Here is a 144,179-nt window from a genome sequence, read left to right as displayed (position 1 = left end):
TTCTGATAAGGTGGTCCCTGATGTTTCTACCCCGTCTATATGCAATCTTTGGGCTTTCTGGGATTACTTCTTTCAGATCTTTATCGTGACATAGTATATCCCAGTACCTTTCCAGTACTGTTCTTATTTCCTGGTGTGCTGTATCATAAGTGCCCAATACTCTCATAGTAAGGGTTTCTCTTTTCTCTTTGGGAATCAGGAGTTGTTCTCTGTTCTGTTCACAGGCGTATTTATATGAGTTGTCCAAGAGTGTTGGTGGATATTTTCTCTGCTTGAATCGGTCATGTAGTTTCTTGCTTTCAATTTGAAAATTAGCCATTTCTGAACAGTTCCTTCTTACACGGAGATATTGCCCCTTAGGGATTCCTCTTTTTAGGGAATATGGATGGAAACTATCGCATCTCAAGAGATTGTTGGCAGCCGTAGGTTTATGGTAGAGGTTGGAGGATATGGAACCATCTTGTTTCAGCTCAATTGTAACGTCTAGGAATTCGATGAGGGAATCGTTTATTGTTGATGTGAATCGTAAATTGAGCTCATTATGGTTCAGAGAATCAGCAAATTGATTAAATTGTATCTCATTGCCAGACCAGAGAATAAGGATGTCATCAATATATTGTGCCCAGAAAAGTACATATTGTGACAGATTGTGATATTCCTCTGAAAAAACGATCTTTTCCTCCCACCAGCCCAGGTACAGATTAGCATATGATGGGGCACAAGGAGTCCCCATCGAAGTGCCCCTGAGCTGGTGGAAGTACTTCGAATCGAAAATAAAAAAATTATGAGCAAGGATAAATTCAAGCAATGAGAGATCGAACTCGGTATGTTCGGACATATATAGACCCCACTGTGAAAGAAAATGTTGGGCTTCCCTAATGCCACCCTGGTGTGGGATAGAACTATATAGGGCTTCCACATCCAGGGTGGCAATGAGAGTACCAGGATCCATTTATTATAATGGAGGTAAATGCTGGATGTAATTGTACTGCAGGTGAGTGGTGACATTAATTGTATCATGAGTGGTGCCATTAATTATACTGGAGGTAAGTGGCCATCTTTGGTCACTGACAGACCCCTTAAGTAGAGTGAGGTAAATAAAGGATTTAGGGCTGTATGTAAGGTGTTTTTTTAGGTTACCTTAGATTGCCCGGCATTCGCAGACGTTCCAAGATATTTGTGCATCTACTTGAATCTTCCCCTCTATCTGTTTGCACAGCAAATATCTACAGTAATAAAAATATTATTATAAGCAGTAAGGACACCGCATCCAGAAGAGAACCTCAGAATCAAGACCTTTTACTTCTGTAACCCTTTCATGACCAGGGGTGTTTTTTTCCCGTTAGTCTGCACCTCGCCTTTATTCGGCCTTAAGACATGGGAATTTTATTTTCGTCATTCCAGCTGGAAATGTATGAATAAACTGACAACAGGCTCAAACCCTCCTTATATAATGACTCTGTGCTCTCAAGCCCCTTGTACTAAGGTGACAGTCAGTAATGCCTCCTGTATTGTCACCAGCTGGCATTGGTCTCATAGGTTTCACCCAGGGATGCCCCCATATTGGGACATCAGTTGCTAACACATTCCTAGCGATGTACAGACTTTTGAGGGGCTACTCGTGACTTACTATAATCAGGGGCTTACATAGACCCCAGGGGACTGTAGTAGAGTGAGAGGTGAAGTGTGGGACGGAAGGTACATATCACGGAGACTACTAGCATCTGTGATGTAAACCCGGTCCGTCCCTCACTCCAGTACTCAGTTCCACCTGGCCCAGACAGGTGAGGTGCATAAATGGGTGCAGGTTGCAGTGTGAAGGGGAGTTCAGAACTACCTGGTGTGAGAGACACAAGCTGCAAGTGAGCGGAACTGCAGACTTCACCAAACTCTGCAACAAAGGTTTGCTGGGCCTTTGCCACTCTTATTTAAAAAGGACTTTTGGTGTTTTTGCTTTGATGGACTGTTGACGTGGAAAAGGATGTTTTCAGTGCATTTATGTTACATTCAGCCAGTGAATAAAAAGAGACATGGACAGTATTCCGGTTGTGGCCTGAAGTGTGTTCCCCTGCGTTGCTACAATTGGTGGAGGATGCGCCGGCAGTAAAAGACCCATGGGTACATGTCCTGGGTGAAATCAGTGGTGAGCATGCAGGCGGCCAATACAACCATGGAGGAGTCGATAAAGCAGCTGGTGCAAATGAACATGCAGCAACAACAAACGTTTGCTCAGCAGCAACAAATGATGGCCCAGCAACAGAAGGCTCAAGTAGAAGTAATGCAAGTGCAACAGAAAGCAGTCGCCCAGTAGCAACTAGCACAACAGGAGACAAACCAACTGCTGGTAAGGCAATTGGCCATACTAACTGAGGTGGTGCAGGCCAAAGAGAGTGTAGATCCCTCCAGGCAACATGCCCAGATGGACACTTTAAAAACAGTAAGAGGGACATTACAAAAGATGATGCCACAAGATGACGTGGAGGCCTTCCTCGCCATTTTTGAACGGGTGGCAGAGAGGGCGGAATTGCCTCAAGGGCGGTGGACGGGGATGTTGGCCCCGTACTTAATTGGAGAACCCCAGAAGGCATATTATTATTTGGCGCAGCAGGATGCCCGAGAGTACACCAAGTTAAAAGCCGAAATCCTTGCTCACCTGGGAGTCAGCACGGCAGTCAGAGCACAGCGGGTGCATAATTGAAAGTATTCTCCAGAGAAGCCGCCCCAGTCTCAAATGTTTGACCTGCTACATCTGGCTCAAAAATGGCTACAGCCGGAATCCTTATCACCTACTCAAATTGTCGAAAAAGTGGTGATGGACTGATTTGTGCAGTCCCTGTCTAGGCTCATGCAGCGTTGGGTTGTCCAAGGAGATCCCAAGAATGCAGATGAGTTGGTGGGCCTTGTAGAGAGATATCTCACAGCGGAGGAGGCGCTTCCCACTGCCAGAGCTGCATCTCGTGGTGTCAACTCTGGGTTGAATGCCCGGAGGAAGGAATCCCGTGTCAGCATGGAGGAGAAGCCACAGCGTTCGTAGGGAGCGGTGTCCATCAGGAGGAGCCAAGTCACCCCGCTGTGGTGCTGGGAGTGCCCGGAGCCAGGGCATATTGCAGCCCACTGTCCAGCGAAAACAGAGCCCATGGACTGTACACATGGTCGGCGATGTTCGTGATTTGCACATCCAGTATGCAGTGTGACACCGACCAAAGACCCACAGCCCCAGAGGTGCCAGATAACGGTCAACGGGGTCAAGGTGTCGGCTTTGCTCGGCTCTGGGAGCTTGGTCACGCTAATCAGGGCCTCCCTTCCCCATGTGTTGCTACAGGGGGAAAAACTGGGGGTCATTTGCATGCAAGGGGACACAAGAGGGTACCCAGTTTCCCAGGTATCCATAGACACTGACTCTGGAGTGTGTGCACACAAGGTTGGGGTGGTGAAAAATTTGATCCATCCTCTTGTCCTTGGGCGAGTCTTCCCCCTGTTCTGTTATGGACCAATTTGTTACCGCCGGGTAACCAGGGCAGTGAAGTGACTAATGATGAGTTGCCTTTTGCAGCGGTAACCGAGGAAGAGGAGCTGTCAGAACCACAGATGATTGATCTTGAGGTGGCACCGGGTAATTTTGGATCTGCCCAGATTAATGACCAGACTTTGAAATATGTTTTTGAGAATGTGTCTGTTATAAATAGTGCACCGCAGAGTACAGAGGCGGCAGAGAGCTTCCCTCACTTCGCCATTAAAAATGAGTTGTTGTACTGAGTGACCAAAATTAGAGATGAGGTAGTGGAGCAGCTTCTAGTACCTGGTTCTTTTAGACACAGTCTTACACTTGGCACACACGCACTTATTAGGGGGCCACTTGGGGTCGAAAAAACGCAGGAGCGCATCTTGCAGAGTTTCTACTGGCCAGGCTGCTACAAGGTAATAGCAGAGTTTTGCCAATCCTGTCCCACCTGCCAGGTGACAGCTCCTGCTCCACATTTTAAGAGCCCATTGGTCCCGTTACTAATAATTGAAGTGCCATTCGAACTGGTTGCCTTGGACCTTGTAGGGCCTTTGGTAAAGTCGGCTATGGGTCACCAGTATATTTTGGTAGTAGTTGACTACGCAACCAGGTACCCAGAAGCAGTTTCCCTGAGGAATACTTCCTCCAAAAGTATTGGAAAACAATTGTTTCATATATTTTCTAGAGTGGGCATACCAAAAGAAATATTAGTGGACCAGGGGACTCCATTTATGTCCAAGGTGATGCAGGAACTCTGCAAACTGCTAAAAATTAAGCAGTTACGTACCTCTGTCTATCATCCCCTGACTGACGGGTTGGTAGAGAAGTTTAATAAAATCTTAAAAAGTATGTTTAATAAGGTAGTAGAGAAGGATGGACGAGACTGGGACTGTCTGCTTCCCTACCTGCTCTTCTCAATCCGAGAGGTCCCACAAGCATCCACGGGCTTCTCACTGTTTGAGTTGTTATATGCGCGACAACCCCGTGGATTGCTTGAAATTGCTAAAGAAACATGGGAGGCCGAGGTTACTCCGCATAGAAGTGTGGTGGAACATGTGGCCCAGATGCAAGACAGAATGGCTAAAGTCAGTAACTCCTCAGGGCTCAGGAGAGCCAATCCGGGTGTATAATAGAATGACAAAGGTCAGGCAATTCAGTCCAGGGGACCGGGTACTGGTGCTTGTCCCCACGATAGAGAGCAAGTTCCTGGTCAAGTGGCAAGGGCCCTATGAGGTCGGAGAAAAAGTAGGTGAGGTCAACTATAAAGTTCATCAGCCGGGGAAAAGAAAACCTCTACAAATATATCATGTTAACCTGTTGAAAGCCTGGAAGGAGACTGACTCTCTGGACAGACCATGTTTGGGTATGGAGTCATCCAGTGACATCCATGATGTGACAATAGCTGAGGCATTGTCAAAGTCCCAGGTACAACAATGTAAAGAGTTTCTGCAGCGCAATAAGGACCTATTTACTGACCTGCCTGGTCGCACCAGGGTCATTGAACCTAAGATTCTCACAGACCTCCAAGTAAAAGTCTGCAAAAAACTGTACTGAATTCCGGAGGCTCGTAGGGAAATAGTGTCCACTGAAATAAAAAGAATGCTAGAACTGGGGGTAATCGAGGAGTCTAAGAGTGGATGGTCAAGCCCAATAGTGCTGGTGCCTAAACCCTCAGGGGAATGGTGATTCTGTAATGATTACCAGAAGCTCAATGAGATATCAAAGTCGGATGCCTAGCCCATGCCCAGGGTGGATGAACTAATTGAGAGGTTAGGCCCAGCCAGGTACATTACCACCCTAGATTTAAAACAAAAGGGTCTTGGCAAATTCCCCTCACAAAGGAAGCTAAAAAGAAGACAGTTTTTTTCAACTCCAGGCGGCTGTTTCCAATATGGGAGAATGCCTTTTGAGTTGAAACGTGCCCCTGCCACATTTCAGAGGGCGATGGATAGATTGTTAGGTCCTCACAAACGATACGCCGCCGCTTACCTGGATGACCTCGTAATATTTAGCCGGGATTGGGAGAGCCACCTCAGTAAAGTTCAGGCGGTACTGGACTCTCTCAGAAGAGCGGGGTTCTCGATAAACCCCAAAAAGTGTGCCTTAGGCATGGAGGAAGTTAAATACCTCAACTTCATAGTCAGAAGGGGTTTGGTAAAACCTCAATGCAATAAAGTAGAGGCCATACCGAATTGGCCCCAACCCCTGACAAAAAAAACAAGTGAGAGCCTTCCTGGGGATGGTGGGCTATTACAGGTGTTTCATCCCTGATTTTTTGCCTCTATGGCAGCCCCGTTAACAGAACTCACGAAAGGGAGAAATTCGGTAATGGCACAATGGTTGCCAGGAGCAGAAAAGGCATTTGCAGAGTTGAAACGTGCATTGTGTCAGCAGCCCGTGTTGGTGGCTCCTAACTTCAAGAAAACGTTTATAGTCCATACAGATGTCTTATGTGGGTCTGGGAGCCGTTATTTCACAGGAGGTTAACGGGGAAGAACATCCTGTCATGTTTTTAAGTCGGAAGCCTACCTCCTGCGAGAAAAAAAATGTAATAGTGGAGAAGGAGGCCTTGACAATAAAATGGGCACTAGATGCGCTGAGATATTACCTACTGGGTAGAAAATTTAAATTGGTCTCAGATCATGCCCCCCTAAAGTGGATGAGCAAGAGGAAAGGGAACAACGTCAGAGTAGCAAGATGGTTCCTGGCCTTACAGGAGTTTGACTTTGAAGTTGAACACAGGCCAGGAAAAGCCAATGGTAATGCGGATGCCCTGTCCAAGGGCTCATTGTATGGTGGTTAGTGCCCAGGGGGCAGAGGGAGGGTGGGTATGTAGTAGAGTGAGAGGTATATGGTGGGACAGAAGGTACATATCACGGAGACTACTAGCATCTGTGATGTAAACCCAGTCCGTCCCTCACTCCAGTACTCCGTTCCACCTGGCCCAGACAGGTGAGGTGCATAAATGGGTGCAGGCTGCAGTGTGAGTGGGGAGTTCAGAGCTGCCTGGTGTGAGAGACACAAGCTGCAAGTGAGTGGAACTGCAGACTTCACCACACTCTGCAACAAAGGTTTGCTGGGCCATTGCCACTCTTATTTAAAAAGGACTTTTGGTGTCTTTGCTGGACTGTTGACGTGGAAAAGGAAGTTTTCTTCCTGTTTTTCTGTTATCTGGAGATTACCGGTGCATTTATCTTATATTTCAGCCAATGAATAAAAAGAGACACGGACAGTGTCACGTATCAGGGCGAGGAAGGAAAGGCTCTTAGGTTGTGGAGTGACTGGTTCCCAACTTTCCAGACTCCTGAAAAGCGACCATGAGCAACAGCCACAACTCCACAGCAACCCACCTGGCCCTTCACTTATTAACAATTTGTCCCTCACTGGACAAGAGGAGACAGGGGAAGGGACGAAACCTAATCGATCCCGCCTCTGGTCCTCAAACATTCTGCAGTATTGCAAGCTGACAGTTATTAGAATACAGGCTGATTTGTATCTAGAATTCGCCGACTTCTGCACGCATGCAAAGCGGAAACTCAAATCACCCACCTGATCCGTTCTAACGCACTCCAGAGCTCTACAATATGCATACACAAACGCTGCCACCACCAATTTCGTTACGGTAAATTGGAACCCGATCTATGACTTATGAATACAATCTTCGGAGAATATGGTTTCGTGTTAACACGGATGAGGCTCAATAATTAATTTAACGTTTAATTCTCAAAGAAAAGAGCAGTGCTTATTTATAGAAAAATACAAAAATGATGTTACAAGATAAATGGCAAGAGACTTACATATGATATCACAGACAGTAAAATAAAAAGGGTTAAAAGAAGAGTGTTACCATTCTTTGGCGTGGAGTCACACCAGAACTGCGGACGAGACCTCATGTATAGTGACCTCCAAGGGGCTGACCCTGAGCACACGTCCGTGTGCGATTTTTAAACTCTCACTGGGGTAACTCCCATTTAGTTCCTTCCAGCCTCCGTGGGGTATGGCTTATCTTGGGACACATAATTCCCTGAAATACATATTTCCTTCATAACTCCGTGTGGGTGTGACTCACCATGAAAATATGACCACGATATTTCCTGTTGTGACTTTACGTGTGTTTTGAGCCCACGCATGAGTAGTTTTGGACGCATCTGATCCGAGATATGCAATTCTCGGTTCCTGAGCGTCGTGCAAATGTGGGAGTCCCTGCATGTTATTGGCGGGGATGCAACGTTCCATAAAATATGATAGGCAGCAGAATCCAATTTTTCAGGTGCAATAAGAAGTTTTTATGTTTTCATGGAGACATCACATCATCAAATGAAAAGGCGACATTTCGACCGTTACATAGAAGGTCTTTGTCAAGGGACAGACACAGGAAGATTTGGGCTTGGGGAAATGAAATGAAGTTGGTGATCGTTTAGTACAGTTCTGCCATGAAAACCGTCTCAGGATAATAAACACATGGTTTATGCAACCCAAACGCAGAATGTACACGTGGACATCTCCCAACGGCCTCCATAGAAAGCAGATTGATACATCCTGTGTAATTATCATTGGCAAAGTTCAATTGTTGCAATAAAAACCTGGCGCCGACAGCAGCTCTGATCATGAACCCACAATCCAGATAATGGGAACTTGACAAGCAGAAAGAATGCTTCAATCTATATTAGATCTAATATGCCACAAAAACAAGCAGGTTTACAAAGAATGCGTTTTGGGTTCACAAGCGAACCCTTCTTCACCTCAGTGTTAAAATCATGTGCAACCTGCTTAAATAGATATCTACCATCACCAAGTAAAAAACAACCTGTGTGTTAACCCTTGGAACGCTGAGTAGAACATTGAAATGGAATGTGCTCTGCTATTAGCACCAACCAGTGTATATGTATAGCTGTATGTATCAGGTAATTCATTATTGTTAGTTGATGCACATAATAAACTTATGATGTGATAAACAAAATGTGTCGTGTTAAATTACATTAATGGTGAAATAAATACACAATGTGCATAACTGTATTAATACCAATAAAATCTATCAAAAAGCACACTTATGAGGGCGTGGCCTAACCTACAATCTAAGCAGACGTGCTGCTCCGGGGCTCCTCAGCCAAGGAAGAAAAAGAAGCTTCCCCTAGCTTCTCTGAACCTCTAGACACCTCTCCCTGCACCCCACCATCACCCCCGCAGGACCGGGAACAAACAGTGAGTTCCACGAGTGCCTGGGCGACATACGGCAACTGAGGCCTAGCGCCCGAAGAAAGCCGGGGACTAAATTTCTGACCCGGCCGGAAACGCGCGAAACAGCGGAGCGCCGCGCAGACACAATACAGCCCTCTTACCTGGTTGGGCGACATACGGCAACTGAGGCCTAGCGCCCGAAGAAATCCGGGGACTAAATTTCTGACCCGGCCGGAAGCGCGCGAAACAGCGGAGCGCCGCGCAGACACAATACAGCCCTCTTACCTGGCTGGAGACCCACCGCTCGGCCCCGCTGACCACCAGACGTGCCAAGGAAACAGAGGTACAGGTGAGGTGCTCACTACTGAGAGCTGCGGTCCCCTGTGAAGCGCTGATCCCGTCGGAGCTTCACTTCCGGTCCGCGAGCGCTCGGGAACCAGCAGAGGCACAGTAGCATCATACCACATGCTGTGAGTACACAGCATCTCTCAGGAGACCCCAGTCGCCGCTCCAAATACCTCTGAGTGCCGACAGGAGACCTCAATAAACAGCAGCCGCCATATTAACCGCTCTCTGCAGCGGGAAAGCTTACCCAGCAGGGCCCCTTATTAACCCCCTGCAGTCTGGTGGACTCTGACTAGGTGCCTGCAATAAACCTTCCCAAACATCCACAGCTGCCCCTCTTCCCCTCATAAACTGCAGCCTGAAACCTGCACACTGGACTTGCACACCCTCCCCTTACAGCTGCATAAAGATATAGCCCAGAACAATAAAGAAAACTGCCATTAGGCTGAGGAGCCTGAAACACTATTGCCTTACTACCATTAAGAGGCCACGAAAGAAACATTGCGGCACGTAAGCCGATGAGGACAAGCGTGTCTCACTCACCTACCTATAAAGCTCAGATCCCTCCCCTCACGGGTTGGGAGTTATAGCTTTAAAAACACAAGACTTGGGGCGGAGCCTGACCGCGGAGGGTGATGGCAGCTTAGGCTGAAAGCGCCGATACAGAGGCACCGATACAGACACCCTGCAGAAGCTGCACTAACCCAAAATGGGTAAAATAAGCAAAGAAAAGAGTGGAGAACAGCTGGGGACCCCTCGCCAAGCTCGGGGCCAGACGGGTATGCAGAAATACCTGAAAGAACTGAGCGCGCGCCCCCCCCCCCCCGTCCCGCAGGCAAGATGACGCCGGCCACCGCTGCTATGTCTGAGGCTGAGAGAGGGGGTGAGTCCTCCTCGGAGGAAGAAGATGGGGCCCAGATTTCCAGGGGATTTATGAAAGAACTGATGGCCAAAGCTATGAAACCAGTGAGAGCCGACTTAGCAGAGATCAAGGAGGAGTTAAGACATCTGGGGAGACGAGTGGAGGATCTAAAGTGCACAACTGCAGCCATAACATCACATTCCCTGGAGATGGAGCAAATGCTGAAAGACCAACACTCATATTTAAATAAAACGCTCCTTATCCAAGAAGACCTGGAGAACCGCACCCGCCGCAGCAATGTGCGCATAAAAGGTATTCCAGAGTCGTGTGCGGCAGAAGCTATACCGAAAGTGCTGCTGGAAATCTTCTCTTCTCTAGTGGGTAGAGATAGAGCGGCTACTATGGCAATTGAGAGAGCACACAGGGTGCTGAGACCACAACCTGCAGCATCTGACCCACCGAGAGATATCATATGTAAATTTTTGGCCTTGCCGGATGCCGCCGCCATCTTAGAAGCAGCTAGGAATAGCAGAGATCTGAAATACGCTGATGCGGACATACAGATCTATTAGGACTTGTCCCACACAGCATTTGCTAAGAGACGGCTACTACGACCCCTACTGGATGTCTTGAAGTCCAAGAATATCAGGTATGCATGACTGTTCCCTTTCGGGCTGGGAATAACGTACAAGGGCAAGAGACACAACATCCGCGCACCTGAGGACCTTCAGATGTGCTGGCAACACTTGGACATAGAACCCATTGACCTCCCTAACTGGTTGCCACTCCCGGAATTCCCCAGAATGCCCAGATTAGCAACACCCGACACGTGGAGCCTAGTGGGACAAGCAAAATCCCCAAAGAACAAACAAAAGAAAAGAACCAAAGAAGATGGGGAAAATGGCGATACCTGACTGAACAACTAGGACCACAAGGTGGACTTTGAACAGCAGTTTAAAAGGAAGAGTGAGGGGAGAAGAACCCTCACCCAGCATTATGCAGATCCCCCCCCCCCCCTCCCACACACACACACACACACTTTTGGTTTGAGCAGTTCAGCATTCAGGGCAACACAAAGTTTGACAGAATTTTAGGCCCGTTGCAGGTCTAACTATTTCACTAGCACCTGAAGAAGGAACTCAAAATTTTGCCCATTAAGGAACAGGGTGCCTGGGCGCCTCAACCCAATCAGGCAAAGAGAAGTTTAAAGAGGACTTTACAATAAAAGCACCACCCCAAGTTTTTTACGGACGTAGCCAAGAGCTTACAGCATACGTCCGTGCCCTCGCTAGAGGGTGTTTGTTGCTATACTACAGACTGTTTAAGTATATTTATTATATTTACTTTCTACATCTCCCTATTTCCTTCTTTCCTTTCCAAGTCCCTCACCTACCTACCTACTCTTCCTCCCAATCTCCTTCCCAGAGCATCTTATTCCATCACTCCCCATTGGAACGAAAACGCTAAACCCCTACTTAAATTGAGCCGAGATAACAAAGAGATAGAACGATCTAGTAGGAGAGTATATAAACAATATCACTAACGTATTTTATTGCTATAACCTCTGTATCTCTTGAAACAGGAATCGAGACTTCCTCCAGCTGTCCCGTCCAACTCTGACCGCAATGTCCACGGAAGCACCTCGGATCATGTCCTTCAATGTCCGGGGCCTCAACACGCCACAGAAGAGATTCAACATAGCACAACTTGTGAAAAGGTACAACACCAAAATCCTCCTTCTACAGGAGACACATTTTAAGGGAGGAAAATGCATTGCCATGCCGGGTAAGGCATTTTCCCAGGCCTTCCACAGCTCACATCCCCACTCCGCTTCCAAGGGTGTCTCCACACTATTCCACAGATCCATTAACTTTGTCCCTACAGCGGAATATTCTGACGAAATGGGGAGGGTCCTCCTACTAAAAGCCACAATTAATAACGTAAAAATAACTATTGCCAACATGTATGCCCCAAATGTCAACCAAACCGAGTGGTTAATCAAACAGATTAAAGTACTGAAGGAGTTTGCAGTGGGGTACATAATAGCCGGGGGAGACTGGAACGTAACACTGAACCCTATCCTAGACTCATCAAGAGCAAAATCCCAGGTCTCGCAGGGGTGTCTAAACAAATTGAACAAAGCATTACAAGAATTGGGCATCGTGGACGCGTTGCGAATGCTAAACCCCTCCTCAAAAGACTTTACATTCTATTCACAAGTTTATCTATCCTATCAGAGGCTAGACTATGTTTTTATCTCCTCGAGCCTCCTGACAAAAGTAGTAAAAACAAACATCGACACAATATCAATCTCAGACCACGCCCCCACACACGTAGACGTTAAAATAGGTTCGGAAGGGCCCGGGGAATGGAGATGGCGATTAAACGAGTCTTTGCTGGACTCGGAGTCGGAGAGAGCCAAATTAACCGAATTAATAGAAGAATACTTTCACGTGAACACTACTGAGGATATGGAGTATCCCGTGGTGTGGGAGGCTCATAAAGCCGTCATGAGGGGGGCCCTCATATCGCTGGGATCCAGAATGAAAAAACTTCAGCAGATGGATATTGGTGGCCTGCTATCGCAGATAGCAAAATTGGAGCAAACCTCAAAATTGTCACAAACCATAAAGGTACAGGAGGAACTGACTTCCAAGAGATGAGACCTTAAACGTCTACTGGAGGTAAGGTTCAACAAGAGACACCTCTTCCTGAAGCAGACAGTGTATTTGCATGGAAATAAGGGGAGCAGGTTCATTGCACCCATGCTCAAAAAATCAAGGTCACGGAATTTCATTAGCTCGGTTAAAAACCAAACGGGAACCACGGTTACCTCATCCCAGGAAATAGCCAAAACATTCCAGCACTTTTATTCGCAACTATACAACCTAAGAGAGGGGGGAGAAGTGACCGAGCAATTGGCCCTCAAAAAGAAAATTGATCTATTCTTGAGCACAGTCAAATTACCAAAATTAGGGGATGAGGCCTCACAGATCCTGCTGTCCCAAGCGACAGATCAGGAAGTTGAAGACTTAATCACTTCTAGTCCGTCAGGTAAATCTCCAGGACCAGATGGTCTATCATCGGCTTACTAAAAAACCTTCAAAGCATCGCTAGCCCCAAGACTAAAAGAACTATTTAACTCCCTATTACAAGGAAGTAGATTACCCATACAAGCACAGGAAGCCCACATAATACTCATTCATAAGGATAACAAAGATCCAGAATCATGCGCTAATTACAGGCCCATTTCATTAATTAATTTGGATGTAAAACTGTGGGCTAAATTCTTATCTAGGAGAATGGAGGACCTTATCCCTTCCCTGATAAACAGGGAACAGACAGGATTCATTACAGGCAGGGAAGGAAAAGAAAATTGTTATAGACTGCTACACGCGGTCAGATACGCACAATCAAAAAAGATCCCAATGTTACTGATAGGAACAGACGCTGAAAAAGCGTTCAACCGGGTCAACTGGTTGTATATGAAGAGAGCTTTAGAGAAATTTAATTTCCCCCCAGCATTCATATCAGCAATATTTTCACTATATAGTAACCCGCATGCAAGATTGAGTATTAACAATACCCTCTCCCCCACCTTTGACATACGGAATGGCACCCGCCAGGGGTGTCCACTTTCCCCGACACTTTTCGTGCTAGCACTGGAACCCCTTTTACAAACAGTGAGATCTCATCCAGGAATAAAAGGGATTTCCATTGGACCGCATTCGCTCCAGCTGGCTGCGTTTGCAGATGATATTATGTTTCTGCTCACGGAATCGGAAAAAGGGATCCCGAACCTAATATCACTCCTAGAGAACTTTGGTGAGATCTCGGATTTTAAGGTCAACTACTCCAAGTCCAATATACTAAACGTTTGGGTCTCAAAGGCCAGTAGTGAAATATTAAAAGCCAACTCACCATTTGTGTGGTCCGAAACTTCCATAGATTACTTAGGTATAAAGATCACGCTGATCAAGAGGAGATGGGAGGGGGGGATTGATATGCCATGCGTTCACGATGTATACAGAGCCACACAGCTGAGCTATTGGCTGGAGCTGGTGAGCCCCGTAAGAGACTCAATGCTGCAACAACTAGCAGGGAGCACATACGGAGAGACCCTGATAGAAGACCTCTGGCTCCCAAGAAGGAACCAATATAACTCCAAGGGTTTTCACCCTCTGTTGAAGGGCCCCTGCGAGGCCTGGGATAAACTGAAAAACACCACTAGCCCCAGACCCATCCCCAGTGGCCCCAGTAGGAACCCTATGCAAACTAATGAACATCCCCACAGACCCTGTGACTAGAGGGATCTGGAAACGCTTGCCGGAGTTAAGAGTGGCAGACATTCAGGTGCTAGCACACAAAGAAGCGGGTGAAATCTTACAAATACTATGCCTGGATGTTCAACTCCCATTTCTACAGAAAGCACACGTGCTAAAGATTCTAGAGAGTTTTCTTAAGTCATACAAATCCACTAGACCAACAACTACATTCGAAAAAGCAATAGAAGAGGGATTCCCGCGCCATAAAATAATCTCACGAATCCACAGGAAATTTATCTCATCATCAATAACCTCTAGACCAGGTTTTATTAACTCATGGGAGAAGGAATTGAACATATCCCTATCAGAAGCAGAGGTAAAACTCACCCTTAAGCTATCCTTCGGCCTCTCTCCGTGTGTCCTTCTTCAAGAGGGGCATTACAAACTACTATCGAGGTGGTACAAAACCCTTCAGTGGCTACACACATATAAATTAGCGCCCCACGACAGGTGCTGGAGGTGTGACACCATGACGGGATCCTACCGACATGTCTGGTGGGACTGTACAAAACTACTTAATTTCTGGAGAGAGGTGGAGAATATACTGAGAACTATAAAACCGGGTTTTGCCCTAACAGCAGAAAAAATATTCTTGTGGAAACCTTCTGCGGATTTCCATCCGCTCAAAGACAGATTAATTGCAATCCTCATTGATGCAGCGAAAGCACTGATTCCCTTAATGTGGCTGCAAAAATCTCCTCCCTCAATCTCACAGTGGAAAGAGAAAGTTGATTTAATATGCAACCTAGAGGAACTCTCCAGTTGGAAAAGCGGGAGGCGGGATGGTTTTGTGGAGATGTGGACACCCTTGAAGCGGATACCCTAAAAAGAAGCATTCAAACAAAGCATAATTAACATACAAATAGTGAGCCCCTCGGGTCATAAAGAGAGAAGGTAAGGGGCAGAGATCCCACCCCCTCACCTGTGGAAGCCGAATGTGGAGATGCCCCGGACAGAGGATAGACGGACAAAGTGGACAATAACCCTACTAAGCAAGTCGGGTGGGAGAGCCCCAGGAACTCTTTGAAACAAAGAGAATTGAGACAGAAGGTATGAGCATTTACCCTCCCCCCCCCACACCCTCGCCCTGAGAGTTTCCCTCACCCTCTCCCCCCCTGTTTTTTATTTACAACTGTTTAGAACACTATTGTATTGCAGATATAGATGTGTTAATAGAGGTACAGACATGCTGACTTATAGTCGCACCATAGTGGATGGCAAAGGCGATAATTTCATGTATCCCATCCCAGTGAAGTTTGTCTTGTAAATGCGCTAATATGTCTAGACCCTCTGGGTTTAATGTTGGAGAAAAATATAAAACTCAATAAAGATTGATTTATTTAAAAAAAAAAAAAAGCACACTTTTGCAAAATCAATATCTAACGGGGCAAAATGGATGATAAATAATAATGAAATAAAAAACTGTAAATTAATATACATACATTAAATCCGTTCTGGTTTCCTACCCAGAGGTATTCTGGGGTTTAGTTCCATAATCCAATAAGCTTCCTGTTTATAAAGCTTTTTGTCTTCTATTATCGGTCACAACTTTTAATTCGTTCCACCTAAAGCTAATGATGTTATTCTTATTCCACAAAGTGTTTTACTGCTCCTGAATGTCCTGATAAAGAATTTTTTATACCTCTGGCATGTTCTGTAATCCTCGTTCTTACTTTTCATGAGGTCCATCCCATGTCCTGAATATTGCAGCTAGTGCATTCAATTATATAGATCACATTAACTGAGCTGCAGTTTATGAAACGGTCACTGTTATACTGTTTTTAATTTTTATTGTTGGAAAAAAGTGTCTTTATGGTTAAAACCACTGGGTTTTTGGATTTTTCTGAATAAACATGCTGGGGGACAGTATGAATGGCCCCCTGCACAATTCCCACCTGTGCCCGCTGCCATAGGATTGCATTAGAAAATGCAATAATATGCACACAGCCGCAATTTGTCCGTGTGAAAACGTGTGCGGAGCACCACTTCTAGGAGCTTATCAAATGTAGCAATTGAGATGTGGGTGAAGTAAAAAAAATGTTTCTGGATGCCTGTGCAAATCCAAAAACAAGGAATGGAAGTGCGCTTTTTCAGACCACATAGCCACCAGAGAATGCACCCACATGCTGCGCCTCCTTCCTGGCTCCTCTTGCAACATGCTACGCTGCTCGCCAGACGTCCTGGAAATAAGGCAGCTCAGGACAGAATTTAGCTGGGAAGTCATGTCAGAAGATACAAAACATGAGCCAACAAAGCAAAAATACTCAAGCATCTCTGTTCTCTTCCGAAAGAGTGAGCTGTATGCCAACGATGTGAGAGCGGGCCGGACCGACACATCAGCAAATCTGCATCTCTTGCACAGTAAAAAGAACAAAATCGTGCATGAAAGAAGCACGCTGCAGCGCCGCGTGTCGGAAGCGTCAGAAGAATCGCTATTACGATATCGCTGTGAGTATCTTAGCCCAGTATCAAGCTTGCCTGTGTGAAGGTAGACTCTAACTCTTCAAATTAGGGGGCTAAATTTACACAAAAAAAAATCGGCACTAAATGGTTTGAATTTTGCTGCAGATTTTGTGCTGCAGACTTAGGGCGCCCACCCACTGGCGATTTTTTTTTCTTTGCGTTTTTTCTCAAGAGCAATTAGAATTGAATGTACTCCTGTCCACTGGCGTTTTTTTTTGCGGTGCGTTGCGATTTTTAACATAGGAACTGTCAGTTGCATATGTGTCCTTATTTTTCTCCTAATGCACCCATGAATGTCAATGGAAATTAATGGAAAAGGCGCGAAAAAGCCGCGAAAACGCCGCAAAAACGCCGTGAAAAACGCACGGAAAACGCGCCGAGAACGCTGCGTTTTTCACGCACGAAAATCGCAAACGCCAGTGGGTGGGCGCCCTTAGGCCTTGTTAACACGAGCATTGTATTGAACATGCATGCATGCGTGTGTGTGTACACAAATCCGCAAGTCCACGCACGTGCAAAAACACGCGTGAACGAAGCTGCGTGCCTATTGCTGTCTGTGGGGCCACTGCTGCTGCAGGCAGCCCCATTGAAAGCAATAGTATGTCAGCACCCCCCCCCCCCCCCCCCAATAATTTTCAGGGGAAGACTTTAAATATAATCCCCTCCCTGAAAATCATTCCTAGCTGTATATATATATATTTATTATACATACACACACACACCTCTGCAGGGGCTCAGGTGCATCTAGCTGCTTGAGCTCTGCCTGTGATTGGTCACAGCACTCAGCAATCACAGGCAGCGCTCGGCCATTTATTGCATTCTTGAAATTTTCTTTCAAAATCTGTTTATTCGTTTTCAAATACTTTGCCAATTTTGCATTGTGGGATATAACCAAGGCAATTACATACTTTGACCAACATGGTGACAGCAGGATGCGCTAAGGGTCACTGGGAGGATCCCAACGAAAAATATTAATGAGGGGAGGTGGGATTCGTAATCCTTATGGGAACTGCCAACCTCGGGATGTGGTCTGCACAGCCCTAGTTCTCCGCCTCCCAGTGCTCAAAAGGGTAAATCCCCTTTCTGGTAATTCGGTTGGTTGTGTCTGGGATTCCCGGTGTCCCTCACACTCCCGCCTCCCCTGGTGAGACTATTTAAACATTTCCATATTGTAAAATAAGTAGCAATGCAGGTATTATGTAAACCTATCCAGTACAAATATATACTAAAATTATAGTCCTGGGGAAAGTGCCAGGAGGAACGGGGGAAACAAAGACAGACAAGGATGTGGAATGGGGAAGAGCAGGAAGGAAGTAAAGGTGTGAAGTGGGGGATAGAGGGAGGAAGGGAGGATAGGGGGGAGGACAGAGTGGGTATGGTCTTCTATCATCTCTTTATAACATTTTGCATATATAAGCACGACAGGTGATCCGGCCCATGAGCAGATAGTTCCCAAGCTTGGGGCTCGTTTCCACCTCGGGTCTCCCAGTATGTTAGTGTTTATAATGAGCCGTTAATTAGCCATGCACGGAAGGATGGAGATTCCTTAAGGTCAATCCAGGCGCTCCAGGTGTCGCCTGCGGTCGCATGAGTGTCGCCGGGCTCGGAGTCTGAGCTTCTGAGTTCCTCTATATGTTTAGTTTGTTCCATTGCCTCTATCCAGGTCGACCTGCAGGGCTCGCCCCTCTGTCTCCAGTGCTGTGAGAGGATGAGGCGCATAGCTATAATAAAATGTCTTAGGAGACCTTTTTTGATTCTGGATATAGTGCCTGGCAACATGGAGAGAAGGGCTATTTCGGGAGTCAAGACAAGGTTAGACCTACATATTTATTGTGCAACCTGGCGATGTCCCCCAGAGCGAGGCAATCAGTGGACAGGACCACCAGATGTGTAACATGGAACCCACCTCCAGACCGCATCTCCAACATTCCTCCGGAACGTCAGGAAAGATTCTATGGAGTCTCTCCGGAGTCCTGTACCATTGGGAGGTGATCTTGTAGTTAAGTTCCTGGGCCTTGGATGATATGGACATCTTGTGAGAAAGCTTGTATGCCCTGCTCCAGAGCTCCTCGGAGAACTGCTTCCCAATTGTCTCCTCCCATCTCGTCTCCCACTGCGGGCGTGACTCCTTCTGTCTACCGTCTAGCAACAATCCATACAGCAGAGATATCACGTGGGTCGGGGGAGGGGGGCCAAACAGATCTCCTCAAACGGAGTCTGGTCGGAGTTTAGCTATCTGGGGTCCCCAAGTGAGCTCAGATAATTCCTGATTTGCAAATATTGCATCCAAGCTCCCGGTTTAACTCTATGGCTTCCTATTATTTCATTTAGCGAGGGCATGCCTCCTGCTCCCCATACGTCTCGAGTAAGAGGTCTAGAATTGTCCGGGAGGATGGACAGTGTCTTTGCCGCTTGTGTGGCTACGAGTTGAGGATTTCCCTTTAGGGGTGTCAGGGGACCGGGTACGGTCGCTATCTTACTGTTTCTAGTCACCCGTCTCCAGGCTCCAATTAGATATCGCGCTTGGGATGACGCTCCCTGGTCCCTCCAATCTACCTTCCCTGGGATCCAGAAGGCACCCCCAAGTTTGTTATTTTGTTCTAGTTCCAATGTCACCCATTTTTTTCTTCTGAATGGTGGAGTATGTCTATTATGCATTTTCCTATCGCTGCCTTGTGGTATAGTTCGAGGTCTGGGAGGCCTGCCCCCCCCCCCTCCCCCCCGGTTGGCCTAGAGCGGGTTAAGGTCTTACAGCTAATTCTGGGTTTTTGGTTCTTCCATATAAACTTTACTAACGCCTTTTTTAGTGTATTAAAAAAGTTCCTGGGGATATCATATGGCGCGGTATGAAAGACATATAAGATTCTGGGCAGCAAGTTCATTTTAAGGGAGCTAATCCTTCCGAACCACGATAAGTACAATTTAGACCAACTTTCAAGATCCGTCTCGAATAATGATAATAGTGGTCTATAATTTAGGTAAAAGATTTCTTGTGGGTCAGCCGGGATTAATATGCCCAGGTATTTTATTGCATCGTTCCTCCACGTGTATGGGAGAGACCCGCTCAACTGGTTGGCCTCTGAGGTTTACAATGAAACGTTTAGAATTTCTGACTTTTGGGGATTGATTTTAAAATTACTAAGGTTCCTGTATCTAGTGAGTTCCCTTTTAATCTCGGGGATCGAGGTACTAGGGCTCGAGACGTACAATAATAAGTTGTCCACAAAAATTGATAGCTTTTGCTCTCTGCCCCCCCCCCCCCTTGCTATTCCTCGGATATCTGGATTTCTCCTCAGGGCCTCGGCCAAGGGCTCCATCGCGAGTATATATAGGAGGGGGGAGAGGGGGCAGCCCTGCCTTGTTCCGTTCCGTATCTCGAGGGGTGCTGACAGAAGACCGTTGACCCTGATCCGCGCTGAGGGAGAGCTGTAGAGGGACATTATCCAGCGGAGGGCCCTTGGGCCCAGACCCACCCCCTCCAGTACCGACTCCAGGAAGGTCCATTGCACCCTATCAAAGGCCTTCTCCGTGTCCAACGCTAGAAGGCACATTGGGGTTTCTGAGTTCCGTGCTTTATTGATTAGGGAGATAGTTTTGATAGTATTATCGCTGGCTTCCCTGCCAGGGACAAACCCCACTTGGTCTACATGTATGAGTGACGGGATGAGGGGATTTAATCTATTTGCCAAAATTTTTGAGAATATTTTTAAATCGCTGTTTATGAGGGAGATGGGTCTGTAGCTTTTGCATGACCGAGGGTCCTTCCCCGGCTTCAAAATTACCGCAATATTAGCCTGCAGTGCCTGGGGTGGGAATGGGCACCCCTGAGATACTGCATGTAATGCGGCCAACATACTTTCTGCTAGCTGGTCCCCAAAAGGTTTTATAAAATCTTGGCGTGAAGCCGTCAGGCCCGGGACTCTTCCCTAACTTCAGGTCCCGTATAACCTGGGATAGTTCCTCCGTAGAGAGGTCCGCCTCGAGGAATTCCGCCTCTGCTTGTGGGATAGTTCTGTGTATGTTTTGTAATAGATATTGAACTGTTTGTTCCCTATGGTTGGGCTCCTCTATTCCCTTTGATCCTGAGATATTGTAAAGGTCGGAGTAATAAGCCCTGAAAACTTCTAATATCTCGCTCGGAGCGTGGACCCCCCCCCCCCCCCCCCGGAGGAGTCCCAGATGGACATGACATTCGTCTGGGGAACTCGGGGGCGTAAGGCCCTTGCGAGCCACCTCCCGCACTTGTTACCGTATTCGTAACAGTTCTCCCTGCATCTGTCCCTGATGTTAAGAGTGTTCTGGTCTAGTATGGCTAAGATTTTATGTCTGATGTCTATAATTTCTGCTAACAGCGTCTCCGACTTCTGAGTTTTATTGGCCATCTCGCGGGTTTCTAGTTCCAAGAATAGCTGCTTAAGTTTGTGAGATCTTTCTTTTTTAAGCCTCGCCCCATGGGCCATGAACACCCCTCTCAGGGTATATTTCAAGGCCTCCCACTTAATTGGTGCCGGGGTCGAGTCATTTGCGTGGGCCTCTAAGAAAACCTCTATTGTCTTTTTTATGTCAGCCAGACATGTGAGATTCTTAAGGAGATTGTCATTTAGTTTCCAGTTAAAACCTCTATAGTCTTGTCTAGTGGGTTTGAGTTCCCCTAGTATTGGGGCATGATCTGACCATATGAAATGTCCTATAGAGCATTTAGGGAACCCGTCTAGAAGCATATGCGATACGAAGATGTAATCAATTCTGCTGTATGTATTGTATACCCTCGAGTGACAGCTATAATCCTGTCGGCTGGATGGAGAGATCTCCAGAGGTCGACCAGGTGTAGACTCACCAGCATCTTCTTAAGTCTGCGGATAGCCGAGTGGGAGACCGAGGAGCGTCCCGAGGAGGTGTCCAGGTGTGGATCCAAGGGTATGTTAAAGTCGCCACCGGCAACGATCATCGAATTCTCCGCGAAGTCCGACAGTCTCCGAAGAGCTCTGGAGCCGAAGGACACCTGCCCCTGGTTAGGGAAATAGAAGTTAGCGAGAGTGTACACGTCATTTAGCAGTTTTAATTTCAGGAATATGTATCTCCCTTCTTCGTCTTTTTTCTATTTCTAAGGTTTGGGGTTTTAATGATCTATGGAATGCTATGGAGACCCCTCCTACTTTGCGGTCTGGGTGAGGGGCATGGTACCAGTGTGAGTAATATCGGTTGTGGCAGCTGGGGGTATTTGCGGTGGTGAAGTGGGTTTCCTGAAATAAAATTATCATTACTTTCTTCTTGTGGAGGCTATATAGGATTTGTTTCCTCTTATTTGGGCTGTTTAGGCCTCTAGCATTGTAGGAACTTACTGTTAGAGACGCCATCTTGCGGGCTCAGAGGGAACATCGCCAGGGCCCACAGGTCGTAGACCTCTGGGTTTGGTGGAGGAAGACCATGGGTGGGTAGAAGGTAGAGGGCAGAGAGGAAGGGAAAGAGGGGAGACATGAGGGGAGGGAAAGAAAACAATTAGGCAAAACAAATGTAAATGCAACATGTTGAGGCGAGGTCTTAGGCCAAGAAGGCCCCGCCTCCTGTGTGAATTCACGTAGCAAGTAAGGCTACGGATATAACTAAATTTTTAGTGCAGCAACTTGTGCTGCTGGCCTAGGTTGGGGGAGCCTGTATCAAGACTTGGCTTACAGCACCCCCCAAACCCCGACTTTTAAATCAGAACCCATCTTGGGGTTTTGCTTCGGTGAGTCATCCACGGACAATGACAGAGATAATTCCGTCGAAAGCGGTCAAGGAGGTGGTGTAAGAGGAGGGGCCCTCAGGGTACAATGGCGTCCCCTCTTCTAGTCAGTGTTTCCCGGAAGGGCCGACCAGGTGCCAGGTTTCTTTTGGGGCAACGGATCCGGCGCTCCGACTTTTGGCCAGTCGGGCAGAGCAATCATAGGTAGTTCAAATTTGGCCAGGAACCTCGGAAGATCCCCTAGGCCCCTGAAGATAGCCGAGTTTCCGTCTCTTCCTGCTTACAACTGGAAGGGATATCCCCAGCGGTATCGGATATTTTTCTCTTTAAGGGCGACCAACACTGGCCGAAGGGCTCTCATTAGTTGGAGTGTCCTTCTAGATAAGTCCTGAAGTACCAGGAGAGGGCTATCCTTGTAAGTAATCGGGCCCGTCTCCCTGATTTTTCGTAGGAGTTCTTCCTTCTCTTTGTAGAAATGGATCCTACATATGACATCAGGAGGTCTAGCTGGGTCTGCATTTTTGGGACCTAGGGTTCTGTGGATCCTGTCTAGCTCGATCGGATTGTCTTCTTGTCTGTTAAGTTTATCACTGAAGCTTCTAATTGCCACTGTTCTAGGCGACACTGTTCCACTTCCTCGCTTAGGCTGCGAATGCGAATGTTGTTCCTTCTATTACGATTTTCTATATTGTCCAGATGAGTAAGTATGTTGGCAATCTGCGAGGAGTGATCTAGCAGGATGCTATGATGTTCTGTGAGCTGTGACTGGAGTTCAGTCTGGGCTTCTTCTGTGTCAGCGACTCTGTGGCCGATATGTTTTATTTCGGTCTGTAGTGCTTCTATGGCTTGCATTTGTGAACTCGTCGCTTTTGTGAGTAAGGCGTCTATTTCACTTCTAGTAGGAATGCTTTTAAGATGGGCTTTACAATCCCAATGATCGTTGTCTTCCTCATCGTCCTCATCTGTGTCCGCGGAGGGGGTGGGGCATGTATACGTTTGTGGGGTTTGCCTCTCAGCTGATTTTGTTACGGTGTGGCTCATGGAGTTTCTAGGGCTCCCACACTGGGTAACTCTGTGGCCCTCGCTGGGTGGGGGTTCTTGTGGGGGCTCCCCTCTGCGGCCCGCTTGTGATGGGGATCGGGGGTGAGCCTCATCCACTGAGTCCAGTGTGTCGTGGAGTGCGTGTTCTTTCCCCTCCCCCGTCTTTGAGACCGTGCACATGCCTCCCCTCTCTGTGTCTGTGCTGGCTGGTTGCTGTAGGGCCCCTTGTAGCCTGGTAGCCATCCCTGCCCCTTTATCAGCCGTGCTGCGGGTCGTCTTCTGACCTATTGGGTCAGGGGAGGTACCTTCAATGCTCCTAGAGGGGAGCTTATTCTTGGGTATGGCACCGGCGGCGGTGAGCGGGGCCTGTCTGGGCAGGCTTCTTACCGGTTTAGACTGCCTTTGTGGCTGCGGGGCAGTGTACCTCCGTTCCCTGATGTCTGCCTGCTGCTGTGGGTGGCCTGGGGTGAGCTGGTATGCCGGGTAGTCGCCTCAGTAGCTCCGGCGCCGAGCGGGGCTGAAGCTCCTCCCCCTTTCCGGAGCGGCGGCACCATCTTGGATGCCTCCTGTGTCGCCGGCCGCCGCGGCGGAATGTGATTCAGGTAGGCGCCCAGAGGCCCCGATTCTTCTCCTTGCGGTGCCCCCCCCCCCCGTCTCCTGACCTATTTAGACGTCCCATGGTAGGTTTATAGCGCCGTGGATGTCGGTAGTTGCGCTGGATAGCCGGGGTTCAGCGGGAGCCTTCAGTCTTTGCTGCCTATCTCCTCATGCCTTAAGCCACGCCCCCGAATTCTTGACATTTTATTGAACTTCTTTGACGCCATTTTTTTCATCCCTCAAGGGGAAGTGAAGATGTAATTGGTCACTAGGAAAGTACACTGCTGGCTGCCAAGGGGCAACAGAAGGATCCCATTCCCCTTGCCATCTGCTTACATCTGCAGTTGCTATTGATTGTGGCATGTAAGAGATTAAACAGGCAAGAACGAATCAACGTTCTTAAGATGAACATTCTTCCCAGAATATTATATGTTTTTCAGACTGTCCCATGTGACCTCTCCGGAAGCTTCTTCACTCAGTTGCGGAGGGGTATGGTTAGATTTGTTTGGAAAGATCTCTCTCCAAGAATAAGCTACAAAATCCTAACTAGAACAAAAGGTTCAGGTGGAGCGGGCCTGCCGGATCTTGAACTCTACCATAAAGCAACAATAGGTAGATGCGTTCTGGATATCTTACACTGCGCGGATGAGAAAGCGTGGGTGCCTCTGGAAAAAGGTCAGAACCAGTTCAACTTGGGGGGTGCCTTCTGGGTCCCAGGCATTGTGGACTGGAGAGGGGCAAGGGGCTTCGCCCCTAGCTCTGAGCCTGCTGAGGGCATGGACCCGCTTGAGAGGGATGAGGAGGATATTCACTTGTCCAGGCCGCCTGACCCCTTTAACAGGTAACCCTCAGATCCAAGCTACAATATCTACGGAGACACTGCTGTTCATGCCTCATTTCCCCAGGCCTTAAGCACACAACATCCTTGATTCACAGGGGATGTGCACTTTAAGAGATATTGCAGTAGGTCAGGAAACAAAACCTGGAGCGTGGATGCAATACCTTCAGGTGAGGGACTATCTTAGATCGCTGAAGGTCCGTGACCTACTAAGAAAGGAACTAACACCCTTTGAAAGACTATGCGTAGCCCCCCCCCCCACCCCCCCACCCCTCATGTGGTCTCTCTGCTGTACAGGTTGTTGATCGACTCCGAGAAGGGGGAGACGCGGCCAAGATGGCAGACGGGATGGGAGGAGACGCTCGGAAGAGGTTTCCCCGAAGAGCTTTGGACTAAGTCCTATACCCTCATACACAAATTGTCCATCTTGAGCAAGGCACAGGAACTAAACTATAAAATAATGAAGCAATGGTACAGGACTCCGGACAAGATTCATAGAATTTTCCCAACAACAACAATTTTCCCTGGTAAGTGCTGGATGTGTGGTTCAGGGATGGGAACTATGTATCATATCTGGTGGAGCTGTTCACTAATAGCTCCACTCTGGAGTAACGTTGCCAGGTTGTATGAGGCGATGTATAGGTCACCCCTGGTCCTCACCCCCGAAGTGGCTCTTCTGTCTATGTTTCCAGGTCCTATCTCCCATGTTAAAAAAGGGCTTTTAAGACCTTTTATAATGGCCATGCGCCACACTGGAAACGGAGGGGAGAGCTAACAAGGTCCATGTGGACGGAGGCACTAGAACACATCAGGTACATGGAGGAGCTCAGGAGCACCGACTCTGAGGGAGACCAGGAAGCAGAAAACGCCTCTGACACCTGGACTGTGTGGTTAGACCATAAAAGCTCCGTGGCCTTTGTTAGGTGGCTTGCCGATGGCTTAACATAAGAATCTGCACTGTGCACTTCCCTGGACCTAGGCCGGGGAGAAGATGGCTAGAAGGCTGGAAAAGTGTTTAAACTAGGGACTGGGGGGAAGGGCAGAAAGATAAATAGTGGGGTAGTCAGTGTAGCTAGCGATCTGGGGCCAAGTAATGGGAATGGGAGTTGAGCTGGAGGAGGGATTAGTACAGTTAGACCTGACAGATGAGCCAACAGTACCATTAGTAACAAAACGAATTTAAAGAACAAAAAAAAAAACGTATAAATTGTATGACCAGGGATGCAAGAAGTCTGATCGGTAAAGTGGGTGAGCTTGAAGCGAGAATGGCTGATGAAAACTATGATATAGTCGGAATTATGGAAACATGTCTTGATGAAAAGTGCGATTGGGCAGTGAATTTACAGGGTTACAATCTCTTCAGAAGAGACCGTGGGAACTAGAAAGGGGGAGGGGTATGTCTGTACATTAAATCGTACTTAATGCCGAAGCTACGGGAGGATATAGGTGCAGGAGATGAACATGTGGAATCTCTGTGGGTGGAAATACAGGGGGAAAAAAATAACAAAATCCTGATAGGGGTTTTCTGTAGACCACCAAAAGCAACAGAAGAAACTGAAACCTTACTATTAAGGCAGATAGAAGAAGTGTCAAACCGCAATGAAGTAATTATCATGGGGGACTTTAATTATCCAGATATAATATGGGTAAATGAAACCTGCAAATCCCATAGGGGTGATATGTTCTTAGGATCAATTAAAGATAATTACCTTATCCAACTTGTGCGGGAACCAACAAGAGGGAGGGTCATTCTGGACTTAGTACTAACTAACGAACCGGACCGAATAAAGGTGCAGGTTGAGGGGCACTTGGGGAACAGTGACCACAATATAATCAACTTCCAACTGTCATTTAATAATAAACCTTATCAGGGAGCGACAAACAAACTAAACTTTAGTAAAGCAAAATTTGAACAGCTTAGAACTACTATCGGTAACATTAAATGGGACAACATCCTCAAAAATGCCAGTACGGAGGACAAATGGGAGAAGTTTAAAAGGATCCTAATCACCTCAAGTGAGCAGTTAATTCCCTTTAAAAATAAAAGAAATTAGAGTGAAAGGAAACCAATGTGGCTCGACAAGACTGTAAGGGAGGCAATAAAGACTGGGGTTTTACCATTGGATTGGCACATTGCCAACGGTGTTCCAATTTACAAAAAGGGGACCAAAAGTGAGCCTGGTAACTACAGGCCGCTAAGTCTCACTTCAGTAATGGGAAAAATGTTCGAGGGGTTTCTGAGAGACACAATCGTAGAATACCTCAAGGAGAACAACGGAATAACTCCTCACCAGCATGGGTTCATGAAGGGTTGATCATGTCAGACCAATCTGATCTGCTTCTACGATGAAGTAAGCTCTAGGCTGGACCTGGGAGAGTCTATTGATCTTGTATATCTGGACTTCTCTAAAGCATTTGACACTGTGCCGCATAATAGGCCAATATATAAAATGAGGCAGCTCGGATTGGGTGAAAACGTGTGTAATTGGGTTAAGAATTGGCTCAGTGATAGAAAGCAGAGCATGGTAATAAATGGTTCATACTGAGTGGGCCACCGTCGCTAGCAGGGTGCCACAGGGTTCAGTACTAGGCCCCATTCTGTTCAATATATTTATTAATGACCTGATAGAGGGGTTGCACAGTAAAATATCAATATTTGCAGATGACACAAAATTATACAATATAATTAATACAACAGAGGACAATGTAAGGCTACAAACTGACCTAGATAAGCTGGGGGCTTGGGCAGAAAAATGGCAAATGAAGTTCAGTATGGATAAATGTAAGGTTATGCACATGGGCAGGAGAAACGGATGTCACCAATATACACTAAATGGGGTACTGCTAGGGAAAAGTGACATGGAAAAAGACCTGGGGGTACTAGGGAACTGTAGACTAAACTGGAGTAACCAATGCCAGTCAGCTGCTGCAAAAGCTAATAAAGTCTTGGGGTGCATTAAAAGAGGTATAGGGGCAAAGGACGAGAACATTATTCTTCCACTATATAAGGCACTTGTCAGGCCTCACATGGAATACTGTGCGCAGTTCTGGTCACCGGTGCTCAGGAAAGATGTTACAGTGGTGGAGGGGGTTCAAAGAAGGGCAACTAAACTAATACATGGAATGACGGGACTGGAATACCCAGAGAGGCTATCAAAATTGGGATTATTTACTCTAGAAAAAAGACGGCTAAGGGGTGATCAAATAACTATGTATAAATACATTAGGGGACAATACAAGGATCTCTCCCATGATCTGTTTATACCCAGGACTGTGACTGTAACGAGAGGGCATCCGCTGCGTTTAGAGGAAAGCAGGTTTCATCACCAACACAGAAAATGGTTCTTTACTGTAAGAGCAGTTAGACTGTGGAACTCTCTGCCTGAGGATGTGGTGATGGCAAAATCCATAGAGGAGTTTAAAAGGGGACTTGATGTCTTTCTAGAGTGGAAGAATATTACAGGATATAAATCTTAGGTTAATTGTTAATCTGGGTACACAGCAGGTAGGAAATATTAGGGGTTGATCCAGGGATTAGTGTGATTGCCATTAGGAAGTCGGGAAGGAATTTTTCCCCCAAAAGGGCTGATTGGCTTCTGCTCCGTCTTTTTTTTTGCCTTCCTCTGGATTAACAACACAGGAGGATAGACAGGCTGGACTAGATGGACTTTGTCTTCATTCGGCCTTACAAAGTATGTTACTATGTATGTTACTACCACAAATTTCAAGCCTCAATATATTGTGCGGGGGACCGAGGCGAGCGCTAATACCTACCCTATTCCTCCCCCCCTCCCTCTCTCCTCTTTTTCTTTCTCTGTTCTAAAGTGGTTTTTGTAGATCGATATAGGAGCCCAGGACATGGACCCCTACATATAGATATGCTTCTGACCCATAGGTTACCCCTTCGACCCCTCTGGTACGGGGTTTACCTCTGAGACTCCCGGAGGGGTCGCACAGTCGAACATAGAGGTTGTCATCACACGACCTCACGGAGCGATGGGGGCCCACAGGCCGCATGGCTCACGCTTATGATTAATATAGTATGCCTCGCTACCTAAAATTGAATTATACTACCAAGTATCCAAGATCTTAACATGTCTTTGGGTCTCTAGGACAAGTAGTGCCAATGTCATTAACCTAATGTTCATTTAAACCCACCTATAAATTGTTATTATATGACTGCGGCTTGCCATAAGTTATTTAGTGAGACAGGTCATTTATTTGCAACTCTGATAAGCGAGTTTTATTCATTTTTCCTTCGATTATTTGTACGGATTGTGCTTTGTTTAAGAAAACCTCAATAAATACATTTCTCGTCCGTATCATTGGGGGCCACAGCCTAGACCATGGGATATAGCCACTGCCCTAGGAGGCGACACTAAGCAAAAAAGTGTTAGCTCCTCCCTCCTGGCTATATCCCCCCTGCAGGCACTCAGCTAATTAGTCTTTAGCTTAGTGTCTGCTAGGAGGCAGATGTGGCTATTCGCGGGAATCCGGGGAGTCGGGGCTTTTCCCTGGCTCTACTGGCCTCCCGGGGAAGACGCAGGCAGGGGGTTTCTCCACCACTTCTGTGGCATCTCACCCAGAGAAGAAAAAGGGGTCTGACTCTGCAATGCGCATTGGCATCGGTTATCCGCCAGCCATAGGGCTCCCCCTCCCTGGAGTAGCGCACTGTCTGACCAGTGACGCATAGGGGGCAGCACTGCTGGAGACAGGTCGATGTGCGGACAGGCTGTGGCTTCCATGACAACGCAAGGTACCTCAGGGAGGACGTGATGGAGCAGAACGGACATCAGGATGGCAGCGGCGGCAACAGCTCTCCCGGCAGCAGGGGTAGGAGCACAACATGCTAGCAGGACGCCGGGGCGCTGGCTGGGCAGGTCACTTCCGGTTGCACCGCTCCGGGGGGCGGGGCGCCGACGCTGGGCCGGAAAACGTCACTTCCGGGTCGCGGGCGGACATCTGGGGCAAGCCACGCCCCCTCCGACCGCAGCAGACTTAAAAGAAGCAGCCAGGCAGAGTAATGGCTGCTCTCAGCAGCAAGACACTCCGTTTGTCTGGCACTACTGAGCCCAGCACTGTGCGCAGCTCTCAGCTCACAGCAGACAGCACACAGCAGCATCCAGCCCTTATACGGCCCTGCAGACTTTTGGCTACAGAGTGAGCACCCGGACAGCAGCAGCACCTTCTGTAACGGGCACCAGCAGCTGTAGCAGCACCGCAGAAGTTTCTGCCACACACCTGCCGGGTCACCAGCGCTACTATCTCCGTGTGGTGGACCCACGTCGACTCCTGACGGCTTCCAAGCTTCAGGACCAGAGGCTCCAGCTGGATCAGGGGAACTGCTAAAACAGCTGCTAGACCGGGTAAGCCCTGCCAAGGCAGCACTTTGCGGTGTCTCCCCTTCCCCTCCCCTGTCCCCCCTGCAGGTACTCCTGTGGCAGTATGTAGCATCCCCACCTGCACGGGGGTTTCCTTTTGCCATGTCTGACCCTAAATCAGGGGGTTCCAGCCCGGCCAAGGGGAGGGTGAAGCATTATGCTTGCACAGTTTGCAGCATTAAGTTTGCCTGCGGTCAAGTCGACCCCCGCTGCGCTAAGTGTACCACGGCACGCGTGGTTCCAGGGATCCCGGTGCCCCCTGCCGCCCCTGTGGAGCCAGGGTCCGAACCCCAATGGGCGAGGTCCTTGGCCGCTGCCGTCTCCGCCCTGGCCACATCTTCTGAGGCGATTTTACGCCGGTTAGAATCCAGCTCGGATGTTTCCTCTTCGGAATATGCGCGCGGGAGGACACACAAAAGAAGGAGGTCCCGCAGCAGCGAGGACACCTCCCGTAAATCTCGCCATACCAGGAGGTCATCTAGACCCTCCAAGTCCAGGCGGTCCAGAGACTCTCATGATTCCCATGGGTCCAGGGAGTCCGTCCATACTTACCACAGGTCAAGGCATCCTTCGCGGTCCCGGTACTCTGCAAGACCGGCCTGGGCTTGCCATGACTTCCCCTGAGCATTGTGCTCGTTGGCTTCTCAGGATACGGCCCAAACAGCGGGCGAGAGCAGTGGGTCAGAAGATGACGAATGCTCCGCGGTCTCGTCTGCTTCTGATCTGGACGATGAACAGGTTTTGCGGCTGGCGAGCCTAATGGACAGCCTAGTAATAGCTGTAAGATAAACCCTCCAAGTAACGGAGGAACCAGTAGAGACGACTCCTTTCACGGTGTCGTTTAGACGGCAGAAGAGATCGCGACAGGTCTTTCCAGACCATCAGGATTTCGCGGACGTCCCTAATAAAGAATGGCAGAACCCTGCCAAAAAATTTAGGCAACCTGGGAAAACTTGGGAAGTTACATACCCATTCCCAGGAAGTCTGAAAAAGGGTTGGGCGGTACCCCCAATAGTCGATCCACCAGTGTCACGGCTATCTAGAGGCACGGCGTTGCCAACAGCCGAGGTGGCAACTCTGGCTAATCCTCATGACAGAAAACTAGATACATTGACGAAATCAGTGTTTCAGGCTACGGGCACCAACCTGCAGCCGATCTTCGCGGCCGCATGGGTCAGTAAAGTGTCCATAGCCTGGGCCAAACAGCTGCGGAAAGACATTCTGGCAGGCGCTCCACCTAGTGAACTGCTGGAAGCAACAGACAATATCATACAAGCGAACAAGTTCGTATGCGCAGCAGAGCTAGATGCAGCTAAGTTCGTGGCTCGAGCGTCCGCCGCAAGGCGAACCCTCTGGCTAAAGAACTGGTCAGCCGATTCAGCGTCCAAGATGGTCCTAACAAAGTTGCCATTTGAGGGAAATAGGCTCTTTGGGCCTAAATTAGATGACTTGATAAAGGACGCCACAGGCGGGAAAAGCACGTCATTGCCACAAATTCCAACAAGAAAGGAAAAGAAGAGGAAACCGTTTTTTAGGTCCTTTTCGGCGTTTCTCGTCCCGTGCTGGGTCAGGGCAGTGGTCCCAATCTAGGAAGACCCCGACAGACGCAAGGAAGGGTCCAACCTTCAAGACGAGACAAGCATGGCGATCCTGACCTGGAACATCTAAGGCGGCGGGATCAAAGAACGCGGCATGAGGCGCCGCCCCCACCCAGTGTCACCAGGTTGGGGGGCAGGCTCTCCCTATTTCGGGAGACATGGTGGAGTCGCGTGAGCGACAAGTGGGTGCAGGAGATCGTGGCATCCGGGTACGTGATCGAATTCGTGACTCTGCCACAGAATTCGTTCTGCAAGTCCAGAGTGCCTGCCACCCCAGAAGGAGTAGCCAACCTACAATTGGCAGTGGAAAATCTTCTGGCACACAGAGTTGTAAAACCAGTGCCAGGGGCGCAAGAGAAGCAAGGGTTCTACTCAAATCTTTTTCTAGTGCCCAAAAAAGACGGCAGGGTCAGGCCGGTACTGGATTTAAGGAGACTGAACCAATGCATCAAAACAAAGCATTTCCGGATGGAGTCGATGAAATCCGTAATAGCCTCCATGCAGCCGGGGGAATTCTTGTCCTCAATAGACATCAAGGACGCCTACCTCCACATTCCGATTCGGGAAGCACACCAAAAATTCCTTCGTTTCGAGACGCAGGAAAGGCATTTTCAATTCACAGCCCCGCGTGAAGACTCTCCTCAAGAGTCTTTACGAAAGTACTAGCAGCAGTGATGGCACTACTCCATGCAAAGGGCATAGCGGCCATACCATACCTGGACGATGTGCTAGTAAAAGCACCGTCATGGGACGGCAACATCAGGAGTTTACGTGTCACGATGGAAACTTTAGAAGTATTTGGCTGGATAGTAAACCACGAAAAATTGTGCCTAATACCAGCACAATGGTTGGAGTTTTTAGGCATGATATTTGACACCAGCCAGCACCGAGTTCTACTACCTCAAACAAAAGTAGACAAGCTTCTACACGGTATTCGATCTCTAATGCAGAAGAGAACGCTAACCATCAGACACTGTGAGTATTCTGGGCCAGATAGTAGCAGCCTTCGAGGCGGTCCCCTTTGCCTAGTTCCGGTCAAGGATGCTACAACATCTGATATTGTCCCGCTGGAACAGGTCCACACTGACCCTGGAACAACGAATCTGGATAACCCCTCAAGTCCAGGATGCGTTGAAGTGGTGGTTGAAACCTGGGAGGCTTCAGGCGGGACGGCCTTTGGGCCCAAAATGATGGGTCGTATTGACGACGGACGCCAGCCACTGAGGCTGGGGCGGAACACTGGGGGGCCAGTCTGTTCAGGGAGTTTGGTCTCAGAGAGAAACAAGGTTGCACATCAACATCCTAGAATTACGGGCCATTTACCTGACTCTCCGGCACTTCGGGTCCAGTCTCAAAAAGAAGGATGTGCGCATCCAGACGGACAACACCACAGCTGTGGCCTATGTCAACCATCAAGGGGACACACGGAGCGCATCAGTAATGAACGAAGTAGCTTGCATACTGACGTGGGCGGAGAATCATCTGAACTCAATATCAGCAGTCTACATTCCCGGAGTAGACAACTGGGTGGCAGATTACCTATGTCGGGAAACGGTAGATCCCGGCGAATGGGGGCTGCACCCAGAAGTATTCCGGACGATATGTCTGACATGGGGTACACCGGACGTGGACCTCATGGCATCCAGACTGAATTACAAAACTCTTCCATTTGTGGCCCGAGCACGGGATCCGCAAGCAGTGGCAACAGACGCACTGACCATCCCGTGGGGGGGATACAAACTCCTGTACGTATTTCCAGCAATCCCCCTCATACCAAGAATCCTAGGGAAAATCAAACAGGAAGGGCGACCAGCGATATTAATAGCGCCAGATTGGCCAAGAAGAAGCTGGTACGCGACCATCATAGAAATGTTGACCGACACACCATGGCACCTACCAGATCGAAGAGACCTGCTATCCCAAGGGCCTTTGCTACACCCAGATTCCAGGTCTCTACATGTGACGGCCTGGCCGTTGATACTGAGGTGTTAAGAAGAAAAGGTTACTCGGAGAAGGTGATTCAGACAATGATACGGGCCAGTAAACCAGCCTCGTCGGCTATTTATTACAGAGTCTGGAAGCGTTTCTTCACCTGGTGTGAGGAGCGGCGATTGCAGCCGATGCAATTTTCGGTGGCCAGAATACTGGCATTCCTACAATCGGGTCTCGAAATAGGATTAAGGGTAGGCTCGCTAAGGGGGCAGATGTCAACACTGACGGTGCTGTTTCAGAGGCCAATCGCAAACAGAATGGCTGTGCGTACATTCCTACAGGGAATCGCCCATACGACACCCCTGTTGAAACCCCCAGTTCAAGCATGGGATCTGAATCTCGTGTTGGAGGCTATGACAGACCAACCGTTCGAGCCGCTGAAAGAGATTCCTATATGACTACTGACCTGGAAGGTAGTATTCCTCGTCGCTATTACCTCTATTCGTAGGGTCTCGGAGCTGGCGGCCTTGTCTATACAGACCCCCTATATGACTTTCCACCAAGATAAAGTGGTACTGAGACCATCACCAGAATTTTTACCTAAGGTAGTCTCGGAATGAGAAATTGTCTTGCCTTCCTTCTGTCCAACGCCAGTACACACGAGGGAAAAAACGCTGCACCACCTGGACTTGGTGAGGGCGTTGAAGATTTATGTAAAGAGAACCAAAGAATTCCGTAAAACTGACAACCTCTTCGTGATTCCGGAGGGGGCCCGGAGGGGCTCGGCAGCCTCAAAGGTCACCCTATCTAAGTGGATAAGGTCCTTGATAACAGAGGCGTAGCGCACCTCAGGATGCACGCCACCATTTCGGGTTACGGCCCATTCCACACAGGCGGTATGGTCCTCCTGGGCGGTCCGGCACGGGGCCTCGGCGCTTCAGGTGTTTAAGGCAGCCACCTGGACTTCCTTACATACGTTTTCAAAGTTTTGTAAGGTCCACATATCTGCATCATCGGACGCTGCGCTCGGCCGGAAGATCTTGCAGGCGGCGGTCCTTTGACCACACGGTCAAACTTTAAAAGCCCACCCAATATATAGATATTTTCGGGACTGCTTGTAGATGTCCCATGGTCTAGGCTGTGGCCCCCAATGATACGGACGAGAAACAGATATTTTTGGTATAACTTACCGTGAAATCTCTTTCTCGTCACTTTCATTGGGGGCCACAGCACCCACCCCTTGTTTATTTAAGCGGTTGCTGGAACTTTCTGTTCTTTGGTCATTGTTTGGCAGAGAATTATGCCAAAGTATGTATTTTGGTATGTATAAAACATAATATGTATAATCGTACTCCCACTGGCTTCCTACTGCTTGCAGATAGACTAATTAGCTGAGTGCCTGCAGGGGGGATATAGCCAGGAGGGAGGAGCTAACACTTTTTTGCTTAGTGTCGCCTCCCAGGGCAGTGGCTATATCCCATGGTCTAGGCTGTGGCCCCCAATGAACGTGACGAGAAAGAGATTTTACGGTAAGTTATACCAAAAATATCTGTTTTTAAAAAATTGCGGAAAATCGCAGCATGCTGCAATTTGCCGTTTGCAAGCGGAGAATCGCTGTGATTCTCCACTCGTGGACAGAGGGGAAGCGCTCTCCATAGCAACGCTATGGAGAGCTTTCACTGCGTTCCCCGCGGCCGGATTATCGCCATAGGGAACGCAATGAAAACTTGCCCGTGTACAGACAGCCTAATTTGTTCAAAGATGTTTCACGGTATAGAAGTCAGGCTCTTCCTGTTGGTAAGAATTAGGTCCAAGATAACAGATCCCCTCGTCTTCTTTTCCACCTTTTGGAAGATAAAGTTGTCAGTAAGACCGACAATGGAGCCGGTCATGTGTTCTTTCTCCGCACCTGCAGTGCGGCCGTCTTATCCTGCAGTAACACTGGCGCATCGGCGCCCGGATGCGCCCATGTGACTGAGCCCTAAGAGCGGATAAGAATTTGTTGGACCTATTACTTTTGCCTGAGAGAGATTTCCAACAAATGTCTGGATGGGTAAAATCTCCCATGATCACTATGTCATGCTTTTATGAGATCTTGGCCATCTGATATAGAAAGAGTTCATCCATATCTTCCGCTTGTCCAGGCAGTCTATAGTAAATGCCTACAATAGTGTCCTTCCTGTTGTTCTCTCCTTGTATGCTTACCCAAACAGTTTCTACAGAACTCCCATGCTGTGAAGCTTGAATCTCTGGAGATGGATGTTTTCCTAACATACAACACAACTCCTCTTTATTAGGTCTGTTTCTTATAAAAAGGTTATATCTTTCAAGTCTTGTATTTCAATCTTGTGTATCATCCCAAGTTTCTGTGATGCCTATGACATCATATTTCCTATGTTAGGAGCTCATACTGTACAGTTTATCTGAGATATATACTGTATATGTATTTATGAGGCTGTACAGGGGACTGTGTGCTGATATAGAGGACACAACTGTCAAAGCTTAACTTATTGTTTCGAGAGAGAAGTGACACCACTATTGCCGCAGGGTGAGCAGATCCAGGAATTAATAGACCAAATGGGTTTCGACTGTCAGGGTTGTGGATTGTGTAAAGGGCACCGTGTGACCCAGCAGTGAGACCGGTAGAGAGGGAAGTGGCGCGGTGCCATGTTCCTGGATGGCTGTAAATACTGTCACATAAATAGTGATTTTATGGAAACTAATGAAAGAAAACCAGTAATTTGTCATTATCGGTTTCTGCCACAGGTTTCTGCAGCTCTCCAATCTGGCCCCATAAGTCCAGTGATAGATTCCTTTTACATGTATTGTGTGTGGTGCCATTTATTATAATGGAGGTAAATGCTGGATGTAATTGTACTGCAGGAGAGTGGTGACATTAATTGTATCATGAGTGGTGCCATTAATTATACTGGAGGTAAGTGGCCATCTTTGGTCACTGACAGACCCCTTAAGTGCAGTGAGGTAAATAAAGGATTTAGGGCTGTATGTAAGGTGTTTTTTTAGGTTACCTTAGATTGCCCGGCATTCGCAGACGTTCCAAGATATTTGTGCATCTACTTGAATCTTCCCCTCTATCTGTTTGCACAGCAAATATCTACAGTAATAAAGATATTATTATAAGCAGTAATGACGCCGCATCCAGAAGAGAACCTCAGAATCAAGACCTTTTACTTCTGTAACCCTTTCATGACCAGGGGTGTTTTTTTCCTGTTAGTCTGCACCTCGCCTTTGTTCGGCCTTAAAGGGGTTGTCCCGCGCCGAAACGTTTTTTGTTTTTTTTTCAATAGCCCCCCCGTTCGGCGCGAGACAAACCCGATGCAGGGGTTTAAAAAAAAAAAAACGGATAGTACTTACCCGAATCCCCGCGCTCCGGTGACTTCTTACTTACCTTGCGAAGATGGCCGCCGGGATCTTCACCCACGGTGGACCGCAGGTCTTCTCCCATGGTGCACCAGGGGCTCTGTGCGTTCCATTGCCGATTCCAGCCTCCTGATTGGCTGGAATCGGCACACGTGACGGGGCGGAGCTACGAGGAGCAGCTCTCCGGCACGAGCGACCCCATTCAGAAGGGAGAAGACCGGACTGCGCAAGCGCGTCTAATCGGGCGATTAGACGCTGAAATTAGACGGCTCCATTGAGGCGAGGACGCTAGCAACGGAACAGGTAAGTGAATAACTTCTGTATGGCTCATAATTAATGCACGATGTACATTACAAAGTGCATTAATATGGCCATACAGAAGTGCTGAACCCCACTTGCTTTCGCGGGACAACCCCTTTAAGACATGTGATTTTATTTTTGTCATTCCAGCTGGAAATGTATAAATAAACTGACAACGGGCTCTTACCCTCCTTATATAATGACTCTGTGCTCTCAGGCCCCTTGTACTAAGGTGACAGTCAGTAATGCCTCCTGTATTGTCACCAGCTGGCATTGGTCTCATAGTCAGGTTTCACCCACAGATGCCCCCCCCCCCCCATATTGGGACATCAGCTGCTAACACATTCCTAGCGATGTACAGACTTTTGAGGGGCTACTCGTGACTTACTATAATCAGGGGCTTACATAGACCCCAGAGGACTGTAGTAGAGTGAGAGGTGAAGTGTGGGACGGAAGGTACATATCACGGATACTACTAGCATCTGTGATGTAGACCCAGTCCGTTGTAGACCCAGTTCCACCTGGCCCAGACAGGTGAGGTGCATAAATGGGTGCAGGTTGCAGTGTGAAGGGAAGTTCAGAGCTGCCTGGTGTGAGAGACACAAGCTGCAAGTGAGCGGAACTGCAGACTTCACTACACTCTACAACAAAGGTTTGCTGGGCTTTTGCCACTCTTATTTAAAAAGGACTTTTGGTGTTTTTGCTTTGATGGACTGTTGGCGTGGAAAAGGATGTTTTCAGTGCATTTATGTTACATTCAGCCAGTGAATAAAAAGAGACATGGACAATATTCCGGTTGTGGCCTGAAGTGTGTTCCCCTGCATTGCTACAATTGGTGGAGGATGCGCCGGCAGTAAAAGACGCACGGGTACATGTCCTGGGTGAAATCAGCGGTGAGCATGCAGGCGGCCAATACAACCATGGAGGAGTCGATAAAGCAGCTGTTGCAAATGAACATGCAGCAACAACAAACGTTTGCTCAGCAGCAACAAATGATGGCCCAGCAATAGAAGGCTCAAGCAGAGGTAATGCAAGTGCAACAGAAAGCAGTCGCCCAGCAGCAACTAGCATAACAGGAGACAAACCAACTCCTGGTAAGGCAATTGGCCATACTAACTGAGGTGGTGCAGGCCAAAGAGACTGTAGATCTCTCCAGGCAACATGCCCAGATGGACACTTTAAAAACAGTAAGAGGGACATTACAAAAGATGATGCCACAAGATGACGTGGAGGCCTTCCTCGCCATTTTTGAACGGGTGGCAGAGAGGGCGGAATTGCCTCAAGGGCGGTGGATGGAGATGTTGGCCCCGTACTTAATTAGAGAACCCCAGAAGGTGTATTATTATTTGGCGCAGCAGGATGCCCGAGAGTACACCAAGTTAAAAGCCGAAATCCTTGCTCGCCTGGGAGTCAGCACGGCAGTCAGAGCACAGCGGGTGCATAATTGAAAGTATTCTCCAGAGAAGCCGCCCCGGTCTCAAATGTTTGACCTGCTACATCTGGCTCAAAAATGGCTAGAGCCGGAAAACTTATCACCTACTCAGATTGTTGAAAAAGTGGTGATGGACTGATTTGTGCAGTCCCTGTCTAGGCCCATGCAGCATTGGGTTGTCCAAGGAGATCCCAAGTATGCAGATGAGTTGGTGGGCCTTGTAGAGAGATATCTCACAGCGGAGGAGGCGCTTCCCACTGCAAGAGCAGCATCTCGTGGTGTCAACTCTGGGTTGAATGCCCAGAGGAAGGAATCCCGGGTCAGCATGGAGGAGAAGCCACAGAGTTCGTAGGGAGCGGTGCCCATCAGGAGGAGCCAAGTCACCCCGCTGTGGTGCTGGGAGTGCCCGGAGCCAGGGCATATTGCAGCCCACTGTCCAGCGAAAACAGAGCCCATGGACTGTACACATGGTCGGTGATGTTCATGATTTGCACATCCAGTATGCAGTGTGACACCGACCAAAGACTCACAGCCCCAGAGGTGCCAGGTAACGGTCAACAGGGTCAAGGTGTCGGCTTTGCTCGGCTCCGGGAGCTTGATCACACTAATCAGGGCCTCCATCCCCCATGTGTTGCTACAGGGGGAAAAACTGGGGGTCATTTGCATACAAGGGGACACAAGAGGGTACCCAGTTTCCCAGGTATCCATAGACACTGACTCTGGAGTGTGTGCACACAAGGTTGGGGTGGTGGAAAATTTGATCCACCCTGTTGTCCTTGGGAGAGTCTTCCCCCTGTTCTGGAACTTATGGACCAATTTGTTACCGCCGGGTAACCAGGGCAGTGAAGTCACTAATGATGAGTTGCCTTTTGCAGGGGTAACCGAGGAAGAGGAGCTGTCAGAACCACAGATGATTGATCTTGAGGTGGCACCGGGTAATTTTGGATCTGCCCAGATTAATGACCAGACTTTGAAATATGTTTTTGAGAATGTGTCTGTTATAAATAGTGCACCGCAGAGTACAGAGGCGGCAGAGAGCTTCCCTCACTTCGCCATTAAAAATGAGTTGTTGTACTGAGTGACCAAAATTAGAGATGAGGTAGTGGAGCAGCTTCTAGTACCTGGTTCCTTTAGACAGTCTTACACTTGGCACACACGCACATATTAGGGGGCCACTTGGGGTCGAAAAAACGCAGGAGCGCATCTTGCAGAGATTCTACTGGCCAGGCTGCTACAAGGTAATAGCAGAGTTTTGCCAATCCTGTCCCACCTGCCAGGTGACAGCTCCTGCTCCACATTTTAAGAGCCCATTGGTCCCGTTACTAATAATTGAAGTGCCATTCGAACTGGTTGCCTTGGACCTTGTAGGGCCTTTGGTAAAGTCGGCTATGGGTCACCAGTATATTTTGGTAGTAGTTGACTACGCAACCAGGTACCCAGAAGCAGTTTCCCTGAGGAATACTTCCTCCAAAAGTATTGGAAAAGAATTGTTTCATATATTTTCTAGAGTGGGCATACCAAAAGAAATATTAGTGGACCAGGGGACTCCATTTATGTCCAAGGTGATGCAGGAACTCTGCAAACTGCTAAAAATTAAGCAGTTACGTACCTCTGTCTATCATCCCCAGACCGACGGGTTGGTAGAGAGGTTTAATAAAATCTTAAAAAGTATGTTTAAAAAGGTAGTAGAGAAGGATGGATGAGACTGGGACTGTCTGCTTCCCTACCTGCTCTTCTCCATCCGAGAGGTCCCACAAGCATCCACGGGCTTCTCACTGTTTGAGTTGTTTTATGCGCAACAACCCCGTGGATTGCTTGAAATTGCCAAAGAAACATGGGAGGCCGAGGTTACTCCGCATAGAAGTGTGGTGGAACATGTGGCCCAGATGCAAGACAGAATGGCTAAAGTCAGTAACTCCTCAGGGCTCAGGAGAGCCAATCCGGGTGTATAATAGAATGACAAAGGTCAGGCAATTCAGTCCGGGGGACCGGGTACTGGTGCTTGTCCCCACGGTAGAGAGCAAGTTCCTGGTCAAGTGGCAAGGGCCCTATGAGGTCGGAGAAAAAGTAGGTGAGGTCAACTATAAAGTTCATCAGCCGGGGAAAAGAAAACCTCTACAAATATATCATGTTAACCTGTTGAAAGCCTGGAAGGAGACTGACTCTCTGGACAGACCATGTTTGGTTATGGAGTCATCGAGTGACATCCATGATGTGACAATAGCTGAGGCATTGTCAAAGTCCCAGGTACAACAATGTAAAGAGTTTCTGCAGCGCAATAAGGACCTATTTACTGACCTGCCTGGTCGCACCAGGGTCATTGAACCTAAGATTCTCACAGACCTCCAAGTAAGTCTGCCAAAAACTGTACTGAATTCCGGAGGCTCGTAGGGAAATAGTGTCCGCTGAAATAAAAAGAATGCTAGAACTGGGGGTAATCGAGCAGTCTAAGAGTGGATGGTCAAGCCCAATAGCGCTGGTGCCTAAACCCTCAGGGGAATGGCGATTCTGTAATGATTACCAGAAGCTCAATGAGATATCAAAGTCGGATGCCTAGCCCATGATGAACTAATTGAGAGGTTAGGCCCAGCCAGGTACATTACCACCCAAGATTTGACGAAAGGGTCTTGGCAAATTCCCCTCACAAAGGAAGCTAAAGAGAAGACAGTTTTTTTTCAACTCCAAGCGGCTGTTTCCAATATAGGAGAATGCCTTTTGGGTTGAAACATGCCCCTGCCACGTTTCAGAGGGCGATGGATAGATTGTTAGGTCCTCACAAACAATATGCAGCCGCTTACCTGGATGACCTCGTAATATTTAGCCGGGATTGGGAGAGCCACCTCAGTAAAGTTCAGGCGGTACTGGACTCTCTCAGAAGAGCGGGGTTCTCGATAAACCCCAAAAAGTGTGCCTTAGGCATGGAGGAAGTTAAATTCCTCAACTTCATAGTCAGAAGGGGTTTGGTAAAACCTCAATGCAATAAAGTAGAGGCCATACAGAATTGGCCCCAACCCTTGACAAAAAAAACAAGTGAGAGCCTTCCTGGGGATGGTGGGCTATTACAGGTGTTTCATCCCTGATTTTTTTTTGCCTCTATGGCAGCCCTGTTAACAGAACTCACGAAAGGGAGAAATTCGGTAATGGCACAATGGTTGCCAGGAGCAGAAAAGGCATTTGTAGAGTTGAAACGTGCATTGTGTCAGCAGCCCGTGTTGGTGGCTCCTAACTTCAAGAAAACGTTTATAGTCCATACAGATGTGTCTTATGTGGGTCTGGGAGCCGTTATTTCACAGGAGGTTAATGGGGGAAAAGCATCCTTTCATGTTTTTAAGTCGGAAGCCTACCCCCTGTGAGAAAAAAAATGTAATAGTGGAGAAAGAGGCTTTGACAATCAAATGGGCACTAGATGCGCTGAGATATTACCTACTGGGTAGAAAATTTAAATTGGTCTCAGATCATGCCCCCCTAATTTTTTCAGATCAGCGTGGGCGACACTTTCAGGTATACCCCTAAATTTGACGTTATTATGTCTGCTTCTATCTTCTAAATCGGTCAATTTGTTCCACTTCGTCCTCCAGTGTATAATGCGCATCGATTAGTTTGATGTGGGAGGTTGCAACTTCTCCCATTTTGTTTTCAATATGGTCAGTACGCATTTCTAGATCTTGCATAGAAAGGTTGAGCGCATTTGAAAGAGATTTTATGTCCTTTTGTATGGAGCCACGGAGGGCTAAAATCATATTTTTTATAAAATCTTCTGAAGCAGGGAGGTTTGATGAAGGAAGGTCCTTGATAAGGTCCTCTTCCAAATGGGATAGCTGCTGGTATGAATTTAGGGAAGATGAGAGACGTGGTCTCTGTTTTTCAGGGCTTGCAGAAGGGGTGGAGGGGGCAGAGGTGGAGTGACTGCGTTCAGGTGCCATTTTAGATGCAGCCCTGCGGGGTATGTCTGACTTAACAAAGTCTTCCCTCACCCGACACTGCAGGAGAACACCTGACATCTCATCCCCATGTCCCTTCGGATCACCGACAGAAGCAGCTCTGCTGTGGTGAGTAGCTGTAGAAGCCTGTAAGCTGTCAGCGCTCACTTCGGAGCATGTGGAGTGAGGGGAGCCATTTTCTCTTGTTGGCCCCTTCTGCCCCGCGCCGCAGGAGAGAAGTCGGAGACCTTTGAGAGCGGAGCCTTTGACGTTTTTCTCTTAGGCATGGTTAGCTGGGATGCTTAACGGTTCTCCAAGAGGTTTCTATGAAGTTTGTGAGGCTGGAAATGCTTTTTTAGTTGCTTGTAAGGCTAGTGGAGCACGGAGCTCAAGACTGCACGTCTGCCTCCGCCCCCGCATTCAGGCCACGCCCCCTAGCTTTGGATGCTCTTGATATAGTAGCCATCTATATTAGGAAGTTCTCTGTTGTGGATTAGGACAAAGTTCTCTCCCTCTACAGGCTGGGATGTTTCTAGAAAGGAGGCTGCAGCACAGAGCTCTCCTCTACACCACCATCTTCCTCAGGCTCTCAAGCCACTCCCCAAAACCTTTTACTTTCTTAAACCCTTTCATGGGTATATTTATGCTAAAATAAAGTACGGGAACGGGTTCCTCTATTTGTTTTGGATGTTTTGATATATATGTATGGCCTTGGTGTACAGGGCGCATACGGTGACGGTTTTGGTTGGCGTCGGCTTTGGGTCGTTTTCATTCTTATGTATATATTGTTTTATTCTGTAATTTTTTAATTACTTATATATGTATTATGTTTTTTACTATCTATGTCCCCCCTGACATCGTAAAAAGACCTCTGGGGGACATTCACATGTTTGTTTTTTTTATTTGACACTTTTCCACTGTAGTTGGGGCATCCATAGGAGCCCCAGTTACAGAGAAAAACATCCCCTGACATTCGTCACTGGCAGACCTAGTCAGGGTCTTCTAGGACCCTGTAGCTCTACTGTAACGGAGAATCCCGGCGATCACATGATTTATTGCAGAGGCAGGAGTCTTAAAAACACTCCATAATTTCACTATTGGCTGGGCTTTAGCCTGGGACCAGGCACCGTATATTTACCATGCTTGATCCTTAATGGGTTAAACCTGAACTCTCCACCGCCTTATTAAAGACTGATATAAATTGAAACTTTGATAAAAATTGCTCATCCTTGCGCTGGGGGGGCCCAAGCTGGCAGCTCTGTCCTAGGTTCCCCCACTCTGGTGGTTGGTCGCAGCTGCCGTGTGGTGCTCGGGCCAGTGCGCGCCGCTGCGGGGAGGCAGATTTATGATTACCTCCACTCGTCATGTGACTTCGCTCTGCTCTTCTGGGCGGGGAGTTCTGCACTTATACCTTGCTGGCCCAGACTCTGGTTGCCAGTGTTTGGTTTGACTTCTCTGCCTACAACCGCAATTATTGACCTGACTTTTTCTGTGTTTGACTTCGGCCTTTCATTTGACTCCACCTCTGTTTTGCCCTGCTGTACTCCACAGGTGTCTTTCGGCTTGACCCTGCTTGTTTCACGACTACTCTCTGGTCTGTTCATTTGTTGCTTCCAGTCAGCTACGCGGTGCTCACTGGTCAGTCTCCCTGTTCCTCCTTCTTTGGGGTTTCTGGGGTCTCCTTCTTCCTCCGCCTCTGGGGCCAATGTCCTGAACCGCTCCTACTGATATCGAGAGAGAGCATTCGCAATTAAGTTTTTGACCCATGGAACGTGCACTGCCACTACCCACATATTCAAGGACAGTGCCTCCAAAACCAAATGGCGCAGCACATTTATGCCAGGGGGAGCTGGGGCCATCAGGGAATTAATGACCTGTACAGCCCCCATATTGTTGCAGTGGGACCTCACCTTTTTGTTTTGAAAATGAGTGCCCCAAAGTGCAATAGCCACAACTATTGGGAAAAGCTCCAATAGTACTAGATTGCGTACTAAACCCGAAGTTATGCACTCCTCTGGCAACTCTCCCCATGCACCATTGCCCCTGGCAATAGGCGCGAAGACCCGCGCTTCCTGCCATATACCTCAACAATTCCCAATTCACATTCTCGCTCAAGTCATCCATTATCATTGATCTCCTATTGCCCTCTCTAAAAAGGATGACCTGCAAAATAACCCCCGTTATTACCCCAGTAACTGGATGCTGTCTTGAGCCCCAGCAATAGGCGAAAAGCTGATTCAATATCAGATTTTGCCAATAATGCCCCACTTCCGTATTTTCTGACCCCTCATAACGCAGTGTCAAACGAGGTATACACCACCAAACATAGCACAGGATCTATATCATCGTTTACTGAAGCCCCCTTTTGGGTAGGATAAATGATGGATTAACTGAAACTTGTTTAGTTTCTTCTTTGAAAGTACCCCCAGAGGTGACACCACAAATTCCTGTGAAGGAGGGTCCTTGAAAGGTCCTGCCTTGCGGCCTAAACTAACCACCTTGGCCAACTTTTCGGTTACAATCTCCGGACACCTCAGTGCCGACAGCAAGTTCTTTGTAGAAAATGGTAATTTATGCAACGGGGCGAAATGGCAAAACCGCCCCTAAAACCCCTCAGCAATAACTCGGCCTTCTCCCTGTCATGGTATCTATTTAGGAAGTACACCAACTCAACTAGCATCACCGGGGTCATCTTTTTTTTTCAAAACCCCTGTAAGCTTTCCCCTTTCCTTTCCTGAAGCACTTAGCTGCTCTGTGTGACCCTGCATTACAGAGGGAGCAGCCGTGTTTGAACCTACAACCCGCCCCGAATTTACATTGGCCTTCATGGAATTGCTAACAAAACAAAATCTATTACCTCCTGCCCGGTCTCCTTGACTTCCAGCTTGCGAATTAGAAGCGGCTCCTGCCTGAAAGGGCTGTCCAGAATGCATTAAGGCCATTACCCTCAGCCACAAACCGATGTTTTTTTCATGCCATCTGATTGATGGCCGGACTGCTTTCCACTGCCTGAACTGCTCATCATAGCGCAGCCAAGTCTGCCCCCTGTATACTCGATATGCTTCTCCTATTGAGTACAAATAACAAAAAGGCCGGAGCAATTTTCCCATGCTTTTTTTTTTTTTTTTCTTTTTCCCCAATTACCCTTGCCAAAATGGCAAACGCTTGTAGCCAATTGGTGAATGTCTGAGGAATCATATGCCACCTATGTCTTTTCTCCTCCTTGCACTCTGTCCTCTTCACTTTATCTAAATTAATTTTTCCAATAGAAGGAGGGAGAATATTTCCAAATATTCATCCTTCCAGATCTTTTCCCTAACGTCTTTCTTCAAGTGAGCCCATAATGGCCCCTCAAAGCAAACATAGACCTCCCCTTTCACCCTATCATCCCGGCGAACCCCATCCCCATCCTTTTCTGTTTGTACTGCCACTGTAACCCCCACTAGCGATTCCTGACCATTCACCCCCCCCCCCCCCCCAGCCGAGCTTCCAGCCAGAGTACCATTCCTGCTGGATGAAGTTCGCATCGGCAAGTTTCATGCTGCTGTCAGCAACGGGACTGGCCACACCTCAGACCCCCCCCCCCCCCCCCCGCCTTTCTACCCCAGGCCCACTGACTGAGCTGCCATTCGGAAGGCTTTCCCTACTGGATGATGTGCTGAACGGCATGTGACACAGCGAAACAGACTGTGGACCAGGCCCTAATTCCTGTCCCTGCAAAAACTCCACCATGCACCCTACTAATGCCCTAACCTCACTGCTAGCACCGCACACAGCTGCAAAGGCATCACTAAACCACCCATCCACTGAAAAACTACTCCCTGCAGGCACTACCCAGCTAACTATGTTAGACAAAACCGACATGAATGTTAACTCACCAGGCTGCATAGGACCCGTCTTCCTGCCGATCTCCCTTCAAGTCCATGATGTTTCTGCTTTGCGCCACCATCTCTTCTCCGGACTGCTTCCTCCCACCTGTGCACACAGCCACCGATGCATGCTCCGGGGCTGAGATCCTCCTGTTCTGTGCTGAACCGGCCGAACGCCATCCCACACTAACTTCTCCATGCCACCTGCCTCCACCAACCAGTGGAGCCTGTCTCTCTCCTCTTTCTGCTGGGCTGTGTCTGTGGTGGGACTACTCCCCGATCGGTCCTGGAACAGGAGAGCAGCCCCCCTCTCTCAGCTCTCATGGATACCAGACCAGCACTAGTCCCCGCCTCCCTCTTCACATGGGACCCATTAGTGGATGCCGCCCCATGCCACTGAGCGGGATTCCCCCCCAGCCTTGCTATCTCTGCTTGGTGCTGATGCAGGGAAGAGCCTGCCTGAAGGGACCTGGGATGCGCTCCCTCTCTGGCGTTGGCGCATTGGCATGTGCTCGGGGCTAACGCTTGTGGGTGCATGCACCCTCCGTAGCCTCCACTCCCTCTTCAGACCTGCCACTGGCTCTGTCTCTGCTGCTCCAAGGGCCGCTCCGGAGATCTGTTCCAGCCAGGTCAGGCCCTGTTCTTCTGCTGCCACCAGGATGCGTACCAGCAATGCTTCCATCTTCTCCTCAATAAGTCCTTCATCTTCGGGCTCTTCCTTCTTCTCCTCTTCAGGCTCTTCTTACTTCTCGATATGTATTGGAAATATTTTTGCTCGTCCACTGCCTAGGTGTCTTCTCCTTTGGAAAAATTATGCATTGGCTTGGGATCTCTTTCAGACTGCTTCAACCGCTCCATCCCATTGCGGTACACAGGTAAGTAGATGCAGAAAAATGCTGTCTTCACAGAAATAGTGTCCACAAGTCTTTATTGAATAAAGTGCTACATAAAAACAGTCAGACGTCTACACAGGACGCGTTTCCACTCTGTGAGGAGTCTTGATCAAGACTTGATCAAGACTCCTCACAAAGTGGAAACGCGTTCTGTGTAGACGTCTGACTATTGAATAAAGTGCTACATAAAAACAAAGACTTGTGGACACTATCTCTGTGAAGACAGCATTTTTCTGCATCTACTCTTCTTACTTCTCCTCTTCCTCCTTCTGATTGCCAGCCAGCTTCTTTACCTCAGTCAGTTACTTACTTTCCTCTTCTCCGTCCTGCTCCAGGTTCTTCTTCTTCCTTCTCCCTTACTGCTGGAACTGGCTCCTCCCCTGCCTTTCGTGCACTCTTCAATTGTATCCTCCTCTCCCCCTGCTTCGAGCATGCAGCCTGTTCCTTAACTACTTTCCTCCCCGTTAACCCAATCATGACTTTTTCATACAGCTACATCGATGGAATTACAATTTTTTAAGAGGGGAGGAAAAAACTAAAATGTCAGGAAAAAAAGGGCTGCATCCTTAAGGGGTTAATACATAATGTTTTAAAATGTAATATATTGCGTATACTTATAGATAGCAGAATTTTACATGAATATTTAGGATTATATTAATAGTTATTACAAATGGGAACCAAAAATCCATAGAGTTCCTGTAATGATAGATATATCGGGAGTATGGGTCTATTCAAAAACATAATCATTTTCTTTAATTTTCTAATCTTGTAATATATTGTGTTTACATACATATGAATAAGTGAAGATTCACTCATTTGCTTTTACAAATATTCTTCATAACATGGATCAGACATTTAACTATATCTGTAAGTTCTGAAAAGAGAGTATTTAGTATTTTTCCAATCTGTCATAAATGTACACATTTACTCTATCAGATAAGATGCCTGCTCTGAAATACATGTAGAATGCAGACAGCGTTGGACATTCTGATCTTGGTGACTGGCGTCAGCTGAGACGCGCAGTGGAACGCATCGCCATCTTGCTGTGTCCTCATGTGATGTGCGCCTCGATGTATCACATCACCACGTGACGTGTCACATGACCGAGTTAGTTGGAACGCACAATGGAACACATCGTCCCGCTGTGGATGATGCCAAATGATTGCGCCGACGTCAGTGATTATGTCATAGAAAAAATTAGATTTCTCCAGCATGATTTGTTTGTTTCAAACCCATGCCGGCTCTGGTTAATTATTCCATTCTCATCCAAGTACGTGCATACATGCTGTTTAATAATTTGTTCGAAGATCTTTCCTGGTATAGAAGTCAGGCTCACTGGTCTGTATTTTCCTTGTTAAGGGGAGGTGGGACCTCAGAATGGCATGATGACTGCCTCTTAAGGTCCCAGCCACCCTAACTTTCTCAACCATTCCCTCCCTGTTGGTAATAATTAGGTCCAAGATAACAGATAGCTTTTTCTCTTCTGCATTTTGGAAGATAAGGTTTTCTGCAAGAGCGGATAAGAATTTGTTGGACCCATTACTTTTGCCTGAGAGAGATTCCCAAGAAATGTCTGGATCTATGACATCATATTTATTTTCTTGTGTTAGTGTAGTGGCCCGAAATACATATATCTGGCCCCTCCATAACTGTCTTTGTCTCACATGTCATGTCTTCACCGTGGATGGACTGTGAAGATTGTCCTGATACCAGTTATGTGTATTGCACAGCTTCAGCATGTGAGAGGTTAATGTCTGTGAATGTCTGGGATATGTCTGGAAAGTGTAACAATTTGTGTTGTCATGTAAGTATACAAGATATATGTGACTGCAAGGTGCAAGTCAGAGAGTTCCATTCCAGTCAGTCGGAGAGTTAATGCCAGCCACATAGGGGTATCTTCAACCCTCATGTGAATAGAAGCAGAGGAGCGATACCCTGGAGGTTCATGCCCAGGACCCCTACCCTAAGAGAGTGTGAGAGAAAGAAAGAAAGAAAAAAAGAGAAAGGAATTCACTGTGCAGAGTTTAGAAACCGTCAGAAAGTGAGTGTCTGTGGAGTGTTCGAGTTCTCCTCTGGAGTGTGTGTCATACAGATAACTCAACTGTAGGGCTGGTGTCATCCTGTGTTTTCCTCCCTGACCTCCATCATTGTCTTTCTTGCACTGGTGTGTTAAATTATTCAGAGAATTGTGATTTTTATCTCACGATATTTCTCTACAAGTACATGTTCATGCCGATAGGTACCGGAATGGTGGCATCACCCGTGACAACATTTGCACCTGTTCCCCAGTCTATTGGGCATCCCTATGGCTGGGGTGATCGGAAGAGGCCCAGAGCTGCCCTTGCCAAGGCTACATGTGTTTATCTGGGAAGGAACGCAGTAAATGCCACCATGACAAACGAGCATCTTACTCTCCCTGCTCCTCAACGTATGCCCTGTGCTTCGGGGTCACCCTATGGGGCGCTGCAGGACCCTATTTTTTGGTATCACTGGGAACAGGATTAAATCCTCTGCGCCACAAAGAAAGAAGGAATGTGTAAATAATTTACAAGTGTGTGCTCTGCATGATCTGAGAGGAACTATTTAATGTGGTGCTCAATCATCAGAGCTCCTCTCTGGCTCACTCTCTCACACCAAAATACTCCAACAAGTTTTTGGTATGAAAAGAACTGCACCCTGGCTGTGCGTGAAGTAAGAGAGAGGACTACCCCTATCAAAAGAACTTTACCTATAATTCAGGACAAACCACAGAGGAAGGAGTTATCTGCTGCTGCAGACTCCATGAGACATAACATTGGCGGACCTCATGGAGTAGAGATTAGAGATGAGCGAGCGTACTCGTCCGAGCTTGATACTCATTCGAGTATTAGGGTACTCGAGATGCTCGTTACTCGAGACGAGCACCACGAGGTGTTCGAGTCACTTCCATTTTCTTCCCAGAAAATTTTGTGCCGTTTTCTGGCTAAAAGTAACACAGGGAAGGCATTACAACTTCCTCCTGTGAAGTTCCAGCCCTATCCCACCCCCCTGCAGTGAGTGGCTGGGGAGATCAGGTGCCACCCGAGTATATAAACTGGGCCCGCCCGTGGCTTGCCACAGATGCACGCTGAGAGACATTAGGGAAAGTGCTGTCTTGCTGTAGCTGCTATAGGGAGAGTGTTAGGCTGTTATATTTGTCTTCAAGAACCCCAACGGTCCTTCTTAGGGCCACATCTGACCGTGTGCAGTACTGTTGAGGCTGCTTTTAGCAATTTTGCTATTTTTCTTTTTTTGTATATCGGGTGTGCAGACCATAGCGTCCTCAGTCTGCAGTCATTTTACTGAGTAAAGGGGCAGTACTGGTGAGGCAGGGACAGTGGTACAGGGAAAGAGGTATACTGGCTATATAGGCAGTGGGCTTTTTCAAAAAAATTGGAAAAAAATCTTTGGGCTGCCTGTGACTGTGTTCAGTTTACTGCGTGTCTACTGGGGGTAGTAGTCGCTCACTTATTACCCAGCTAGGTGTTACTGCAGCCTTGCGCATAATTTTTTCTGGCTGCACTGTGCTTTCAATAACCACAGTCATCCTCCAACAGGGAAATCCAAATATAGGGTATATAGGCAGTGGGCTTTTTCCCAAAAATTGGGAAAAATACTATATTTGGGCTGCCTGTGACCGTCTTCAGTTTACTGCGTGTCTGCTGGGGGTAGTAGTCACTCATTATTACCCAGCTAAGCGTTACAGCAGGCTTGCACATAATTGTTTCCTGGCTCTGCTGTGTCCGTTACATGATCGCCGTCATCCCACCAGAGGGAAAGAGTATACATATATACGCTGCATACGGTGTCTGTCTGGTTTTTCACCTCACCATTTTAAAAAATTGAAGCAAAATACTTAAGGCCTACCACTGGCCTTTGGCCACTTGACTGGTTCTGTGCTGTGAATTCCAGTAGCTCAGTCATGCACACCTAGGTCTCACTACAGGCTTGCGCATAATTGTTTCCTGGTCTGCTGTGCGTTCCGTAAGGGAAGTCAGCCTGCAACCACAGGCCAATAAGCGGCACATTTAATTACAGCATTCTGTTTTCTGCTCTACTCGTAATACACCATGCTGAGGGGTAGGGGTAGGCATAGAGGACGTGGATGGCGGCGAGGACACGGAGGCCCAAGTCAGGGTGTGGGCACAGGCCGAGCTCCTGGCCCAGGTGTATTGCAGACGACTGCTGCGGGATTAGGAGAGAGGCAAGTTTTTGGGGTCCCCAGATTCATCTCACAATTAATGGGTCCACGCGGTAGACCTTTATTAGAAACTGAGCAGTGTGAGCAGGTCCTGTCGTGGATGGCAGAAAGTGCATCCAGCAATCTATCGACAACCCAGTCTTCTACGCCGTCCACAGCTGCAACTTTGAATCCTCTGGCTGCTGCTCCTCCTTCCTCCCAGGCTCCTTACTCCATGAAAATGACACATTCTGAGGAGCAGGCAGACTCCCAGGAACTGTTCTCGGGCCCCTGCCGAGATTGGGCAGCAATGGTTCCTCTCCCATCGTGACCGATGCCCAACCTTTGAAAAGTTCCGGGGGTCCGGGGGATGAGGCTGGGGACTTCCGGCAACTGTCTCAAGAGCTTTCAGTGGGCGAGGAGGATCATGTGGATGAGACACAGTTGTCTATCAGTGAGGTAGTAGTAAGGGCAGTAAGTCCGAGGGAGGAGCGCACTGAGGATTCTGAGGAAGAGCAGCAGGACAATGAGGTGACTGACCCCACCTGGTGTGCTAAGCCAACTGAGGACAGGTCTTCAGAGGGGGAGTCAAGTGCAGCAGCAGGGCAGGTTGGAAGAGGCAGTGCGGTGGCTAGGAGTAGAGACAGGGCCAGACTGAATAATCCACCAACTGTTTCCCAAAGCGCCCCCTCGCGCCATGCCACCCTGCAGAGGCCGAGGTGCTCAAAGGTGTGGCAGTTTTTCACAGAGTGCAGATGAACGACAAACTGTGGTGTGCAAGGTTTGTCGCACCAAGATCAACCGGGGAGCCACCACCACCAGCATGCGCAGGCATATGATGGCCAAGCACCCCACAAGGTGGGACGAAGGCCGTTCACCGCCTCTGGTTTGCACCACTGCCTCCCCCCCTGTGCCCCAACCTGCCACTGAGATCCAACCCCCCTCTCGGGACACAGGCACGACGGGTTCCCGGCCTGCACCCACACCTTCACCTCCGCTGTCCTCGGCCCCATCCAGCAATGTCTCTCAGCGCAGCGTCCAGCGGTCACTAGCGCAACTGTTTGAGCGCAAGCTCAAGTACGCCGCCAGGCACCTGCACGCTCAAGCGTTAAACGTGCACATAGCCAAATTGATCAGCCTGGAGATGATGCCGTATAGGCTTGTGGAAACAGAGGGTTTCAAAAACATGATGGCGGCGGTGGCCCCGCGCTACTCAGTTCCCAGTCGCCACTACTTTTCCCGATGTGCCGTCCCAGCCCTGCACGACCACGTCTCCCACAACATTGTACGCGCCCTCACCAACGCGGTTACTGGCAAGGTCCACTTAACAACGGACACGTGGACAAGCACAGGCGGGCAGGGCCACTATATCTCCCTGACGGCACATTGGATGAATTTAGTGGAGGCTGGGACCGAGTCAGAGCCTGGGACCGCTCACATCCTCCCCGCCCCCAGAATTGTGGGCCCCAGCTCGGTACTGGTAGCTGCGGTGGTGTATGCTTCCTCCACTAAACCACCCTCCTCCTCCACCTCCTCCGCCTCCTCCCCCTACGCAACCTCTGTCTCGCAATCAAGATGTGTCAGGAGCAGCACGTCGCCAGCAGTCGGTGTCGTGCGGCGTGGCAGCACAGCGGTGGGCAAGCGTCAGCAGGCCGTGCTGAAACTACTCAGCTTAGGAGAGAAGAGGCCCACGAACTGCTGCATGGTCTGACAGAGCAGACCGACTGCTGGCTTTCGCCGCTGAGCCTCCAACCGGGCATGCTCGTGTGTGACAATGTCCGTAACCTGGTGGCGGCTTTGCAGCTCGGCAGCCTCACGCACGTGCCATGCCTGGCCAACGTCTTTAATTTGGTGGTTAAGCGGTTTGTGAAAAGCTACCCATGCTTGTCAGACCTGCTCGGAAAGGTGCGCCGGGTCAGCGCACATTTCCGCATGTCCAACACGGACGCTGCCACCCTGCGGACCCTGCAACATCAGTTTAATCTGCCAGTGCACTGACTGCTGTGCGACGTGCCCACACGTTGGAACTCTACGCTCCACATGTTGGCCAGGCTCTATGAGCAGCGTAGAGCTATTGTGGAATACCAACTCCAACATGGGCGGCGTAGTGGGAGTCAGCCTCCTCAATTATTTACAGAAGAGTGGGCCTGGTTGGCAGACATCTGCCAGGTCCTTGGAAACTTTGAGGAGTCTACCCAGATGGTGAGCGGCGATGCTGCAATCATTAGCGTCACCATTCCTTTGCTATGCCTCTTGAGAAGTTCCCTGCAAAGCATAAAGGCAGACGCTTTGCGCTCGGAAACGGAGGCGGGGGAAGACAGTATGTCAGTGGATAGTCAGAGCACCCTCCTGGCTATATCTCAGCACGTTTTGGAGGAGAAAGAGGGGGAGGAGCAAGAGGAGGAGTGGGAAGAGACAGCCGGGCCCACTGCTGAGGGTACCCATGCTGCTTGCCTGTCATCCTTTCAGCGTGTATGGTCTGAGGAGGAGGAGGATCCTGAAAGTGATCTTCGTAGTGAGGACAGCCATGTGTTGCGTACAAGTACCCTGGCACACATGGCTGACTTCATGTTAGGATGCCTTTCTCATGACCCTCGCGTTATACGCATTCTGGCCACTACGGATTACTGGGTGTACACACTGCTCGACCCACGGTATAAGGAGAACCTTTCCACTCTCATACCCGAAGAGGAAAGGGGTCCGAAAGTGATGCTATACCACAGGACCCTGGTGGACAAACTGATGGTAAAATTCCCAGCCGACAGCGCTAGTGGCAGAAGGCGCAGTTCCGAGGGCCAGGTAGCAGGGGAGGCGCGGAGATCAGGCAGCATGTACAGCGCAGGCAGGGGAACACTCTCCAAGGCCTTTGCCAGCTTTATGGCTCCCCAGCAAAATTGTGTCACCGCTCCCCAGTCAAGGCTGAGTCGGCGGGAGCACTGTAAAAGGATGGTGAGGGAGTACATAGCCGATCGCATGACCATCCTCCGTGACGCCTCTGCTCCGTACAACTACTGGGTGTTGAAGCTGGACACGTGGCCTGAACTCGCGCTGTATGCCCTGCAGGTGCTTGTTTGACCGGCGGCTAGCGTCTTGTCAGAGAGGGTGTTTAGTGCGGCTGGGGGAATCATCACGGATAAGCGTACCCGCCTGTCAACTGACAGTGCCGACAGGCTTATACTCATAAAGATGAGCAAAGCCTGGATTTCCCCAGACTTCTCTTCTCCACTAGCGGACAGCAGCAGTACCTAAACAATACATAGGCTGCACCCGCGGATGGAAGCATCGTTCTCTATCACCATAAAAAACGGGGACCTTTTAGCTTCATCAATCTGTGTATTATATTCATCCTCCTCCTCCTGCTCCTCCTACTGAAACCTCACGTAATCACGCAGAACGGACAATTTTTCTTAGGCCCACAAGGCTCAGTCATTTTACTTTTGTAAGCAATGTTTATACGTTTCAATTCTAATTAAAGCGTTGAAACTTTCACCTGAACCAATTTTTATTTTAACTGGGCTGCCTCCAGGCCTAGTTACAAATTAAGCCACAGTAACCAAAGCGATTTAATGGGTTTCACCTGCCCTCTTGGTTGGGCATGGGCAATTTTTCTGAGGTACATTAGTACTGTTGGTACACCAATTTTTTTGGGCCCTCGCCTACAGTGTAATCCTAGTAATTTTTATGGGCTTTGCCTGCACTCATGGTACAGCAAGGTGTGTGGGGTTGGCCTACACTTTTGCTACATAAATGTAACTGGGGCCTTGTCTATACTGCAGCTACTGAAATGTGAAAGAGACTGTTATCTCCCTAGACTGCTGCAACAGGAATGTTGCTGTGGCCTGTCTTGACTGCTACTACTACTGAAATGGAACTAATACTGTGCTCCCCCTATACTGCTGCTAGTGATATGTTACTGGGGCCTGTCCAGACTGCTACTACTACTGAAATGGAACTAATACTGTGCTCCCCCTATACTGCTGCTAGTGATATGTTACTGGGGCCTGTCTAGACTGCTACTATTACTGAAATGGAACTAATACTGTGCTCCCCCTATACTGCTGCTAGTGATATGTTACTGGGGCCTGTCTTGACTGCTACTTCTACTGACATAGAACTAATACTGTGCTCCCCCTATACTGCTGCTAGTGATATGTTACTAGGGCCTGTCTATACTGCTACTACTACTGAAATTGAACTAATACTGAGCTCCCCCTATACTGCTGCTTTGAAATTGTTACTGGGGCCTGTCTTGACTGCTACTATTACTGAAATGGGCAGTTGGGCAGCATGTTACCCAGGAGAAATGGCAGCGGAGTGTCATGCAGGCAGTGATTGTGCTTTGTTGGAGATAGTGTGGTGCTTAGCTAAGATATGCCTTGCTAATGAGGGTTTTTCAGAAGTAAAAATTGCTGCTATTGTGGCTTAATAGTGGGACCTGGGAACTTGAGATGCAGCCCAACATGTAGCCCCTCGCCTGCCCTATCTGTTTCTGTGTCGTTCCCATCACTTTCTTGAATTTCCCAGATTTTCACAAATGAAAACCTTAGCGAGCATCGGCGATATACAAAAATGCTCGAGTCGCCCATTGACTTCAATGGGGTTCGTTACTTGAAACGCGGGAAATTCGACTCGAGTAACGAGCACCCGAGCATTTTGGTGCTCGCTCATCTCTAGTAGAGATGTATCCTCCAGCATTACCCCTAGTCGTTTAATTGCTGGTGTGGTGTACAGCTACCCACCATCAAGGCCGCAGTTCTATTGGGGTGATCCAGAGGACCTTCAGAAACAAGACCCAGCAAATGCCCCCATGGCGCCACCTTCGATGGAACAAAAGGCCACAATCAAAAAGCAGAGGCTCCACATGGGACCCCTCCAGCTGGCTAGGCCTCGGAGAACTTTTAAATGAGGCGAGTGTGTCCGCGATTCTGCCTGCAGTCCTGTCCACGAACATTCTACGGGCAAGACTGGTGCCACGGGTGCTACCCTATGGTGGAGAGGAGCCATCTCTCCCCTGGATTATAATTAATCAGGCCAACAGGGTGGCCCACGCTGTTATACCCCCAGAGTTGCATCCCTTCATACGGGATTTTGAAGACCCCAGGGTAAAGTCTTTTTCCAGGCCCGTAAACATTTCTCCCGTTTGAGGGAACTGCACCCTCCAAGGTTGACTGCCATGTCAGATACTGACAGACTTTTTTCACTACGCAACTGCATATGAGCCCCCATTGCTTCCAGGTTCTTCTGTACTTCTTTCCGTACCCCCTGCAGTGTATCTGTGGTGGCAACAGTTGCAGGACAGACCGACGCAGTAGAAATAGCTGTTAGGAAGTGAGGATGCTGACCATATATGAAAAAGAATGGAGGCACCCCAGTGAAAGAACAAGTACGGTTGTTCAGTGCAAACTCTGCCAACGACAGGAATTTTGCCCACTGATGAGCCTTTTTGCTAGCAAACAACCGTAAATATTGCACTAAATCCTGTTTTTTCCACTCAATCTGACCATTAGTTTGCGGGTGGAATGCTGATGAGAAGGAAAGCGAAATTCCCAGGTTTCTACAGAAGGCTCGTCAAAATTGCGCAACAAACTGAACCCCACGATCAGATACAATGTTCTTGGGAACCCAATGTAGACGAATGATTTCTTTTACAAAAATTCTATCACAGAAGGTAGCTTCTTTAACACCACAAAATGGGCCATCTTTGAGAAACGGTCTACAACAACTAGGATAGTGTTGAACTTCTGAGACTCAGGTAAATCAGTGATAAAATCCACCGGTAAATGAGACCACGGATGAAAAGGCACCGGTAATGGTCTCAGATGCCCCTCCGGACGCCGACGGCTACTTTTACCACGTACACAGACAGATCATCCCTTAACAAAGTCGTGGATCTCCCGAGACATGCCTGGCCACCAGTAGTTTCTAGTACAAAGATCCAGAGTCCCCTGAGCCCCCGGATGGCCTGCGAGACCAGATGAGTGAGACTCTTCAATGACTCTGAGACGCAAGGTCTCTGGCACACACCATCGGCCCTCTGGCACCCCCGAGGGAGCGTTCTGCTGACAATTTTGTAGATGAGGAACAAGATCAGATTCTGCAGCTGCCACCACCACCCCAGGTGCCAAGATATTCTCGGGAGCCACTATCTCACTTTCCGGCGAACTGAAACTCCGTGAGAGGGCAACTGCCTTCACGTTCTTCTCCCCTGGAATATATGTAACGACGAGGTTAAACCTGGTAAAAAACAACGCCCACCTGGCCTTACGAGCTGTGAGTCTCGTAGCATTGGTGAGATATACCAAGTTTCTATGATCAGTACACATGGTAATGGGATTCCTTACCCCCTCAAGATGGTGACGCCACTCTTCTAGAGACCACTTAATCGCGAATAACACACGATAACCCATGTCATAGTTACGCTCCACCAAACTGAACGTCCGAGAGAAGAATGCTCATGGACTATACCCAAGTCTCCCGCTGACTTCCTGAGACAGTACAGCCCCCGCCCCCACCTCAGACGCATCGACCTCAATGAAGAATGGTCACCGCGTGTCAGGCTCTACTAGCATCAGGGCAGCAGTAAACACACTTTTGAGATGACTAAACGCCTCTAGGGCCTCAGGAACCCTTCTTGGTTAGATCGGTCAGGGGTTGGGCAATAACAGAATAATTCTTAATGAATCTACGGTAGAAATTTGCGAAACCTAAAAACCGCTGGAGAGCTTTCAGGTTATCTGGTCTGATCCATTGGGAGATTGCTGCCACTTTACCAGACTCCATTTGAATCTCCGTGTGTGAAATCATATAACCAAGAAAAGACACTTGTTTACTACCAAAAATGCATTTCTCCAATTTGACAAAAAGTTGGTACTCACGCAAACGGGTCAGAACCAGCCTCAGGTGCTGCACATGTGAGTCCCAGTCTGGGGAGTACACCAGAATGTAACTGAGACATATGACCAAAAATACCCACAGAAAGTCTTCAAGGACCGCGTTCCTATATCCCTGGAACTCAGTGGGGACATTACAAAGTACGAAGTGCATGACTAAACATTCAAAATGTCCCAACGAGTTGTTGAAGGTGGTTTTCCACTCATCTCCCTCTCAAATGTGAATTAGATTGTAAGCACCCCTTAATTCCAATTTGGAAAACCAGTGGGCTCCTACAACCTAATTCAATAAGTCAGGAATCAGGGGCAAGGAGCACTGGTTCTTCACTGTAATTTTATTTAAAGCCCGATAATCCACACAAGGCCTCAATGTCCTATCCTTCTTCTCCACAAAGAAGAGACCTGCCCCGGCAGGGGACTTGGACGGCCTGACATGTCGTTTGGCCAGAGACTCTGAGATATAGGACTTAAGGGCTTCGTGCTCACGCCCAGACAAATTGAAAATGGCTCTCTTAGGGATGGGACTGTTGGGGATCAAATCAATACCACAGGTCCACTCCCTATGGGGAGGTAAAGTCTAAGACAGTGTTTGGGAAAATACATAATGAAAATCAGACAAATACTCAGGAATAAGTATGGTATCTGCTGAACACCCAGAAATAGTAGCTAAGTGACTATGACAGGACAACCCCTAATGTGTCAATTCCCGAGTGGACCAATCAAATCAGGGATTGTGCAGTGCCAACCAGGGAATACCAAGCTCTACATGAACCAACATCCTTCCCATTACCAAGAACAACAGATTCTCAGAATAGAGAACACCCACAGTGATCTGTAACATAGGAGTCCTCCATTGTACAACCCCTGCAGATAGAGGGGTAGAATCAATACTAGTGAAGCGTATGGGAATTTTTAACGCAGAAAATTCAGTCATCAGAGTTCTGACAAAACTTAAACTAATCAAATTGTCGGCTGCACCCGAATTAATAAAGGCTGGACCGGACCGAGTGAAATTCCGGAAGCCAATCTGACAAGGCACCAACAATTTAGGGAGTACCTGTGATCCTAGGCGATCCTCCCAAAGATCGCCTGATGTTGTAGATGCTTCTGAGGACAGGTCACTACCCGATGTCCGGCTTTCCCACAATAGAGGTAGAGGCAATGAGTCATCCGGAACCGTCGCTGTTCCTCAGGACTTAGCTGATCCACATCTATAGGCTCGGCACCATAAGTTGACATGGGAGAAGGAGGAGCGAGCCTGCCGGATTCCCTAGCCTTATGGGCCTGACATTCCTCTTTTCTAGATCTCAGCCTCCTGTCAGCGTTGATCGCCAGTTTCATTGTATCATTGAATGTCACGGGAGCGGGATGAGAAATGAGTAGATCCTTGACAGCGTTAGAAAGATCCAACAAGAACACATCTTTAAGGGCGCTTTCATTCCAAGACGTTTCACCTGCATACAGTCTAAATTTAGAGCAATAGTCCTCTACCCACTGCTGCCCCTGACAGAGAGACATGAGATGAGATACCGCCAACCCCGCACAGTCTGGATCATCAAAAATACCTCCAAGTTCCTGAAAAAAACAAGTCAGCTAACTGCAGGCAAGTTGATCTTTCCGGCAAGGAGTAGGCCCATGTCTGGGTGGGACCCTGAAGTAAGTACATAATCAATCCAATTTTCTGGGATTCTGAGCCGGAGGAGCGGGGCTGCATCCTAAAATACAATCTACATGCCTACTGAAAAACAAAAAAACTGCTCATCTGCCTGAAAATACCTCAGGAGGAGGACACTTGGGCTCGGGAATAGAAGGGGCAGTAGAAACATGCACTAACTCCTGCTGCTCCTGGGCCATCATACGACCGGACAGGTCTTGGATCATGACCACTAAATCCTGCAACTGACTTGCGAGGGTACTCATGGCCTCCATTGGAGAGCAATTTTAAGGGCCAGCTATTATGTTATGGTATACTATCCTTGATATGCCAGCCCCGGGTGCCCTAGATCTCACCCGCAACCCCTTTCCCTACCTGCTTACCTCCACTCCTGGCTACCTCCAGGCGGGCAACTGGGCGGCAGTCCCTACTTTCACTAGGGACTGAAAAGGGACACTGGCGTACCTGGATGGAAAGGGTAGAATACCGACAGAAAAGGCAGATGTAAACAACTAACACAAACAATACTAAGCAGAGCTGAGGCAGATGGAAAAACCTGGCGGACAATAGCAAAGTATAGCAAAGAAGATGTCAGAGGCTGTAGATCAAGAGAGGCAGACTAGCTAGCACTCTGAGGGAAACCAATAACTGCCAGTGATTGCAAATCTCTGCCCGACCTTTAAACAAAAGCCTCCACCCGGGGGCAGAGAGAGGGAGACTGCCAACTCCCAACAGAAAATAATAAAAGGGAGCTCGTGCACGGCAGCTGCACTTACAGGTGCACGCGCGCACGGTGCCGTGCACCACACCGGCCGGGCACCTGCGCCCCCGGCAGCTGGACAACAACCTGAGGGGATGCGCCCCGACCACGGGACCCCACATACCGCCGCCCCGGGAGGACCAGCAACCGCCCAATGGTAACATTTAAAGTAATGTGCAGGAGGATGTTTAATACAGCACTTATTGTTTATTGCACCTGCTAAAGTCTAATTCAAAGTAATATATTCTCCTATTAATTTAATGTACTAATGTAGAAATGTTTAGCTTAGATATGCCACTGTGTGCATGAGACTGTATGTATGGTATGTATGATTTATGTGTATGACTGGAGCTTTCTTAGGTCCCCTATGTCATGTCATACTGCTGGCTGTCCCGCAGACAAAAGTAGAAAAAGCAGCAGCACCTCCCTGTGTAACACCGCTGGTGCAAGGTATTCGTTCAGATGCAAAGCGCAGAAAGGAACCAGACTCCAGGTATCAAATAGATCACAAGTGGGCAGCATCAATATATAAAAGAAGTTCCTTTAACCCCTTGAGTGGCACGCCCGGAAATTTTCCGGGACGAGCTCCACTGCTCATAGCGACATAGCCCGGAAGATTTCCGGGCTATGTATCACTATGGGAGCTGCAGAGCACAATGCCACAAGCTGTGGCAGTGTGCTCTGCCTGCACAGACCCACACAGAGCAGTGCAAGGGCTTTGAAAAACCAGCAGAAGATATTGCCGATATGCCGGCAATCTCCTGTTTTGTTTACAAGTTGCCATAGAGACCATCGGCTTGTCAGAAGCAAGCCGATTGTCTCTGTGGCAGGGAGAGCTTGGTGCTTGGCTGTCAGAGGACAGCTAGGTACTAGCTCTTACAGCAGAGATCAGAGAAAACCTCCGATCTCTGCTGTGTTAACCCTTTACATGCTGCAGTCTAAGGGCTGTCACTGCAGCATGTAAAGGGCTGTCACCATCGGACCCTCGGAATGTGATCAGGGGTCCTGATGGGTCCCTGTGGAAGTCCCCTAAAGGGACAAAAAAAAAAAGTAAAAAAATTATTTAAAAAAAATTATAAAGACACTTGTCTCCCTTTACTTGGTAAAAAAATCAAAAATACAATCACACATGTGGTATCCATGCGTCGTAATGACCCAGAGAAGGAAGTTAATTAATTATTTAACCCCTTAATGACATGGCCCCTTTTTTTTCTTTTTTCCCCATTTCTTTTTTTCCTCCCCCTGTTTAAAAAAATCACAACTTGTCCCGCAAAAAACAAGCCCTTATATGGCCATGTCAATGGAAAAATGAAAAAAGTTATGGCTCTTGAGACGCAACTGCAAAATTAGTTGAAATTTAATGATTAGACCATTTTAAAAAACCTGCCCTAGTGGGTACAACAGGGTGGAAGGAAACCCGCCACTCAAGGGGTTAATCGTCCATGATAGGAGGGGATGTACAAGCCATGTATCAACCCCACACGGGTCTTTGTGAAGCTCATCACTACTAACCCCCACCCATCCTTAAATAGGGCACACAACCAATCACATAAAAGCACAGACATCTAAAACAGGTGTAGAGAAACACTCACCCATCGGTCTGCTGTAGAGGCAGACTGTTCTGGTCTCTACAGCAGACCGATGGGTGAGTGTTTCTCTACACCTGTTTATATTGATGCTGCCCAGCTGTGATCTAGTTGATAACAGTGCTGGCTGTCCATCTGGTCTGTTCCAGCTAGCAGGGCCTTCCTTTCACCTAGTTCTACTTTTTCATGGAGAATGATGGTCATTCCACTGGTCTCTTGTTTCTCTTTACTGCCAGTCGCCCCCCTCATATTTTTGTAGTTTGTTTTATTCTTCAAAAGAGAAAGTGATGTTCATTCCACTTGTCTCAATTCTTTTTTCTTTAGAGGAAAGAGTAATGAATAACCCCCATAGCTATACTAGTATTCCTGAATTCTGTTCAGCCTAGTAGAAATTCCTTAATGTACTTGCAAGTCATATTCCTGACATACTGTCATAATAGAAAAGCCATACACAGAAATTACACTTCTAGTAGTCTCTGTACACCTGGAGTGGGTTGAACCTTCACATAAGTAACTGGGGGTAGGACATGTGTTTATCGGTTTAGCCTTGCACACTCCATGACTGTGCAGAGGTAAATAGGAAGTCAAACACTGAAGATGACCGGACTCTGGATTCACACACTCTGTTTAGGAGGCGCAGGGGCGGCTTATTCTTAAGTATGTGGGGAAACTGTAGTGGCCCAGTACATCATCTTGTCATCTCCATAAATGTCATACATGTCATGTCTTATGTTGATGCACTGTGCAAGCCTGTCTTGTCATTCAGTTATGTGTACTGCACAGCTGCAGCAAATGTAGAGTTAAAGTCTGCAAAGTGTGATTGTAACAAATTCTATCCTGTCAAGTGGCATGAGTGAAGATATAAATGAGTGCCTGAGAGCAGGAAAGGGTCTTGTCCATGTCTCCTGGGTTTCTGCTAAAGAATGCCAGCTACACGGGTGTACCTTTAACCCTCGTGTAGTGAAGAATAGAGGTAGAGAGGTTTCCCGGAGTGCTTGTGTTGGTAATGATGATGGAGTGAGGCCTCCCCCCCCAAGAGAGAGCAAGTGAGCAACAAGTGAGTGCATTCTTCCAAGGCCTAGTGCAGAGGTGGTTGGGTAGGTAGGAGAACATTTATAATTATTTCAGACCCGTGCGTCCTGAAGTCTGGGATTGCCAGGTGGAGGTATTCTACCTTCATTGCTCATCCTCAAGCGTCCTGAAGTCTGGGTCTTGCTATGTGGAGGTGCGCGTCCTTTTTAGGTCAATGTGTGATTGTTCTCAGTGAGAGAAACCCAGTAATCTTGTAAATATGATACATTTCAATGGCTTACAAAAATGCATGATGTTACAGCAAGTTTTCGGGGATATCTCGCCCCCTTCGTCAGGCTATTGAATGAAACTAGTTTGGGTGACACATAACTATAACATACAGATGCAGAGGGGAGGAGAACAAATAGCTATTGATCTAAATAAATGTTCACACATAGAAATTTAAGACTGTTTTGCAATCAAAACTTAAAACATTAGACAAACAAAGCTGAGAAGTAAATCGTAAATCAGACCACTGAGCTCAGGACAGTTTTATGATGTGTCTTATCTCTCCTTCAACCTGCACACTGAAGGAAATGCAGCATCACCTATTGGATGGCAACATTATTACAAGTCAAGTTCTGAATTTTTTGAATTTTTAAAGGGAAAAGAAAAAAAAGTAAACAATTATTAGGTCACGCACACACGGCCTAAAGTCTGGGTCTCCCACTTTGAGATACTCTGGCTTATGTAATTCCTGCACTTTCCAACCTTGACATTTGTGCCTTGTCTATTGCTAAAGTTACCATTAAGTAAAGTTATTCCAGGACTTCATCGTTCCTGGTGACCTGAGGTACTATATCACTGTCTGTGGCTCCATTATTTCCCCGCCGATGTTCATGCCAGTAGGTACCAGAACTGTGGCGTCATCCGTGACAGCCCTTGCACCTTTTCCACAATCTATTGGGCAGCCCTATGTCGGGGGTGCCCGAAAGAGGCCCAACGCTGCACTGGCCAAGGCTACATGTGTCCCACTGGGAGGGAGAGTGGTAAGTGCCGCTGTAACAAGCCAGCATCTAATCCTCCCTTCTAAACATTTGCCCCATGTCCAGGGTCACCCTATGGGACGCTGTACAGAGGATACAACTGACAAAACTTAACTTATCCCCTATTTTTCGGAGAGAATGGTGTCATCCCCATTGCCGCAGAGTGAGCAGATCCAGGAATTAAGAGACGAGATGCGTTTCCGCTGTCTGGGTTGTGGAATGTGTAAGGGGCACCGTATAACCCAGCAATCAGTCTGATGGGGTGGGAAGTGGCGAGGTGCCATGTTCCTGAAGAGCTGCTGATACTGGCACAGAAAACACTGATTTTATGGGGAAGTAATGAAAGAAAACCAGTAATTTGTCATTATCAGAGTTTCTGCCACCAGTTTTTGCAGCTCTCCAATCCGGCACCATAAGTCTGGTGACAGATTCCTTTTACATATATTGTGTGTGATGTCATTTATTATACTAGAGGTAAGTTGTCACATTAATGCTACTGTGAGTGATGCCATTTATACTGGAGGTAAGTGGTGACATAAATTGTACCATATGTGGCACCATTTATTATACAGAAGATAGGTGGTATTAAATGTACTGTAAATGATACCATTTATTGTACTGCAGGTAAGTGGTGACATTAATTGTACCGTGAGTGGCTAAATTTATTATACTTGAGGTAAGTGGAGACATTAATGGTACTGTGAGTGGTGCCATTTATACTGGAGGTAAGCGGTGACATGAATTGTACTGTGAGTGGCTCTATTTATTATACTGGAGGTAAATGGTGACATTAAATATACTGTATGTGGCGCCTTTTATTGTACTGCAGGTAAGTGGTGACTTTAATTGTATCACGAGTGGTGCTATTTATTATACTGGAGGTAAGTGGCCATCTGTGATGACTGACAGACCCCTTGTGTGCAGGGAGGTAAAGGAATGATTTAGGTCTGTATGTAACGTGATTTCTTTTTTTTTTCAGGTTACCTTAGATTGCCCGGCATTCGCTGATGTTCCAGGATATTTGCACATTTACTTGAATCTTCTCCTCTATCTGTTTGCACAGTAAATATCTACAGTAGTAAAAATATTATTAGAAACCTTAAGGGCGCCTCATCCAGAATGTAACGTTAGAATCAAGACCTTTTACTTCTGTAACCTTTCATGACCGAGGTATTTTTTTTTTCTGTTAGTGTGCTCCTCGCCTTTGTTCGGCCTTAAGGCCTCATGTCCATGAGGAATATACAGCCCGAGCAGATATTTAATGCCGATTTCTGAAGCAGATTCACTGTGGATAATCTTTAAATTTTATGTTGCGAATTTTGCAGTGAAAAAAAACTGTAGTGAGTAGTCACCCTAAAAATGACAGGTCATTACTAGGGATGAGCGAGCGTACTCGCTAAGGCACTACTCGCTCGAGTAATGTGCCTTAGCCGAGTATCTCCCCGCTCGTCCCGAAAGATTCGGGGGCCGCCACAGCTGACAGGTGAGTTGCGGCGGGGAGCGGGGCAGAGCGGGCGTGAGAGAGGGAGAGAGAGATCTTGCCTCCGTTCCTCCCTGCTCTCCCCCGCAGCTCCCCGCCCACGCGGCGGCCCTCGAATCTTTCGGGACGAGCGGGGAGATACTCGGCTAAGGCACATTACTCGATCGAGTAGTGCCTTAGCGAGTACGCTCGCTCATGCCTAGTCATTACCAGTTTGTTTGGTAAAGTTCGTGTATATATGTAACTAGCTGATATACCTGGCTTCGCCTGAGTTAATTTGGTACTGGTTTTTATCTGGTGTTCACATGGAAAATCTTATGAAGTCGTTGTTACTTTAGAGATACCGAGGAAAATTTGGATATTAATTCTTTGCACTTAGAATTAAATAATAGAGTTGGGTCCCATTAGCTTTTCCTATTTATGACATAATCTATGCTCGTGCCAAATTTCATGTTTCTATTACATCGGGAAGTTGGAGAATTAGTGGCCAGTCAGTCAGTCAGTGAGGGCGTTCTTCTTTACACACACACACATATATATATATATAAAAACATATGCCAACATTGTCTATCACTACCGCGCCATCCTGAACCTGTGTCACACATGACACTTGCTTCACTCTCCTTTCCCATCTTTTCCACTCCTGCCTTTGGCTTATTCTTTACCACACTTGGGGCTCATGTCCACGACCGTGTTCTCACCACATATTAGGCATGTGATGCAGGCATGAAACTTGGTGAATGGAGGAAATGAATATGAATGGACTTAGATTGATCCATGCACCCCGGCGGTGGACACTGCGTATCGATACGCAAGAGAAATAAATGGCAGTGTGAGCCCTATACACTTGTATAGGCTGTGTATGATATGTTCTCCATACTCAATAAATGGACAGTCTTCTCATACATATCCAGGTCTGAAACAGCAAGGTATTAAATAAAATTTAAAAATCACAATGCGCATGTCCGTGTGATACCTGTGCATGTGATATGTGGGCATGTGTAATGCCATATGCAGCCGTACGGGGTCGCTGCCAGTTCTCTGCTGGCAAAGCATATATTTGTCAAGTGGGCAAAATGCTGTGCGGAGACCCGCAGTACATTACACATACGCCCGTGGGCATGAGCCCTTACTTTGCTGCTTGCTCAGACCTGCCGCCTGATTTTACTGTTATGCAAGATTTCCACCTGCTGTGTCCTCGGCTCTGTCATATGACTATCCATGACAGGAGGTGAAAGTTTAACTTTTCTTTACTTATGCCAATGGATAGCGACTATCACGTGACCATGAAATGTGTACTGCGGCCCCAGGTCAAATCTTCAGGCTCTCGACTACGTTTGGTAGCCAGAAACAGGGTAATCCGTGGCTTTTGTGTATGCGGCTGCCATTTTGGTGACATGCGCAGAAGCTGGGGTAAGGTCTGCGAATAAATCCAGGGGCCTTAGGTACGTAATTTCATCTCCCCTCACGGATTTTTATACTTTTTTTTTTTTACTTTATATGATCATTGTTATCCATTGTGACCAGGAACCGCCTGCAGCATATGCTAGCCGGGAGTAGAGAGATATTTAAAAATTTCCTGGGGCGCGAGCCCTTCTGTGCAGAAGGCGACGTAAGGGCCTGGAAGGACCATATCGCCGCGGGACATCACTGAGGGTAGAGGTGAGTATTTTTACCTCCCCTCATGGATCTAATCCATGAGGGAAGATGTATTTTTAAACTTTATTTTACTTTTTACAACTTTTCCGGCAGCGCCGGCTCCATTGAAATGGAGAACATCTCGTTATTTTGGCACAGGGGTGGCAGGAGATTCTTTAATGCAGTGAATGCTCGAGCTTCATTGGTGGCATTAAAGGATGAAAACCAGAGAACATCGGGCGCTGCCCCCTCAATTTTATCCTAGGCTAAATTGGTTTTGTGGCCCAGCAGACCCACATCCAGTGTCTGAGCTGAGTTAATCTGGAATTCACATCAGCATTTGGTGGCTCCTCTGGTAACACCTTAATATATGTAAATGGGAACAGGGATGAGAATGAAGGAATTATATTTTCGTTTGAGTGCCGCCCAATAGCTAATGATCGGCACCTAATTGAGAGGATTATTCAGAGAGATTATCTAGGAAGACATGGATTATTTTGAACTGCCGACTGCCATTTGGTTAAAGCAACCCTCCAGTTTCGGGACAAAATTTTGTCCAGGGCCCAAAGGGCGGAGGGGTATCTTACCCGTACTTTATCTTCTCTCCCTGAGAAACTGACCAGATTATTTAGGCTTGTAAGTAATAGGTATATGGGATTCTTATGTAAGTTTACAGTTCCTGCTATACTGACAGCACATGTGATCTCCAAAAAGATCTCCCTTGACACCTTCCAATCCACTGTCTGACCTCTGAAGACATTATGATTTAAGGCTATACAGCTCCGATGTTGGAAGACGTCCATCAGGGTTCTCTTACTGTATATTGCCCGCCTCTCTGCTGTTAGAGTCTATCCAATGTGTTACCTCATGCAGTACTGGCTTTAGCCAGCATATAGCGCCATTGTATAACAGCAGAAAAAAGAGTAAGCCCTCTAGAAAACCCAGGATACAAATTGGATCGGAAAGGGTTAAAAATAAGCCTTTCCCTGATTATTTGGGTTTTTTGAAAGGCTTGAAATATAAGCCCTACCCTGGAAATAAAAGCCCTAGCTGCATTACATAGAAAAAGGGAATACTTACCTAGCTGGCACAGTCCAGGTCCGCCTGCTGCTGTCCGGAGCTCCGCCGTGTGTCCTGCAGTCCTTGTTCACCCACTGATCACTTCCTGGTTACAGGATTCATAAATCTCACCTCCAAGAAGTGATGGCTCTGAATGGCTGAGCAGCACTCAAGAACCAACTAATGCAGCGCTATCGAGTGCTGCTTTGATTGGCTAAGCATCGGTCGAAGAACTAATTACGACTATCGTGCTGTGGAGGCGGGATTTTTAAATTGGCCAATCAATGCCGCTGCTCAGCACATCAGAGCTCCGGAGAGCAGCGGGAGGGACCTGGACCAAGCATGCTAGGTAAGTATGATAAGACATCCCTGAAAATAAGGCCTAGTGGTTCTTTTGGGGCAAAAATAACATAAGACAGGATTTTATTTTCAGGGAAACACTGTATAAGTACACGTGGCCATGAAGCTTCACGTGTTTGTTTGCCCAGTACGTACATAGCCAAGAAATCTATAGACTTTAGTAAATGGATGAGGAGGCTGGATGCAGCTTGTGACAGTAAGCTCCGGGGCGTTTACCTTCTTCCTCATCATATATCTTTGTGACGTGTGACTGAGGGAACTATATATGTCCCATCTACACCCAGCATTCTTCAGTCTCCCTGTCTGCTTGCTGGCTCGCTGGGTAAACACTCCAATCTTCTGCTGCAGCTTCCATCACTACAGATATGGCACAGCATAGCATTATGTCCATCTTGCTGTTTGTGTGCCTATCGCTCTGCTTTGAGGTCGCACAGTCTCAGTTAGAGGTAAGGTGTATTCTTTATATCAGATTATGTATTTCCTATGTTGTATATTTGCATTTATGTAGATATTTCAGGCTTCTATATGCAGCTTCTCTCTGTTAACAATAGGGGATATTTCTTGCAAAAACTAAAAAAGCTATTTTTCACTGCTCTAATTTACCAGCTATAAACCTTCCTGAGCAGATTACCATTTCCGCATGGAGCAGATCCCTCCACTTGTAGCTGCAGGACATTACATTTGCTAATATGGTTTCAGGCAATGCAATGCGGTCTCTGGTGGAAACGTCCACTTACTGCAAGCCGCCTGCTGGTAACACTATATTATATGCCATATCATGTCATCCTATTCATGTGTGTAATAGTGTCCCAGTGGGAGAATTGCTGCGTGACAAGCAAATTGTTCCTCTGATTTGGCTTACCAGATGGAGGAACAATAAGTTATGGAGAGATTACAGCATCACAATTACCCACAATGGATGTTTTGGGGCCCAAAAATTTCTTCTGAAAAAAATTATACTGGCTTGTTGAGAGTTAAACCACATCCATGGGGGGCATGATGATCTATTCACCCCCATATAGTGTAGAATATCCCTCTATCTGTCAGATTATGCAGAAATATCTTCCTTTATTGCATGCTGACGGGGATTTTGCCAGAATTCTTGATTTCGGCTGTAAATTTGTAGCTATAAAAGTTCACAGCGTGCGACATTTATTATCAATCAGTATGATTATTGACCATCAGTTTGAACCATCCTCCAGGCTTCAGTATTCAGGGTGGGTTCACATAAGCGTGTTTTTGTGCGTTCATACGCATGCACAAAAACACGCTTGTATTTACAACAATGCATTCCCTATGGTGTGTTCACACGTTCGTACTTTGCAGGTGTGTGCCTGCAAAGATAGGACATGCGTGCACCATTGGAAATGCACGCATTGTTTTCAATGGAGGCACTGCTGCTGCCTGCGGCTCCATTAAAAACAATGGTCTGCTGGCTCCCTGCATTCTTTTTCAGGGAAGGGCTTTACATATAAGCTCTTCCCTGAAAAAGAAACATTTTTGTGTAAAAAAAAACAAACAACAAAAACAAAACTTACCTCTCTGCTGCTGCCGTGACCCCTGTGGGCATGAAGAACACATCTGTGGCAGATGTAGCAGAGGAATTCTTCAATTCTCAACAGCACATGACAGCTGTGGTAGAGAATCCTGCTGCCGGCATCACCGTCAATGGCTTTTCAGGGAAGGGATTCATAAGCCCTTCCTTGAAAAGCGATTTAAAAAAGTGTATTAAAAAAAAAAAATCAATACTCGCCTCTCTTCAGCTGCCGGGGCTCAGCCGCTGTCCCCGGCTCTGTAGTTCTAAGCTATCAGCAGCTGGGAATTTAAAATCCCCACCTGCTGGTAGATCTGATTGTGATTGGCTGAGCAGTTCAGCCAGTCACAATCAGAGCTACCAGCAGGCAGAGATTTTAAATCCCCGTCTGCTGATAGCTCAAAACAGCAGTGCAGAGTCGGGGACAGCGACAGAAGCCGCGGCTGAGCCCCGACAGTGGAGTATTTTTTTATTTTTTTTTTAACAGTATTCGTAAGCCCTTCCCTAAAAATCCATTGAAGGCTATCGGGGCTCAGCGGCAACTTCTGCCGCTGTCCTTGACTCTATAGTTCTCAGCTGTCACTGCTGTTTTGAGCTATCAGCAGCCGAGGATTTAAAATCCCTGCCTGCTGGTAGCTCTAATTGTGATTGGCTGAGCGCTTCAGCCAATCACAATCACAATTAGAGCTACCAGCAGGCGGGGATTTTAAATCCCCGGCTGCTGAAAGTTCAGAACTACAGAGTCGGGGACAGCTGTACAAGCCGCGGCTAAGCCCCGGCAGGTAAGTATTATTAATTTTTTCCCCCACTATTTTAACACTCTTTTCAGGAAGAGCTTATGAAGTCCTTCCCTGAAAAGCCATTGACAACTGCCGTGGCTCAGCGGCAACTTCTGCCGCTGTCCCCAGCTCTGTAGCGCTGCTGAGCTATCAGCAGCCGGGGATTTAAAATCCCCGCCTGCTGGTACCTCTGATTGTGGTTTGGCTAGCTTATGAAACCCTTCCCTGAAAAGCCATTGATGGGGCTGCGGGCAGCAGGATTCTCTACTGCAGCTGTCATCTGTGACAGCTGCGGTTGAGAATTGAAGAATTCCTCTGCTGCATCTGATGTGGTAGATGTAGCAGCAGGGAATTCTTTTAACTAGTGGGGGTGAAGGAAACATCTGCCTCATGCGGCTGATGTGTTCTTCATCCCCGCAGGGGACACGGCAGCGGCAGAGAGGTACGTTTTTTTATTTATTTTTGCATTAAAATGTTTCTTTTTCCGGGAATGGCTTATATGTAAAGCCCTTCTCTGAAAAAGAATGCAGGGGTGCCGGCAGAGCATTGCTTTCAATAGAACCGCTGGCAGCAGCCGCGGCCCTATTAACGACAACAAGCACGCAGCTGTGTTCACGCGCGTTTTTGCTTGTACCTAGGTGCACACATACGTACGCACCTAAGTATGCACAAAACACGCTTGTGTGAACCCACCCTCGGGCTGTGTGAAATGTGGCCAGAACAGATGGATTTGTTGCTCCGTTGTTCACACTACAAAACACTTTGTGTCACGATGAAACCTTTCAGCATAAGTCAATATATAAACTGTAATCCGACTTCTGTGGTTTATCTCATCACGTCTGTCCTGCCAAGTGCAACATGTGCAAAACTAAAAACTAGGATAAGGAGACACAGATCTGATAGTGAACACGCTGGAAGGAAGAATGTATCGGCCGTTTCATCACATTTCTTTTTGGTTCATAAAGGAGATTTTTCCTCTCTACAAGTCTGTGGTATTGAAAGAGTTAACCGCCCATTATGGGGTGGAGATCATCTCCGCAAGCTTATTGTTAGATAGGCATTTGGATGCATATTTGAACCGCCGACTGGACTTTTCATTGTTACTTTGTTTCCTTATAATTGTATTTTGCCTCTGGAGTCATGTGTTCTTGTTCCGAGCACCCCATTGGCTGTCTATTGTGACATAAGCATTACTTACATGTGCCTTGATGTCCAATTAAAGGCAACATGTCGTTATACCGTCACTGTATGCGATTCCCAGTCACATGATCGGCATTATTCATCATTAGTGATGAGTGAGTATACTCGCTAAGGCACATTACTCGAGCGAGTAGTGCCTTAGCAGAGTATCTCCCCGTTCGTTCCTAAAGATTCGGGGGCCAGCGGGGAGCGGCGAGGGAGAGCGGGGAGGAACGGAGGGGAGATCTCTCTCTCCCTCTCCCCCCTGCCGCTCCCCCCTGCTCCCCGCCGCAACTCACCTGTCATACGCGGCGGCCCCCAAATCTTTACTCGAGCGAGCAGTGCCTTGGCCAAGTATCTCCCCGCTTGTCTCTAATGTGCCTTAGCGAGTATACTCGCTCGTCTCTATTCATCATGTAAAAGTAAAGAAGAAAGTGTAACTGCAAAAAAAAAAAAAGTTTAAGTTTCCTCTTCTGTTATGGATCATATCCATAAGGGGAGATGAAATTCCCCACTTAAGACCCTCAGATTTATCCACGGACCTTAACTTGGCATGTGCAAAAGCCGTGAATTGCCGGAGTAATTTAAAATCTCCCTGCTCCTGGTTACCAAACGTATCCAAAAGCCTGAAGATTTCATGCGGGGCCGCATTAGGCAGTAGGAAGCCCTTGGTCACATGATTGCCGCTATCCAATTGATAACAGCGGTCACGTAAAATTAAAAGAAGCTAAAGTTTCATCTCCCGACACAGATACAAACCGTGAGGAGAGGTGAAATTACTTACCTCAGGCCTCTGGTGATGTCCCCTGATGGGATCCTTATTAGAGATGAGCAAGCATACAAGATAAGGCTAACTACTCGAGCGAGTATTGCCTTATTCGAGTATCTGCCCGCTCGTCTCTAAAGATTCGTCTGCCGGCGGGGTGCGGGGAGCGGCGACGGAGAGCAGAGAAGAACAGAGGGGAGATCTCTCTCTCTCCCTCTCTTCCCCCTTGTTCCCCCCCTGGTCACCGCCGCAACTCACCTCTCACTTGCGCCGGCAGGCGAATCTTTAGAGATGAGCGGGCAGATACTCGAATAAGGCATTACTCGCTCGAGTAGTTAGCCTTAGCGAGTATGCTTGCTCATCTCTAATCCTTATCAGCAAACCTCTCCCCAGCTTGGATGCGACCCATTCACCCATCTGCAAAATGGCGGATGCAAGCGCAGAAGCTGGCGAGGACTCGTGAAATTTAAAATGTCCTGGCTACTGGGCCCTGGGGCAGTGACCAAGGACTGCTGTGAGTGGTCTCTGATCACGTGATCGCCATTATCCAATAGATATTGGCAATCACATGAAAGTTAAAAAAACTGTTGCTTTCACTAACTAATCCCCCATTCATAGTATGAGGAGGAAAATAAACCATCCTGCTAGCCATGCCCATAGACATGACCCGGGTATAACAGACTGGTTCCTTTACTTGCTGTAGCTTGAATTCATAAAAATACACCTTTCCCTGGATAAGCAGACAATTTTATTACAAGACAAAAACATTTATTCACTCATTACTAATAATCATAACCCTGAATTAATCTTCCCCTCCAATATGAGGGGAGGTCCTTGGAGTCCAGACATCTGTCACCTTCTCATTCCAACACCAAAAAGATACACAGATTGGAAATATATAAAAAATCCTTATTTACCAGTCATTTAATAATATTTCCTTGGAGGCTACAGACCCAATATTAACCAGAGATAAACCAAGGGGGATGGTGGCTATCCAGCCCCTGCCCCCCCCCCCCCAACCAATAATTTGTGACTAAATCCAAGGACCCGCTACTGCAAACACGATCTGACCACCTCAGATCTGCGCTGCCCACCTCATTTAGGTGAACACCATCAATCTCCCAAAAATTGCCTTGGCCTTTTTCTAAATCCACATACCCCCATTTCTTGCCACAAAACTGGAAACTTCCCTATTCAGTTTAATTCACACTTTATTAAATAAATAAATAACCACCGACCCTGGAAATGTAGGATATCATACCGGATATCTCAAGATACCTAGCGAAAAGGCCTCTTACCTAAATCGTTCCTGCCTGCATGCAGCACCAGATTATTTGGTGCCCTGTCCAAATCCACAAAATGATGAAACTCGTGCAAAACCCTCCATCACAACACTCCTCGTATTCCTATGCATCACAACACCGCCGATCTTTCTTCAAAACCCAACTGTCTCCTTTTTGATCATACTTTTGCTCTCTCCCCACCCCAATACACATATGAATGCCCCAGAATCTCTACTAGGGCCTGTCGCTGATCTGAAAGGGAAAACAAAGGCAACCATAGCAACATAAAAAATTCCTCCGCCCCTAAATGAACCTTACTCATTAAATTCCCAGACCACTTCATGACCACCGTGGTCTAAATATAAGATTTAAACCTTCCCGACTGCCATCTCTCACTCCTCTTAATTACATCAACACTCAGATCCCCTCTTGCAGCCTCTATCGCCACCCCAATCCAAAAAGAATGGGGCCCAAAACTAGTACTGTCCCAGCTGAGGTGCGATGGGGCCTTTTGAAAAACCACCACAAACTGAAACCTGGATAGGAAAGACCTATGTCATAAAAAACTGCCCCATCCTCACCCTGGCCAACTCGTCATAGTGCTTTCAACATGCAACAAGGCTCATCTATACCCTATGAACCTATCAAATCAATACCCTTCTTCCTTTTTCTTTTAGGTCTGTCTTAGACCTTCATATAAAAGACTCAAGCTGTTCTTCCCCAACTCTCACATCCTCTGTTAGTAGTCTCCTCCCTTTTTTCTTGCTAGGCAAAACCAATTCGCCCAACCTTAATGCTCAAAAAAATGCTAGCATAAAAGCCAAATAGAACAAGGCTCCCTCGAAACGCCCCGCACAGATTATTTCCAATGCAACCACCACCTCTTTCAAAAACTGAAAACGACACAGGCCTACGTTTATCTGGGCTTAATTTTTTTCTTTTGAAAGCCTTCTAAGGCCTATCACATCCCAAAACATCGTAAGTTTAAAACCAAGAGACAGGCCGGCCAAAAATTGATTTACCATTGCCACAGATACACCCAACATATGCACAATCCCAAACCACTGCAAAACAGCTCCTTCTTTATCCTTATTGGTCCTTATGTCGCTTAACATCTCGACCCGCTGTTTCTACTCCCGCCACGCAACTTTGTATGCTCTCCTTGTACTCTGTTCAAAAATTATCCACTTATTAGGTGCTCCGCTACTTGCCAACCAGTTTCCAAAGCCAAGCCGGACACATTCTGCTCAGGACCACCTTTCGGAATTGCTCACACTGAAAACGAGAGAGAGTATTCACTATTAAATTTTGTACGCCTGGTATATGCACAACCACTACCCACATGTTTAATAACAGTGCCTGTAATACCGCATGTCACAATAAATTCACCATTGGGAAGAAGATGCCGCCAAATTGGTAATGGCCTGAACCACGTCCTAATTAGTGCAGTGAAAACAGACCTTGTTATCTTTCAAAAACTCACCCCATAAGGACACAGCGAAAACAATTGGAAACAGCTCCAAATACACCAAATCCTTAACTTATTCTAAGTAGAGATGAGCGAACGTATTCGTCCGAGCTTGATATTCGTGCGAATATTAGGGTGTTCGGGATGTTCGTTATTAGTAACGAACACCATGCGGTGTTCCGGTTACTTTCACTTCCTTCCCTGAGACGTTAGCGCGCTTTTCTGGCCAATTGAAAGACAGGGAAGGCATTACAACTTCCCCCTGTGACGTTCAAGCCCTATACCACCCCCCTGCTGTGAGTGGCTGGGGTGATCAGGTGTCCGCCGAATATAAAAGTCGGCCCCTCCCGCGGCTCGCCTCAGATGCCTTGTGAGTTAGATGAGGGACAGTGCTGCTGGTACCGGAGCTGCTGTAGGGAGAGAAATAGCAGTTAGTGTAGGCTTCAAGAACCCCAAAGGTCCTTATTAGGGCCAGTAATACCTGTGTGTTGGCTGCTGTTAGCAGTGACTTTTTTTTTCTTTTCTCAAAATCGCCTCTGTAGAGCGTTGCACCCGGCATTAGGGACAGAAGTGTTGGATAGGCAGGGAGAGTGTTAGGAGTGAGTGTAGCCTTCAAGAACCTCAACGGTCCTTTCTAGGGCCACTTCTATCCGTGTGCAGTACTGTCCAGGCTGCTGTTAGCTGTGCTGCATATTTTTTTGTTTCTCAAAATCGCCTCTGCAGAGCATTGCACCCTCCATTGATACTACAGGGAAAGAATTGTATAGGCAGGGCGACAACACAGTTATTATTCATTGAATATACGCAGTGGGTCCTTTTGGTGTAAAAAAAGGTAAACGAATTCTATTTGTCCTGCCTCTGTCCGTCCTAAGGGCTGTGGACACATGTGAGCTGCGTGTACAACGTTAAAAAATCAGACGCACCCAGCTACGGTTTACTGCTGGCTTCGCCATTTGCTTTCCTTAATTGGGAAAACAATACCTGCTCTGCCAGAGTTAATAACTCTGCTACCCTCAAGTTCTGTGACACATTAGCAGGGACACAGCACAGTTATTAAACTTAGATTATTCATTCAATAGAGGCAGTGGGGCCTTTCGTTTTCAAAAAAGGGAAAAAAATATATTTGGCCTGCAGTCTTGCGCCAATTTATTTCCTGCCTGTGAAATCAAATCACTGGTAATACAGCATGCTGAGGGGTAGGGGTAGGCCTAGAGGACGTGGACGCGGCCGAGGATGCGGAGGGCCAAGTCAGGGTGTGGGCACAGGCCGAGCTCCTGATCCAGGTGTGTCGCAGCCGACTGCTGCGCGATTAGGAGAGAGGCACGTTTCTGGCGTCCCCACATTCATCGCCCAATTAATGGGTCCACGCGGGAGACGGTTATTAGAAAATGAGCAGTGTGAGCAGGTCCTGTCCTGGATGGCAGAAAGTGCTTCGAGCAACCTATCATCAACCCGCAGTTCTGCGCCGTCCACTGCTGCAAATCCGAATCCTCTGTCTGCTGCTCCTCCTTCCTCCCAGCCTCCTCACTCCACTACAATGACACCTGCTCAGGAGCGGGAACACTCCCAGGAACTGTTCTCGGGCCCCTGCTTAGATTGGGCAGGAGTGGTTCCTCTCCCACCAGAGGAGTTTATCGTCACTGATGCCCAACCATTCGAAAGTTCCCGGGGTCCGGGGGAAGAGGCTGGGGACTTCCGCCAACTGTCTCAAGAACTTTCTGTGTGTGAGGAGGACGATGACGATGAGACACAGTTGTCTTGCAGTGAGGTAGTAGTAAGGGCAGTAAGTCCGAGGGAGCAGCGCACAGAGGATTCGGAGGAAGAGCATCAGGACGATGAGGTGACTGACCCCACCTGGTGTGCAACGCCTACACAGGACAGGTCTTCAGAGGGGGAGGCACGGGCAGCAGCAGGGCAGGTTGTAAGAGGCAGTGCGGTGGCCAGGGGTAGAGGCAGGGCCAGACCGAATAATCCACCAAGTGTTTCCCAAATCACACCCTCGCGCCATGCCACCCTGCAGAGGCCGAGGTGCTCTAAGGTCTGGCAGTTTTTCACAGAGACGCCTGACGACCGATGAACAGTGGTGTGCAACCTTTGTCGCGCAAAGCTCAGCCGGGGAGCCAACACCAACCGCCTCACCACCACCAGCATGCGCAGACATATGATGGCCAAGCACCCCACAAGGTGGGACGAAGGCCGTTCACCGCCTCCGGTTTGCACCCCTGCCTCTCCCCCTGTGCCCCAACCTGCCACTGAGATGCAACCCCCCTCTCAGGACACAGGCACTACCACCTCATGGCCTGCACCCACACCCTCACCTCCGCTGTCCTCGGCCCCATCCACCAGTGTAGTTCAGCGCACCGTCCAGCCGTCGCTTGCGCAACTGTTGGAGCGCAAGCGCAAGTACGCCGCCACGCACCCGCACGCTCAAACGTTAACCGTCCGCATAGCAAAATTCATCAGCCTTGAGATGCTGCCGTATAGGGTTGTGGAAACGGAGTCCTTCAAAAGTATGATGGAGGCGGCGGCCCCGCGCTACTCAGTTCCCAGTCGCCACTACTTTTCCTGATGTGCCGTCCCAGCCCTGCACGACCACGTCTCCCGCAACATTGTACGCGCCCTCACCAACGCGGTTACTGCCACGGTCCACTTAACAACGGACACGTGGACAAGCACAGGCGGGCAGGGCCACTACATCTCCCTGACGGCACATTGGGTGAATTTAGTGGAGGCTGGGACAGAGTCAGAGCCTGGGACCGCTTACGTCCTACCCACCCCCAGAATTGCCGGCCCCAGCTCGGTGGTGGTATCTGCGGAGGTGTATGCTTCCTCCACTAAAGCACCCTCCTCCTCCTCCTCCTCCTCCTCCTCCTCCGCAACCTCTATCTCGCAATCAAGATGTGTTAGCAGCAGCATGTCGCCAGCAGTCGGTGTCGTGCGGTGTGGCAGCACAGCGGTGGGCAAGCGTCAGCAGGCCGTGCTGAAACTACTCAGCTTAGGAGATAAGAGGCACACGGCCCACGAACTGCTGCAGGGTCTGACACAGCAGACCGACCGCTGGCTTGCGCCGCTGAGCCTCCAACCGGGCATGGTCGTGTGTGACAACGGCCGTAACCTGGTGGCGGCTCTGCAGCTCGGCAGCCTCACGCACGTGCCATGCCTGGCCCACGTCTTTAATTTGGTGGTTCAGCGCTTTCTGAAAAGCTACCCACGCTTGTCAGACCTGCTCGTAAAGGCGCGCCGGCTCTGCGCACATTTCTGCAAGTCCCACACGGACGCTGCCACCCTGCGCACCCTGCAACATCGCTTTAAGCTGCCAGTGCACCGACTGCTGTGCGACGTGCCCTCACGGTGGAACTCTACGCTCCACATGTTGGCCAGGCTCTATGAACAGCGTAGAGCTATAGTCGAATTCCAACTCCAACATGGGCGGCGCAGTGGGAGTCAGCCTCCTCAATTCTTTTCAGAAGAGTGGGCCTGGTTGGCAGACATCTGCCATGTCCTTGGTAATTTTGAGGAGTCTACCCAGGTGGTGAGCGGCGATGCTGCAATCATTAGCGTCACCATTCCTCTGCTATGCATCTTGAGAAATTCCCTGCAAAGCATAAAGGCAGCTGCTTTGCGCTCGGAAACGGGGGCGGTGGAAGACAGTATGTCGCTGGATAGTCAGAGCACCCTCCTGTCTATTTCTCAGCGCGTACAGGAGGAGGAGGAGGAGCATGAGGAGGATGAGGAGGAGGGGGAAGAGACAGCTTGGGCCGCTGCTGACGGTACACCGGCTGATTGCCTGTCATCCTTTCAGCGTGTATGGCCTGAGGAGGAGGAGGAGGAGGAGGAGGAGGATCCTGAAAGTGATCTTCCTAGTGAAGACAGCCATGTGTTGCGTACAGGTACCCTGGCACACATGGCTGACTTCATGTTAGGATGCCTTTCTCGTGACCCTCGCGTTGCACGCATTCTGGCCACTACGGATTACTGGGTGTACACACTGCTCGATCCACGGTATAAGGAGAACCTGCCCACTCTCATTCCCAAAGAGGAAAGGGGTTCCAGAGTGTTGCTATACCACAGCACCCTTGCGGACAAGCTGATGGTAAAATTCCCAGCCGACAGCGCTAGTGGCAGAAGGCGCAGTTCCGAGGGCAAGGTAGCAGGGGAGGTGCGGAGATTGAGCAGTATGTACATCCCAGGCAGTGCAACAGTCTTTAAGGGCCTGGACAGCTTTATGGCTCCCCACCAAGACTGTGTCACCGCTCCCCAGTCAAGGCTGAGTCGGCGGGAGCACTGTAAAAGGATGGTGAGGGAGTACGTAGCCGATCGCACGACCGTCCTCCTTGACGCCTCTGCCACCTACAACTACTGGGTGTCGAAGCTGGACACGTGGCCTGAACTAGCGTTGTATGCCCTGGAGGTGCTTGCTTGTCCTGCGGCTAGCGTCTTGTCGGAGAGGGTGTTTAGTGTGGCTGGGGGAATCATCACAGATAAGCGTAGCCGCTTGTCAACCGATAGTGCCGACAGGCTAACACTCATCAAGATGAACAAAGCCTGGATTTCGCCAGACTTCTCTTCTCCACCATCGGACAGCAAGGATACGTAAGCAATACGTAGGCTGCACCCGCGGATGGAAGCTACGTTCTCTCTCACCATCCAAAACGGGGACATTTCTGCTTCATCAATCTGTGTCTAATATTCCTCCTCCTCCTCCTCCTGCTCCTCCTCCTGAAACCTCACGTAATCACGCTGAACGGGCAATTTTTCTTAGGGCCACAAGGCTCACTCAAATAATTTTTCTGAACAATTTTTAAAAGTTTCAATGCTCTTAAAAGCGTTGGAACTTTAACTTGAACCAATTTTTCGTTACACTGGGCTGCCTCCAGGCCTAGTTACCACTTAAGCCACATTAACCAAAGCGATTAATGGGTGTCACCTGCCCTCTTGGCTGGCCATGGCCAATTTTTGGGATGTACATTAGTACTGTTGATACAGCAATTTTTGTGGGCCCTCGCCTACAGTGTAATCAAATGAATTTTTAGCCCACCTGCATTACAGCTGACGTTACCTCAGCTGTGTTGGGTAATGCAATGGGATATTTCTATGTACTGCCGGTGGCTTCCTGGCACCCACCCATGCTGTAGGTGCACACGGAGTTTTTACTACATCTGTACACATTCGAAAAGAACCCCAGTCTGACTGGGGCATGCAGTGTGGGCCGAAGCTCACCTGCATTAAGCACGACATTACTACCTCAGCTGTGTTGGGCAATGCAATGGGGTATTTTTGTGTACCGCCGGTGGGTTCCAGGGAGCCACCCATGCTGTCGGTCGACAGGGACTTCACAATAGGGAGTTGTACCTGCCTGTGTCTATGAATTAAAAACCGCGGTCTGACTGGGGCATGCAGACACCTTGACAGAATGAATAGTGTGTGGCACATAGGTTCCCCATTGCTATGCCCACGTGTGCAGCTCCTGATGGCGGTGGCACAGGATTCTATTTCTCATTGCTTCTGTACAGCATTGTGGGCTATCGCCCCGCCACTTTTAAAGAGGGTCTCTGCCTAGCCGTGCCAACCTCTGCAGTGTGTGCCTGCGGTCCCTCGTCATGGCAGACGCAATTCTAAATAGACATGAGCGTGGTGTGGCATGAGGGCAGCTGAAGGCTGCGCAGGGACACTTTGGTGTGCGCTGTGGGGGGGAGGGGGGGGGGCGGTTGGGCAGCATGTAACCCAGGAGAAGTGTCAGTGGAGTGTCATGCAGGCAGTGATTGTGCTTTGTTGGAGGTAGTGTGGTGCTTAGCAAAGGTATGCCATGCTAATGAGGGCTTTTCAGAAGTAAAAGTTGTTGGGAGGGGGGGGGGCCCACTCTTGCCGGTATTGTGGCTTAATAGTGGGACCTGTGAACTTGAGATGCAGCCCAACATGTAGCCCCTCGCCTGCCCTATCCGTTGCTGTGTCGTTCCCATCACTTTCTTGAATTGCCCAGATTTTCACACATGAAAACCTTAGCGAGCATCGGCGAAATACAAAAATGCTCCGGTCGCCCATTGACTTCAATGGGGTTCGTTATTCGAAACGAACCCTCGAACATCGCGGGAAGTTCGTTTCGAATAACAAACACCCGAGCATTTTGGTGTTCGCTCATCTCTAATTCTAAGTTACTAATTCCAACCCTACCAACATTCCCATAAAGAACAAGGCTTCGCCAATGAAGGTTACTAAAAGAAGTCAGTTTTTAAAAAGATGATCGGTCTCTTACTTCTGCCGTACCAAACAGTAGGTCCCCTACCTTACAATTTGAATTCCCACCTGTTCGTCTATGATTTCCATGCCTCTGACGGTTCCTATACGTCGCAGTTACAGTCTGAATCTTTGGGAGTGTGTTTTCCCGCTATGAAGCAAATAGCTCTTTGGCACCCAAGTGGATCTTCTCTCTCAGTCAATCAGTCTTAAAACCTAAGAGCTAGCAGGAGGTGAAATCACCCTCTTCTGACCCTCCAAATTCCAGATGATCCCCCAGAAATGTGGTAGAGTCCAATGACACCGGGCTGTTTCTTCTGAAAGCATAGACACTTTATTACATCCATATATATGTGTCCAGTTGGAATAGTTTCTAAAAGACTGAACCAAAACAAAAGGAATCCACGCAGAGACATTCTTCCATCTAAAAGCAAACTAATTGGTTACATTTCACTACAGTGTTAAACAGGTGCAGTAATTCTTTAACTATACAATTGCTGTCATCTCCTACTCTAAAATAGGCATACTTCTGCCCTCCTTTTTACAACAACCCAGCTTACTTGCATTAACTCTGAGCCACCGTAGCTCAGTCAATCAGAAGTAGCGCAGGCTGCTCAATGCCGCCAGATGGAGAATGGAGGTTGTACCGTTAACGTCACCAGCAGCTGCAGAGTGTGAGAGAAAACAAACAGGGCGCCTCCGCTATAGGAGGCCGAGCTCCATGGTCAGGACTCTGAGGGGCTCTGTCTCTCGTGTTAGTGTTGGGGAATCAGCCGACCAGGATGGGGAGCAGTCAGAGAGCCGAGCAGGATCACAGCAGAGAGAGGCAGAGACGCTTGGTGAGGTCACTTCAGAGTAAAAGACGCCACCACTTCTAGTCCAGAAAATACAGTATATGTCACACACGCATGTATACATATCACACACTGTATATACCATCTAAACACATATACCAAATAGATGTTGTTAAACAGCACTAAAATAGTATGAAAATGAAACTTTAGAGAAATGCACACGTTTCATAGGAGCCATTTACAGTGTTTAACCCTTTCCTGACATTTACCCTAATGAAAAATGTCAGATTTAAAGGGGTTCTGACATGAATAATTTTTTTATGCTTTAGCAGCCATTGTCCCCTGGTGTGCCTAATGGACCCAGGGAACCCATGGTTTAATGGCTGCTAAAGCATAAAAATATAACACTTACCTTGTCTTCTGTTGTTGTTGACATCGGGGGGTCAGCTCCCGGCAGGCAGTCTTCTTCCTCCAGCAGCCGCGCCGCTCCGGGATCGCGCGCATGCGCAGTAGAGAGGTGCCCTCTGACAGGAGTCAGGACGGGCTGCGTCTCCACTGCGCATGCGCAGCACTCCGGAGTTCAGCCGGACGGACGGGCCGCCCACAGCAAGCACTGCTTGTGACGTGCTTGCTGTGAGCGGTCCGTCCGTTGACCTCGGAAGTGCCTGACGGACGGAGCAGAGCCAGGAAGCGGTCTTTTTGACCGCTCCTGCTCTGCTTTAAAGGCACAGAAGATGATGCCGGCTGGAGGGGACATGCCTGGCGATCGGGCCAGGCCAGGCAAGGTGAGTACAATTTTTTTTTCTTCATGTCAGAACCCCTTTAAAAAAACAAACTGTGCTGTCAATAAGATCAAAGCAAGCTGCAAGAGGAAGGAGTTAAAAGCTAAAAAGAAAAACCTGCAAGAGCGAATAGGCAGCGTCACACCCTTTTTGGAAGCATTTCTGACCCTAAAAACACAGCTAAAAAAGCTTGAAATTTCCTCACTTGTGTTTTTAAGGCGGCTTTTTTGGGTGTCTTTTTAAGGTCACATTTTTACATGCTTCATCCACAGGGATGAAGGAAACTCCTGCCACAGCTGTCGCTGCTGTCGCTAGCCCCATTGAAACCATTTGCAATATGCCGGTTCTATACCGGCCTCTTTCTTGCGCTGCGAGATTTTTCTCGTGCTCTCGCAGCGCAAGAAATAAAATCTCACCAGTGGGTGGGAGCCCTTACAGGGGAATCATACATCTTGTGAGATGGAGGCCTAATAGCCCAAGCCCTTTCAGAACGCTTGGCAATTCTCCGGGGAGTCTGGTAGGTCTCCTTTTTTCCAAAGAGCCTCCTGGGTTTTCTGGTAGAGTTGGCGTCTACAGATGTAGCAAAGTTTAACTTGTCTGTAATAACTTTCTGCTACAAGTTATGTTGTTTTCAGCCATTAAAAAGCTATTGTTCTCTTATAGACGCCGACACTTGTGTCAGTTATTATATGTGGCAGCAGCAGCTTCTGTATTGTGTTATTATGGAATGTAATGACCACTTGTCTGTTTGTATGAGTGTGAGTGCTTGGCTCCCTAGCGATTTCATAGCCCCACCTCTGGTGACATCATAGCCTTGCTCCTGGCTACGCCATAGCTTCGCTCCCTGGCGCCATTACGGCAGGTCCTAAAACACTGAGAATACAACTAAGCCACTATTATGTCAGACACAACTCAGCGGTCCTGACAGAACACACTGACCTACCTCCACCACAGGGATCTGGTAGGCTGAAGGACCTGTGGGGATGTCCCTGCTGTGTTTGTTCCAGCTGTGTTTGTCTTGTGTGGTAATCAAGCTGCTGTATGTGTGATGTGCGACCAGAAACACTGCTGCTATAATGTCCTAATAATTACTAGTCTTCTATAAAAGGCTTCCTTCCAAGAGACTTCAGCAGCATGCGGTAGAATTGACAACTGCGAATCCCAGAGATCTCCCCTAATCCTGGAAATCTTAAGGATATTCCGGGGTGACAAGTATGAATCGTCTTTACTTCCTCATGTGAAATAAATGTGAAAACTTATAAACAAATTCACTGAATATTTATTTTCTCTGTTTTACATTTAGCCCTTCGCAAATCAATGTACGAGAAGTTCTGACTGTAGGAGCCGATGTTGCTTCAGATTTTTGGGCGTCGGTCTATGTGTTCCACGCGACTTGCCAGATCTCAGCTGTATCGGCCTGGTGAGTACCTGTACCCGGTTGTTATATGGTGCGCAGAGGACAGACTAGTACGATTCCCCGTTCATGCCGGCCTTAGGCTACTCTCACACACGTGCTTTATACTGTTATTAATGCAGTGTTTTGAACGCCCCGATAATTGAGATACAACACTCCCCTTGATTTCAATGGGGCCCTTCAGACCTGCACTCGAATACATTTTCTAAAACGCGATTTTTGTGTGCTGACTGCTCTATTTTGACGTGTTTTCAAACTTTTTGGTTCAACTGGTTTTATTGAGAAATAATATGCAAATTATTACGAGCTGTTCAGCTAGAAAATTCCCCTCGCAGGGGGTGCAATAAAGAAATATCACTGTGAAAACAAAACAATTAACTTCCACAGGTCAGTTTATACGAAATCTAAAGTATTTCCGTTACATTTTTAAAAATTCTTCTTTCTCTTCTTTTGAGGGGAATGTGAGACTAAGACTAGGACTACGGTTTCGGCATATGTCCCGTTCTACACATTCCTTCTGCTTGTTTTCTATCTCATAATGAGTACTCTGGGAAGCCCAGGTATAGCCAAAGAAGCACACCATGGTTGCCAGGTTTTTAGGAACAACTCCATTTTGTCTTCTCTCATGGCCGACAGTTTTCCATATAGCATCATTCTGGAAACCCTGGCGACAATTGGGTTAACTAGAAGAGTGGGTAAAAGCCATTAAGAGGCAATGTATATTCCAGCAGCCATACAGGTGTACTGCGAGAGGTAATGCTGTTGATCATTGAACCCCATGGGTTTGTCAGCCAGGAGACAAAGGGGTGGAGAGAGGGGGAATGGTTTGCCCAGGACTCTGGATATAAGGTTAGGCATCTGCCTCCAGAGGAACCTCACCCCCTGGCATGTCCACCATATGTGAGAGGGCATCCCCAGGGAGTTATAGCTCCTGAAACAATTTGGTGCAGTACTTGGGGAATACTTGCGGATTATCGATGGAATCAAATATGTCCTGTGAAGTATTTTTAATGATGTTTCAGCAAGAGTTACCTGATGGCTTCTCTTTGATATAAAGGTGCAGCAGTGATGCCATCAAGGTATGGAGAGTGAGATGTTTAGATCTGTTTCCCAGCGTAGCATAAATGGAAGCTTACTTCCCAGTGCTGGCTTGTTCATATTGGTGTACAGGGAGGGTATCACGCTGGACTGAAGGGGGGACCATAGACAAAGTCTTTCAAAGCCAGTGGGCTTTACAGCGGGGTTGTTGTTACTTTTTAGGGTTCAAATGAAACTGTATATTTGTAATAGTTTCATCCAGAGACGTCCTGGGATGCAGTATTTATCTAGGAGTTCTTGTGGTGTAAGGAGTTTGCACTGTGCCATGAAATGGAAGAATAAAGTTAGGCCTCTGTTTCACCACTATAGGAGGCTGTTTTCTTGGGAACTTAAGTCAAACACTTGATTGAGGATAATGGGTAGCAAGGGGGAATATTTGACATCAGCAGGAACTTGAATCTGCACCTCCCCCAGATGAGAAAGAGATGGTATGTTAGTGGTAATAGGTGTTGGGTGGATTGGGGCTATAAGAGATGTTTCTATTTCTACCCATAGAGGAACCCTTAGGCCAGAGGACATGGGGGAATTTGTGACAACTGGGCTGCCAAGAAGTATTTTTGCAGATTAGAGACTGATAGGCCTCCAACACTTTTATGGAGGTGCATAACTTTTTGTTTGATGTGGGGTCTCTCGTTATACCAAGATTGCCTGTTGCATTTCCTTTAGGTTGGCGCTGGGAACAATTATGGGGAGACATCTGAAAAGGTAGAGGAGGCAAGATGGTACTGTCATTTTGATGGCATTTCTCCTACCCAGGAGAGGGTGGGTTGGTCCCATTTTTTCATACCAGCTTTGATTGTGTGTGTGTGCAGGGGTCCATTTATATAGTGAGTCTAGGGAGAGAGAGAGTTTGATACCTAAATAGGTAATGTAGTGTGGGGGTGTCTGAAAGCCAAAGTTAAGCTTTATGAGTTTTTGCGTGTGTGAGGGTAGATTATTAAAAGGGCTTTTGTTTTATCAATATTGACTACTAGGCTAGACGTTTCGGCAAAGGTATCAAGTGTAGCCATTAAGTTTGGGAGTGACGTGAGGGGCTTGGTACGGGTGAGAAGAATGTCATTTGCAAATAGATTAAATTTATAATTTTGTTTCCCTATCTCAATGCCTGAAATGTTTGGGTTACTTCAAATAATACAGACCAGGGCTTCCATTGTCAGGGCAAAGAGGGCAGGGGACAGAGGGCATCCCTCTTATATACCTCCTCGTATGGGTATTGTCGGAGATTTTGAACAGGGAAGTTTCAGCTGTGCAAAAGGAATAGAGTATATGGCATGTAAGGCTGTGACATAAGCTCCATGGATACCAACTTTCTTTAGTACCGCAAAAAGATAGTCTCAAGAGAGACTGTCAAAAGCTTTTTCAATATCCAAAGCTAGGACTACCAGTGGGACTTTTTGCAGATGCGAGGCATGGATGACATTTAGTATGTTTCTTACATTGTCTGGGGCCTGGCAAACTGGGATAAATCCGACCTGATCTCTATGTATCAGAGAGGGGAGATAGCAGTTAAGTCAGGCGGTAAATATACTTGTGAGGATTTTATAATCTCAATTTAGTAATGAGATTGAACGGTAATTTTTAGGGGAGGCAGGGTCTTTATCCGGTGGGCCCTCAAAAGTTCCTTAGGGGTATCTTTTCCAGATAATATGTCATTATAAAAGAGTGCTAATGGATGGGATAGAAATGTACAACATTTTTTGTAGTAGAGGGCTGTCAATCCATCTGGACCGGGTGCTTTGCCTAATTTGAGATTTTTCATAGTCTTCTCCACCTCCTCCTCAGTGATTGGATGGTTAAGCTGTTTGTTTTGTTGTGAGGTAATTTTCGGGAGTGAGATAGTTTTCAGTAAATCTGACGTAGTAGAGTTTTTTGAGGTTTGTATTTATATAAGGCGCTATAGAAATTGTAGAATGTTTCAGAAATTTTATCTGAGTTCGAGGTGGAAGAGCCATTTTCAGATCTGATGGAATGAACTGTGCAAATTCTTTCTTTTGTCCTTAGTCTCGTTGCTAAAATTTTGTCCGGTTTATTGGCAAATCTTAAATAGGTAGCTTGGGTCCAGTGGAGGGCTTCTTCTGCCAAGGAAGTATACAGGAGGTTAAGTTTTAATTTTGTATCTTTAATGTATTTTATTAATGATATGCTAGGTTCTTGCTGGTTGGCTAGTTCCAGCAGAGCGAGACGTCTCTCCGGCACAAGTTGAGTTTGTTTTTTTTCTCTTTTTATGGGAAGCAATTTGGGAGATCTGACCCCTCATGTAAGCCTTATGGGCCAGCCAAATCCAAACTGGTTGCAAGTTGCCATTATTGTTTGTTGCAAAATATGTCATGAGCTGATTTGCTATCTTTGCAAGAGATATGGGGCCTTTCAGCAGAAATTCGTTGAGCCTCCATCTCCTGGGGAAAAATGGGGTACCTTGGTTCAAAAAGTGGGATATGACCATGTCATGTTCTGGCCACGCACAGGGAATGTGCTCCACTTGTGCTAGTGCTGACAGAAGGTGAGTGAAGGCAAGCGTCCAGTCGATACGAGAATATGATTTAGGTGGGGCTGAGGAAAAGGTATAGCCTCTTTTAAAATTGCGTGCCTCCACACATCAGCCAGAGCCAAGTTCCCCAGGATGGAGGCCAGTGTTGACCTCTGTGATGCACTTAATTTGTCTGGATTGGAAGAGGAACGATCCAGAGCAGGGGAGAGTACAGTGTTAAAATCACCCATCACAGGGTATCTTGTAAGATGATGACTCTGCCATGTGGGTCTATCTCTGCTTTGTTTATGGTGGGGGGGAGTGAGTTGTGTAGGATGATAGAAACAACCTGGTGCGTCTTGGTGGCTACTGATGAGTATGCTTGTGTGTATTGGGAGTGGAAGTATTTAGGGGCTGAAGTGGTGGATAAGTGGGTCTTCTGTAGACAGATGACATCTGGCTTGTATTTAAGATACTGAAAGAAAGCCTTTCTCCTTTTTAATGGGGAATTAAACCCTTTAACATTATGGGAAATTATTAAGACCATTGTGGCGGTAAGCTGGGAGCTGAGTAAGCCTAGTTTTCCCAGAGAAGAGGCGAAGGTCGTTCGCTACTTGTGTGGAAACAACATCAAACATAAGTAACTCAGCAGAATGAAATATGTGAGCAAACTTAATAAAAAAAACAATATTAGGTCTATGGACCCAAGGTAGCCCAGGCTAAGTGCACCTCCAAATAAATATGTGAGGCGCATCTAAATTCTCAATGGGAAGGAGCATCAAATCTCTCTGTCCTAGCAAGTTCTTAAAATATGTAAGATTTAAACTAAATAACCAGCTGACCGGAAGAGCTGGTCAGTAAACCATTTAACTATGTCCGGGATTTAGTAAGCCAAGAATTAGAAAACCTTAACCTTTCAGTATTTAAACAAAGTCTGTTCATACGTATCTTGTTTCAGAGGTTCTGGTTGCGTTGCAGTGGAACTGGCTCATTTCAACGTGGTCTTTCGTCCAGGTGCAGGTTGGCCATTGAGGTCTAGGCGGTGGGTTACTGCCAGGATCGTAGGGAATTCCTTCCTCTTCTAGCATACATTTCCCTTCTTCCAGGTTAATGCGAACAGATAGTGCAAACGGGAAGTTCCATCTATACTTTATGTTCACCTGCTATAGTGCTGAGGTGATGGGTTTTAGGATCTTCTTTTTGCAAGGGTAGAGGAAGCAATGTCAGGGTACAACTGGATTGAAGGTGGAACGCCTGGAAGTGAGGGTGAGTTGTGAGCGGAGGATGGGATTTGGTCCTTCATCTCGGAGTAGTGGAGCTTCAAGATAATGTCTCTTGGGAGGTCAGAGTTGGGCAGGCTTAGTAAGGAAATTACGAATTCTGTCCATATGGAGGGTTTCCTTGTCAGCCGGCGGAGGAAGTGCAGAGAAGAGGTTGGTGGCCACTTCTTTTAAGTTAGTAATGCTCTCGGGGACGCCTCGAATCCTTAAATTTGAACTTCTGCTCCTGTTTTCGAGGTCTTCACATTTCAGCTCAAAAGCTTCAACCCTTGTTGATTGTTCATACCATTTGGCTCGCTCTTGGTCCAATGCATCGATTATCTCATCCATTTTTTGTTCAAGGTTATTTGTACGATGGCCTAGGTCAGAGATTTGCTTAGATATATCATGAAATGCTGATTGCAGCTCGCCCTGAAACATTTTTTTTTACGTGGTTAAAGAGCTTTGAGTCTGCAGTGGAGAGGTCTGTAATTTGGGTGTTTTTCACTGGTTCACTAGCTTGGAATCAGAGTTTTGAGGAGAGAGAGCCATAGTGGTGGAAACAATAGGCTGAGATCCTGAGAAGAGTTCTGGAAGGGTACTTTGAGCTGACATTGTAAGCAATTTTTTTCTGTTCTGTTTGTTTTTGTCATTCTGAAGCCATAACCTGGAGGGAATAGCTTGGGGAGTGAGGATTGAAATATTCCAGTCAGCTGTCTAGGACAGAGTCAGGGCACAGATCAAGGGAGGATGGCAGTCATCCCAAAGGCCATATATGAGCTCATCCCACGGGGTGATGGAGGGGCTCAGGCCAATTACAGCATGGGTTCCTCTATTATTTACAAGATTTTTACTTGTTGCTTTACTGAGTGATGACCGGAGGCAGGAGCCTGATATGTCCATCGTGGTTATTGGATTATTTTTCTGGGGAGGAAGGGAGGAGGGGATCCCACTGCTTTTTTAGGAGGCAGTCCTGCACTGATTTATTTGTCCTCTCCTGTACATGCTTGTGTGTGTTGCAGATGAAAGGGGGTCTATTCTTGCAGGCCACTTCAGTCTAGCAAGAATATATTGTAAGATATTGTTCCCTTAGTTGGCCACTGGGTGACAGCAGAGAACAACAAAGTCCTGCCAGCTGAAGACCAGGTTTCTATTTCTCCCCTCACTAATAGGGGGAGGCCAGGCAGCTTCACCCCTCTGGGCTATAGGTGTTGTATACCCAGGGGCACTTCACTGAGGACTGCCCTCCTTCCGCAGTTCCTCTCCCCTGCTACTTCCTTTCACTTTTTGTACCCTCTCTCTACCCCCTGCAGCTGCGGGAGTACAACAGGAGGGACGCTGTCCGCTGTCCCCCGGCTCAAGATTGCGGCCGCCTGACGGGGAGGGGGTGGGGAGTGTCTGATCGCCCCACGGTCAGGCTCTTCCTGGGGATGCAGCGACTTAAGGAAAGCCGGTCCCGCTTTGCAGGGGGCCCGCTGCAGCAGGGGGCTCACACTAGATGGTGTCTGCTCGGCTGGCGATGATGGTCTTAGCTTCCTGGGGTACAGGGTTGTCCAGGAGGATGCAGTGAGCTGCATGGGGAGCCCGCGGTGGCCGAGGCCCCACAGGGCAGAAGCTGTCAGATGGAGCTGCCGCTGGCGGCAGTGTCACCTGGCCACGAGGAGCTAGGAGCAGGCTGCAGCTTCAGCAATCTAGGAACCTCTAGCTGGTCCCCACTCTGGACCACCTGATGAGGAAGGCTTAGGCTGGGTTCTCCTCGGGTGTTAGCACCCGGTGCTCGCCCTTGCGGGGATGTTCGGGCCTTGCGAGCGCAGTGGATCTCCGGTCTGTTTGGTCTCTAAATGTTCCCCTAAGGCCTCATGCCCACGGCCAGGTCAGATCTCGCTGCGAGATTCATGCAGTGGGAGGCGACTCATGCCCTCGAATTGACCTCAAACTCACTCGTCCGGCATCTTCTCCTCCGCTCTGCAGAGCGGAGCCAGCACATCATCAGTGCCATTTTTGTGTGGGCTTCTGCGAGGCCCGCACAGAAACAGAACATGCCTCCATTTGTTTACCGCACGGATTTTCATGCGGTCAAATCAGGGCAGTGAGCATAGGATGGCATTAAATTAATGCCATCCTATGTACAGCGTGCCATGGCGAGATTTCAGTGGAAAAAAATGCTGCAGAATTTCTGTCCATGGGCATTGGGCCTAACGCTGGAGGGTAAGATGCAGGGCTTTGGGAGCCTGGCTCTGGTCCAGCAGAGGCAGGATGCTGATAGATCTTGTAAGGCAGGGACAGAGCTCTTGGAAGCCCAACCGTTCACCATTCAGACTAGGCCACGCCCCCGTTCATTTTCACAATTTTTAGCATACCTCATCACCCTCACAATGGTGGGGTGCGTTCAGAAATCACGTTAAACTATCCCGGCAAAATGCGATGCCGTGTGTGAGAGTGACCTTAAACTGTCAGATTAGCGCCATATTTTCCTGATGCGGCTCTGACAATTTAACCCACGAAAGATCTCTGAGACTGAGCTCTAGAATTCTGCTGCAGATTCTTGTGTGCATTCGCACGTGGATGTAACCTCTGTTACGGGACACATCCATGTGCGGCCGCCTGACGTGGTTTCATCACCAAGAAATGACGGGTCAATTATCTTTCCCGCAGTGCAGACTTGAAAATTTGCACAAGGAAACATCTGAATGATCCGCCTCCTGACTGTCTGTTTAACAACTAGTTAAATTGTCCATAGACTGTAAATCCAGGAGCGTCTTATCTTATAACCCTACAGCTGTTCCTCCTTTACTTCTCCTGGAACTGTATGATAAATACCTCCTTGGTGCTGGTACACATAGCAGTAGTGCACCGCTCTTTACTGCTAATCATGTTTTGGGACGCACTGGTTCCACAGGTAACCTTTACCGCCTTGTGTTTTATCTGTACGAGCCTCACCGACAAACTGCATTGAACAACTGATACAATTTGAGGTAAAACCGCGTGCGGCGGGAGGTGTAGCGCCAGACAGGACATTCTCGGACCCTGAACCTCCGGCCTCACGCTGCGTCTATTTACAGATAATTCACTGTAAAGGAATGAAATCCACACAAAGATCCTGGTGGCAGTGATTATACACTTCCATTATAGGAATCCCTACTGCTCCCTACAGAAATAACTACTGGATGACAAGAATCCCCCCCCCCCCCCCCCTTATCTGTCATGGAGATGATACTCCAGCCGGGGGATCAGCTGATGCCTTCACTTACTGAGATGTTTATGCCCAAACATGGAATAAAAAAGGCACACTTCTACTGCACCTCCTGGCACATAGCTCCGCCTCCTGAGGGCCTCTGCCTCACTCATCATGATGTACTGGTGTTTCTATGGGATCTGCCTGCAGGGGCGCCACTGATCTCCAAAGGGAGGGCAGGATTATGTGCAAACAAGGTCAGCAGCATGTCAGCATGTCCCTGGCTGCCGGACATACATCCATCGGCCAGGGGAGAGAAATATTTTTGTATAGGGTCCCTTCCAAAAGACTTCAGTGACATACGGCAGATTTCACAACTATTCCGGTAATCAGGCCTCCCTTCTGCCTGGGAGTCTCCCGGATGTTACTGGAGAGTTGGCAAGTCTGTAACAGTCTTTACTTCCTCCTGCGATGTAAATGTGACGCCTTAGAAACAAATTCACTAATCATTTATTTCCTCTCTTTTACATTAAGGACATCGGAGATGAATGTTCTAACAACAGTGAATGTAAAAGCGGGTGTTGTGGAATTCGGATTCAGGATTCCATAGCCAAATGTATACCAAAAAGAGGACCGAATACGAAATGCATCGGCCCGGTGAGTACCTGCGTGCCGCTGCTGTCCTGGTTTCTCCTCCGCATACAGTACAAGGTCTCATTCGCACGGTCTATAATCCGTCAGATCCGGGTCAGATTTATCCACGTAGATCTGACAGTTTAACCCTCGGTGGAATATTGCGGCTGAGCTTTGGGGTTCTGTGATCTTTTTGCATACAGATGGATTTATCTCCTGGCGGTGGGACAAATCCGTGTTCGCCGGCAGATCTCGTCTCTGCGGTAATTGTCAGGACAATTATTTTTGCCGCATTACGGGTTTGATGATCTGCATGAAGAAAAATCTACTATATGAGCTACAGCACAGATCTGCGGAGCAGCGATAGAACACTAAAATGGCGCATTTCACTGCAAAATTGGGTGCGGAATCTGTGCTCAATTCAGTGGCAAAATTCTGCCATGAGAAGGAGACCCGAGAGCCGTCCGTCCGTCTGCAGACAGATCTAAGTAACTATTTGTATTGGCCATAAAATAATAATCCAGGAGGATCGTAGATGATGATGATCCTCTATTACTCCTCCTGGAAGTGGATGAATAAGTGCACACTCTGGGTACTTGTACACATAACAATGGTGTATGACGCTTTTTTTGCTGCATTTTCAATGCAGTTTTTGGGCACACGGGTATCACAGATAAAACAACTTATAACCGCGTGTTTCATCTGTACAAGCAATAAGCCTTAGTGTTAGCCAGTAGAGATGAGCGAACGTACTCGTCAGAGCTTGATATTCGTGCGAATATTAGCGTGTTCGGGATGCTCGTTACTCGTAACGAGTACCACGCGGTGTTCCGGTTACTTTCAGTTTCCTCTCTGAGACGTTAGCGCGCTTTTTTGGCCAATTGAAAGACAGGGAAGGCATTACAACTTCCCCCTGTGACGTTCAAGCCCTATACCACCCCCCTGCTGTGAGTGGCTGGGGCGATCAGATGTCACCCGAGTATAAGAAACGGCCCCTCCCGCGGCTCGCCACAGATGCCTTGTGAGTTAGCTGAGGGAAAGTGGTATCGTGTTGGAGCTGCTGTAGGGAGAGCGTTAGAAGTTAGTGTAGGCTTCAAGAACCCCAACGGTCCTTCTCAGGGCCACATCTAATAGTGTGCAGTACTGTGTTAGCACTGTATTTTTTATTTTTTTTCAAAATTGGATCTGCAGAGCATTGCGCCCTGCAATAGGGACAGAAGTGGGGGTTAGGCAGGGAGAGTGTTAGCAGTGAGTGTAGGCTTCAAGAACCCCAACGGTCCTTTCTAGGGCCACATCTATCCGTGTGCAGTACTGTCCAGGCTGCTGTTAGCAGTGTTGCATTTTTTTTTTTTTTTTCTCAAAACCGGCTGTGCAGACCATTGCACCCGGCATTAATACTACAGGGATAGAATTGTGTAGGCAGGGCCAGAAGACATACATTATTCATTGAATAGACGCAGTGTGGCTTGTCCTTTGAAAAACAAGGGAAAAAATTCTATTTCGCCTGCCTCTGATAGTCCTCAGGGCTCTGGGTACGTGTGTGCTGCGTGCAGAACATTAAAAAAAATCAGACGCAGCCAGCTTCGTTTTACTGCAGGCTTGCACCAATTTCTTTCCTGCATGGGAAATCCCTGATCTGCTGTAGCGAATAACTTTGCATCACTGCAGTTCTGTGACACATTTGCAGGGCCACAACACAGTTATTAAACTTAGTAGTATTCATTGAATACACGCAGTGTGGCTTGTCCTTTGAAAAACAAGGGAAAAAATTCTATTTTGGCTGCAGGCTTGCGCCACTTTCTTTCCTGCCTGGGAAATCAAATCACTGGTAATACACCATGCTGAGGGGTAGGGGTAGGCCTATAGGATGTGGACGCGGGCGAGGACGCGGAGGCCCAAGTCAGGGTGTGGGCACAGGCCGAGCCAGTGCGGTGGCCAGGGGTAGAGGCAGGGCCTGACCGAATAATCCACCAACTGTTTCCCAAAGCGCCCCCTCGCGCCATGCCACCCTGCACAGGTCAAGGTGCTCGATGGTGTGGCAGTTTTTCACAGAGACGCCTGACGACCGACGAACAGTGGTGTGCAACCTTTGTCGCGCCAAGATCAGCTGGGGAGGCACCACCAACAGCATGCGCAGGCATATGATGGCCAAGCACCCCACAAGGTGGGACGATGCCCGTTCACCGCCTCCGGTTTGCACCACTGCCTCTCCCCCTGTGCCCCAACCTGCCACTGAGATCCAACCCCCCTCTGAGGACACAGGCACTACCGTCTCCTGGCCTGCACCCACACCCTCACCTCCGCTGTCCTTGGCCCCATCCAGCAATGTCTCTCAGCGTAGCGTCCGGACGTCGCTAGCGCCACTGTTTGAGCGCAAGCGCAAGTACGACGCCAGGCACCCGCACGCTCAAGCGTTAAACGTGCACATTGCAAAATTGATCAGCCTAGAGATGCTGCTGTATAGGCTTGTGGAAACGGAGGCTTTCAAAAGCATGATGGCGGCAGCTGCCCCGCGCTACTCGGTTCCCAGTCGCCACTACTTTTCCCGATGTGCCGTCCCAGGCCTGCACGACCACGTCTCCCGCAACATTGTACGCGCCCTCACCAACGCGGTTACTGCCAAGGTCCACTTAACAACAGACACGTGGACAAGCACAGGCGGGCAGGGCCACTATATCTCCCTGACGGCACATTGGGTGAATTTAGTGGAGGCTGGGATAGAGTCAGAGCCTGGGACCGCTCACGTCCTACCCACCCCCCGAATTGCGTGCCCCAGCTCGGTGGTGGTATCTGCGGGGGTGTATGCTTCCTCCACTAAACCACCCTCCTCCTCCTCCTACGCAACCTCTGTCTCGCAATCAAGATGTGTCAGCAGCAGCACGTCGCCAGCAGTCGGTGTCACGCGGCGTGGCAGCACAGCGGTGGGCAAGCGTCAGCAGGCCGTGCTGAAACTACTCAGCTTAGGAGAGAAGAGGCACACGGCCCACGAACTGCTGCAGGGTCTGACAGAGCAGACCGACCGCTGGCTTGCGCCGCTGAGCCTCCAACCGGGCATGGTCGTGTGTGACAACGGCCGTAAGCTGGTGGCGGCTCTGCAGCTCGGCAGCCTCACGCACGTGCCATGCCTGGCCCATGTCTTTAATTTGGTGGTTCAGCGCTTTCTGAAAAGCTACCCCCACTTGTCATACCTTCTCGGAAAGGTGCGCCAGCTCTGTGCACATTTCCGCAAATCCCACACGCACGCTGCCACCCTGCAACATCGGTTTAATCTGCCAGTGCACCGGCTGCTGTGCGACGTGCCCACACAGTGGAACTCTACGCTCCACATGTTGGCCAGGCTCTATGAGCAGCGTAGAGCTATAGTGGAATACCAACTCCAACTTGCGCGGCGCAGTGTGAGTCAGCCTCCTCAATTATTTACAGAAGAGTGGCCCTGGTTGGCAGCCATCTGCCAGGTCCTTGGAAAATTTGAGGAGTCTACCCAGGTGGTGAGCGGCGATGCTGCAATCATTAGCGTCACCATTCCTCTGCTATGCATCTTGAGAAGTTCCCTGCAAAGCATAAAGGCAGACGCTTTGCGCTCGGAAACAGAGCCGGGGGAAGACAGTATGTCGCTGGATAGTCAGAGCACCCTCCTGTCTATATCTCAGCGCGTTCAGGAGGAGGAGGAGGAGGAGCAGCATGAGGAGGAGGGGGAAGAGACAGCTTGGCCCACTGATGACGGTACCCATGCTGCTTGCCTGTTATCCTTTCAGCGTGTATGGCCTGAGGAGGAGGAAGAGGAGGAGGAGGAGGATCCTGAAAGTGATCTTCCTAGTGAAGACAGCCATGTGTTGCATACAGGTACCCTGGCACACATGGCTGACTTCATGTTAGGATGCCTTTCTCGTGACCCTCGCGTTACACGCATTCTGGCCACTACGGATTACTGGGTGTACACACTGCTCGACCCACGGTATAAGGAGAGCCTTTGCACTCTCATTCCCAAAGAGGAAAGGGGTTCGAGAATGATGCTATACCACAGGGCGCTGGTGGACAAACTGATGGTAAAATTCCCAGCCGACAGCGCTAGTGGCAGAAGGCGCAGTTCCGAGGGCCAGGTAGCAGGGGAGGCGCAGAGATCATGCAGCATGTACAGCGCAGGCAGGGGAACATTCTCCAAGGCCTTTGCCAGCTTTATGGCTCCCCAGCAAGACTGTGTCACCGCTCCCCAGACAAGGCTGAGTCGGTGGGAGCACTGTAAAAGGATGGTGAGGGAGTACGTAGCCGATCGCACAACCGTCCTCCGTGACGCCTCTGCCACCTACAACTACTGGGTGTCGAAGCTGGACACGTGGCCTGAACTCGCGCTGTATGCCCTGGAGGTGCTTGCTTGTCCTGCGGCTAGCGTCTTGTCAGAGAGTGTGTTTAGTGTGGCTGGGGGAATCATCACGGATAAGCGTACCCACCTGTCAACCGACAGTGCCGACAGGCTTACACTCATCAAGATGAACAAAGCCTGGATTTCCCCAGACTTCTCTTCTCCACCAGCGGACAGCAGCGATACCTAAGCAATACGTAGGCTGCACCCGCGGATGGAAGCATCGTTCTCTCTCACCATCCAAAACGGGGACATTTCTGCTTCATCAATCTGTGTCTAATATTCCTCCTCCTCCTCCTCCTGCTCCTCCTCCTGAAACCTCACGTAATCACGCCGAACGGGCAATTTTTCTTAGGGCCACAAGGCTCACTCATATAATTTTTCTAAACAATTTTTATACGTTTCAATGCTCTTAAAAGCGTTGAAACTTTAACTTGAACCAATTTTTCGTTAAACTGGGCTGCCTCCAGGCCTAGTTACCACTTAAGCCACATTAACCAAAGCGATTAATAGGTTTCACCTGCCCTCTTGATTGGCCATGGCCAATTTTTTGGATGTACATTAGTACTATTGATACAGCAATTTTTGTGGGCCCTTCGCCTACAGTGTAATCATAGCAATTTCTATGTTTTTCGCCTGCACTCATGGTACTGAAAGGTGTATGGGGTTGGCCTACACTTTAGCTACATAAATGTAACTTGTGCCTTGTCTATACTGCAGGTACTGAAATGGAACGAAGACTGCGCTCCCACTATACTGCTGCTTCGGAATTGTTACTGGGGCCTGTCTTGAGTGCTACTATTACTGAAATGGAACGCATACTGTGCTCCCCCTATAATGCTGCTAGTGATATGTTAGTGGGGCCTGTCCTAATGCTACGGCTGAAATGTTACTTATTATGGGCTCTGCCTATACCGCTGCTAATGGTATGTCTCTGGGGTGTGGAAACAGAGGCTTCCCAAAGACATGATGGCGGCGAGGCCATTTCCCACCAACGCTGTTACTGTTAAGGTGCATATAACCACGGACACGTGGAGAGGACACGTAGTGCCTCAAAAATATCCCCCGCCACAGCCCACTTAATCCTGGCCACATTCCGAAAACCAACAAAATAAAACCGCACTACTAGGTCCGCAGTCACCAACACATTACCACCAACGCGGTTACTGTTAAGGTACATATTACCAGTCTGACTGGGGCATGCAGTGTGGGCCGAAGCCCACCTGCATTAAGCATGACATTAGTACCTCAGCTGTGTTGGGCAATGCAATGGGATATTTCTATGTACCACCGGTGGCTTCCTGGCACCCACCCATGCTGTGGGTCCACAGGGAATTATAAATGCATCTGTTTCCACTTGTAAAGAACCCCAGTCAGACTGGGGCATGCAGTGTGGGCCGAAGCCCACCTGCATTTAGCACGACATTACTACCTCAGCTGTGTTGGGCAATGCAATGGGATATTTTTGTGTATCGCCGGTGGGTTCCAGGGAGCCACCCATGCTGTCGGTCGACAGGGACTTCACAATAGGGAGTTGTACCTGCCTGTGTCTATGAATTAAAAAACCCGGTCTGACTGGGGCATGCAGACACCTTGACAGAATGAATAGTGTGTGGCACATAGGTTCCCCGTTGCTATGCCCACGTGTGCAGCTCCTGATGGCGGTGGCACAGGATTCTATTTCTCATTGCTTCTGTACAGCATTGTGGGCTATCGCCCCGCCCCTTTTAAAGAGGGTCGCTGCCTAGCCGTGCCAACCTCTGCAGTGTGTGCCTGCGGTCCCTCGTCATGGCAGACGCAATTCTAAATAGACATGAGGGTGGTGAGGCATTAGGGCAGCTGAAGGCTGCGCAGGGACACTTTGGTGTGCGCTGTGGGGGGGAGGGGGGGGGCGGTTGGGCAGCATGTAACCCAGGAGAAGTGGCAGCGGAGTGTCATGCAGGCAGTGATTGTGCTTTGTTGGAGGTAGTGTGGTGCTTAGCAAAGGTATGCCATGCTAATGAGGGCTTTTCAGAAGTAAAAGTTTTTGGGAGGGGGGGGCCCACTCTTGCCGCTATTGTGGCTTAATAGTGGGACCTGTGAACTTGAGATGCAGCCCAACATGTAGCCCCTCGCCTGCCCTATCCGTTGCTGTGTCGTTCCCATCACTTTCTTGAATTGCCCAGATTTTCACACAAGGAAACCTTAGCGAGCATCGGCGAAATACAAAAATGCTCGAGTCGCCCATTGACTTCAATGGGGTTCGTTACTCGAAACGAACCCTCGAGCATCGCGAAAAGTTCGTCCCGAGTAACGAGCACCCGAGCATTTTGGTGCTCGCTCATCTCTATTACAGATGAAACATAGAATTAAAATTAGGAATATGAAAAGAGGGTTTTTATCATTGGCCCCAATAATCGTTATCTAATGAGCCAAGTAATATTAATTTGCTCGCATGCTCTCCCTTCACAATGCTCCTTCGAGGAGACAGAATTTCACCAGCTTGACCGGGAGTGCAGAAAGATGATGGCGGTAAACACACTGAAACCAGGTCCTGCCAGAGACAAGGAAGCCAGAAGCTGGCCGCTGGACCTGACGGGATGTGAGCATGATCTCTGTGTGTTTGTGGGGCTGCATGCCCTGCATTTTTTCAAGTTGCCGCTGAGGGACCAACGGTCTCCATGGCAACTTGCAAGCAATGCAGGGCCTGGTAAGGCAAAGGCAGTGCCCCGAATGCAATTGTGATTGCGCTAGACGGGCCTCCTATCTTTTCTATGGGCACTGCGTTGGCGTTAGACGCTGAGCGCACGACATGTCGCGTCTCCTTTTCTGGACGCAACCTTTGCACGTTCAGCGCAGCCCTCCATCTGCATGTGGAAATGCTTTCATTTAGAAAGCTTTGCCCACAGCCATCGAGTTAGACGCAAGCGTTCAGAGCCTGCGTCTAACGCAATGAACAAACACTTGTGGAAAAGGGGCCGAAGACCCCACTATTCTGAGTCGTTTTGCCTGGAGCAAACCTTATTGGTGACAGTCACCTCACACTTTCCAGAAGTTTCTAGAACTTGTTTAGAAGTTCATTAGTGCCGACAGCAAAACTACATCCTGTGCCAACACAAAGGGGGCAGAATGTAAAGAAAGAAAGCATGGTCACCGGACCACAAGACATGTTTCTTCTTTACAAAAATTGATATCGCCCTAAACGATCGATGTTACCGATATATCGGACATACCAATATCGATGAAAAGTATCGCCAAAGCATTAGTGATATTTCGATATATCGGTTTTTGATGTCCCAACCTTACCTGAAGGAGCTTTCTGAACGTTGTTTGCACAATTGGATCTTTAAGCGATTAATGGTGTGGAAAGAGGCTGCATAACTGATACAGACATACTATGCATCCAGGAAACACATTTAAACAAAGAAGATGTATTTAAGCTAACACACAAGTGGTTTCCATATGTTTTCCTCTTCTGCCATACATAGTGAATGTGGAGTGTCCATAGCTATCAAGGATACAATTGTATTTTCTGTCCATTACGTGATCTTGGATATCAATCGGCGTTACGCTATACTGATATGCTCTATTAACAGCACTAAATATGCTCTAGCCTCAATACATGCCCCTAATTCTAAGCAGCATACTATCATTAAAAACTATAGACCAGGTTAAAGTTAGTCCATTAGGACTATTGGGTGACTTCAATAAAACTCTATGGCCCTTAGTGGACACATCATCCACTACTCAAATTACAGACCAACCTGCTTCCATTGTTCCCCTACTAAACAGTAAGAATCTCTTTGATATTGGGCATCTACAGCATCCAACTAAGTGCAATTATACCTTATTTAATTTCAATAAATCTTTGGTATGTTGTTGGGTAGCGTAGCATAGTAACAGTTTTACATTGTCATAGAGTTGTAGGCCTAAACATCACATTTTCCTCGTTTTCCATACCTTAACATAAACATATCAAACAACATAAGGAGCAGGGAAGTAGAAAAGAGGGGTGGGGCAAGGAGGTATGTGCGTTCGGAAAACTGCATACATTCTAACCCAAGAAAGCTCTCCAATTGCCAAACCTATATAGAAGCGTATTGTAACAAGTCGTGGTTGACTCGCGTCTGGATCGGCGTCCACACGGTTAGGAAGTGGCGCACCTCACACGAAAATAGGCTCCAGCCGTCTGAAATTTCTTTAAATCTGGCTCCTGCCAGCCTTTATTCGCAGCACATCACAAATCATAACCAGTCCATATAGGCCTTTTCCCCAGTCTCTGCTACCTTAGTGGCCTGCTCTGCTTCAGCAGTTTCACCTTCTGCCTTCTCGTTGGCCTCTTGTAATTCAGAGGATTGCTCACCCTCCATCTGTAGCTCAGCTCTCACTTTCTCAATGACTTTCCAGTTGGACACCATCTGTCATTGATAACCAAGCTCCACACTAATGTCTTCTACTTCCTGCTGAAGACTCACTGTAAATGTTTCAATTTCATCATAGATATCAGTTTGAAGAAAAAACAACTGATTTATCACTTTCACTTCTTCTAGGATTTCACTGTCTTGCTCTTCAACCGTGACCCAGCATGCAGGGTTCTCATCCAGTTTCTTTTCCAGAACTGACACCTGCGCCTGAAGTGATGCAATCTGTTGTGACAGATTCCTCTTAGTTTCTGCATCTTTCTCTTACTGCTTGAGGAACACATCTCTCTCATCTTGCATAGTCTTCAGGCGTGCACTAAGACCAAGCCTCTGCTGAGTCTCCTCTTGCACCAGCCTCTGAGACTTCTCAGTCTGAGCTTTCAACTCCACCTGCAGTCTATTCACCTTCTCAGACAGCTCTATCTGCACTTGGTCACTTTCAGTAACTTTTACTTGTAGCTCTTGAAGCAGCTTCTCTACTGCATTTTTCTTGCATTCAAATTCATGTTGGTCTTCCAACAATCCCTTCCCCTTTTCGGTCAGCTTAGAACACTCGCTTTCCCTTCGTCATCATGACAGCATACGCTTGGAGGTTGCTCACCTGCTGACCTGATGGGACAGGAAAAGGCAGAGCATAAAAGAAACCTCCCCTCCACCAAACACCAGTGTTTTTCCTGTCCCATCAGGACAGCAGCGGCAGAGCTCCAGCGATGCTGTCCCATGCCGGAGGTTCCAGGGCTTACCGGTGAGCGGCGGCATCTCTCCTGGCAGGCCCCGGCACCCCAATGGGAAGTACCTCATCTGGGAGCTTACCGGGGACTGCGTGGGCCTGGGTCCAAGTACGGGCTTTCCGGCACCACTGCGGCCGTCATTTCGGCGGCGGCCGCCATCTCTGGGTCCAGGGCCGAGCAGCAGCGTTCCTCAAGGGGGCGTGGCCTCAGCGGAGCTCCGGGAGTGACGCGGTGACGTCAGACGCTCCGCAAGGGGCGTGGCCTAGCGTGAAAGTGGGCGTGGCTTAGCGTGGCTGGCGCCGGATTCAAATTTTTAAAGCTCCTCCACACCAGGGAAGCAGCTGGTGTTTCTTTACGCCGGGAATCGATCCTAAGTACAGGAGTTGATCCCACAAGCAAGCGCAGGATGTCGGCCAGAGAGGACCCAGAGAATCTCCAAACTGTAAGTGGTCCAGTGGGCCAACCTACAGACACCTGCACTACATACACTTCCTTACTAACAGAGTTCTCCCATGTCATTTCAGGACAGGGATACTCAAAAACCTAGGGAGGCTAGGAGGAGGAGTAAAAAGTGTCCAGTGTGCTTGGCCAAACTCGACGACTTCTACACCAAAACATTATGTGCCGTTTGTTCTGCAAAAGTTCTGCAGGAGGAAAAATCTTCCCTCATGTCCGAAATTCAGTCGGTCGTCCGGGAAGAAGTTCAGTCCTCCCTCTCGGACCTCCAACCTGGGCCCTCAGGGGTTACACGAAGGTCTGCTCCGGCTGTGTCAGAGTCCGACTCTGACATGGCGGAAGATTTGGAGTTTGGTAATCTTGGGGAAGTGTTGCAGGAGGAGAAAAAGTACCTTTTTTCCACCGCTGACATGGATCAACTTTTAAAAGCTGTACGTAGAACCATGCAGGTGGAGGAAGATGTGCAGCAACCCCGCACAGCACAAAACGAATATGTTTGCGGGATTGCTTCCACAACGGAAATCTTCGTTTCCTGTAAATGCCACACTTAAACAACTAATACTGAACGAGTGGGATTGTGTGGATCAGACTCCGCTAATCCCTAGGGAGTTCAAGGAGCGCCTTTTATTTGCGGGAGACGAGGTGGCGTTTCTGGACGAAATGCCGAAAGTAGATGCGGCTATCGCTATGGTGTCCAGGAAGTCTGGATTACCATTTGAAGATACGTCCCACTTAAAGGACTCCTTGGATAATAAAGTGGACATGACCATGCGCAAGGCCTGGTCCACGTCCAGCCTTATTATAAAATCCAATATCGCGGCCACTTCGGTGGCTCGCTCCATGGCAGTCTGGCTGGATCAGCTTGTGTCCCTAATCGACCAAAAAGCCTCCAGGGAAGAGTTGGCAAGCGGCATCCCTCTGCTTCAGATCGCAACGGGGTTTCTGGCGGATGCCTCTATGGAAATGGTCCGCTTCGGAGCTCGCACGGCAGCCCTATCCAACACCGCCAGAAGGGCAGTCTGGGTAAAGGAGTGGTCGGGGGACTTAACATCCAAAAACAAGCTGTGTGCCCTACCCTTTCGGGGTGCACGCATTTTTGGACCGGACCTGGGACAAGAACCAGGGACTGCCAGCCATCAGACCGCCCAAAAGACCCTTCACTCCACGTCCCTCGTCTACATACGCTGGGAAAGGGAAGACCGGAAGATGGTCTTATCCGAAGGGTGGAAGGGGTAAGACTCTTATTATCGTCCCTCAGCCCGCATATTCGTGCCCGGTGGGCGGTAGACTGGCTCGTTTTTCCACTAGTTGGCATAATATAACGACTAACGAGTGGGTGCTACACCTGGTGGCGGAGGGGTACAAGAACTAGAATCTCGCCCCCCTGACAGATTTATTGTAACCCCAATCTAGTCTCCAGCCCTAGAGCAGGCTCTGTTGAGAGGTGTACAGAACCTGCTGGATCTCGGCGCGGTTATCCCCGTCCCCAAAAAGGAACAGGGGAAGGGATTTTATTCCCCCCTTTTTCTGATTCCCAAGCCAGATGGCTCCCACCGCACAATAATTAACCTCAAAGAATTGAATAAATTCATTGAGTATAGAAAATTTAAAATGGAGACTATCAGAACTGCAACTCCCCTAATTGCCAGGGATAATGTAATGGCTACAATTGACCTAAAGGATGCTTACTTTCACATCCCTATTTACACCAACGCGCAAAAGTTCCTGAGGTTTGCGCTGAGAATGGAAGGGGAAATCTGTCACTTTCAGTTTATTTGCCTCCCATTTGGAATTTCCTCCGCTCCGCAAATTTTTTCCAAGGTGGTGATAGAAATGGTTGCCTTTTTGCGCAATCGTGGGACTATTATTGTCCCCTACTTGGACGACTTCCTGTTGGTGGCAGATTCCCCGACTATTCTGAGGTCACACTTGGGTTCCACACTTCAACTGTTTAAGGACCTGGGTTGGATTATTAATGATCTAAAATCCAACATGGAACCAGAAACCAGGAAAAAATTCCTGGGAGTCATTCTGGATTCCAGTCTCCAAAATTCATCCCTTCCTCCTCTAAGGAAACAGCATATTTTAGAGGAATGCTCCACTCTCTATAAAAAATCTAGAGTAACAGTAAGAGACGCAATGCGGATCCTGGGGCTAATGACTTCGTGTATTGGCGTAGTTCCCTGGGCTCAGTTCCATAGTCGCGGTCTCCAGTCACTAATCCTTCAGAATTGGGACAAGTTACAGTCCTCACTCGACCAGACAATCGAGAGATCTGGTTCGTCTAATTTTAGAGAACTTAATGCGGTGTGGAAATCCCTATGTAGCCTGCAATCGCTCTTAGGGATGAAGCATGTGAGGATCTTTTCAGATAATATGACAACAGCGTCACTCATTCGCCACCAGGGTACCACCAGGAATCCTCTACTGCAGCAGTTGGCGGGAAGGATCCTTCAGTGGGCGGAACTCACAACCAAGTCACTGTCGGCCTTTCACATAAAAGGAGCCGAGAATTCACCCGCGCACTTTCTAAGCAGGAAGAAAGTGGACCCAGGAGAGTGGGAACTCCATCCCGAGGTGTTCAGCCTGCTTGTGACGAAATGGGGGGTACCGGAAATAGACCTATTTGCGTCAAGCGCAAATACCAAGTGCCGGCTTTTCTTTTCCCGAGGCGCGGAGAAACAGGCCTTGGGCACGGACGCTCTCTCTCACCCTTGGGTTTGGGACTTGGCGTACGCTTTTCCCCCTTACCATTAATTCCGCTCCTACTAAGGAAATTACTGCGGTCAAGCATGTCAGTAATTCTGGTAGCACCTTATTGGCCCAAAAGACCTTGGTTTCCCCTCCTGAGATCTCTGTCAGTAGGAGAGCCTTTCCACCTTCCACCAAGACCCGACCTATTGCTGCAGGGCCCTCTTCTTTACCCGGAGGTTCACAGGTTCAGGCTTACGGCCTGGATCTTGAACGGGTAAAATTCTTGGGGAAGGGTCTTTCTCCTAACGTAATTTCCACTATTAGTGAGAGCCTTAAACCCTCGACAAAAAAGATCTATTCCAAAGTCTGGGAAAATTCTCACAGTGGATAGGCCAGGACATCCAGCAGTTAGATCAGCCAGACATCCGTAAAATCCTAGATTTTCTCCAGGCGGGCCTGGATAAAGGGTTGAGTCCGAATTCCCTCAAAGTCCAAGTTGCGGCTTTGGGGGCATTTATTGATCTCGCGCTTGCGGAGCACAGGTGGATTAGGAGATTTCTTAGAGGGGCAAGTAGATTGCATCCATTTACAAGGCTTACGGCACCCCCCTGGGATCTGACCATAGTCCTTCAGGCCTTCTGCGATCCCCCTTTTGAACCTATTAGAGATCTATCCATCGCCTTGCTGACGTATAAGGTAGCCCTCCTTGCGGCAGTCACGTCGGCCAGACGCGTGGGTGAAATCCAGGCCCTCTCACGAAGGGCCCCATATATGACTATTCACCCAGACAAAATAGTATTTTCTTTAGACCCGTCCTTTCAGCCTAAAGTCTTGTCAGATTTCCACAGAGGCCAGCCAATAGTTATTCCAGCCTTCTGCCAAAATTTCAAAAACGAAAAGGAGCAGAAGCTCCATAATCTAGATGTCAAAAGAGCTATACTAGCGTACCTTGAGGCAACGGAAAGTTTCAGGAAGACCGATAAACTTTTTGTTCAATTTCAGGAGCAGGCCAAAGGAAGGGCCGCTTCTAAAGATGCGATCGCCCGGTGGCTCAGGAGAGCGGTCCAGGAAGCTTAGAAGGCCAAGGACATCCCTCCTCCAGAAGGATTGAAGGCCCACTCGACGAGAGCGGTGGCATCTTCTTGGGCAGAAAGAGCGCACGCGTCAATCGAGCAGATTTGTAACGCAGCCACGTGGACTTCTGGCCATACTTTTATTAAACATTACAGGCTGGACTTTAAATGTAGTCAGGACGCAACCTTCGGTAGGAAGGTGCTCCAAGCGGTAATCCCTCCCTAAAAAAGCCCATGCCAGTTATTTGGTATTCCTCCAAGCATATGCTGTCATGATGACGAAGGGAAAACGGGAATTTTTCTTACCAATAATTCCCTTTCTTGAAGGCATCTTGACAGCATACGGGCTTTTTCCCCCCCTACCGACATGGATACCCTTATTTTGTCCAACACATGAGGTAATGTGTATGCTTATGTTTCTTTGTCTGAGGTGTGTGATGTCAATAAAAACACACCTTCTGCTTAAGTATTCTGTCACTGTGGTTATTTGGAACACACTGGTGTTTGGTGGAGGGGAGGTTTCTTTTATGCTCTGCCTTTTCCTGTCCCATCAGGTCAGCAGGTGAGCAACCTCCAAGCGTATGCTGTCATGATGCCTTCAAGAAAGGGAATTATCGGTAAGAAAAATTCCCGTTTTTCAATGTTTCTTTCACTTTTTCAGTTTGCTCCAACTGCTTGGACACTGCCCCCATAACTAGAGCATGACTCCGTTCCAGCTCCCGGATCTGGGTTTCCTGTAGTTCAGCTTTCTCATCCAAGCTCATCTGTAGCTGCGACACCAGTCTCTCATGGAGCGCTTCCTGGTTTTCTTTGTAACCCAATCTGTCTTTCAAGATCTCTGCTTGCTTCTCTGCCTGACTGCAAGCAGCTTACTCTATTTCCAGCTTTTTCTTGAGCTTTTTCTTTTTCCTGAATATTAAGCAAGCGTTCTATTTCTATCTCACTCTGGACCTCAAGAACTGCACTGAGAACCTCACCTGTCCCATTAGGAGCAGCCCTTTTTTTTTCTTTTTTGCACCTTTAGTACGTGCGTAGAGCCGATTAAAAGCTTCCGCTATATCTGTTGGGTTGCAAAGCTTATGCTCTGAGCCTGGTTCTTTTATAAATGGAATCTTGGATTTGATCCTTATTTGTTTTACTCTCCGAGCCATATAGCTATTAAATTTGTTGTTAGCTGTATAGTAGGTAGTTTTTATAGGCTTTGAGTTGTTTTTCATGTTCCAATAGTAAGTGGTCCCTCAGTTGTTGTCTTACACAGAGTAGTTTCCTATGTATGCTATCTGTCGGATCTTTCTGTACCTTTAGTTCTAGATTTTTTAATTGTGATAGCAGGTCGTTTAGGATTTTATTTTTTGTATTTTGTAAAGTCCCCTAATTACTGATTTATGAGCATTCCACACAGTAAAAGGTAGATCATTAATTGCAAAATATTCTTGGATAGCTGTACACAATTGAGTTTTGCAAGGGTCAACCTTCATTAAATAGGAGTTAATCCTCCAAACTTTTTGTATATACTCAGAGTGAGACAATCCCAAGGATAGAAATCTGGTGCGTAATCAGACCAGGAGGTGGTTCCAATCCAAAAATGTGGATAGGATCCTTCATAAATATTGGTATATCCTACTTAAGGATAAGGACTCGGCGGATTGCCCGGGAAGTAGGCCTTCTATCACATACTGAAGAGGTAGAAATCTCAAGGACCATCTGGTTCATAGTCATTTCACCCCTGAGTCCCCTAAGAAAACATGGTTAAACTCCAAAAAAATTAAGGGGTCGTACCCTTGCTCCGACTGTGCAGCGTGCCAATTTATAAGGAAAGGCACTACATTTGCAGGTTCCAATACAAAAAGACGTATGAGATCAGTGATTTCATAAACTGCAAAACGTCAGGGGTGGTATATCTGGCCACGCCCCATGGAATATGTAGGCAAAATGAAACAACAATTGAGAAGAAGAATACTGGCTCATGTGGGAAATGTGCAGAGAAATGAGCATACCAGTTTAGCGAACCATGTGAGAGACCACCATGATAACAACCCTAGTGTCCTGAAGTTTCAGGGCATAGAGCTGATCAGGTGCAATGGAAGAAGAGGGAATATTAATAGAAAATTACTACAAAAAGAGTGCATGTGGATCCATAGATTACAGACCTGCTCCCCCAAAGGCTTGAACGAACAAGTTTCTTATACGTCATTTATCAGACTAATTCCAGTGGGAATAATCATGTGACAAAAAGAAGTATAAAGCTTCCTATCTCCCACTAAGATCTGGAGGAGAATGAGATTAAAGGAAAAGAAAAAGAAGGAGGGAGAAGAAAAGAAGGAAAAAGAGAAAAGTTCAAGATCAAAGAAAAAGAGAAATTCCTGAATGAAAAATGACTTCCTCTAATTGATCTCCACCTCTTATAAATTTTGGATTTGGTGTACATGCTGGGTTTGACCAAAAATTAAAAGACACACATAGACTTTTATGCTTCCAGTGTTACTAACTCAAACAATCCCTCTAGAGTATTTAAATAGCCCCCACCATCTAATGATCCTGATGAGAGAATTTATGGCATCATAAAAAAACTTCTTAAAAACCCCTGAAGCATGGGAAGGTGCTCATTATGCCTATACATTGCATTTTGAGTGTGGGAGCTGTCCAGAACTGATTATTAAGCACTACCACCCTGTTGTCTGATATCGTAACAGCAGGGGGAGCTGTCCAGTGCTGAACTTCTGTCAGAGAACACACTCCCTGCAATATATCGCGAGGGAGCAAAAGAGGGGAGTGTTTCAGATCTCAATCAGGATAGGGGATAGATGGAAAAAGGGGAGTAACTCTGGGAATGAGGGAAGGAGGGGTGTTTCACATATAAGCGCTGTCAGTTCCTGACGCGTGGCACTCACTATTGGGAAAGCCGCCGTTCATCACGGCCGCTCAAGCTAATGAATTTAAACACATCCTGATGACACAGTCTGCCGTAGCAGAGTGTAGAAACGCGTTGATGTTATAAGAGTAGTGAGTCAGTTCATCTCCAAAGCGAGTTAGCTAGTAGTGTTAGCCGGCTGCCCGGTACCTTTCATCGGGCGGCTACAACAATGCCCAGACAGTCAGCTATCTCCTATTACGGCAATTAATGCCAGAATACTTAGCAGGGAGTTCCATTTAGCAATTTGGGTGAATTTATGCATCAAAACCCATTTACTGCAAGGAATGGAATACACTGCTTGAGATCGGAGAAGCTGATTCACATTCAGATACATAGGGGAACTTTAACCCCTTGTGCACTGGACCCTCTTTTTTCTTTTAAGAAAACATACACTTTGCAATATATTGATGGCACTGTGTTTGGACTGTGGGGCAACATATGTACAATCCTAAAAGGACTATATGTGTGCCTGCTATAGCTGTCCTGCTTATAATTAACCCCGTCCTTTCCACTACTACATGCCATTTAAGGGAATCATTAGGAGTGTTTTATTTTCTATCTAGCACACCTTGATTCCCTAATTCTGGGTCACACTTGCTCAGTGGGCCGTATCTGTGGACATAGAGGGGTCAATATTATGCATCTCTTTCCCCGTTTTGTAATATCATATACAGAGGTAATGAAGTATTAAAGAGGTGCATTTTTTAATGTATCTAAGAGTGTACATATTCAGTAGTCATCACACACTATCTTAACTCCCTTTTGTGACTATTACTAATCTGGGAGACCGCAAAGAGGCTCTTAGATAAACTTTAAAAGGGAATGACCTTCCCGATCTGTTGATCTTACTGAATTAACACCTAGGGGTGTCTCCACCTGTGGTACAAACACTAATAATAAAGTGGATTGATACTCTGTATTTGGAACAATAGTACGATCAAAGAGAATGGGTTTCTTTTTGGGGTAGGGGAATTTTCTGGCCACAAATTATCAATAAATTCCCCTCATTTTTGAAAAATATATGTTTCAGTCTGTCCATTAATAAGTTTTTAAGAATTTTCAATAAAATCAGTAGTTTTAATTAAATTTCTTCTTCGGTGAGTGGTTCCAATCGAGGCCTCCTTCACTCTTGGTAACAAAAAAAAATCCACTAAGATCATGTCAGTCTTAGTCCAGGTTCTATGTCTTGTGGAGTAGGAGTACTTTTTTGCGTTTGCGTTGTATCATAGAGTTCCTCTTTTAGCAGCCATGGTGCTAGTGTAGGTGCTACCGTTCTGCCTCTGCTGTTGGTGTCTATACTTCTATCAGAAATTAAAACCTTTCTCATCACCATATTAAGAAATCGTATTTGCGCATTGTTCAGTACATACATATTTACCAATGTTACAGGAAACCCATTACCATCACAAATTAGTATTATATATCTCCCCTTTTCATCTATTTTGGATTTAACAAGTTTGAAATCAATAGAATCTCTAATTGCTATAAGAACACCTGCTTTTTTATTTTCCGTATTTTTTTTTTTTTTTCAAATCCAATTTTTTTATTAATTTTAACACAGCCAAACATACAATAACAAATTGCCTGAAACCTTAATTACATCACATGTGATCCTGGCAAGGACGGCGCCACACAGGCAGTAATGCAAACCGTAACAAAGGTCTATCTAGCATAGTGTGGTGACATCCTACTAACAAAAGAAGACGGGGGGATACATACATCGGTTCGTGGGTGTGGTGGGGAGGGGGGGGGGAGGACAAGAAGGGGGAGGGGTCCAAGTGAGCTCAGCCACGGCGCTGCCGAGCCAGCCAGCCTTTTGAGGTGCTCAGTGGCCTACCTGATCACGTACCTCCCTCCACAGACCCCAGACCTCCACGAATTTTTCATGGGAGCCAGTGGCCCAGCCAGAGAGCTCCTCCAAGTTGTAAGTCAGGTCCATTCTGTCCCTCCACTGACTCAGGAGGGGGGGAACTTTTGCAACCAGAGAAGAGGGATAAGTGCCTTGGCCGCATCAATTGCGTGGGCCAGCAATTTATGCTTGCGAGGATTAAAGCTACTCGTGGGCCTCCACAGAAACAAAACCTCAGGTGAGAGTGTAAAGCCTGGCGAAATCTTTTGTAACGACACCGTGATCTCCTGCCAAAAAGCCTCCAGTACCGGACAACTCCACCAAATGTGTAAAAAGGTGCCCGTGTCGCCCCCACATCTCCAGCACTTATTGTCAGGGGAAAGTTTGTGGTCAGCGAGCCACTGGGGTGTCCTATACCACCTGGCAAGGAGCTTATAATGGGCTTCCTGCGAGGTGATGCAGGGGGAAAGCCCGTAGGCAAATTTCAAGATTATGTGTGTTTCGTGGGGTGACAGTGTGATATGTAGCTCTTTTTCCCAGGAGTATAGAAAAGCTGGCTTTGCAATTTGTAAGGAAGAAGAACAGGATTTGCGAATGAACGCAATTTTCTTGCTGCCTGTTCTACTGTCTTTCACTGCCCTCTCAAATGCGGTAAGAGGTCTGGAAGACGTGAAGGTCTGGTTAAATTTCTTAATCACTCCCTCAATCTGAGCCCGTTGGAGGAATGACAGTGGCTGGGCGGGCAGCAGGGACTCCACTATCTCTCTCGGTCCCAAGTGTCTCATAGCCTGGAGCTCGCTGAGAGGTCTATTGCTAAGTGTCATCCAGAGTCTCTTCGTACAGGGATCCGGCGGCAGTCCCAAGAGAGCTGGGATAGAGCCTATGGGAGTAATGGGAGAGGGCGTGGGCGCCAGTGTCTCCCTCCGCAGGTCCCACGCCTCACAGGGTCCTCTCAGCAAAGGATTGAACCCTTTGCTCCTATATGTATTCTTCCTAGTGAACCACAGATCCGCTAATGCAGAGGTCCCATACAATTCTGCTACCAACTGATATAGGAGAGGGTCCTCTCCAGTCAGGGTGAGTCTCTGCCAGTTACTAATGTGGGAGGCTATGTAGTAATCATATACGTTCGGCATTCCTATTCCCCCCTCATCTCTTCCTCTGATCAGGAGACTATACGCCAACCGGGGGCTCCTCTGTCTCCAAATAAACTTTATGAACAAGGATCTAAGGGTGTCAAAGAAGCTGGCGGGCAAGTGAACCGGAAGGGATCTAATCTGGTATAGGACAATGGGGAGTATGTAGGTCTTTATGAGGTTTTTCCTCCCAAACCAGGAGATGTACGGTACATCATAGTTCTGGAGCAGGGACTTTATTTTGGCTAGCAGCGGGGGAAAATTTGCAGGGTAGAGATCCTCTATCCTCCCAGTTAGCTTTACTCCCAGAAAAGTTATTGATGAGCTGGACCAGGAGAACGGGGAGCCCACCCTCAGCCTTTCATACCTAGCTTTTGGAATCGCGACGCCCAGGACTGTTGATTTGTTGAAATTAATTTTGAAGTTCGAGAGTGCTCCAAATTGCTCTAGGCAGGTGATCAGTCTCGGTAGCCCACTCTCCGGATTCGTAATTGTAAAAATAACATCATCTGCGAACGCCGTCGCCGATAATTCACAGTCTCCTACTCTTAGTCCCCGAATCTCCTGGTCCAGTCTCACTTCCTGCAGGAGGGGTTCCAGGGCTAATATAAACAGGGAGGGGGACAACGGACACCCCTGGCGCGTGCCATTACTTATTTCAAATGGAGGGGAAAGGGTGTTATTAATTTTTAGCCTAGCATGAGGCTCAGCGTATAGAGTAAAGATGGCTTCTACAAAGGAGGGAGGGAAGTTGAAATGTAGCAAGACAGATCTCATATATCCCCAATCAACTCTGTCAAAAGCCTTTTCGGCATCAGTACTGACCAGAGCGAGGGGGATTTTCTTTGCATTAGCATACTGGATTGCATGGAGAATACGTGTGCTATTGTCCCTTCCCTCCCTGCCCCTCACGAAGCCAGCCTGTTCTCTATTTACCAAGAGCGGGATATAGTTCTCCATTCTCCTGGCGAGAAGTTTAGCCCACATCTTGACGTCCAAGTTTATCAAAGAAATGGGCCTATAGCTGCCACACATCTCCGGGTCCTTGCCCTCTTTATGAATCAACGTGATGTGGGCTTCCTGGGCCTGCCTTGGTAAAGAGCCGCCATTCATGAGATTATTAAACAGTTCTGTTAGTCTCGGGACAAGAATGGGACGTAGGGATTTATAATATATGAGGCCATCTGGACCGGGGCTTTTACCCGGAGGGGATGAATCAAGGGTTTCGTTTACTTCCTTTTCTGTTACTGGGGCAAGGAGAGAGTTAGCTGATTCCCTCTCCAATCCGGGGAGTTTTAGTTTTTGTAAATAGTTTGCGATCTGGGTGTTAGATTTAAGGATCTCTTCCAGATTCCTCCGAGGTCGCAAATTGTATAGCTGGGAGTAGAAATGTTGGAATTCAACCGCAATGTCAGTGGAAGAGGTGACTTTAGTTCCCGAACGGGCCTTTATTATATCAATCTGTTTTTTTGCGCGGGCTTTCTTTATCTGTGATGACATATATTTACTTCCTCAGTTGCCTTGGACGTACACTATATGTTTTAGATGAAGACATCTTTTGTTAAATCTAGACCTCAGGCATAAATTTAGTTCCTTCCTGAGCGCCGTCAGCTTATTCAGGTTTTCTTTACATTGCTTAAGTTTAGTGGAGTGCTCTAGTTTCGCGATTTGCCCCAGCAAGTTGTCTATTTCCCTTTGTTGTAACTTCTTTTATCTGGAACCTAAAGCTATTAAATGGCCTCTGATAAACGCTTTATGCGTTTCCCACACAAGGGCCGCCGACTGGTCTCTTCCAGAGTTAAATCTGAAAAATTCCTCCAGTTGTTTGGAGAGCATCATCCTGTCGTCCTCAGAGTCTAAAAGGGCAGGATTTAACCGCCACCTCCACTCCTTAGGGGTGTTGGAGAGCATTGTAAGGTTCACATGTAACGGAGCGTGGTCAGAAATAGTGGTGGTAGCAATCACTGAATCTACCAAAAAAGGCAGGAGTTCAGAGGCTATTAGGACATAATTGAGCCTCTGAAAAGAAGCATGGACCTGAGAAAAATAAGTGTAATCCCTTGCGGAGGGGGAACACTGGCGCCAGGCGTCCACCAAGCCCAACTCAGAAAGGGCTCGATGTAGCCTCTTCAGTTTAATTTGTGAGATCTGCGAACGTCCAGTTGACGAGTCTACTAAAGGGTTCATCGTCAAATTTAGGTCACCCCCCTAAGATGATGGGGCCCACAGCGAATTCCTTAAGGGTCTCTAACTGCCCGACCAGCCAGGGAACCTGACCCGAATTTGGGGCGTAAAAATTGGCCAGGGTAATCTTAAAGTTTTGGATGTGTCCCCTCAAGAGAATCACCCTACCCTCCTCGTCGGTGTGTTGTGCTTCGCATGTGAAGGGGACAGAGCTATGGAAAAAGATAGAGACCCCCTTAGAAGCTGAGGTTGTGTGTGAACTGTGGAAGCCCAATGAGAACTGTCTGCCCGGAAGGGCCAAGCACTTACCCCTCTTGTAATGCGTTTCCTGAAGAAAGGCGATTTTTTGTGCCATATTTTCGAAGAAGCTGAGCCACACTGTGACGCTTGAATGGGGAGTTGATCCCTCTCACGTTAAATGAGGAGACGTGGAGGAGCTCATTCGTCTTCGGCTGTTGAGAGAGAGGCATGGCAGACTAAAAGGGTGACCTAGAGTAGAGAAGGCTGACACGTGAGTAATTCCTTAGTATTTTATATGAGCTTTCTGTATCGTAAGGAAAGCGAGATAGGGGGGGGGGGGAGGATACACAAGGAGGGGGAAAGAAACACAAGGAAAGAGTAATACGAACTCTGAATATGTGAACAAGTGATCAACAAGACCAGTCAGTCCAAGGACGGTCAGTGGAGGCGGTGTGCAGTACGATAAACTCCTCCAGGGGAGCGATACCGGCAACAAACGCCACCAGGCAGAGAAGCCGCACTGCACCAAGCCTGCCCTGACAGACATCCCTGGAGGTCAGAAACTTAAAACGAAAGCAAGCATTTAAACTTTCAAAGGGTATGGTTATCATGAGTCGAAACGAGAGGGTTAACCGCGATCCCTGCGAGCCGCACGAGCGGCTGGACAACTATAAGTCCAAACAAGTCCACCCGATACGGAACCTCAAGTCCAAACACAAAGACTTCCCGGCCTGATCCTCAGCCTGTCGTAGATACAAAACGTTTTCAAGCATTTTGGGATAGCTTAGAGAGGGTGAATCACCAAACTCTCCCTAAGGGCTCTGGGTAAAAGCATCCAACTGAAAGACTGCTGCTTAAGGTTCAGTCACCCGCGGGTGTGTTGTCACGACTCTTCTTTTTTTTGTTTCTGGGAGATTTAGCGGGTCCAACTGATGTCCAAGCAGACGGGGAGGGAAGCTTTGGTAGGTCAGGCAGCCCCGGGAGTGGCAACCAACTCGGGAGATCCAGCGGCTCTATTTCAAGTAGTCGCCAGCACGCCTGCAGGTCTCCAGGGTCTCTGATATTTATCCTGTGACCCCTGTGGGAGAAACCCAGGCCGAATGGAAACAGCCAAGCATACTTAATACCCTTTTCCTTGAGTATCTCCAGCAGTGGCCGAAGCAGGCGACGTTTGGTTAGGGTGGTAGGGGCAAGGTCCTGAAAAATCTGCAGAGGAGCCTCGGCATATTTTAAATTTTTGTAATTTCTGGCGGCTCTCAAAATGGCGAACGCGTCCTGAAAAGACAACAAACTGCAAATTATGTCCCTTGGCGGGTCAGCGTTCGCCGGGAGGGGCCTGAGGGCTCTGTGAATCCGTTCTATTGATATTGGGGCGGCCCTCTCTGGGCCAAGCAGGGAAGAGAAGATTTCTTTAGCTACCTTAGAAAGACTTTCCGTGGCCCAAGACTCCGGAAGCCCCTTGATGCGAATATTACATCTCCTATTCCTATTTTCCAAGTCCTCCTGCATCAAGAGGGCTCTGTTAAGGTGATCCTGATGCAGCTGCAGAATCTGGGCCATTTCAGAAGCGTGGCTTGTTAAAGAGGACGTGGATGTCTCCAGTTCCTCTACTCTTCTCCCCAGGTGTCTTATGTCTTCTTTTATCTCCCCCAGCTCAGACATTATCGGTTGCAGGGCTTTCATGATTAAATCCTTCATGAATCCCTTTGAGACTGTTTCCCCATCTTCATTATCGGAGCTAGCTCCCTCCTCCCCCTCCTTACTGTGAGCTGCAGCCGGCGCCATCTTGGCTGGGAACAGCGGTGAACGGGGGCTTTTTTCTTTAAGGAAGCGCTGCATACCGGCTTGTCCTCCGCTTCCCCTCGGCGTCCCAGCGTGTTCCGCGGCTCTCTCCCTTCCGACTCTTCTCATTTCGTTGCTTTAAGAAGCTGCTGTGACCTCCAGAAGGTGTCTTGCCGCCGGAGCTCTGCTCTCAAGCGGCCATTAAGCACAGCGGTCAGGCTCCGCCTTCTTTTCCGTATTTGACATAAACATCATTGGAAACTTGGGGTGGGACAATCTTAGGTGTCTCTCTTTTGTAAAGTCAGTCTCTTGCAAACAAATGATGTCTGCCCAAGCTGCTTAAGCATCTTTCCATAGGAAGGCTCGTTTGTATGGAGAATTAAGCCCCTTCACGTTAAAGGACATAAGTTTCATACTCATGATGGCAGGTCTGTTTACCGTTTTATATATGGGTTTTTATTACCTAGTTCCAAACAGTTCCAAATGGTCCGGCGGGAAGAAACTCTCTCAGGTTCCCATTCCAGAATGTGCTCCAGTATTACTGAGGAAAAATTAGCGGTCAGAATATACCTCCAAAATAGGGGAAATTGACAGGATAGAGGAGAATCACCTGACCAGGTGTGGAACCACAAACTTTGGAGAATCTTAGCTACAATGTCCTTCTCTGAATGCTCAAACGTCATCAAAAAAGGACACCCTTCTTTGTTTTAGGGGGAAAAATGTCCAGCCATTGCAAGACTCAGGACCTTCTTAAATCAAACCTTAAAGAAGGGAACCTTAATATTTTCAACAGGCGACTCCTCATAGTGAGAGACCATGAAGCAAGGAGCACATTGAAAGGCTCTCCTATTAATAAAGCGGTTAAGGATTTTGACCCAATCTGGATTAAGGCGTGACAGAGCGCTCATGTTTTACAATTGAATTTTCCACTTTTGCAAGAGTTGTTGTCCGTCTTCAGGATTTTGTATAAAATTAACTATTTGGCTATAATCATTTTAGGTGGGAATCTCCATTTGTAAGGGATCTTGTTGTCCCGCAGGGCCAGGGTGATATTGCAGAACGTTTTCCTAGTTTTAATAGTCATCTGGGAAAGATCTGTAAAAAGTTTTATTTGCTCATATGGTACAGGCAGGGATGCATTCTTCCTAACTGCGAACAGTATGGTTTCCTTGATATGGAAAAAATGAATCCTCACTATAACGTCTCTAGGTAGATGATCAGGCTGATTTTGGATGTGGCAGTCTATGCACTCTGTCGATTATTCTTTCCTGTGAGGGGGTGCATGGCAGCAGATGTTTTATGAGCTGCTGGATAAATTCTTTTAACTCAGATCGCGGGATTGACCCCGCAATTCCTCTGATTTTTAGATTGCTGTGTTCCTGTCTTCTATATCTGCCACTTTGCACTTTAATGCTTCTAACTCTCCCACCACATTATAGTGTGCATCAATAAGATCGTTGTGTGATTTGCACCATTTTACTTTCCAGGTGTTCTACTCTATTTCCTAGCTCTGCCATGTAAGAGTTTAGTAATGTTGAGATAGATGATAAATCTCTTTGAAGCGCCCCCCTCAGGGCTAGGATCTAGAGATGAGCGAACGTGTTCGGCTCCGCCCCTTTTCGCCCGAGCACCGAACTTTGCGAGCAATTCCGTGCTCGGGCGAAAAAAGTTCGGGGGTCGCCGTGGCAGCGCGGGGGGGTGCGGCGGGGAGTGGGGGGGAGAGGGAGAGAGAGAGGGCTCCCCCCTGTTCCCCGCTGCTGCCGCCCGCGCCGCCGCGCCTCTCCCCGCCCCCCGGCGCCGGCCGAATCTTTACGCGCGGACACTGAAGTCCTCGGTAAAGCCGGTGTCTGGGTGCGTAAGTGTTCGTTTAGAACACGTTCGCTCATCTCTACTAGGATCATTTCTTTTATAAACAGTTCTGATGCTGCTTGTTCAGAGCAAGAAATACTTAGAATGGGATCTTCAGGGTCTCCTGAGACTGCATTAGAGTCTCTTTCCTGCAGCTCCGGGTTTTGGGTGGTTTGCAGGAGACCCCATCGCTGTGGAGCGTCACTGCTGTAATTAAAGGGCGGGAGTTTTACTTGCATCAGAGAAAGCAGGCACCATTTTAGAAGTTCCTGCCTACGCCTCTCTGCTGTGACCTGATCCCCAATTTTCCGCTGCAGCCGCATTATGGGATCCCGAAAGTGGGGGAATGGGAGAAGGTCTCCTACCCTTGTTTTTCTTCAAGATGTCCTCCGGTCCACTTCTCCTGTGTGCCGGCAGTCTATTCTTCTCCTCCGCTTGTACGAGTGGTGCAGAACGATGTGAGCCCCTGTAGTCCGGTTTTCATTCTCCTCCTTGCAGCCATCGCCAAAGGGAGTCTCTGTAAGCTTTCCCTTTCTCAGGTCTCTTGTTTCTTCTTGTCGCTTTGCAGGGCCGAATCTCACAGAGCTCAGAGACCTGCGACTGCTCCATCCAGACCACTAATACATTATATATTTAAAAATTATACATTTTTTTCCACATCCTCAAAAAGTACACAGCAGAATTGATTTTACTCTAATAGACATAAACCCTTATAAAAAAAATGTTATATTTACGACAGTAGCGACCATAACCTGGCCAAAGCATGCCGGGGTAGCATGGACACTTTAAGAATAATTTAATCAACCACCCACTGCTACTTGGTGCCTGAATAATTACATATTACAGCACCCAAAATATATACCTTAAGGTGCATTTACACTGTAAGATGATCTCTCAGATGACAGTTTCAGTGACAGTTTTGAGCGATCATCTTTGCATAACTCTTAAGTAGCTAATTAGCTACTTAAAGAGTTAAATGCAGGTGGAGCAGGACACCGCTGATACTCTGAGAACAGCAGCTGCTTTGTATATGCAAATATCTGCTTTGCTCTCTGAGTTATCAGCGGTATCCCGCTGAGCTGATAGCTCTAAGAAGCAGCGGGAGTGCTGACAGCAGCTTAGTTCTCAGAGCTTGCAGCTGGTATTCTGCTGAGAAGTCCCAGCGGGATATCAGCTGAAAGAATGGTATCAGCGCTGTCTGCTAAGAAAATCAGCGTGCAGCACTGATAAGAGTTATCGGTGATTTCTAGCTTGCTAGAAATCACCGATGAATGAATTGTGCACGAACAGTGCATAATGGCCGCGTGTTTAGACACAGCGATTATTGCTTAAAAGATTGCTTTTGAGCAAATTTTGGCCGATAATCGTTTTGTCTGAATGGGCTTTCAGTCACTGCAGGACCTCCTGGATTACTTAAATCTCAATGGCAATGCTGAGGTTTCTAACCCAACTCTGGTGCGCACATAAAGCTACTATCAAGGGTCATTTTATCAAGCAAGCATCTTACGATAAAAAACATAGCAATGACTTATTACTGTCCTCACAACTATGCACATTGCACTGATTAAACAAAGCATCCTACTCCTTGGATAGAGCTAGAGAGATATTGGCCCTACACCAGCAGCTCCAGGAGCTTCATGCCTATGAACATGACCTAGCTCTAGGGGAATTACTATTAATAGAGATCAACGAACATACTCGTTTAGGGCCATTTCGAGCATCGCTTTTTTCAAGTAACTGACTACTCGGGTGAAAAGATTCGGGGGGCGGTGTGGTGGAGCGGGGGTTAGTGGGCAACAGGGGGGAGCTCTCTCTCTTCCCCCCCCCCCCAAACTCCCCTCTGCAACCCCTCGCTCACCCCCGGCACCCCCCGAATCTTTTCGCCCGAGTAGTCAGTTACTCGAAAAAAAGCGATGCTTGATTGCGAAATCGCCCTAAACGAGTACGTTTGCTCATCTCTAACTATTAACATACTACTGGCAAGGCGATAAAACTGGATCTACATTAGTGAAACAAGCAAAAACTCGTACAGCTAAAACATGCAAACTCTTTCTTCATGATGCTCAGGTTAAGACATCTGACCCTCAAGGCATTGTTGATGTATATAACTTAACCCCTTAATGCTCCAGGATGTACATTTACGTCCTGCAGCGTCGGGGTAAGTATGAAGAGAGATCGCAGGGTGACCTCTCTTCATACAGAGTGGACTACAGCTGTTTATTACAGCTGACAACTGCGGGCAATAGCTGCAATTAGCCGAGTGAATGATCAGCGCTATTAACCCCTTTAAATGCTCTGCACTTTAAAGAGTTAGTAGGAGAATTAGGCTAAATGACTTACATGAAGAGGAGGGGGTACAGACCCTAGCTTAAGAATATTCCCCCCCCCCATTCCCCACCCCCTTTTCTTAGACCAAACACATCAGGGAGAAGTCTAAATGATCAGTGATAAAATTCTGTAATCCGGTAACAAGGAGTGGGGTAAGGAGCACAAGGTTAGATGCAACACGTTCTGGTGCTAACATGCACCTTTATCATGAAGAATTTGACATAAAGGAGAGAGATATTTATAAAGACTCACCACAATGGTGGAACCATCAGGCGGCACGCCCCACCGAATGATGCCAGTGGACATGGAGAAGTTATCAAAGGCAGCCACACGGAGCATGGATGCTAGTGTCTAGCACACCATGGCACCGCAGACTAATTGTGTTCCATCTGGGGGCAAGTGCCCAGTGTGCGCAGCCGTGTGAGGTCCAAGAGCGTGATGATGTCACCGCAGCACCACGCAGGGTCATAATACATCATGGGTGCATGAAAGGAGTCATGTAAAAGAAATAAAAAAGATAATATTGATAGAAATATATAAATATATCGGGAACATGATAAAAATAACAATAAATTACTATTTCTCTAGGACTTCATTAAGAAATTTGGAACAAAAGTATAAAGTCTGAAAATCCAGGACATTTCTTTTGACTTTAATCGTGAGAATAACCTTGGCTTTACATATTTCATTGGGGTGACACAGAGTTTTGTCTCGTATCTGTCGAGGACATGTAAAAATTATCGAGAAACACTATCTTTTATATATCCATTAGAAATGATAAAATGTGTTCTTAAAGCATTTACAGTTCGTCGGATATACTTAAGGCCACAGGGGGCTCAACAAGATAAATGACATCGCTTACTCCACAGTTTAAAAACTGCCATAATTTAATTGGGTCCTGATCCGGGTTTATAGGAATCTCCTTTCTTCCATGTTGCACATACGGACAGCAGTTGCACTTTTACAAGCCACATCTAAGGAGCCTATGAAGGGTTTCAGAAATGTGTTTTTCAAAGTAGGTAGATTAATGTGAGAACACAAAGTGTCAAGGAACCGGGATACTGGAAGTCCCTGAAAACCGCCCGCAACCCCTGTCCCTACCTACTTGCCCCCTGGGCTAAGCCCCAGGGCGACAACTGGGCGATGGTCCCTACACTCACTAGGGAAGTGGGACATGGGGACAGACAACAGACAGACACTGGAACAAACGAAACACTCAGGCAAGCCAAGCTATCCAGGTCGGCAACAGGAGGGTACGCAGTACAAAGGGTCAGGCAAAGGCAAGTTGGGTCCAGAAAGCAGAGAATCAAAACGGGAGTCAAATACAAGGAAACGCGGGTACAGCAGGAAGACCACACTAACACTGGCAAGGTCAGGAGCGCATAGACGTTTAAATGCTGGGTGGCATGACCAGAGATGTGGGCACGGAGGACCCGCGGGCCGCGGATCCTGACACAAAGTTGCAAAGATGTTTTTAGGGTTCTTTTTGTGGAAAACAACTTTAGGGTTATCTGGGGTATCATTAAGTAAAAAGGGGTCTCCTTTTAGGATTCCACATTGCTTAAAAAGCATGTATTTTATAGAGGCATGCTGGGAGTTGTAGCGGGTAATGAACAGAGTTTTCAAACTAAAGTCATTTTTCTTCGGAATCATGTCTATTCTATTTTTGTCACCATGGTGATCTTCTTCCAAGGCTTTTGTATATGCCGATGCAATAAGTGTTTTAGGATACCCCTTATTCTTAAATCTTGTTTTCCTGATTTTCGCCTGTTCACTGTATGTTCGGGTAGACGAACAGTTTCTCTTAATCCATTTTTAACAGTCCATACTGGATATTAGTTTTCCAGTTCTTCGCTGCAAGAGTTTCGGTAACTATTTAAATCAATGGGCTTAAAATGGGATTTACTTCGGGTGTTACCTTTAGGAATAAATAATTCCAAGTCTAAGAAGGCCACACTAACAGGGTTCATAGTACCAGAAAACTCGAGGCCAGTTGTTTTTATTCAAATTAACAATAAAAGATGTTAAATCCTCCAAGTCCCCATTCCAGGTCAATAAGATATTGTCAATAAATCCCCTAAAAAATACAATGCAGGAATCATTAAAATGACTTTCTTCAGATGCACCCAGAAAAAGGTTGGCATAGCTGGGTGCAAACTTGGTAAATAAAAAGTTTTTGTTGGTGCGATGTTAGAAAATCTCCACTCAGAAAGTGTTCAACTGCCTTAATCCCTAGATCATTTGGGATATTAGAGTAGAGAGACTTAAGGTCTAGTGTGCATCATATATAGGGGTCTTGCCAAGGGACTGGGTTGATCAGGGTAATTAGGTGCCCTGTATCTTTACCCTTTAGTGACCAGTTGAGAAAAGTAGAAGTGGAGAGGAGCTGCTACCATTAAAAAATATGTCCTTTATTGAATAGAAAGCATACAGCTCACAGGTCCGCGCTGAACGCATTTCGGCTACGATAGCCTTTGTCAACAGCTCTGAGGTATGAGATACGCAAAACATTTATAGACAGAATACAAATTAAAGTAAAAAAAGCAATACCTGTGTGTGCTAGCTTGTCAAGAGGGGAACGACTGGGGAATGGTGTGGTGGGTGTGTTCAGAAGTTAATTGCATCACGTTATGACTAGCAAGCAGAGGTTTGTTACAAAAAAGGTAAAACAGACAGAAGGAAAGGCAAATAATTACAATAAAGTAACTGTATTACACGTATCTACATGGAGATTATATGATGGGTTTATGGTAACTGATTATCTGACTCTGCTCCTTATACAATACATTTTTCCTCTCCTATATACTTTTCAATCATAATACAATTACTTTACTATAATTATTTGCCTTTCCTTCTGTCTGTTTTAACTCTTTTGTAACAAACCTCTGCTTGCTAGTCATAATTTAGCCAATTAGAGCAATCTCTTGCTGGGAGGCGGGGTGTGTTTTCTGGAATGTCTAGAACAAATTAATTGGATTTACATTGATTGCTATGGAAACAATTACCTCGACTTTCATTGGTTTCAAGTTTGGCTGATTGCTTTCAGACGGATTACCAACAAATCTAGAGATTTAACTGTAATTGGTTTTGCAGTGACCGACTGACCCGATTTAAAAAAAATAATTGCCAATTGAGACTCCCTCTTCCAACCTTCATTAAAATCAAAGGCAGCAAAAACCGGGTTCTCTAATTTGGCCTTCAAAATGTCCCTGGAACAACAGTGGAGGTGGTGGTGGCCCAGTGGGCAGCACTGCTGATGGAAATCTAGATCTCCAGCACTGCAAGGCAGCCACACGGCACCAGCACACCCGTCCCCTCTCCTCTAAGTAGGTAGTTAATAATTTGGCAATTTTTGCAAAAATTAGATCAGGATGATCCAATCCAATTTAGCAAAACTGGACCCAATTTTATCGCCCAGCCAATCACGATGATTAACACAAGTTATAAAGAGCATTCCTAAATCACAGTGTGTGCCTGTCAGCTCTGCCCACTATCAGCTGGGCTGAGTGGTAATTAGGGGATGTTTACACATAGCGGCTCACACAGTTCTCCCTCTCACCTCGCACTTCCTTGCACTGTAGCGTACCCCTTCATTCGGCGGTCTCTAGTGGGCTCAGCGCCGCTGGTCAGGTGATGCAGCATTTCCGCTATGTGTATATGTACCCTCAATGTGCAAAATAGTTCCCCTGGATGAGAATACTCTTCAGCGATGTGAGGGCCCATTCACACCGGCGTTTAGGGCTTCTGTCACAATTCTGTTTTAAGAGCAGAGAAACAGATTGAAAATGTAAATAAAAGTTCCCTTTTTTTCTCCTTGATTTCAATTGGTTTTCAAAAAACGGAAAGCTTTCTATCTGCTTCTGTTTCGTAGTTTTTTTTTCCCCCACTGGCACGTCTGCAGCGCTATTTGTTAATTTTTAAAAAATGTAAACCTAATGATATGGAGGTAACATCGAGTTATCCGTTTGTTTTCCTTTAATTTGAAAACCCAATAAAATCAATAAGAAAAAAATGGAAATGATTATTTCCATTTTAATTTCACTTTTCCGCTCCAAAAATGAAAGAGAAACAGAATTGTGGCTGAAGCCCTAAATGCAGGTGTGAATGGGCCCTAAATGGGATTTCATATAGTTTTGTCATTACATATGGACTTGTCAAAGGTTTCTGTACACTGGGGGTCTGAGTGCCGAGACCCCAACCCATCACTAGAACAAGCCAGCTAAAGCGCTCATCAGTGCTGTCCCTGGTATCTGGCTGAAGACGGGCTCAATATAAAGACTAAGGCCCATCCTCAGCGAACCAGCAGTGACAGCGCTGGGATGAGGCTTCAGCTGCTTCATTCTAGCAATCAGTGGGGTCTTAGCATCTGCACCCCCAGCGATCAAAACTTTTTGCGTGTCCGTATGATGTGTCAGTAATTTTTAGAAAGCGCACTTCTTTATGTGACATAAATGTGAGACCTTATAAATGGATTCCTAAAACTTTTCTCTCCTCTGTTTTATATTTAGAACGATGGAGATTCATGTTATTCTAGTGACCTGTGTAATAGCGGGTGTTGCTTCAGGAGTACCTCTCGCCGGGCAGTTGATGAATGTGGACCAAAACGACGACCTCAGGAATGTCTCGGCCCGGTGAGTACCTGTCACCAGCTGCTGTCCCGGTTTCCCCTCCACATATTCAGTATAAGGTCTCATTCACACAGGCTTTGAATTGTTACATTTTACACCATATATTTCCGATATGGATTTCACAGCTAAATGCGCCGAGACAAACAACAAAATGAAAAAATGAAAAACTTGAGCTTCTTCTATCAAGAAAGGCACAGGGTGGCGCTATGCCCCAGAACAATGCCCGGGGAACACTTCATGGCCTATGTTCTAGCTGTGGCTAACGCTCTAACTTGGCATCTGGGACACAGACTGGCTCTATCATACATGACACATGGATGTAAAAGTTTTGTTTAGTAGTTTAAAACACAAAAAGCAAATAAAATAAGAGAGTTCACTGCTGAGCGGTGGAGAGAGTAAGTAAGTACAGGGCCGGATCGGGGGCCCAATGGGGAGGCCCTACATAACAGGGATCAGGAGTAGATCATCTTCTACACCTATATCTTCTTGTAGCCTCGACAACCGCAGGGATAACCCGCAGAAACGCGTAGCGGACGAATCAATAAATTATTTAAAGTTATTCACGGACATTGTGTCCTCTATTTCTGCTGGAACCGACAAGCGCCGGGGAAATTTTTCCATTTGACACGAGAGGTATGCAAACAGCCTGTCACGGCTGTAAACCCCAGAGACGCTCTCCGGTAATCGGATCCGGGACTCCAGAGACGTTACAAGCCAACTTGGATATAAGGTGCCGGTCAATCTCCTGGACAGGAGTTTTGGCCGAGCACCAGGTGAGTACTTAAAAGTAACTCACATTCTTTTGAAAATCGTTGTGTGTGAGTAGGCGCTGATTTTTGTTTTCTTGTATTAAGTAGGATTTAACATACAAACATACCCCCCCCCCTTTCTTGTTCCCATGGTCACTTCTGAAGAGATTGTAACCCTGTAAATTCACCCCAATCGCACTTATCATCAGGCCATGTTTCTGTTATTTCTACTATGTCTTAATTTTCATCAGACATTCTCGCTTAACACTCACCCGCTTTACTAATAAATAACCCCCATATAGCTTCTAATATCACCATATGGGGACTAAATAACCCCATATAGCTTCTAATATCACCATATGGGGACTAAATAACCCCCCATATAGCTTCTAATATCACCATATGGGGACTAAATAACCCCCATATAGCTTCTAATATCACCATATGGGGACTAAATAACCCCCATATAGCTTCTAATATCACCATATGGGGACTAAATAACCCCCATATAGCTTCTAATATCACCATATGGGGACTAAATAACCCCCATATAGCTTCTAATATCACTATATGGGGACTAAATAACCCCCATATAGCTTCTAATATCACCATATGGGGACTAAATAACCCCCCATATAGCTTCTAATATCACCATATGGGGACTAAATAACCCCCATATAGCTTCTAATATCACCATATGGGGACTAAATAACCCCCATATAGCTTCTAATATCACCATATGGGGACTAAATAACCCCCATATAGCTTCTAATATCACCATATGGGGACTAAACCCCCATATAGCTTCTAATATCCCCATATGGGGACTAAATAACCCCCATATAGCTTCTAGTATCACCATATGGGGACTAAATAACCCCCATATAGCTTCTAATATCACCATATGGGGACTAAATAACCCCCCATATAGCTTCTAATATCACCATCTGGGGACTAAATAACCCCCCATGTAGCTTCTAATATCACCATATGGGGACTAAATAACCCCCATATAGCTTCTAATATCACCATATGGGGACTAAATAACCCCCCATATAGCTTCTAATATCACCATATGGGGACTAAATAACCCCCCATATAGCTTCTAATATCACCATATCGGGACTAAATAACCCCCCATATAGCTTCTAATATCACCATATGGGGACTAAATAACCCCCATATAGCTTCTAATATCACCATATGGGGACTAAATAACCCCCCATATAGCTTCTAATATCACCATATGGGGACTAAATAACCCCCCATATAGCTTCTAATATCACCATATCGGGACTAAATAACCCCTCATATAGCTCCTAATATCACCATATGGGGACTAAATAACCCCCCATATAGCTTCTAATATCACGGGGACTAAATAACCCCCATATAGCTTCTAATATCACGGGGACTAAATAACCCCCCATATAGCTTCTAATATCACGGGGACTAAATAACCCCCCATATAGCTTCTAATATCACCATATGGGGACTAAATAACCCCACATATAGTTTCGGAGTGACCTCCCATATAGCTTCCAATATCACCATATTGGGACGAAATAATCTCCTTAGAACCATCCACCCATGTAGCACCGTCATCTCTCATCAGGGTCCGGCCCCCGAGTATTTCTCTTATGTTTTACAATGGCGGAGGAGCAGCTGGAGGGAAGCATTACTCCATGACCCCCATATACAGGCATCTCTCCTCCAATCCCATTATGTTATAACTATGCACCGAATGCCCCTTTATTAGAGACCCCCATCTAGTAACAGTAGAGCTATAAGCCCTGACAAAATAATCCGGGTGCCGTTCTCATACAGCTCTTAGTGGGGTTTCTCATGGGCGATAAAATCACACGATTTCAGTGCAACGCGAGAGCGAGTAAAATAGCAGAATTATGAAATCAATGATTCTCAATGGTTTCCCTCATATTGGGAAGGTTTTCACTCTGCGATGTTGCATTTAAAAAATATATTTCTTGTTTTTTTCAATCTCCCGTGTTTCCCTATGGAGCCTCCTTTTTATTGCATCGCAAAGCACAAAACTGTTATTTTCATGCGATGTGTTTTTAACATTAAAAGGTACTATTGACTTTTGCGCTATTAAAAAATCGCCACAAAGCCCGTGTGATCGCGCCTTATTCCTGTTTATGGAGGCCTTGTTCCCAACAGAACCTCTATAGGGAAAGAAGAGCCATAACACTAAATGATAGAGGTCTAAGTGTGCGCTCAGACGGATGCTTGTGAGGTATCCCATGTAGTAATCAGCGAGTGGCGGCATACATGGAGCTCGGCAAAGGCCAAGGCCGCCGAATCGGCGCAATTTTAGTGGAGGAATAAAGATAGTTTTAATATTTGCGCCAATCATGCTGCCACTCGCTGATCACCGCATTGGATGACCCCTACAGAGGTTCGGGGTTCTGTCCTCTTGCTGGCTTTTGCATACTTTTATTATTGCCTCAGCCTATTTGGCATTTACGCTTTTGGTGTGCTGCAGACCTTGCTACATATATTGGTAGGATGTTTGTGAGTTGTGTGTGACAATCTAGGGCCCAACTCGCAGCGGACCGCACGTGGATGTACGTCCATGTGATGTCAGAGCGGCGGGTAGCGGACATTACATATCCTGCTCATCCATGACACGGACCGGAACAGGACAGGATCCACGTGAAATAACACTCATGTGAAGGGCCTGATTGTCATATATGGGTCCGTGTGCCGTGAAATACAGGGACAGCACAGATGGGGAACAACCGTCTGAACTGTCCCTAACAGCCTCTCCTTCCCGGTGTGAAGTAATAATTGTGGCCGATCTCAGGAAGGAGAACAACGAGACAAAGAGAATTCCAATCACATCACATTTATGTCTCTCTTTTATATTTAGGACAATGGAGATTTCTGTTCTCTAAGTGCAGAATGTGACAGTGGGTGTTGTCGTAGGACATCCACAGAGTTCCGTGTTCCTACAAATAAATGTGCACCAAGAGCAGCAGAAAATGCGACCTGTAACCCTCTGGTGAGTATCTGTAAGCGGCTGATGTATCTGCTTCTCCCTTCGTTGTGCCCAGAATTCCCGGGTGCCGCTCCGATCACATGGGCGCCCCATCCGTGTGTTGTGTGATGTGCGGGCACCACAGATTACATGTCCTGTTCTCATGTGACACGTAAATAGAACATGTGGTGATTCTTCAGCCTCCACTCTTAATAGCACAAATACGGTTATTTCCCTTCATTGTCGGTTTTACTAAATATTTGCATCGCCCACAAAATACCCATCCTGCAGCCTCTTATCTTAGAGCTCTACATTCAGTGGTTCCTCTGTTACTCCTCCTGGCAGTGTATGAATACCTACACACCCGGTACTTGTACCCGCAGCAGTGAGGTGACAGGAGCCTCTACTACAAATTACCACAATCTGTGGCGCCCCCTACAACCTCGTGTTCCGTCTCTACAAGCTGCGCGGCCAAAACCTGCGCTGAGGAGCCGCGATATTATTCACACGGAGGAGGTTAATGCTCAAGTGTGAAACGGACAGAATTTGGACAAAACTTGGAGCAATCAGGCCCATTCACACCGCCGTATCCCCTGTCCGCACAACACGACTGATCTGCATGGGTGGAGTCAGATGTAGATATGTGATGCGGATGTCCTGCTGTCACCCCGATTTACAGACCAAAATCACCAGGAAAGAGCGTTTTTTAAACTTGTTGCAAGGAAGTGCGGAAAAAATGACATCAGTTCATCTTTCTTGCGTTTTGTTTTTTTGCACATCTGGAAACCACAGTGAATACAGACGCAATATGCAAGCAGAGAAACGCGCAAAAACATCCAACATACACGGGCGGAAACAACGGTGCGCTCTTCATGGACTAATACTGCGTGCGCCCGCGGGAGTCCTTAAAGGCGATGAGTTTATTTATGTGCGGTTTTTTAATTTGAATTTTAACAGATTGAATGTCTTATTTTTTGATTCTATGTAACAAAAAGAAAGTCCCCCAGCACCCCTCCGTATGCACAAAAAAGAGGCCACGGAAGAGATGTGATGCAACAGCCACTTAAGGGACCTCGGATCCTTAGTCCCCAGCGTAGTACATCCAGTGGAGAAGCAAATGGCAGCATCAATGGTGGAGCGAAGGAATATAAAGTGTTATTGCTCCATACAGCAGGCGACGCTCCGACTTTAGCAGTCTTTATCAAGTCTTTATTTTTTGATTCTCGGACCAGAATCGCACATTAAAATCAATGAATGTATTTAAAATAAACGCCCCTGTACGGCGAGGGAGTAACTTCTGTTTTATTTACGCACCCATTGACTTTAATGGGAGGTTTAAATGACATCATCTTGACCGCCTTCCGTTTTTTTCTCCCCCATAAAAAACACTGATTGCAATCAGATGACATTTGTGCGTTAAAAACACAAACTCTGATGTAAGACGCCCCACAGCGACATCAGTCCGTCTACATGGACTAAAGTCAGGCAGATGTGGTTAGGAGTCACAAGTGTCTTCATTAACCCTATCATCTCTTTCTTCAGATTATTAATGGGCTCTACCCGGATTACTGCCCGTGTGCGAGAGGACTTACATGTGAGATGGACCTGAATGACCGTTACTTCTGCAAGTAGCCAAACAGCAAATAACTAAGTCTAAGATGAGAAAGTATCCGCCTGTATCTACACGGATCTGCAAGAAGTTGTGAATCTTATGGAAATAAAGCTTCTACAACTTCCTGATATGTTTTGTCTTTCTTCACTGATTTCAAAATCTCTGCTTGCTGTCAGTTAATGAAAACATTGACATTCAGAGGCTGAGAAGCCGTCCTCTTGTCTGGCTCACACAGCAGCAGTTTGTTACAATGTAGCAGCCAGGAGTCTAGAACAGAAGTAATAGGAGGACTGCTGATGTATGGAGCTCATAGAGGAGTCTATAAAGGGCTTATCCAGACGGACTAATTCTCACATCTGTGTGCTCTGCGTGTTTACAACTGACTTCATACTTACATTACACTGACCTGTTACAGTCAATGTGACTGCAGACAGGTAGAATTTATTATGCTGTTCTCCTTTCCTGTAGTCCTAACAGCAGCACATATAGACATGGGGATTTATTCCCCAACCACATGCTTTGGAGAGTTAATTCAAATTTTGTACAAACCCTATAAGAAGGAGGACCTAAGCTCCTCCCCCTTGTCTGTTTTTTAAAGACTACAAAGAGATGTAGAGAAAAATACTTTATTGGTTGGGTAGATATGTGCTGCTGTTAGATCTGCAGGAAAGAATAACATAATAACTTCTGGCTTCCTTGGGTATCCTCACACAGCAGCCATATACATACGGGGGGAGAGCAGGATTTATTAGGGGTGGGAAAGACCAGAAATAAAAACTGAAGGACAGGAGGAAAAGTCTTCTCCATAGAGAGGTTCTTCTTACACAGTAGGTGTGTTGTGTGCTCCATGTGCCGATGCTCTCAGCCAGATACCGCATCTTCTGCCCCTGATGTTTCTGTGGCTCCGGTATAGTGAGTCTGATGTTTTCTGGACGGAGACCTTCACTTTTGTATGAAGTGATAACAGGGTCTCTCGTTCACCTAGATATGGTGGGCTGGGGGGATTTCTCCCTTTCTTTGGGATCTGTGTGAGCACAGACAACTGATCGGTCCAAACTCTCAGCTGGGATAGGTCTATTCTCAGACAGTGCCCCACATCTGGTGTCTACGAGCACCTTTCCTCCTCCCAGGTAGGCTCAGCACAGAAGGCCGGCTGGACAATTACCTGATTCATATTGAGAAAAAATAACCAATTGGGCCTGAAAAAAACCCAGAGTCCTTAATATCACTTTATCCTCATGGAAGGATAAATAAGGCTCTTTGACAGTCAAGGCCCATAGATCACTGATCCGTTTGGCTGATGTAAGCGCCACCTTTCCTGATAAGAATAGCAAATCCGTTTCCTGTAAAGGTTAGGAGTGCTCACATAGCTTTCAATTTTGGGAAAGGGTTGATTTAGCTGTCTTCAGTCTCTGAATGGCCATTATGAACCACTTTGTCAAAGGGTCTTTAGCTAAAGTCTTACCTTAGCCTTTCTCAAATCCATCCTGCGGAATATGTTGCATCACTCCTCAATATGGGTCTTCTCTGCTAAAAGCCTTCCTTGTTCACACTATTTATGAAGATGGACACTATACAGCAGTGTTTCTCAACTCCAGTCCTCAGGACCCCCAAACAGGTCATGTTTTCAGGATTTCCTCAGTATTGTACAGGTGATCTAATTATCAGTTCCTCAGACATTGCCACATGTGTTCTTCCTATAGGATACTGTGAAAACATGACCTGTTTGGGGGTCCCGAGGACTAGAGTTGAGAAACACTGCTATACAGGTATAGGCACCTTTTGTTCAGGTTTCTACCTCTGATTGTTATATCTGTGCAAGCCATGGGAACAATGACCTAGATGAACGTAACCCAAATAAAACAGGAGGGAAAGAATATGCACTCTAACACCAATAACATACAAAAATCAAACATGCATACAAACAACAACAGACGCCAAAATATTTACCTATAGTACAAACCCACATAGGCAGCTGGAATTGCTAATAAGTACGAGATATTGGTTTGTATTTTGGCCAGAATATGTAACCTCACAAGCCCACATCATGGGTCTTCGGTGTCTTGTGAGTCCCTAGGGAACCTTTGCCTGCAAATGGGGCGATTCTCATAATTGGTGCGATTGTCTCAATAAGTTCAATCCCCGCATGATTCAGGTAGCCGGCTCAAGGTTGACTCAGCCTTCCATCCTTCCAAGGTCGGTAAAATGAGAATCCAGCTTGGTGGGGAGTAATAAGTAATAATTACCCGAAAGCACTGCAAAATAAGTTGGCGCTATACAAATACCAAGATTTTTTTTTTTTTTTTTTAGGGATGCCTCCACATTGGAACCTAGGGGCTCAGCCCATCCAAGATGGTAACAAACAGGAACACCAGGCAGGGGAGATACAACAAAACCCACACTGAGCAGGACAATTCACACCAAGTGTAGTCAACACCTACAGACATACACAGAACACGACCTTGTTCACACCAAGTGACTGCATCACAGAGGGAAAACCACAAAGAACATGTCATTGTACACACCAAGAGCAGTCCACTCCTTCAGACCCCACTGAAGAAGTGATTGTTACCACATGAACTCTGCTCACCTCACAGAGGAAAACCCCACTCAGAACATCATGCATGCAGAAATATGTTATGGACAATGAGTGTGGACCCACTGTGCCAACCAACCAGTTTGGCCTTGGCCTGGGCTAATCCTAAGGGCATTATCCTGATGGTTCCCCAGTATTCACTCTTTAACCATTGTACAGGGATCTAGAATTTATTGTAGGAAACCGAGCAGACTGCTACTTCCTGGAGTAGTCCTGGTGTGGTTGGCAGCTGATCCATGGAGGTCAGAGGCACCGGTGCAAAGCTCCGCAAAACAGGCCAAACTGCAAGCAGAATCTGGTACAATGTCTGGGCAGGCAGAGAACAAACATCCAGGTAAAAGGAATCAGGGCGAACACAGAAGTCATAGACAACAACACTCAGGCAAAGGAGGAGAATCTCCAGCTCCACTAAATAGGTGGGCAATAGCCTGTTACCCTGCAGCTGGGCTGAGAGCGCTGGGGAGGATTACCTCCTGCAGTGCCAATGGAAAGTACACAGCTAAGAATCCATTCATATAGAAGGAGCAGAGCAAAGCCTGCATCTGCCCAGAATAGCAAGAGGGCGGCAGACACGGGTAGCTGGCCTAACAAATAAAACAGGAGTTAGTTTAATTGTTCACACATCAAGAAAGGGGCAAGAGCGTCAGACACCAAACTGACATAAGAGGAACATTTCAGATATCACCCACCGCACAATGTATAGGACATCAGATGTCTGGAGGCCACATCTGATAAAAGGGAAGGGAGAAGGGGCCACAGAACCTGCAGACAGAAGATCAGGTGTGCAGACCATCTTCAGTGAAAGCAACTCAAAATAGCAACATGCATAACACCAAGCACTGAGTTGGAAAAGGATAGTGGATAAATGACCAGCACCCGCTAGTAAGAGGCTGATATTTATGTGTGCATCATGATGGTGATTGGCTGGCTGGAGAGCTCCACACCATCAGCCAGCCAAATCACCTATACCTACAGCAGTGTGATCCTGGAAACCCATAGTACTACAAATCACAGGAGCACAATGTGACACAGTTAAACCTATTTTTCTTAGCAAGGACCTCATAATTCTAACGCTAACAAGCTGAATACCTTCAGGCTGTTAAACAGCTGGTCTGGGTGAAAGCCTGCCATGGTTTACATGACTAATCCCTTAAAGCAGGAGAAATCACGCTTCCTTAGGTCAGAATGGTATGATTGATTTTAAGTAGGCTTAGTTTTGTCCAAAGTCCCAACTGTAGGTTGAGCAAACATCTTTGGATGAAGAATTGTCTGGAAATGGCTGAAATGATCTACCCACAAGTTTCTCTGACATTTTTGAGGAAACTCTCACACGACTTGAAGTACGGTAAGTCGTCTTGTAGGACAGGCAGACAGCATATTAGAGGCTAACCCGTCCTCTCTGCTATTGAGTCTTGGCATCAGAATTTACCTACTTTCTTCCTGGTTCATCTGTATAAATTGCCCTGGAAAGGAGTTAGATTATTATTATTAGAGATGAGCGAGCACACTCGTCCGAGCTTGATGCTCGTTTGAGCATCAGGGTGCTCCAGATGCTCGTTACTCGAGACGAGCACCATGTGGTACTCGAGTCTATTCCATTTCCTTCCCTGCATGTTTAGCGCCATTTTCTAGCCAATAGGCATGCAGGGAAGGCATTACCACTTCCTCCTGTGACGTGCCCGCCCTATCCCACCCCCCTGCAGCGAGTGGCTGGCGAGATCAAGTGACCGCTCGCCTCAGACACATGCTGGCAGAAGTTAGGGAAAGTGTTGCTGATGAGATAGGGAAAGTGTTAGTGTAGGATTCTGTCTTCAAGAACCCCAACGGTCCTTCTTAGGGCCACATCTGACCGTGTGCATTACTGTTGTGGCTGGCTGGGAGCAGTTTTGCACAATTGTTTTTTTTTTTTCATCTCGGGCTGTGCAGGCTATTACAGCTATAGCGTTTTAACTCTGCAGTCTGTATTACAGAGTATAGGGAAAGTGCTGCTGAGATAGGGACAGTGGTAGTGTAGGATCCTGTCTATAAGAACCCCAACGGTCCTTCTTAGGGCTACCTCTGACCGTGTGCATTTTACTGGGTGGCTGCTGGAAGTTGTAGTGCTTCAGTATTACGCAGCTAGGCATGTTTGTAGCCCTCCGTATAATTTTTTTCTGAGTGGAGTTTGCATTACAATACCGCTCTCAGCGTGAAAGTGTACGCAAATAATTCCATAATTATTTACACCGGTCTGTGTCTGCAGTGAATTATACGCACAGCGTAGGGCCAACACAGCCACTTATAGAGGGAAAGTGATATACACTATACAGCCTGTATTACTTAAAAAACAAAAAACAAAAGCTCCTTCGTTGGGCTGCATCTGACCGTGTGCATTTTACTGGGTGGCTGCTGGGAGTTGTAGTGCTTCAGTATTACGCAGGTAGGCCTGATTGCAGCCTTCCATATAATTTTTTTCTGGATGGAGTTTGCGTTACAATTCCGCTCTCAGCGTGAAAGTGAACGCAAATAATTCCATAATTATTTATACCGTTCTCTGTCTGCAGTGAATTAGACCGCAGTCTCACCGCTAAACAGTACTGTAATATTACCGGGGCCACTGCAAAGTATTTCAGCTCAGCCGCTGTGCAGAGCATCTCACAATACCATTTCCGTTGGTGGGGTTGAGATCGCCGCAGTTACCAGCACCATCTACTGGCTTTACAGTCTTCTCCCACTCCACACAGCCTCTATAACCTACAAGTCTCTGCGAGCAGTAAATTACCCCTAGGTAACAGCGCGAGACAGCGGCTTACTTTTTCCTAGTCACAGCATAGAGCCTCCACTATATACAAGTCTCTGTGTGCGGTGAATTAAGGCCCAGTTGTCAGTGCTGTACAGTGGGGTAATTTATTTGGCCCCTGCTCTATTCGTAATACACCATGATGAGGGGTAGTGGACGCGGACGAGGACGCGGTGATCCAAGTGAGGGTATGGGCACAGGCCGATTTCCTGGTTCAGATGAATCACAGCCGGCTGCTGCGGGATTAGGAGAGAGGCAAGTTTCTGGGGTCCCCAGCTTCATATCACAATTTATGGGTCCACGTGGTAGACCTTTATTACAAACAGAGCAGTGTGAGCAGGTCCTGTCTTGGATGACAGAAAATGCATCCAGCAATGTATCGGCCACCCAGTCTTCTACGCAGTCCACTGCTGCAACTCTGAATCCTCTGGCTGCTGCTCCTCCTTCCTTCCAGCCTCCTCACTCCATGAAAATGTCATATTCTGATGAGCCGGCAGACTCCCAGGAACTGTTCTCGGGTCCCTGCCTTGAGTGGGAAAAAATGGTTCCTCTCTCACCTGAGGAGTTTGTCGTGACCAATGCCCAACCTTTGGAAAGTTCCCGGGGTCTGGGTGATGAGGCTGGGGACTTCCGGCAACTGTCTCAGGAGCTTTCAGTGGGTGAGGAGGATAATGATGAAGACACAGTTGTCTATCAGTGAGGTAGTAATAAGGGCAATAAGTCCGAGGGAGGAGAGCACAGAGGATTCGGAGGAAGAGCAGCTGGATGATGAGGTGACTGACCCCACCTGGTTGGCTAAGCCTACTGAGGACAGGTCTTCAGAGGGGGAGGCAAGTGCAGCAGCAGGACAGGTTGGAAGAGGCAGTGGGGTGGCTAGGGGTAGAGGCAGGGCCAGAGCGAAGAATCCCCCAACTGTTTCCCAAAGCGCCCCCTCGCGCCAAGCCTCCGTGCAGAGGGCTAGGTGTTCAAAGGTGTGGCAGTTTTTCAGTGAGAGCGTGAACAACCGACGAACAGTGGTGTGCAACCTGTGTCACACAAAGATCAGCCGGGGAGCCACCACTACCAGCCTCACCACAACCAGCAAGCGCAGGCATATGATGGCCAAGCACCACACAAGGTGGGACGAAGGCCGTTCACCACCTCCGGGTCACACCACTGCCTCCTTCCCTGTGCCCCAACCTGCCACTCAGATCCAACCACCCTCTCAGGACACAGGCACGAGTGCCACCCCATCCAGCAATGTCTCTCAGCGCAGCGTTCAGCTGTCGCTAGCACAAGCGTTGGAGCGCAAGCGCAAATACGCCGCCACGCACCTGTACGTACAAGCTTTAAACGTGCTCATTACCAAATTAATCAGCCTGGAGATGCTGCCGTACAGGCTTGTGGAAATGGAGGCTTTCAAAAACATGATGGGGGCGGCGTGCCGCGCTACTTGTCCCCAGTCGCCACTATTTTTCTCGGTGTGCCGTCCCCACCCTACACCAGCACGTCTCCCGCAACGTAAATCGTGCCCTCACCAACGCGGTTACTTGGAAGGTCCACTTAACTATGGAAACGTGGACAAGGACTGGCGGGCAGGGCCACTATATCTCCCTGATGGCAGATTGGGTTAATTTGGTGGAGGCTGGGACCAAGTCAGAGCCTGGGACTGCTCAAGTCCTACCCACACCCAGAATAGCGGGTCCAAGCTCGGTGCTGGTATCTGCGGCAGTCTATGCCACCTCCTCTAAACCCTCCCCTTCCTCCTACGCAACCTCTACCTCTCAATTAAGTGTGAGCAGCACATCGCCAGCAGCTGCGCTGTGGGCAAGTGTCAGCAGGCCGTCCTGAAACTACTCAGCTTAGGTGACAAGAGACACGTCCCCCAAACTGTTGCAGGGTCTGAGAGAGCCGACCGACCTCTGACTTTCACCGCTGAGCCTCCAACCGGGCATGGTCGTGTGTGACAACGGCCGTAACCTGGTGGCGGCTCTGCAGCTTGGCAGCCTCACACATGTGCCATACCTGGCCCACATCTTCAATCCGGTGGTTCAGCGGTTTCTGAAAAACTGCCCGCACTTGTTTGACCTGCCCGGCAAGGTGCACCGCGTCTAAGCACATTTCCGCAAGTCCACCACGGACGCTGCCACCCTGAGGACCCTGCAACATCGGTTTAATCTGCCAGACCACCGACTACTGTGTGACGTGCCCACACGGTGGAATTCTACGCTGCACATGTTGGCCAGGCTCTATGAGCAGAGTAGAGCAATAGTGGAATACCAACTCCAACATGGGCGGCATAGTGATAGTCAGCCTCCCCAATTCTTTACCGAGGAGTGGGCCTGGATGGCAAACATCTGCCAGGTCCTTGGAAACTTTGAGGAGTCTACCCAGATGGTGAGCGTCGATGCTGCAATCCTTAGCGTTACCATCCCGCTGCTATGCCTGCTGAGAAGTTCACTGCAAGGCATAAAGGCTGACGCTTTGCGGTTGGAACAAGAGCCGGGGATGACAGTATGTTGCTTGATAGCCAGACCACCCTCATGTCTATATCTCAGTGCGTTTTAGGGGAGGAGGAGGAGGGGGAGCAGGGGGAAGAGACATCTGGGCACACTGTAGAGGGTACCCATGCTGCTTGCCTCTCATCTGTTCAGTGTGTATGGGCTGTGGAGGAGGAGGAGGATCCTGAAAGTCATCTTCCTAGTGAGGACAGCCATGTCTTGCGTACTGGTACCCTGGCACACATGGTTGACTTCATGTTAGGCTGCCTTTCTCGTGACCCTCGCGTTAGACGCATTCTGGCCAACACGGAATACTGGGTGTACACCGCTCCCGACCCACGGTAAAAGGAGAACCTTTCCACTCTCATTCCTGAAGAGGAAAGGGGTACAAGAGTGATGCTATACCACAGGGCCCTGGTGGATAAAGTGATGCTAAACTTCCCATCTGACAGCGCTAGTGGCAGAAGGCGCAGTTCCGAGGGCCAGGTAGCAGGGGAGGCGTGGAGATCAGGCAGCATGTTCAGTGCAGGCAGGGGAAAACTCTCCAAGGCCTTTGCCAGCTTTATAACTCCCCAGCAAGACTGCATCACCACTTCCCAGTCAAGGCTGAGTCAGAGGGAGCACTGTAAAAAGATGGTGAGGGAGTACGTAGCCGATCGTACCACCGTCCTCCGTGATGCCTCTGCTCCATACAACTATTGGGTGTCAAAGCTGGACACGTGGCATAAACTTGCGCTGTATGCCCTGGAGGTGCTGGCTTGCCCTGCCGCTAGCGTTTTGTCAGGGAAGGTGTTTAGTGCAGCTGGGGGAATGATCACGAATAAGTGTACCCGCCTGTCAACTGCCAGTGCCGACATGCTTACACTCATAAAGATAAGCAAAGCCTGGATTTTCACAGACTTCTCTTCTCCACCGGCAGAGAGCAGCGGAACCTAAAGATTGTTTTCACTGCAACCGCAGATAAAAGCATTCTTCTCTATCACCGGAAAAAAAGGGGCATTTAGCTTTGTCAATCTGTCTCTGATATTAGTCCTCCTCCTGCTACTCCTCCTCCTGAAACATCATGTCATCACGCTAAACTGCCAATTTTTCCGCGGCCCAAAAGGCTCATCTAACAATTTTTTTCCAATTTTTCAAAGTTTCAAAAGTATTGATACTTTAACATGAACCAATTTTTTGAACAGGGCTGCCTCCAGGCTGTGTTACAAATTAAGCAACAGAAAGCTATATCTTTCAAAAAATATTTATGGGTTTCACCTGCCCTCTCGGTTGACCAATTTTTCAGGGATATATTTGTACTCTTGGTAAACAAATTTTTCTGGCCCTCGCCTACAGTCATGGTACCCCAATTTTCAGGGGTTCGCCTATACTCTTGCTACAGAAATTTTACTGGGGTCTGCCTAAACTTTTGCTAGATAAATGTTACAGGGATCTGCCTATACTTCTGCCACATAAATGTTACAGGGGTCTGCTATATTCCTGCTACAGAAATGTTTCAGGGGTCTGCCTATACTTCTGCTACATAAGTGTTACTAGGATCTGCCTATACTTCTGCCACATAAATGTTACAGGGGTCTGCCTATACTTCTGCTACAGAAATGTTACTGGGGTCTGTCTATACTTCTGCCACAGAAATGTTACAGGGGTCTGCCTATACTTCTGCTACAGAAATGTTACAGGGGTCTGTCTATACTGTTACTACAGAAATCTTACTGGGGTCATCCTATACTTCTGAAGCAGAAATGTTACAGGAGTCTGTCTATACTGTTACTACAGAAATGCTACTGGGGTCTGCCTATACGTTTACTACAGAAATGTTACAGGAGTCCGCCTATACCTGTACTACAGAAATGTTACAGGGGTATGCCTATACTTCTGCTACAGTAATGTTACAGGGATCTGTTTGTACTGTTACTACAGAAATGTTACTGAGGTCTGCCTATACGTTTACTACAGAAATGTTACTGGGGTCTGCCTATACTCCTGCTACAGAAATGTTACAGGGGTCTGTCTATACTGTTACTACAGAAATGCTACTGGGGTCTGCCTATACTTTTACTACAGAAATGTTACAGGGGTCTGCCTATACTTGTGCTACAGAAATGTTACAGGGGTCTGCCTATACTTGTGCTACAGAAATGTTACAGGGGTCTGCCTATACTTGTGCTACAGAAATGTTACTGGGGTCTGTTTATACCTTTGCTACAGGAATGTTACAGGGGTCTGTCTATACTATGGGTGCACTAAGTCTTCCCATCACAGTGTTTTACCTATCTGGCACAAATAATACAGTGACTGACTAGGCCAGAATTGTGGGACAAAGCCAAGTTCCTTGGCGGGGTGAAACTCTCCCATGGTTGTGCACTCTGATTTCTTCCTGTTTAATACCATCTTTGTGCACTTACAGCATAGGCGAGCCCAAGGATCTCAAAGACTTCCCCTTGCAGTGTTAAGCTATCTGTGTTGGGACACATGGATTTGCCATTGGTATGTAACTCAGGGCACCTTGGGTCACACAAGGTGGAGGCTGGGACCGAGCCTGACCCTGGGCCCGCTAACGTGCTTCCCACATAGACTATAGCGGGTCCTGGTCATGGTGTCTTGGCCTTGTATTGCCACCTCCTCCTCCTGCTTGGGGTCAGGGGATCAGCACTGGGCATCATGTATTTTCTCCCGTGTTACCACAGTTATCTGAGACACTGGTTTGGGCCAAAAGAAGAGGAGCGTTACTGCATTAATGAGACATTCACAGCTGTACTAGCATCGGAGTCCGCTCTATGCCCACGATTGCTAAGGGATGTGTGCAGAGACCTATGTCCTCGGCGCAGTGAAAGTCTGCCATGTTTGGGCACTGTCATTTCTTCATGTTTATTACTGTCTTTGAGTCCTTCTGCTCGCCTATGCTGTGGGTGTACAAAGACTTCCCATCGCGGTGTTTTACCTGTCTGGCACAAAGACACTGACTGACTTGGGTAGGGTGCAGAGCGCAGATGGCTTTCCCCTGGCGGTGTCGATTGAGCTATCAAACACCTACACAGAATAAACAGTGTGTGGGCACATGGATTTTCCCATTGCTATGTCAGTCGCGGCACCTTGGGTCACACAACTGTTACCAGAGTTATCTGCAAAACTCATTTGGGCCAAAGGAGAGGAGCGGTACTGCATTAATAAGACGTTCACAGCTGTACTAGCATCGGAGTCCGCTCTATGCCAGCGATTGCTAAAAGTGTGGGCAGAGGCCTATGTCCTCGGCGCAGTGAAAGTCTGCCATGTTTGGGCATTGTGATTTCTTCATATTTAATACTGTCTTTGGGTTCCTTGGACTCGCCTATGCTGTTGGTGCACACAGACCTCCCATAGCGGTGATTTACCTGTCTTACAGAAAGTCACCGACTGACTTGCGTAGGGTGCAGAGTGCAGATGGCTTTCCCTTTGCGTTGCCGATGAGGTATTCGGCACCCAAACAGAATGACTAGTGTGTGGACACATGGATTCCCCATTGCTATGTCAATCACGGCACCTTGGGCCACACAAGGTGTTTGCTGGGACCGAGCCTGGCCAAGGACCCGCTCACATACTTCCCACACAGGCTACAGCGGGTCCTGGTCATGGTTTCTTGGCCTTGAAAGGCCACCTCCTCCTCCTGCTTGGGGTCAGGGGATCAGCACTGGGCATCATGTATTTTCTCTCGTGTTACCACAGTTATCTGAGACACTGGTTTGGGCCAAAAAAGACAAGCGTTACTGCATTAATGAGACGTTTACTGCTGTACTAGCATTGAAGTCCGCTTCATGCCTGTGATTGCTGAGGTTGTGGGCTGAGGCCTATGTCCTGGGGGAAACGTAACTGCGCCAGGTTGGGCCTGTGGAACTTGTTCCTGGTTAATCCAGTCTTTGGAGCGGTGAAAGCAACCGCAACTAATTTAATGAGATGTTCACAGCTGTACTAGCATTGAAGTCCGCTTTATGCCCACGATTGGGCCGAGGTCCTTGGCGGGGTGAAACTTTGCAATGTTCGGGCGCTGTGATTTCTTTATGCGTAATACCATCTTTAAGTTCCTGGGGCTCGCCTATGCTGTCGTTGCACAAAGACTTCCTATTGCGGTGTTTTACCTGTCTGACACAAACCCACTGACTGACTAGGACAGAAATGTAGGCCGAGGCCCTTCGCAGGGTGAAACTCTGCCATGTTTGGGCGCTCTGATTTCTTGTGT

At 47.6% G+C, this 144,179-nt stretch overlaps 1 protein-coding gene across 1 annotated transcript; it reads left to right on the top strand.

Moving 5' to 3' along the window:
• Nucleotides 1-69,570: 69,570 nt before the first annotated feature.
• On the top strand, nt 69,571-132,239 carry LOC136604839 (leucine-rich colipase-like protein 1). The gene is made up of 6 exons (XM_066588936.1): nt 69,571-69,710; nt 85,387-85,503; nt 94,031-94,153; nt 126,633-126,755; nt 130,392-130,523; nt 132,042-132,239. The coding sequence occupies exons 1-6, from the start codon at nt 69,630-69,632 to the stop codon at nt 132,129-132,131; spliced, it is 666 nt and encodes a 221-aa protein (XP_066445033.1). The 5' UTR covers nt 69,571-69,629; the 3' UTR covers nt 132,132-132,239.
• Nucleotides 132,240-144,179: the final 11,940 nt, after the last annotated feature.

The sequence above is a fragment of the Eleutherodactylus coqui genome, unplaced genomic scaffold (genome assembly GCF_035609145.1).
Source record: "Eleutherodactylus coqui strain aEleCoq1 unplaced genomic scaffold, aEleCoq1.hap1 HAP1_SCAFFOLD_103, whole genome shotgun sequence".
Lineage (NCBI taxonomy): Eukaryota > Metazoa > Chordata > Amphibia > Anura > Eleutherodactylidae > Eleutherodactylus > Eleutherodactylus coqui.
The sequence above is the reverse complement of the archived record's forward strand: the minus strand, read 5'-3'. Positions and strand labels throughout refer to the sequence as shown.

Bases quoted from the DNA above. Each gene is read 5' to 3' on its own strand.
- LOC136604839 (XM_066588936.1), top strand. From the start codon at position 69,630: ATGGCACAGCATAGCATTATGTCCATCTTGCTGTTTGTGTGCCTATCG. The intron at 85,504-94,030 runs GTGAGTACCTGT...TTTTACATTAAG, and splicing joins ATCTCAGCTGTATCGGCCTG to GACATCGGAGATGAATGTTC. The intron at 130,524-132,041 runs GTGAGTATCTGT...CTCTTTCTTCAG, and splicing joins ATGCGACCTGTAACCCTCTG to ATTATTAATGGGCTCTACCC.